The 144,179-nt window shown below is 40.9% G+C and overlaps 2 protein-coding genes and 1 non-coding gene across 3 annotated transcripts; 2 read left to right on the top strand and 1 right to left on the bottom strand.

Moving 5' to 3' along the window:
• Positions 1-67,846: 67,846 nt before the first annotated feature.
• SUB1 (SUB1 regulator of transcription) lies at positions 67,847-78,896 on the bottom strand. The gene is made up of 5 exons (XM_054397840.1): positions 78,876-78,896; positions 77,004-77,076; positions 75,698-75,817; positions 70,529-70,637; positions 67,847-68,211 (listed from the first exon to the last, which is right to left on the bottom strand). The coding sequence occupies exons 2-5, from the start codon at positions 77,073-77,075 to the stop codon at positions 68,132-68,134; spliced, it is 381 nt and encodes a 126-aa protein (XP_054253815.1). The 5' UTR covers position 77,076; positions 78,876-78,896; the 3' UTR covers positions 67,847-68,131.
• Positions 78,897-89,497: 10,601 nt separating this feature from the next.
• ZFR (zinc finger RNA binding protein) lies at positions 89,498-129,813 on the top strand. The gene is made up of 20 exons (XM_054398126.1): positions 89,498-89,534; positions 89,825-89,909; positions 102,733-103,015; positions 107,315-107,459; positions 108,205-108,423; positions 109,631-109,878; positions 110,819-111,010; positions 111,344-111,632; positions 112,536-112,729; positions 114,844-114,963; positions 115,867-116,012; positions 116,381-116,543; positions 117,977-118,182; positions 118,410-118,560; positions 119,882-120,023; positions 124,801-124,898; positions 125,718-125,813; positions 128,422-128,533; positions 128,641-128,738; positions 129,358-129,813. Exons 1-20 carry the CDS (start codon positions 89,498-89,500, stop codon positions 129,535-129,537), a joined length of 3,204 nt encoding a protein of 1,067 aa, XP_054254101.1. The 3' UTR covers positions 129,538-129,813.
• LOC128979882 (small nucleolar RNA SNORA66) lies at positions 100,105-100,239 on the top strand. The gene has a single exon (XR_008489457.1). It is a non-coding gene; the product is annotated as a small nucleolar RNA SNORA66 (small nucleolar RNA).
• Positions 129,814-144,179: the final 14,366 nt, after the last annotated feature.

Raw genomic sequence — 144,179 nt, 5'->3', positions numbered from 1 at the left:
ACTTTTTTTGTCAGCGTTTAGTTCTACCATGTGCAACATGATGCAACACTCATGGTAGAATCAACAGTTCAAATTATGATACCCTGCCAGGAAGTTTTAAAACAGCTCTTGGACTGCACTGAGGTATCTCTTCAGTATCAAATGTGAGAGTAAGTGCTTCCCTGTTGACTGCTATTTACTAACCTGGTTTTCTGGATGACACAGCATAAGATACAACTTGAAGAATGTAACGGTAGCCATAGAAATAAGAACAGGGGGGGAAATGGTGGTTGGTTGGTTGGTTGTTCAAATTATTTTATGATTAAAGCAACCAAGGACATATCTGTACACACAAAGAACAAATCATTGTGGAGAAGATACAGCTACAACACTGAGGCTCAGCCGGTATGGTAACATTAATTTCTGGTGCTCAGCATATACTGCACAGCTATGTCTAGAAGCAGAAAGTAATTCTGGCAGAAATGCTTTATAGGTTAGAGTTCTTCATTCAGAACTAAACAAAAATATTCTGAGAACTTTTATGCATGTGATGCTACGGCAGTGTTCATGAGTTGCCTTCTACATGTAGTACCCGGTTCCTTCATAAACAGAAAACTCTCTTCTTTGTATATAACCTCGAAACACAACAGGGCTGATGTATTAAATAATTCCCATCAGTTGTAAATCACTGTGCAAAATATGCCATAAATCTCACTGAGTCATAGGTACCACTCCTCCCTTTGAAGCAAATACAAGTTAGGCCTGAACTTCAGTTTAAAGACTTGATTTGAGATCTTTTTTTATTGTTCCCAGAGTGACTGTTTTCTAAACTAGGAATTTCAGAGAAATCAGTAAAGTATGTTGTGAAAGAAGATCAGAAACATGCAATCAAGTGTGAGAAATAGCATGGAATAATTTTAATTAAAATCACACTTTTCTATCATTTCTCAGAGGACAAACTGAAAGGACATAAAATTAATTCTCTTTGCCAGAATTAAGCAATGAAACTTCCTAGGGGATTCCTCAGTAGAAGAATATCCAAGCAAAAAATCAGAGTGTATTTGCAGTTCTCTAACCATACGGGAAGCTGTCACACAAAGCTTTATGAGCTTTTTTTGAGCCATTATAATAAGACTTTGCTAAGTGTATTGGGGATAATCTGAAATCTTGAAAGTGTTTTCTAAGTACCATGAACATCTGTGCCCTCCATCAGAGCAAGAGTTTTGTAGAAATACAGCAGATACTTTTTCCCAGATACTCTTTCCCAGAAGAGCTCTGTCTTCACATACAAAGGGAACTGTGTATACTTTTGTCAATATCTAATATGGGTAAACAGACACTTCATACAAAGACTGACTTCCATGTTGTGACGGAATAGTGTAGAACCTCTTGAAACTTATGAAGCTGGATACCTAGTGAATTTTCTCTACTCCTGTTGGAACAAATATGAATTTCTGCAGCTGTTATAGCTCAGCTGTCTTTGCTATCTCCTGTTAAACTCAGTCTTTGACAAGATGCAAAAGAGATTAACCCCTGCCACCCCATCAGTTTGTGGTCTCTCTGAAAGTTGGAAGTTCGTGAGCCCATTTTATTTCAGCATTAAAAAAAACACAAGACTGAAGAAAAAAGAAGACAAATCAAATCAAAACAAAACCCTCAGCAAACAAACAAACAAAGCTTCCTGGTGCTTCTTGGATCAAAAACAAACAAACGAACAAACAAAAAAAAAAACCAAAAAGAAGGCAGTACAGACATGTTCATTACTGAGATCAAAACCTCTCAGTCTGCTAAACCAGTGGCTATTTAGAGATCTTCTACACCTCGTTTCTATGTTCTTTCCTAGTTGACCTTCCCCAGGCCATGGCTAGATGGAGGGGGGTGGGGGGGAGAGGAGGGGGGAAATAAAAGCAAGAAAAAGACCCTGTAAGTAGTCACTGCCCTTGACAAATGAGGTCACCAAAGCTTACTCAGCATTTACCAGTAAAGTCCTTTTGACAAGGAGTCAAGCCATAACAAGATACCAGGCTTCCTCTTCCTTTCTTTGAGTTTCTAGCCCCAAAACATCTCTCCCACTAGGACAGCAACAGTGTTGTCCTAGAAAGGTAAACCCAAAGTTGCCCCCTAGCCTACAGGTTCCTGGGACAGTCACAGATTCACAGAAGCACAGAATCACCCAGGTTGGAGGAGACCACCAAGAACATCAAGTCCAACCTATCATACAACCCAAACTAATCAACAAAACTATGTGCTAAGTGCCTGATCCAGTCTCTTCTTAAATATCTCCAGGAATGCTGATCCCACCACCTTCACGGGCAGCCCATTCCAATGGGCAATCACTCTTTCTATGAAGAACATCTTTCTACTATCAAGCCTAAACTTTCTCCTGGACAGCTTGAGCCTGTGTCCTCTTGTTCTGCCACTGGTTGCCTGGGAAAAGAGACCAACCCCCACCTGGCTACAGTCTCCCTTCAGGTAGTTGTAGACAGCAATAAGGTCTCCCCTGAGCCTCCTCTTCTCCAGGCTAAACAACCCCAGCTCCCTCAGCCACTCCTCATAGGGCTTGTGCTCCAGAGCCCTTCTGTGGATGCATTCAAGCAACTCAACATCCTTCTTAAACTGAGGGGCCCAGAACTGGACACAGTACTCAAGGTGTGGCCTGACCAGTGCTGAATACAGGGGCGGAATGACTTCCCTGTTCCTGCAGGCTACACTATTCCTGATCCATTGCCTAGGATCTTGGCATTGAGTACAGGAAATATTACTAGACAAGGAGGAAAGTTCACACTGGCCATGTCTATACTAGGGAGTGATCTGGCAAAGTGAAGGAGTTGGGGCTGAGGAACCAAGATTTGCACTATACACATTCAGAATGCCTCTGATTGGGACTAGTTCTTTTCAGGTCCCAGGGCCCAAATGCCCACAGGTGCCTGCAGCTCACTAAAGCTGTTGCAGCTTAAAATGGCCTAAAAGGAGTCCAGCTCACTTGCCCTGGGAGTGCTCTCTGATGCAAACTGGAGAACAGTAAGCAGGGACAAACAAGACATTTTCTTCAAAAACGCTCTCCTGGTCCACATGTCGTGCCTGTGGTCAGGGTCAGCCTCTCCCAATAAGCACATCCACTGTCCTTCTGGAGCAACTGTTCCTGGGGGGCTTTCTCACCTTCTACTCGCTGTCCTAATGTGCACACCTGGAATAGCAAGGGGAGACTGACTTACCCCAAGGCATCTCAGAACAGAATTTTTTACTGTTCCTCATGAACTCTGCTATTCTCTTGCTACTGGAAAACTAAAACCTAAGGTCTGGTTGCACAGAAAAAAAAAAGCAATCCATTTTACTCTAAGTACAAAGAAGAGGCACTGTGTAGGAAGTTTATTTACTGCATGTTGTATCATTCCCTCCACTTTGTGTGAAGTATTTTCCATATGAAGGAGAGAAGAAAGCAGCACTTCTATTCTCTTGTGAACCAGCATCTTCCAGCAAGCAGCAGATGCTCTCAATGTTTCCCTTTTGGGATTCTCCATGTAACAATTAAATTCATGGAAATGACTTAGACAACTTTCACATTTCAATCTCTCATTTCAGTAATTTCATTTGGAATCAATGTTGCATACTCTTAATGACCACTATCTGTGGGCTCAGTGGGATAAGAACAAGACCCTGTAATGCCATGGCAGGTTCAGAGGGGAAGGAAAGGGAAGGAACTGCAGCATAACACAATTACACTTTTTATGCACCCACAGCACCCAAACCACATAATCCTTAAAAAGAGTGTGACTTTCTACAGGAAAGGTAAATACAGGTGTGGTCTTTAAAAGAAGGTAATTTACTTCACAAAACAGCAAAGCAGCAAAACAGCTAAAATACATTTCACTGAAAGTAAAGAAAGCCTAAGCATCCAAAATAAATTTTAAGAGCATAAAGTAAACATTTGCCAACAATCTGGTGTCTATTTCAATAACAGTCTTAGACTGCTGTTATTTTAAAGAGAAAGTTTTCACAATATGCAATAAGCTTTGCTTTATTTAGGAACTCTAAGTTTCTCCATTCTGAAAAGAAAAAAAAAAGGAACAAAAAAGGTCAGGTTATGCTGGAAGAGAGTACAGAAGCAGAGGAAGAGTTTCTGGCCTAGGGAATTTGCTCTTTTTTAGCATATAATGTGCAGATCATATGGATAACCCTCCTTTCCTTTCAAAATATCTTGGTGACTTGAATGGAAATGCTCTTCTTTCCACCAGGGACCATCCTACTTGCCATTTCTGTATGCATGACATTTGATGTTTCTGTGTGATTCCTAGAAACATTCCAGCTGCCAGCAGTATGCTTCGTCTCTATTAGTTACTCTTCTCCAGCAGAAACACAGAATCACCGAACGTTAGAGGTTGGAAAAGACCTCCAGATATCATCAAGTCCAACCACACTGCCAAAAGCAGGATCACCTAGGATAGACTACACAGGCCTGCACCCTGGCAGATTTTGAAAGTCTCCAGGGAAGGAGACTCAACAACCATGGTAGTTTCAAGCTGTGCGTAGAAAATTTTCCATAGATCTTGAACAGAAAGTAGTAGGATGTAAAGAAATTACTGTTGGATGTAGAAAGGAAAGTAACTATAAGGTCTAAATGATCCCCTTAGACAGATATCTGACATAAAGTTAGACCTGTAAACTGACTTTCTCTCTTGTCAACTCCTTCGCTCTAGCACATACTAGCTTCTGCCTTCTGCTGGCTTTGCTGACCTTGCCTGTGTTGCTTGTTGTGGCTAAGTATTAACCAACAGCTCTCTCTGTTTTTCTCCTTTTTTTCTCTTGTCCCATGTAGAGGGGGCAGGAGAGCAGGGAAGAGGAAGCTATTAGTAGCCGCCTGGTTTTGTCCAGGGGGAGTTCTTGTGTTGTTTGTAAATTGTAAATATATGTAAATATTGTCTATTTTGTACATATTCATCGCATTTCATATTTTAGGTTGTAGTTTTGCTTGTAAGCTTGGAAAGCTTCATTTACTTTCCAACTGAGCTGGTCTGGCAATTTTATGTTGGGGGTAATTTCAACCCACCACAACAACTTCTCTGGGCGGCCCACTCCAATGCTCCATTGCCGTCGCTGTAAAGAAGTATCTCCTAGCATTGAGGTGAAACCTTCTGTGTTCAAGTTTTTACCCATTGTTCCTTGTCTTATTACTGCACGCCACTGAAAAGAGCCTGGCCCCCTCCACTTGACACCCACCCCTCAGGTGTTTGTAGACATTGATCAGATCCCATCTCAGTCTTCTCTTCTCAAGACTAAACAGCCTGAGGTCTCTAAGTTTCTTTTCATAGGCAAGATGCTCACATTCCCTAATCATCATTGTGCCTCTCCGTTGGACTCTCTCCAGCTGATCCCTGTCTCTCTTGAACTGGGGATCCCAAAACTGGATACAGTATTCCAGGTGTAGTCTCAGCAGGGCAGAGTAGAGGGAGAGAAGAACTTCCCTAAACCTACTGGACACACTTTTGTTGATGCCCCCCAGACTACCATTTACCCTCTTGGCCACAAGGGCACATTGCTGTCCCACAGAGAACTTGCAGTCCACTAAGACTCCAAGGTCTTTCTCTATGGAGCTGCTTTCCAGCAGGGCAGCCCCTAACCTGTGCTGGTGCCTGCTGTTATTCCTCCTCACACACCTGCCCTAATCATTCAGATTGCAAACATTTAATCCCTTTCCTGCACACATGCCTCCTTTCTCTATTTTCCTCTTCTTGTAGCCACAGGTGCAGTACAAAAAGTCCAGAGCTGCACTGTTGTACCTGGATAGACTGACCCTCTGCAGATGGCAAGAAAGAGTTCCATGGTGAAAACAGAGGACAACTTCAATTATCTTTAAGATGGAAATGTGAAATTCACTGTGACTCATATTGTTTCTTTGATATCAAATCCAACGGTTACAAACAGCTCTGGAGCAAACAGCTGGAGTGTTGGCAAAAGCAGTCTCTTCATTCAGCAGACAATTCCTTACAGAGGTATAACCAATACCTCTTCATATCCCTACTCATTTCCTAACCTCAGCGAAGCCACTCTATCACTCTGCTTCCTCAGCTGGACCGAGGCAGAGGGGGAGAAAAATGTAAAAAAAAAAGGCTTGTGTGCTGAGATAAGTTTGCAGATGACACTAGACTGGGTGGGAGTGTTGATCTGCTTGAGGGTAGGAAGGCTCTGCAAAGAGATCTGGACAGGCTGGATCGATGGGCCGAGATCAGTTGTATGAGGTTTAACAAAGCCAAGCACCCAGTCTTGCACTGAGGCCACACCAGCCCCCATACAGCGCTACAGGCTTGGGAAAGAGTGGCTGGAAAGTTGCCTGGCAGAACAGGACCTGGAGGTGTTGGCTGACAGCTGTCTGAACATGAACCAGCAATGTGCTCAGGTGGCCAAGAAGGCCATCAGCATCCTGGCCTGTATCAGAAATAGCACAGCCAGCAGGACTAGGGAAGTGATCGTGTCTCTGTACTTGGCACTGGTGAGGCCACATCTCAAATGTCATGTTCAGTTTTGGGCCACTCACTACAAAAAAGATGTCGAGTTGCTGAAGTGTGTCCAGAGAAAGGTAAGAAAGCTGGTCAAGTGTCTGGAGAACAAGCCTTAAGAGGAACAGCCGAGGCAACTGAGATCGTTTATTCTGGAGAAGGGGAGGCTGAGGGAAGACTTCATTGCTCTCTACCACTACCTGAAAGGAGGTTGTAGTGAGGTAAGTGTTGGTCTCTTCTCTCTAGTATCAGGTAATAGGACAAGAGGAAATAGCCTGAAATTGTGCCAGGGGGGAGAGGGGTTGGATTGGATATTAGGAAAAGTTTATTTACAAAAAGAGTGGTGAGATGTGGGAGAAGGCTGCCCAGGGAGATGGTGGAATCACCATCCCTGTAGGTATTAAGAAGCATATGGACATAGCACTTTGGGAAGTGGTTTAATGGCCATGTGTGGCATAGGGCCACGGTGGTGTTACATCAGTGGTTGAACTCCATGATCTTAGAGGTCTTTTCCAACCAAAGGAATTCTATGATGCTATGTTATAAGAACTGGGAGATCACCCATCACTTACCATCATGGGTAAGACAGACTTGACTTGGGGAAAGCAGTTTAATTTATTAGCAGTCAAATCAAAGTATGGTAATGAGAAATAAGACCGAATCTGAAATCACTTCCATTCCTCCTTCCCTTCTTCCTGGACTAGGCACACAAGGGGAAGGCAAATGGCTGTTGTGACCTGTTCATCACACATTGTATCTGCTGCACATTCCTTCTCACGAGGACTCCTCATGCTTTCTCCACTCCAGAGTGAAGTCCCTCTCACAGGAAGCAGTCCACTATGAACTTCTTCAACATTAAATCCTTCCCAGGTGCTTCAAGTGGATATCTGCTCCACTGTTAACATTCATGGGCTGCAGGTGAAACAGCTTTCCTCACCATGGTCTCCACCACAATCACATGGGGACTCACTGCACTGGTGCCTGATGCACATCCTCCCCCACGTTTTTCACTGATCTTGGTGCATGCAGAATTTTTTCTGTCACATATTCTCAGTCATATCACACCTGCCACTGCTGCTGATAGGCTTGTTCTTGGCCAGTGGCAGATCCATCTCGAAGTTAGCTAGCAGTGGCTTTATTTGGGACAGGGGAAGCTTTTATCATCTTCTCACAGAAGCCACCCTTGTATTCCACCCACCCTTACAAAATCTTACCACACAAACCTGATATAGAATCATGGAACCACTAAGGCTGGAAAAGACCTTTAAGATCAAGTCCAACCACAACCCAACTACCATGACCACTAAACCATATCCTGCAGCACCACATCTACACACTTCTTGAACACCTTCAGGGATGGCAACTCCCCCACCTCCCTGGGCAGCCTGATCTAACACCTCACCACTCTCTCAGTAAAGAAGTTTTTCCTAATATCCAATCCTAGTCTCCCCTGGCACCATTCAAACTCATTTCCTCTCATCCTGTCGCTAATTACCTGGGAGAAGAGACCAACACCAGCCTCACTACAACCTTCTTTCAGGTGGTTGTAGAGAGCAGTAAGATCTCCCTTTATCCTTCCCTTCTCCAAACTAAACAACCACAGATCCCTCAACCGCTCCTCATATGGCATGGCCTCCAAACCCCTCACCAACCTCATTGCTCTTCTCTGGACACACTCCAGGACCTCAGTATCTTTTCTATACTGTGGCACCCAGAACAGTACTCAAGCTGTAGCCTCACCAGACCAAGTACATGGGCACAACGACTTCCCTGCTACTGCTGGACATACTGTTCTTGATACAGGATGCCGTTTGCCTTCTTGGCCATCTGGGCACAGTGCTGGCTCATGTTCAGCCAGCTGTCCACTAGCACTCCCAGGTCCTTGTCCAGTGAGCTGCTTTCCAGCCACTCTTCCCCAGGCATGTAGTATTGCTTGGAGTTGTGAACAAAGTGCAGGACACAGCACTTGGTATCGTTAAACTTCATTCTGTTGACCTCAGCCCATTGATTTAACCTGTCCAGGTCTCTCTGCAGTGTCTTCTTACCCTCAAGTAGATCAACACTCCTGCTCCATTTAGTGTCGTCTACAAACTTGCTGATGGTGCACTCAATCCCCTTATCCAAATCATTAATAAAGATATTAAAAAGAACTGGCCCAAATACTGAGCCCTGTGACCAGCTGCCAGCTGGATTTAACTCTTTTTATCACAACTCTTTGGGCCCAGACATCTAGCCAGTTTTTAAACCAGGAAAGAGTCCACCTGGGTATGCCACAGGCCACAAATTTCTCAAGGAGAATGCTGTGGGAGATGGTGTGAAAGGCGTTACTAAAGTCCAGGGGGACAATGTTCACAGCCTCTCCCTCATCCACTAGGCAGGTCACAAGGTCATAGAAGGAGGTGAGGTTGGTGATGTAGGACATGCCTTTCCTGAACCCATGCCAACCAGGTCTGCTTTCTCCATTACCCTGCACTTGCAGTCTAAGAGCACCCAAGACGAACCATTCCATAATCTCCCCTCGTACCAAGGTCAGGCTGACAGGCCTGCAGTTCCTTTTGGCCCTTTTTGTGGATGGATGTCACGTTGGCAAGCCTACAATCATAAGGCACCTCCCCTGTTAAGCAGGACTGCTGACAGATGACAGAGAGCATCTTGGCAAGCTCCTCTGCCAGCTCCCTCAGAACTCTTGGGTGAATCCCATCTGGCCCCAATCATTTGTGAGTGTCCAGGTAGCATAACAGGTCCTTAACCACTTCCTCCTGGATTATGGGGAGTTGATGCTGCTCTCCCTCCCTATCAGGAGGTTGAATACCCTGAGGACAATGGGTCTGACTATTCAAGACTGAGGCAAATAAGGTTTTTATTAAGTACCTCAGCCTTTTCCTCCTCATTGGTAGCAATGTTCCCCACTGCATCCAATAAAGGGTGGACATTTTCCTTGGCTTTCTTTTTGTTGTTAACATGTTTGTAAAAACCTTTTTTTTGTTATCCCTCACGGCAGCGGCCATGCTGAGTTCTAGCTGGGCTCTTGCCTTTCTGATATTCCCTCTGTAATATCCTTATTTGTTTGATATTGGACCAGATTACATCCAGATTCTTCCTCTGTTGGAGCTTAATTATATTTTATTTCACTTGTGTAACAATCCTGGCCCCATCTCCAAGGCGTGGGTTTTCATTTTGGGTAGTTGCCTAATAAGTGGTAGGATGAGACTGCTCAGCACTGCCCTTTGCAGTGCATGTTGATTGTAGCACAAGGCTTTTTCAAAGAAATGGAGTTGTGGAAGAGGAGAAACGTTACATTTTGCAAGATATTTAATACATTGTGACTCAAAGACCATTGAGTTCTCATCTAGGCTTCACTCATTCCATAATTAGTTTATTGCTACTTTCTTTATATGTCATAGGTAAGCTACCTCGTTTTGCACACAGAAGATGGCTCTGTGACATGATCAGAATCAGGCTATGGTTGGAATTTCTCAAGTTAGAATTGAACAAAATAAGTCCAATAGCAAAGCCAGCGGTTGAGGGTTTGTGGGTTCTTGGTGGTTTCCGGCTTTTGGTTGGTTGGTTGTGGTTTTAGTATTTTTTAACTGGGGATTTCTCCATGTGGGTCCTTTCTGCTGCTGTCCCACAGTCAAGAAAATTAACCATCTCCACAGTCCTTGCAGATGCTGCAAAAAGAGATTTGAAGAAAGTGTAAATGCACAGCAAACTGTGTTTTCCTGATGATTACAACACATAACAGAAATCTTCTCTTTGTTTCTCACTCTAGCAACTCATCTTATTGTTACAGAGATCGCTGGTTAAACTCTCATGTCACAGACAGGTTCATGATCTGGCCATAACCTGACCCTGAAAACACTCTGTTGCTGGTCCAAAATACTGAGAGATTATATTGGTGCAGAGATGGAAAGCAGTGTTAAAATGTTCACCAGGAACACGCTCCACGAATGTGGCAGTCTTTAGCAAATAAAACGTCTCAGCTAGTCAAGCTGAAAGACAGCTTTTGCATCAATGCTGCTGGAGGCAGATGAAGGCTGATAGGGCAGATGGTGATGCCTCCTGGCTGCTGGACTGCTTTTGAGTGATGTTTACAATGTTGGTGGGCCTGTCAGCCAGCATGGACCTTCCTAAGGCAGCTTTTGGTTATTTTTCTTTCCAATGGGAAACAGGTTTACCTGAGGCATGGTATTGAAGCTTGGTGTTCCTGCACAAGTTCTGTTTTATTTATAATTGCAGTACATTATTATTTTATTCATCTTGCTTCTCTCCTTTCTTCTGATTTTAATCAGATGCTGCTGCAATTGTCTTAAATTCTCTTTCCATTAGCACACCATCAGCCAGCTCTCTCCTCCCTTTGAACGTTGTGGTAATGAATGTAACTATTTGTTCCACATACACAATTGGGCTCCTTTGTGGTAATTTCCAGTGCCTTTAGAAAAATAAATGGCCAGGCCCGTTCTTCAGGCAAACTAGGTGGCTGTGGATTTCATTGACAGCAAAACTGTTCCTTCTCTGATATTCCAGTTAGGTGAAAATAAGGAAAGGATTATATATCCAAATCTTGGTGTTTCTCTGCCACTATTAAAAAATAACATGTGAAATAGCTTAAGCAATAAGAAAACCTTTCAATGCATGTTAGTCATGAAGTTTTCAGCAGTTCCAAAACAGATTTCACTTTGAAAACATTGACCTCCTAGCAGATTTCACAGCCACAGGACCTGCTGGGTGCTCACATTATCCAAGGATACACACCGTAGCCATCCAACACTTGTGTAAGCAGAGCTAGTACTACCCAGTGAGTGTGCCCTGCCATAACATCCACTGTGCTGGGCTTTGTGCAAGGGACACACATCTTTTCAAGGGGATGCAGTGCAGTAGTGTTCAGTGACAACGGTGTACCTACACGGTGAAAAACTAATATAGAGTGATATCAGGTCTCACAACAGTAGCACAGGATGCCCAAGTTTCTGTCATGGTTCATTTGTCCTGAGGTAGTCTGAGCTGCCAACTGTCTGACCATAAGCTCCCATACCATCCTGATTCATACATGGCAGATGTGAAGCAGGGAGTTGAAGCTCTTTTGTCACTCACAATCCCTCTGCCTTTTCCAGGAATTGGTCTATGTTTGCAGAATATGACCCATGCATCTGCCATGGTGTGTGAAACACAGCCCAAAGAGCCAGGGACTGTGTTTGACGTTCATGACAGGATTCACTGGGAGAGGACTGATGTGCTATCCCTGGAAAATCACATGCTATGCAGCACCATTAGCCAGCTGCTCTGAGTTTTCCTGAGGGTGTCCAGTGTCTATACATTAATTCCTCCTGAACATGACAATGGAGAGGTGGTGGTGGTGGTGTGGTAAAAGAAGAAAATGGATACCTGAGGTAATGGTAATGACAGACCAACTTGAGGTAGCTGGAAACCAGGATGATGCAGGATAAACTCTTGCTAATATGTTTGTTAGAAAACTGAAAGTCACATTCATTTGAGGAGGATGAATGCATGTATGTGGAGACAACCAAAACTCCAGAAGGAGCTGTGTCAATCATGTTGTTTGAAGCCCCTCTACACTAGGAAACTCCTCTTCATTGCAGAGTGTTCATATTAACCCTTTTCCTCAGTACTGATGCCAGCAACATCCTTCTGGCCAGAAGACAAACTCCCAAGAGGCATTCAGCCCTACCTAGGACGTGCACCACTACTTAGCTTGTGGTACAGGTAATGAAGCAAAGTGTTGTGCTGTGACTGGAGCTAGAACTGGTGGCTTAGCCTTCCACTTTGCAGTGAAAGCTTGATCTCTTTCATTGTAAGACCCTGTTTTCAAGCACTTGAAATGTTGCCAAACTATAACCATTTGGAATCAAATTTTCCATGCCAGGTATCTTTCTCAGGCTGAAGTCTTTGGAACATGTCCACAAACTCAGCTGCTTCCAATATGAGAGCAAGGAAAAATTTATTCTTTTGTCCAAGCTAAAAAGCAATTGTGACCTTTTCTTTGAAAAGCTCTGGCAACCCTCATCTTTGGAGCAGGAACTTGTTAGAGGGTTGCCTTTCATTAAAGATATCCCTTTTGCTCTCCTAAAAATCCACCCAAATTTGGCTATGTTATATGCCCTTGGAAAGCTGAATTTTCACATGCTGATGCCTTCATTTTAGCAAGTAAAACCCTGGATTTTTCATCCTTTTTGATCAGATTTCAAATTCAGGCCGAGTGGGTCTTCGTTTGCAATTTTTTATCTTCAGATTTCTACAACCGACAACAGGTCCATGCACCTGAAAAGGGAACCAGGAATCTGTCTGCTTTGTGCTCTGGGGAATATTCATTGAGATGACACAATGTCAAGGAGAAAAATTCTCAGATTCAAACACAGAAAGAACAAGAGCCAGAGTTACGTGTGGTAATGAGGGAGGGGAAGACTCAGGAATTCTCCCAACGTGACAAGCAGAAGGACAGGACAGGGCATGGCACATGCACGTGAAACAGCAGCTTGAGGTGGAGAGCAGGGCAAGGCAGTAGTGAGAGGCAAAGGGATGTGGCTGCTGTGGAGGATGGGTGAAAAAAAGCAGGAAAGGAGAGGACAAGGGCAGAGAAATTTTTTTCTCACCTGAGAACTTGGTTACCTGCAACAAGCTACAGAGCTCAGGGTCAGCATTTTTGCTTGCCGTATTTAATGTGTGAAAGGTATAGTCTCAGCCCAGGCAACAAACTGAATACATATCCTTCACATTAATCTTCACAGATACTCAGTAAAAAAAAGGACACATTTCTTTCACCTCTGAATGATGCTGTAAAAATGAATTGTACTTGAGAGCCTGGTTATAAACACAGAGTGCCATAGGGGGAAAGGGCATCAGACAGCTGATATCTCTGCTTTTGGGCAGAGCTTGAATAGTGGGATATTTTAAAAAGGTATTTTATAGCAGAGCTGAAATTTCACAGCTAACTGGATTACAGTATTTCCTTAGCTGTTTGCTCTTAAGGTGTCAAAGTCAGGTGTTTTGTTTGCAATGTTATTATTTTTATTGTCTAATTTCTTTGGCCCTGCTGTCATTGTCCGTAGGCACTGACTGCATGTGCCAGCTTGTGCAAATGCAGAACAGCAACAAGCTGGGATCCCCCATTGAGACTGGTTATTTAGAAATTAAAACTAAGGAGCAGTTGCTCAGAAAGGTAAACAAGACTAGAATACAACTCCTAGAAGGCTGATTCTACTGTAGAAAAGAGCCAATTATCCTGGAAGAGGACATGATCCTAGGAAAATATCTCCATAACATTTTCTTCAAACATTTCTTCAAGAGATACTTAGAAAAGTGCATGACAGAAGCATATCTATCATTGTTTGCACTTCCATTAGAAAGTTCCTAGGCTCTGCAAATTAATAAATTCTTTGAAATACCTGATAAATATCTTTGGAAAAGAATTGTGACCCAATGAAATATGTGTGTGCTGACATACAGAAACATGACAGACCTCAGCATGTATGACAGCGTGCCAGAAGTTCTACCATATCTGCTAAATGCTTATGGCTCTGCCTTGGGCCCCCACACTGTTTCTTAAGATAGGGATTGGGGATGCTAAAGACAACTCCACACATCAAACTCGTGGAGACTGAGCTAATGGCAAGAACTTATTTACATAAGAATGCTGATGGCAGAGTTGTTGATTGATTTCAAAGAAGTGGTTTTATAACAAAGGGAAAGCCTGGTATCTCGCTGTTGTAGCAGTTACATGAATGGGACTTTCTCATTGTTTGGCTACCCATGGGATGTTTGTGTGTCATGCCTCAGTGACTGAGCACAAAATCACTGTCTTCAGGAGTGACTTCCATCAAGCCTTGCTACCCCCTGCAGCCTCTCATACAATAATACTCTCAGCTGCTTGCAGATCTGTTGCAGTGGCTGCCTCCATCGCTGTCCTCATTGAAAATTCGGGTCCAGGGCCAATCTCTTCAAAAGCCATTGCTATCTGCCCCTACAGACTTTAAAGGAGAAGCACCTCTACAAAAACTGGGCACTTTTTGAGGAGTTTGGCTTGGTGTCTTGAATCTCTAATCTACAGGCTGACTCAGAAATTCCTATGCAGCCATTCTGCATGCTTTGGTCACTCAAGGTCCTTCTGAAAACCCCTAGGTATCATTAACGTACATGAATGACAGCTTAGCATATGATAACATTTCCCAGAAAGGAAATGTAGCTCTGCATTGAGTGGGTTCAACATAAGTGAATGAGATTTTGAGTGCTATGAAGCAGATTTACACACATTCCTTATCTGCCTTGACACCAGAGAGCCTATCAATATGTCAGCAACTGAGTAAGGCAGAGGGAGAACAGCAGTTTGTCAGAATGCTGATTCAGAGACGCACAGACATATGCAGTCCTGCCCTCAGCCATACCAGCACAAGGCCAGAGCCAGCCTAGAAGTCTGTTGTGTTCTTAATGGGCTGAGAAAACAACACCTTTTCTCTACATTTATTTTTGGGTTATTTTTGATTACTTGGGAGGTACTCAAGCACTGTGTGATGGGAACTACACAAGAAATGAAACTGGATAGGGGACAAATTTTTTCTTGTGGAAGACAGAAGAGTTCTGCAAGAGTGGCAGTAATTACTAAGCATTTTTTACCTTAAAGTGTCAGCACTAAAGCAGTCTTTGTAACTATTATTTCCCAAGAGATCTCTGGATCTGGAAGGCTTTCATGGTTGCTTATTTGCATGCCACTGGGGAGAGGACGTTAACCATGCTGAATTTATCCTGCCCATCAGCCGCTGGGCAACCATCTGTGCTTCTCTTTATCCAGCGGAGTAACTACAGAGGGGCAATAGTGTTTTATTTCTCACTGTCCTCATTCTTCCTGAGTTGGTAAAATTTTTCAAAGCATCAGAACCTCAAAAGTGCAGGAAACTGCTCACACCACAGTCTGGAGTGTGGGTTCAGCTTGAGTGAATATTCGCATGCTTCTCCAAAGCTTATCTTGCCTAGCCAAAACCTCCTGAATCTATAAAATTGGGTTGGGCATTTTATGAGAGTAGGATCCCTCACAAGATTTTCAGTATTTCCTCTGCTGACTAGAAAATACCATGGGATCAGCTTGGAAACCAGAATAATTTATTTTGATTAAAAATGGATCATAAAGTTTCCACATCCTAAAAAGATTCAAAGCAAATTGGCTTGTAGAAATTGAACGAAAGTGGAAGAGGGTGGCTCCTTTCATTTTGCCCTCCTTAAACCAGTTTGCCCTTCCCTAATGGCATCCAAAGTAACTCTATCCTTGGCAGCAGTGTTTCCCATTTCAAACCCAACCCTTCCCTTACTTCATCATTGCCCTGCTGTTGCAGCACCTTCTTTTGAAATAAATTACTAACAACTTGTAGATTCTAAGCCAGCAATTATTCTCCAAAAGGTCAGGCAGATCAAATGACTTCCACATCAGCTCAAAGCTCCTCCATCAAAAATGAGATGAAAGCACTGGTGTGCCTGCTCTTCATTCCAGCCCTGCATCCCAGATTTCAAAGCCCACCCTTTGGTTTTGAGGCTGTGGATAGGCAGTCAGATATCCTGAAGGGTTTTCCTACAGGCCTGGCTGTCTGCTCTTTTGAGCATATGTCAGATCTTTAGCATTTGGACTCATTACAGTGGCCTTTTTGCTGTGTTCACAACTGGGCTAGCTTTACCTCTGCAGCAAAAAACTGAAATGCCATTTCCCAGCAAAGCCTGGGGGAAACTTTACTGAGAGACAGGGGCAGATGCAGCAGATATGTTCCGTTACTCATTACATCTTCACCTGGTAGACATCACCCAGTGTCCTGGGGAACAATTCAACAGCAAAGGCTAACTGCAGTTCTAAGAAACTTTCTGCAGAAGAGGCTGTTATTCTATTGCTGTGTGTAAGAAGGTCCATAGCCAGCCTGGTGGCTGCAAATACTTGAAATGTATGTGCTAAGGGTGGTGAACAGTTTTGCTGTGGCCTTACTGGGGGCAGTAAGTTTGCAGTGACTGCTCATACCTGTCCAGTCTTCTTATTTCTAGTTTGCTTCCATTTGTTTCTTCCCTGGCAGGTGGTGGACTTTGATGGCTGAGCTGTCCCTTTAATGACCCAAGTCAGTACCTAATGGTCATCTGCTTTGTACATTGCCTGTCATAAGTGCCATTAAGAGTTTAACAAAGGTGATCAGAGTGGAACCACTTTTGCCCCTGTATTGCAAGTTTGGGGTTCTACAAGGGGGAAAATGGATCCATGTTTGCACAGCCCCTTCTAGGCAGCAGCAGCAGCAGCAGCAGCAGCAGCAGTGTTAGAGCTTTTTTCACACTCCGAGAAAAGCCAAAGTCCGTTTCAAAGAATAAAACACGATGGCTGTGACTACTTCAGAGAAACAGGAGATCAGGCCAGGCCTGGACTGCATCCACATGTCACAACTAGAGAAGCTGCAGCTTAGTGAGAAGAAGCAGTCACTGACTTTGCAGAATGTGTTAATTTGTAAAAACTATTTCAATATCCTGCTCTGAACTACACAGCTTTTTGGTTTGAAAATCCTGCTCAATTTCAAACGTGTAGAGATTAAAGAATTTGAAATGGGGAGTCTCCCAGCAGCAAACACAGGAGGAAGTTCACTGGCCGCTGTAATACACAGAGAGTAACAGTGTAACAGAACTGTAGGTGATCTGCAGTGCTTCTGTCAGTGATTTTAACTGTACTGCCTGGCATCCCAACAGCGATGTGCTGAAATCCAAATGGCAGAACATCATCAAACACTTCAGCAGAGGATAGCGTTTGGCATGGTGATTTAAGCTGAACTAGTTGCTGAGAGCTTATTTATGTGTATGCAAGTCTTCCTTTTCTGAACATCAGAGCTAGCTAGTGAGATACATATATATAGGTAGATATAGAGATAGATAGATAGATAGATAGATATAGATGATCTAGATATATAGATGATCTAGATATAGATACAGATATAGATACAGATGATATAGATGATCTAGATATGTAGATATATAGATATATAGATATATGGATATATAGATATATAGATATAGATGTAGATAAAGATATAGATACAGATATATGTATGCATGCATATACACGTACACATCTATATTTGTATGAAAATATAAATAAAACCAGGACTCCTCTGTCAAATGACTAAAAACAGCAAAGGAAGTTCTCTAACCAACAAGTGAATCACATTTGCCCATGCAAATCTAAGACTAAATGAGCCTAACTCAGTTATTAGATACATAAACTAGAGCAATGGCAACCTACTGACCTATGTGACAAGCTGAGATCAAGAATGAAATGTGTCACCTGCAACCCCAGAAAGGTGGGAAAATCTCTAGGAAACTAGTCTGGAGAATGATTCAGTGAAAATCATTCATGGTGAGCCATGAATGGGAACAGCACCATATGGAGCCACCATCACACCCAGGGGCGTATCACAGCAAGGAGATGCAGGTTTTAACACAAATATTTTAAATTTGGGGGGAAATATAGATGCATATACATATGTATATATATAAATATACTCATATATGTGTGTGTACTTGTGTGTGTATTAAAAACAACAAACACTTTAAAACAAGAGTACTAAGGAAGCTGGCAGAGGAGTTGCCAAGCCACTCTCAAATATTTATCAGCAGTTCTGGTTTACAATAGAGGTCCCAAGTGATTGGATAACCAGTGTGACACTCATATACAAGAAGGGCCAAAAGGAAGATTCAGGGAACTACAGGCCTGTAAGCTTTAGCTTGGTATTGGGAAAGATCATGGAGCAGTTAATCTTCAATGCTCTCACTCAGCATATGCAGGACAACCAGGGGATCAGGGCCAGCCAGTATGGGTTCATGAGAGGCAGGTCCTGCTTGACCAATCTGAGCTCATTTTATGACCTGCCTACTGGATGACATAAAGGCTGTGGATGTTTTCCACCTGAAGTTCAGTAAAGCCTTCACAATGTCTCCCAGAATTCTCCTGGAGAAGATGGTGGCTTATGGCTTAGACAGCCGCACTCTTCACTGGGTAAAAAATTGGCTCAAGAGCCCAGAGAATTCCAGTGAATGGAGTTAAATCTGGTTGGTTGCTGGCCACAAGTGATGTTCCTCAGGGCTCAATATCGGGGCCAGTCTTTTTTAATATCTTTATCAATGATCTGAATGAGGGAATCGGGTGCTCCCTAGGTAAGTGCACAGACAACACCAAATTTGGTGAGAGTGTTGACCTGCTTGAAGGTAGGAATGCCCCACAGAAGGACCTGGACAGGCTGGATTGATGAGCCAAGGCCAAAGGTTTGAGGTTCAACAAGGCCAAGTGACAGGTTGTGCACTTGGGTCACAACAATCCCAGGCAATGCTACAGGCTTGGGGAAGAGTGGCTGGAAAGTTGCCCAGCAGAGAAAGACCTGGACAGCTAGCTGACAGCTGAGTATGAGCTAGCAGTGTTCTCAGGTGGCCAAGAAGCCAAACAGCATCCTGGCCTGCATCAGAAATAGTGTGGCCAGCAGGAGTAGGGAAGTGATCATGCCACTGTACTCAGCACTGGTAAAGCTGCACCTCAAATACCGTGTTCAGTTTCGAGCCACTCACTACAAGAAAGACATTGAGGTGCTGGAGCATGTCAAGAGAAGGGCAAGAAAGCTGTCTGGAGAACAAGTTTTATGAGAAGAGCCTGAGAGAACTGGGATTGTTCAGCCTGAAGAAGGCTGAGGGGAGACCTCATTGCTCTCTACAAGTGCCTGAAAGGAGATTGTAGTAAGGTGGGTGTCAGCCTCTTCTCCCTAACTGGTGATAGGATAAGAAGAAATGGCCTCAAGTTGCACCAAGAGAGGTTCATATTGAAAATTAGGAAAAATTTCTTTACTGAAAGAATGCTCAAGCTGTGGAACAAGCTGCCCAGGTGGTGGAGTCATCATCCCTGGAGCTGTTCAAAATACACATAGATGTGGCACTTCAGGAAATGGTTTAATGGGCATGGTGGTATTAGATTGATGAGTGGACTTGATGATCTTAGAGGTCTTTTCCAACCTTAATGATTCTATGATGTTATGAAAAAAGAAAGTAAGATCTTTACTATAAAATTACCAAACCTGTAAAATAGATGTCTTAGGGAAACTTCACAGCAATCTATAGCTGCAAGTGTTAAGAAGCAAAATGAGATCCAGTTACTGAAAACAGATATTAAATCAGCTTCAACAGGAGATGGAAATTAAGTTTTAATGATGAACACAGCTATCCATGAAAACAGTTGTCTTTGGGAAGTGGATTCTGTGTTTTAAAAAATGCAAAGAAACACAATTAAATTGCAGACCTTCATAAAAAAGGTATTTTCTAGAGTGAGTGTCTCTTTCCATCAGTTCTAGAAGACTGTTTTCAACAAAACACAAAGTCCATTTATCAGATGAGACTTCACAGGGCACCCCAATGCTAAGTGGAGTTCACAAGACCCAGGAGAGCTGTCATAGTGAAGCTAGGATTTCTTCTTAACCAAACTATAGTAGAAGAAAAAATCTAAAATATCCAGAAAAATACTGACAAAACTCAGAGGGCATGAGCATTAAAAATTTACTAGTGGAAGGCTCAACGTGTGTCCTTCTCTCCTGAACACAGCATGATTCACTTCCTGCTCCTTCTGGTCAGAAAACCTTGGCAACAAATTTGTTGACCAGTTTAACGATCCAGGTGAAGTTTTGGGAAATGGCATTTTTTGTGCCCTCAGATGGTACACAAACATCACGGCTTTTATGGTAATGTTTAGCAGGGACATTCTCATTGTGAGCTGATTGTTAACATGGATTTCACACCACTAGAAGAATGTGCAAAGTCTACAAAGACATTGCTTTGTTTAACAAATGACATTATTTCCCTTCTGCCTAGCAACCCAAAACAGGGCCAGAGGATTTGTAACACAGAGCTAGAGCAAGCTAACAAGACAGAATTTCAAACTGGCAAGTAGATCTTATGCTTTCAGTTTGCAGCTTAGACAAGAACTTGCAAAAGGTTAAGAAAGAATGTCTCTCTTTATCAAATAACTGTGAAAGAATTCCATAAACTCAGATGCTCTACCAATTAGTCAGGACTGGAAGAAAATACAGCTTTCAACAACATTTCAAAATGAATTTTTCTGAAAGACTAATTGCCTTTTATGTATTTTCACAGAGTCACTAAGATCATCACCTTATCATACCTTTATTGTCCACAGTGAAAACTAATATAACAAGGTAATAATGTTACTGCAGACATTCACAGAGACAGAAATCTGAGCCGTTTCCTCACACTTCTTCATAGTCATCATAATTACAGTATCACAGTATCACAGTATATCAGAGGCTGGAAGGGACCTCCAGAGATCATCAAGTCCAACCACCCTGCCAGAGCAGGATCACTTAGGATAGTCTGCACGGGAATGTATCCAGTTGGGTTTTGAAAGTCTCCAGAGAAGGAGACTCTACAACCCCACTGGGGAGCCTGTTCCAGTGCTCTGTCACCCTCACTGTAGAGAAGTTTCTCCTCACGCTGAGGTGAAATCTTCTATGTTCTACTTTGAACCCATTGTTTCTTATCACTGTGAACTACTGAAAAGAGCCACAGGCCTCCAGGTTGACTCTGTGCCACTGATGACGACCCTCTGACCTCTGTTGTGAAACCAGTTTTCAATCCACCTCACTTAACAACCATCTAGGCCAAAAGCTTTACTGAAGTCAAAATATACGACATCCACTGCTCTTCCCTCATCTGCCCACTTGGTCATAACGTCATAGAAGGCTATCAGATTAGTCAGTCAGGATTTCCCCTTGGTAAATCCATGTTGGCTACTCCTGATAACCTTCTTGTCTTCCATGTGGTTAGAGATGACCTCCAGGATGAGCTGCTCCGTCATCTTTCCAGGGATGGAGGTGAGGCTGACTAGTCTGTAGTTGCCTGGGTCCTCTTTCTTGCCTTTTTTGAAGACTGGAGTGACATTTGCTTTCTTCCAGTCATCAGGCATCTCTCCTGTTCTCCAGGACTTTTCAAAGATGATGGAGAGAGGTTCAGCCACACTATCAGCCAGCTCTCTCAGCAGTCGTGGATGCATCCCACCAAAGCCCATGGATTTGTGTGTCTTCAGATGGTGTAAGAGATCTCTAACCCTGTCCTGACTGACCAGCAGAAAGTCCACATCTCTCCAGTTCTGCTCCCTTCCTTCTAGAGACTGAGGTTCCTGAGGGCTGGTTTTAGGAGTAAAGACTGAGGCAAAGAAGGCATTCAGCAACTCTGCCATCTCTGCATCATCAGTTACCATATCTCCCCTCTTATTCAGCAGTGGGCCACCTTTTGCCTGCTCTTCCTTTTATCATTCACATATTTGAAAAAACTCTTCTTGTTCTCCTTCACTCCTCTGGCAAGATTCAGTTCCAGGAGGGCCTTGGCTTTCCTTGTTGTGTCTCTACATTCTCTGGCTACATCTCTATAATCCTCCCAATTGAGCAGTCCTTTTTTCCACATATTGTAAATCTCCTTTTTGTTTTTGAGTTTTACTAAGAGTCCCTTGCTTATCCATGGAGGTATTCTGCTTGCCTTATTTGATTTTCTTTTCAAGAGAATACACTTCTCTTGAGCTTGGAGGAGGTAATGTTTGACCATCAACCAGCTCTCTTGGGCCCCCCTTCCTTCCAGAGCCCTAGTCCACTGGATATTTCCAAGTAGAGTCTTGGATTCACTTTATGTCTCTGATATGTTGGGACTAAAATATCTGCATTTTAAAACTTCCTTATGTTATGCCTTCAGTTATTAGGCTTGCTTACAGCCAAGCCAAATGAGTCAGGCTGTGTCATTCATGTAGAAGGTAAAACAGGATGAAAGCGAGAGACTGGTAAAGGATTAAAACCATCAGCTTGACCAGCAGCTGACTTGTACATGCAGTAGAGCTGAGGAAGGGAAAGAGTGACATACCTAGATTTGTTTGTCAATCCAGAATGACATGACAAGATGATAATACACTGGTGAGGCCAGAAAGCATGTCAGGGAACAGCAAGAGCTGAATGCTCTGCAGATCACAGTAAGCCAGAGCTAGGGATGATAACAAAGCCACTAGGAAGGTGACAACACCAACAGCCTCATCCCACAAGTCCGTGGACGGTAGCCAAGGGTCAGCCACAGCCTGTAGATTGCCGGACAGGTCCACACTGATGAGGCAGAGCTGACAGCCAGCTAAGAAGTCTAATCAGTGGGCTGGGATGAAGATGACCAAGGTGCAACTCTGGACACTGGCATTCTTGCAACATAGATCAAGAAGGCACCAAGGGTACTGGCCTGAGCTTGGCTGTGGCTGCTGGACAAAGTGAAGGAGATCTCAGATGGGCTTCTCACTGCTCTTTTGCACTGACTTTTTTTTTCTCAGTGGCTGGATCCCAGGTTGCCCATTTGCATCAAGTGAGAGCTGGCCATGAGCCCAGGCAGCTCAAGCTCCAGGAGATGGGAACGGAGGCTGCAAAGTCCCTTGCTGAACACAGGGCACAGAGAACACATATGACTCAACATCTTTCCAGATTTTTCCTGGGATAGAAGGGGAAAAGAGGAATGTACTAAATTCACATACATCTCTTAGTGTTGCTAGATTTAAGGACTTCAGAAGAATCTCCTCTTTATGAGGTTTAAAACACCCACATGGAGATGGCAGTTGGTGTCCCCACAGAAGTCATTGCCAGCAAAGGCTGTGACGTGCAAAATGTAGCTCTGCTCAGGGGGATACCAGGCAAGTACATAGAACAGCGATTTGTGCAGGGTTACTAAATATGCAGAAAACACAATCAGCCAGCTGAAGAAATTCCTAAACTGAAAACAGAGATTAGGAACTGCCCCAGGAAAGCATCCTATTTGCTTTTCCTGGCTTTGCTTTTCCCTGTCTAACACTTACAGCCACTGCTGGAGACAGGATACTGAGCTGGAGGAGACCTTGGTCTGATGTAAGACAGCTGCTTTGATGAACATCCTAGTCACACTAAAGGTTGTTTCATCCCTTTTAAATCAGGAGCAATTCAGGCTTCCTACATAGTTATAACAGAGGGATGAATCTCAGTGAAAGCCTCTGCTGAGATTTCATTCACCACACAATGACCATTCCCTCAGAGTCCCAGTGTTACATAGGAGGAATAAGGGTGCTAAAATAATTTCCAATCATGCTGCAAAAATAAGACAAAAATATTTTCAAAGTACTTGTCTCTTTGAGAAATACATATGAATTACCTTTTTTTTCCAAATAATTGCAAAAAAAGGACAACTGATTTGACACCAGATGTAAATTATAGACTACTGTAAAAAAATCATTAGAAAAGACAACTAATGGTAATTTTGATATAAACAAGTATTAAACATATAAAGAAGTCATTTTTCTTCACACAAATGTTCTGTTTTCTTGCCTAACTCATCCAGTCAGGTCAGAAATTTTTTGCAGAGTTATTTTTGTATGCCATAGACATATATTACATTATCTCTTGTACATTACAAGTATGTTCTAACAAGGCATGGCCTTATGAATCTTTTACTGGTATTCCGTCTTTCATTGCTCTTCCTGAAAAGACAGGACATTATGGACAAGCAAAATGAAGCCATGAACAGTTAAAAATCTCTCTACAAATGGCCAGCAACTCTCAGCTGGAGCTGTCAGCAGCTAGTCAGCAAGACATCAAAAGGTGACTGCAAAAGAGCTAGAAAGAGACAATAGCGAAAGCATGCTCTCACAATCACACACATGCAAGGCAACAAAATGAGAGGAAGTAAAAATATTAAATGAACATTCAAAGCTTGGTCCAACTTTCATTTAATTATAAGTGAATACTATTACTGCAATATAGCACGAGGATGGCCTTAAATTTTTTTTTCCTTTGAAACCTGGGATAGTTCTGTGGTCTTCTAAGCACTATGATAAAATTTAAAATAAACCAAAACATAATCACAGAGAACTTTTAAAGGTTGGGATTTAGAACTTAGATTAAAGTCTATGCAAGTAGTGCAACAGCAGGTATTTGATAATTATCAATATATTTAAATTTTGGTCATGGATAATGCATCTATATACAAGGATACAGGGGATGAACATGCATGCTAAAGCAATGGTGAACTTCATATCTGTCCTTCACTTTGCGTGGATTCTGTGATTATTTTAACAGCAGCACTTGTTTTTCCTCATTTCCATTGTTTAATTGGAACAAAAACAACCTTCAGCCTCACTCACAAAAATCATAAATCTCCCAGTTCAGTAGTCTGTTTGGTCAAATTGTGTTTGAGCTCTGGGCAGTATGAGAACTCAGGCAGTCCAGGAAGTGTTTATACAGATAAGAGGTTTGCAGAGAGACAGAGGAAAAAGAAAGTGAATGATTCTTAAGGGATTTCAGTCATTCTGGGGCTTGGAGGGACAATGAGCGCAGCAGAGATTGCAAAGAGGGCTGTGGGTATTGTAGCACCACACAACCTTGGTTCTCTTTTAGAGGCTTTCTGCTGCTTGAGATACCAGGCAGATGCACTGAGTAACAAGGCTGGGAAAGTTTGGTCTCATATGCATAGCCAGATTCACAACTGAGAGGCTTGCAGCAGAGCTGTTCACCTGCAGACAGATCAGCAGTGGTGCTGTAGCAAGCATCACATCAGGAATGATGGACAGGCAACTTGGGGAGACGTGTACTCCTTTGACATTGCCCGGATGTTGCGATGGAAGAGTTAAAGAAATGCATAGAACATTGTGTGGCTTACCAACAAAAGCCAAAGTAAACAAAAAGCAGTAACTTATCCCTCAGAAGTCATCGATTTCCCCTATTCTCACACCAAGTGCTGCAGCGTCAGGAATCTGTGCCTGCAGCCTGCACCAGGAAATCCTGACTCCTGGGATCTAAAGCTCAAAGGAATCATTAACTGCAGCAGAATAAAACATAGGCAGGAGCACGGCTGGGAATGAGACATGAAGGAACCTCATGTGGACAGAAGGAACCCTATAAAAAGGCCAACAAATGAAAGAGGGCACCTAAGTACTTTCTCTGGGGCTTTCACAGTGAGAAAGTGAGCCACAGCTTCAGAGGGCAGTGGGCAGAGAGGAATGTGAAATAATGCATCAAGGTGATGAACGCTGAGGCTTTGATTTTATGTGGTTATATGCAGCGGATAAGAGCAGCTTTTTCTAAGGCATTAAATATGAAAGGAAAACGTAACAGTAGAGGTTTTTTAACTAATTAAATTAATTAAAAGAAAAAAAAACCTCCAAAGTTTCTAAATGAATTTGTTCTGTGAGACTTTTTGAAGTTGCTGAATTCAATATAAGACTACAAGAGCACAGTGAAAAGGGCAGCACGCAGTGAGCAACTAATTTAATTACATGTAAGTAATACAGGAAGTTTCCTTAACCCAGCCAGGGGACACACTGTGAGCCTGAAAAGGAAGGTGCTGAAGAAGCACAAAAATTGCATAAATTCCTGATTTCATGGTCCCTGTAAGAGTTGTTAAGAGCTAGGTAAACAAACTTATTTTCCCAGTAGCATGAACGTAGAGGGAATTGAAAGGATTAGTTTGATTTTACTTGTGACAGAACAGTTATAAACCATATTAAGGGCTTAGGCCATGCAGATGCAGAATTTTTCAAAGCATGGCTCTTGTACCCATGTTGCTTTGGCTGTTTGAAAGTGAAAATTTTTAAGGACATCTCGGGCTATCTGGTTGAAATGCCTGCCTGGAGATCTGCAGCTGTCACACAAGTAAGGCTGAATGAAGGTTGAAGTCAACATTGGTCAAATTGTGTAGATCCACAGAGAGGATGTGAAGATGAAATATGAGCACCAAAGGACTGTAGGGAATTACCAAGTTCTGGCCTCCTGTTTTGTGTAACTAAATAGCACAAAAGTATAAAAAAGATCTCCAAGTTTGCCGTTTGGACTCAGCAAATTTCAGACACAAAAGGATGTAAAAGTCTGTTCAAGGGTTTGGAACAAGCAGTTTTCAAATATGGTCCAGAAGACATAGCTGGGAGAAAATAAAGCTGGAAGAAAAAAAAAAATCACAACAGGAAATACATGTTTAAGATGCAGGTGTTGTATCTGATTGACCAGGGACATAGGTTGAGTTGTTATAGATAAGGTCCTTAACTTAATGTACAGCTGCAGATAAGACCTGATTTTGAGCTGTTGCTAAACATATTACAGTTTCATATTTTAAAATACAGTTTTTAACTTAACTTAAAATATGATTTTAGGGGTGAGTCTCATGTAGCTGCTTTCCCAATTGCTTTTCCAAATTGGTTTTCCCATATCTGTCTCACTATAGCAGGTTCCTTTAATCACATGCTCAAATGAAATTTCTGGTCATCCCATGTTATTCTGGTCCTTGACACCCTCTTATGCATCCTATTGCCCCTTCAATACATCAGTAGAAAATCAGACACAACATTCAGTATATTTGCAAATAAGAAAAGCATGGTTTGGATACGTAGCCCAGTGTTACAGTACATAGTATATCTATATCTGACTGAAATTTGTCTCCTTGGTGCTTGAAGCCTTGCTGATATTGCCACCTATGTCTGTCTGTTCAGGCAGTTTCTCAGCAGTATCTCTCTAAGGTTCTTGTTCTTGACCACTTGATCTGAATACTTCAGTTTCCAGCTGGGAAGATACATCCTTGTCCTTTCCACTCCTGCAGGTCTTCAAGACTTGGCTTGAGGTCAAATGCCCAAGTCACTGGATTTAGTTTTGTCTCCTTTGAGTGGAAGTTGGATTAAATGGCCTTTGGAGAAGCCTACAAATGTAAATCATTCCATGATTGTGGTGCCTGAAACAAGTAAAAGTGGATGATTAAGGATGAGGTTAAATATGCAGCAGAGCACTGTAAAACATTCCTAAGACTATGAAGCCTGGGAAGGCAAAACTGAGAGCATTGACATCTGGGTGGCTGAACCATCAGAGAAATATTTACTAGGCCATTTTACTAGGCCATTTTGTGCCAAGAAGCATGAGGACAGTCTGTGATGGGTCTGATTGCCCTGGTGGAGCCCATCAGTAGCAGGCAGGAAGTGGAAAAAACAATGTCAACATTTGTACAAATCACCTCAGCATGAGTGCAAGCAGCACATGGGAAAAGGAATATGAGAATTTCCCTTTAGTGAGTGCACTCGACATCAGCAGGATGGGTTATAAATTTAACACTATGATTATTAGAATTTGGGACTTCTCTGCTCTTGTTGGATGGACACAAAACAGCTGAATTAACTCTTTTGTACTTTAGCACAGACTAAAGGTAGTTGCTCACTTTTCTTGCTAAGTACAATCTCACATCTGCCATTATCAACTCCACAAGAGAAAAAAAAAATACTTGCATTATATGGTCAGGTAAGGTTCATGGTAATTTTGGATGAAGACAGTGTGCAGAACCCACGAGTGACTTTATTAAGAAAATAAAGATTTACAAAATAATTTACCAACACATGGGCAATGATTGGAAGAGTGGAGGGTTATACTCCCATAGCCGGTTGGGCATGGCACATAGGGAGATTTTACATGAAGACTTTGTGTTTTGTTTCTAATAAGAAGGAATTCCATGAGTGGAAATCATGTTTATGACCCTTTTTCATGAGCCTTTAAAGCCGTTATATTATTGTTGGACACTAAATGGTATTTTGGCAAAGAAGTGAAAAAAACAAGCGTAACAATCAGTAAAAAAAATCATGAGAACAGAATAAAACATATATACCTTGTAACAATTGTTTTCCAGAAATAGGTTATTTCAAGCAACAATCCCAAGCAGCAACCATCTGCACTGACAGCTGTATTAATTCCTCTGTGCTTAGACAGAGACAGGGACATCAGGTCTTTAACTTCAATTCAGGCTACTTACCAAAACCAACATTCACCAAACTCTTGTTGAAATGGGGAGGAATGGAGCCAGGATTACATATTCATACCACTAGGTTCATCTCCTGTTGAAGTTAATGGAAGATCTGCCATTGGATTCATGGGAGTTTTCCATACACAGACCATATTATCTGGTGAGATTTGGGAATGATACTGGAAAACAAACAACTCTGAATCTGGTTGATTTATTGTACCATTAACTTTAATGGTTCATGCTTTTGAGATCTAGTTGTAATAGCTGAGATATCTGGTTTGTTTCCCCATTTCATATCCCCCTTTTAGATACCTATTTTTACAGGTTACTCTAGTGTAATCATATGTATAATTACTGTGAGAGTGTTATGTTTGAAATTCATTCCTGAACCTTGGCTTTCCCACAAAAGGCATACAATGGACTGGTTTCTTCAGTAATATTCTTATATTGAGCTGCATAAACTGGAGATGAGGCTCCAAAATCTGGTACCTCTTCCCTTTAGGATACATACTCACGTCATCAGCAAAGCCAGCCTTGTGGAAGTCTAGCTGGTACCCCTTCCTACAGGCCTCATGTGTTCCAGCATTTAGTTATCCAGACTCAATTATTAGTCTTCTGGGTTGTACCTTGACAGCCCTTGTACCTTGCCTGCTCACATCCCACCAGCTTTCCCAAGAATTGTTTCAGGGAACATAAAGCAAGAACATGTCTTGGTGCAAAGCATCCCAACCTTTCCAAGCATATCATGCTACATTTGGGGAACCAGGATGATGCATACTGTAGTAGCTTGTGTCCGAGTGAATTTTCCCATTGATCTCATAGGATGAAAAGTAATTGAAACTTCATTAAAAGCTCCTAACTGAGCTATCTATTTCTTTGTTCTTCTCATCAAGGGCTCACACATTTCAAGCCATTGTGGTCAGAAAGTCTGAGGGACTGGGGTGAGAAGGAGCATGGAAGCGAGGTAGTTTCCTCCTTCTCCAAAGACTACAGCTGCCTCAAAACAAGCCATATTCTTTACAACAGAAACTGCACTCATCATAACCCAAGAGAAATCCCTTTGCATGCTGCAATTTCCCCTCCTGGCAACAGTGTTGAAAGCTATTCCTCCAGCTGTGTCTCTGTTTTTCATGTTTCCCCTTTTCTGATCAACACCATGGGTCTATCTGCTATCATCTCTAGGGTAATCACCCTAGGTCCCTTGACTTCTCAAGCAGGGCAGATGCACAACGCGTGGTGAGAACAACCACAGTGCTGATCATGAACAGGTCTGCTGCTTTGCTTTGTGTAAGTTCCTTTCTCTCACTCCCAAATGAACAACCCACTCTGCTTTAATGTTTCTCTTTGTTCTAGTTTTGCTTATTTTATACCTTTGTTTTTAGTTTTGGCCTTGATCAACAGCTCTACTTTTACCATCTTTCAACATTATGTATCTAAATGAACTCTCAACCTCCTCTGGAGAAGAGAAGGCTCTGAGGTGACCTTATTGTGACCTCTCAGTATCTGAAGGAGGCCTACAAGAAAGTTGGGGAGGGACTTTTTAATGACAGGACTAGGGGGAATGGAACAAAGCTGGAAGTGGGAGAGTCAGATTGGACATGAGGAAGAAGTTGTTCACCATGAGAGTGGTGAGAGCCTGGAATGGGTTGTCCAGGGAGGTGGTTGAGGCCCCATCCCTGGAGGTGTTTAAGGCCAGGCTGGATGAGGCTCTGGCCAGCCTGATGTAGTGTGAGGTGTCCCTACCCATGGCAGGGGTGTTGGAACTGGCTGATCCTTGTGGTCCCTTCCAACCCTGACTGATTCTGTGATTCTATGATTCCTCTCACATCTTTTGTCTGCAAGTTTCAGCCACTCTCATTTTATCAGTTTAAATTCAGACTGGGTTGGTTATGTGCTCTTCCTCATAACCAGCAGTTTCTCCCATTGCTACCTTGATAGCAACCCTCCAGTGATTTTCCAACACAGAGATTTAAACAAATATATAGATATATGATCTGGTATTGGCAATAGTCCTGATGTAAGCAGGAAGCTGGATGAGATCTGTCCCTGTATCTGTCACTGCCACTGTTTCTCTGATTCTTGCATGACACAATATCTGTAAGGACAGTTTCTGTCTGCCATTCTACACTTGAGACCTCTGAAGTAAAATATCTTATATGGAACTATAAATTTGTATAGCCTTTCTGCTATCTTCTACTGGCTTATGCTCAGAACAAGACCTGCACAGGGACTAAAAAACTTCCAAGATTTCAATGAAAAAGAACTTCTATAAAGATTAGTAGCTCTACCAGCCTAATGCCAGTATGACATGCTTTTGAATTAAGCTGCTCCTTACAGTGACAACTTATCTACCAGTCAATAGACTTAACGATTTTCCTCAACTAGACCACGCACTTCAAAACTTCCAACAGTCTGTGCCCTTTCCTGCCACTACATAGTTGTTTTGCTATTGGTTCCAGGCTGGAGAGCTGCTGGAATGCACTCTTGAAAGGCCTAACCTTAAAACCATGGAGATTTGTACAAAGCATTGGATCAGTCCTGCATCCTAATTCCAGAACTGGGCAGATGGCAGAAAATGAAGCGTACTCTAGAAGAATATATTGGAATGTCATAAGAAGCAATAATGTGTAAAAGTTGTTTTCATAGTGAAACATTTAATATGCATGACATACACCACACAATTACTCACATTCTTAAAATGAAAAGGATAAGTGTTTCCAGCAGACATCATCTTCTAACAATTCTTTCAAGTTGATGCCAAAAGGGGGGGAAAAAAAAAAAAAGCTAGTAAGATTTCTGTAGAGAACATACCAATATTGTCTTCAAAGCTATCAGGCATGTTTTCATGAAAATTAAAGTCAGGTTAAAAGAGAGGCATCCAAAATATATTTTTTCTAAGGGTGGAGATAAGTAAGTGAATCACATAAGACCACTGTTTCACGTAAGATATTATATTTCCATTAGAGAAAGGCTGTGGATAGGTGTTACCAAACCATATTTATCTGTATTTACCATTTAGCTTAGCTTAGGTTCAGATTTGACCAAATGTCCTGTAAGATGTGACCCCAAATGTCTGAATGCTTGCAAAGGATTGTAAAAGCCCAAATGGTGTATTCTGAGAGTGTAGCTGGCAACACAAAAATCTGCCCCCATTCAGACAAGGTGCTTTTAACTCCAGGATTTACAGAACCAAATACAAAAAGCTGACCATCTACTTTCTGCTAGGATTTATATTACTGGCCTCATCTACCTTGCAAGCATAGTGCTTGAAGCAATCCCAAACATTCACTAGTCTGTAAGCCTCTGCATCTTCCCAGGTTCTTTTATCATTCTCTTCACCAACTACCTCTGCACTTTTATCCAAGTTTTAGAGAATTTTTTTAGTTTCAGAAAATTTTCGCAGATCTTTCTGCTTTAGGAGGCTTGTGATAACTTTACATTGAAGTCATCTGTTGTTATTGCCCCACTCCTGCAGCTGCCTGATTGTCCATCTAACTATGCATAAAATTGTATTTCTTGTCTGCCTGTGAAATGCTTAGGACATGGCAGATACTAACAAAAATTAATAATCATGCTCAGTTTGGGATCATATCATAGGCTTTACCATTGAAAGCATGACTCTTGCTATCACCCAGTATTACCAGATTTATTTCTGAGCAGCAGTGCTTTCAAATGGCACCTTGGCAATATCTTAAATGTCTGGACTAGGCACCTTCAAAATGTGGACATTCAATTTCCAAAGTGATAAGCGCAGCCAAGATTAAAACAGATCATCTGAATAACCACCTGCCTTGGATATGCACAAAACTATGGAAATCTAGGCAGTGATGTGCTGTTTGATGACCTGTAAAGGTCTTGGGAAGCTGGACACTTAGGGGCTTGTTGCAGATTAAACTTAAGAACACATATCCGAAGTGTTCAAAGGTTCATTGATCTGTTCAATTTTCATAGTTATTCTAAGACTTCTGGTTGAATCTGGCAGTGTTTTTGCTTACTTCAGGAGATGTTTTTTCTCCCCCAACTTCTATATTGCTTTGCAAATATTTCAAAGGGTGCTTTCCTCTCCTTTGCTATCTCTTCTATTTGCATAGTTGTATTTTGCTCAGTCTTGCCACCATCTGAGATACCAAATGTGGCCGATACATATTCATGGCAGCAGGGACAGATTGCTTGGCTACACTTCCAGTTGTGAAAGTCAGTATTACGGAATAAAACCATCTCTACTGCATCTACTGGCCTTTTCCATGTGGAAGAGTTGGGCACTGACATGGCTGGAGTTTAAATTGCTTTGTCCTACATTTCTTCCATTGAGAGAACACTGTTAGCCTAGTAACAGGTTTACAACACACCATGGAGATCGGGTGTAAGTGATTTGAACAGAGGTAGTGAGCTGTCCGGTTCTGCCACAGACAAACCATCCATATATCTCATACACAGGCCTCCTATCATGTTTCAAAACCTACCCATAAGCAATTAGTAGGTTGATACATTGCTGAGATGAATAGTTAAAAGGAGATATTGTCAATGATATTAAATCATGGTAAAAGAGCCGTTTCACATATTATGAACCATTAGGCCAGATAATCCATCAGCCTTGTTAGTACAATTCTCAATGTGACAAACGCTAAAATGTCAGAACAATGAAGTGTCTATAATTTTGCTTCAGCTTTTCTCACTGTAAAAATGTCAAACATTTTTGTTATGTGTTGTGTGGCTTCTGTTGCTGAGTATACACTAAAGCACCATGTAAGTAATAGTGAAATTGTCTGTGAAACTGTTTTTACTGCATGACATCCAACCACACTATCTGTGAAGGGTTACAGCCACAGCATCTTCTTGACCAACACTGTTCATGAAGACCAGTGGTCTGTACTGTTGCCGTTCGTTCCTGACTGACACAGAAAAAGCAGCAAAATGTGTAGAATCAAATAGTAATTGACAGTCTGTGTTGAAAACCAGATCACTACTTCATCATTAAAATATTCAGAGATAATTTTACAAAACTCATGCAAAAAAAGCTAATAATTTTATTCCTAAGCACTTAGGATAAACATGTTTTAGATCTTTGTGTCTTTTTCTGGATCTTTAGCTCTTCTTCCATTCATGTTTTCTCTTTTATGCAGTCCAAAATTCTTAAGACAAGGACTGTCTTTTGTTTCATGTCAGGAATGTGCCTACTGTGCCCTCACCCACCATCTAGCTTGAGGCCTCTACATGAAAAGAAATAAAAATATTATTTCTAAGAATAATAGACTAATGAGTTGTCCTTAGAAACCTCATTAATGCTGCATGCCCTACTGAGTGTCCTGGGTTTGTCCCCTTCTTCTGACTAATTTCTGGGCATATAAAAGAAGAATCTTGATTCAAGGTTACCCTGCAGAGAGAGTTTTGCTATTCTAACTAAGTTCTGAGAATAACAGTACATTTTTCAACTTGGAGAAACAGGATACAATAATAAAGAATATTAATCAAATATTGTATGGTGTCCTCATCTTTGGTGAGCCTGAAACTATTTTCCACACTAAAAGAAAATAAATCATTAATAAAGAAAGCCTTTCTGGTAAAGAAACGTAAGCTGGAAAACCTCCTATATAGTCACTTCTGTGATGCTTCTATGATGACCCATTAAATGCTTATAAATATTGTTTATTTTCAGTACCATGGACTACTGAACATGCAGTAGATGGCAATGCTCTATCTGGTTAATTTTTTTCACAAAACTTGGTCATATATTCATCCAAGCACATCACATGCCATTCTCCTCTGTCTGTCATGGTAACCACAGCCAAACGCCATCTTAGCTGAAGTGAAGTGTCCTACAAAGACTGGAATGTATCTCTTGACTCAGAAAAATAAGGGATTATAATGTCAGTGTCTTCACTGTTTCTGAAAGGGAAAATATTGTGTTTTAAAGCATTCAATACATGCAGGAAGCATACTTCAGGATGCCTCTCCTGGTGTTTTTTTTTTTCCTTTAATGCACTGCAGATAGCCCCATGTTGTTATTTCCTCTTTTTTTCATACCCTAAGTGTAGTTTCCCTGCTCTAGATACATTCCAGCACAGTGGGAAAAAAGTTTCATCCTATGCTATGCATAGCAATTTCCTCTGAAATGCCCACTCTTGATGGAGAAAAAGAGCCTGTGCCTGCCAGCCAGGATGAAGACACATTTTCCAGCCCAGCTGACAGAGTGCTTCTTGCTTCCGAGTCTGGTCATTCAGAAGGAAAATTGAGATTATTATTGGGAAGAAAGATGCTGGGATGTTATTGATAAGCATAGAGGAGCCCCCATTTACCATTCCTGCCAGAGGGAAGTCAGCAGGTCCTAACAGTATAATGCCCTGGTTATACAACCCAGTTTTCTCTCCTCAGCTAGGCCTAGGTCAACTACACCTCTCTGTGTGTGGCAATATAAAAATACACACCAAAATTAGAAACTATTTCTGGAATGACTGATTTCTAGTGAGACTGAGCCCCAACACTACCAAATAATCAGACATTTTAGCTTTTATTTTCAAAGACATTTAAAAGCCTAACTCTGGATCTAATGTGCTTCCTATTTTGATAGACTAGGAATCTTCTGCAGATTATGAAACAACCGTATATGGATCCAGATAGACTAGTTTATTTATTATTTAAGCTCCCAAGCAAAAAGAACAATTAACTTTAGTACTGAATACATTCTGTATGCCATTTACTGCCATCTTGCTATTTGTCAGGAACCCTTAAAATTTTAATTTATTTTTTTTTAATCCAGTAATACAGAGCAATATACTTCCTGCCAGGTCCTTCTTAACCCAGCATGTGTAGGTCTGTAGGTGGTGGGTCCTCTGTGGCCAGTGGGCAACTCACAGAGTTGGAGCAGACACCTGAAGGAGCCCCGGCCTGCACAGATTAAATCAGTCATCACTTGGAAATAACAAATATAGACAAATGGCTGGAGACACAGGTGCAGAGTGAGTGATGACAGGAGCTTCCACTGCAGCCTTACATCTGTGGGAGAAGCAAATGCCTCATCCCAACCCAAAAACTGGTTTTCTAATGTGACACAAGCCAGGCTGTGCTTCCTCTTTCAGCTGCCTATAGCAGGGTACATGGTGGGAACTGTCTGTTACACTGAAAGAAAGAGTAGGGGGAAGATTTGTGAAGCTACAGATTTCCAGGCAAGCTTCTCATGCTTCTAAATTCTCCTCTTAAATACCATTCCTTCATCTCCGCTTCATCTCCTCCTTGCTGGCAGGAGGCCCTAAAGGGGAACCAGCAGGACACGGTGGGAGAGTTGTGAGTAGCCTGACCTTTCCGACAGAAAGCTGCCGCACGAGAAAGATGTTTTGCCCTCTACTCTTTTGGGTTTTTTCTTCAGTGAACTTAGGACATGAAAGCGGACCCTTCTTGCCTCTCCTGGTTTTTCCTAGAAACACTGTAACCAGGAGGAGTAGGCACTGTTCTAGGCACTGGTGAGACCATACCTCAGATACTGCAGTGTGTCCAAAGCCAGGAAGTGAGTGGTCTAGAACACAAGTCCAAGGGGGTGCAGCTGAGGGAGCTGGAGTTGCTTAGCCTGGGAAAAGGTGGCTCAGGGGAGACCTTATAACTCTCTACAACTACATGAAAGAAGGTCAGAGTGATGTAGGTGTTGAGCTCCCAACTAACAAGAATTAGCACAAGAGGAAATGGCCTTAAAATGCACAGGGAGAGGTTTATGGTTGGCTATTAAGGAAAAATCTCTCCATTAAAAGGGTTGTTAATCACTGAAATATGTTGCCTGGGGAAGTGATTGAGTCAGCATCCCTGGAGTGACTTAAAAGACATGTAGATGTGGTGCTTAAGAACATGGTTTGGTGGTGACTTTGCAGCACTAGATTAACAGATGGACTTGATCCCAAAGGACTCTTCCAACCAAAATAATCCTGTAATTCCTCTCACCATCAAGGGAGAAATAAAAGGGGAAAATAGGAAAAGGAGAAAAGTAGAAGGAAAATTAGAGGGAGGAAGAGAATGAGAGGGAGAAGGGAAAGGTGGGGGAAAGGAAGCTGAAAACTGCATATACAATCTCAACTGTCCACCAGTCTCTGAATCTCTGCATGCTTTGACATCACAGCCACCACCAGGCAGTCTTCCCTGCTCAGGGCGCAATATCACTGCTGCATCCAGCACAGTTGGAACGCATTTCTGCCATTCCCCTTCTTACACTCACCTATGTATTTGTACAGGTCGTCTTCCTGCCAAGTTTCAAGCACAGACATGCCCAAGTTGATCTTTCAGGCAGAAACATTCCACACTTCCATCATGAACTAGTTCACTGATCTTGATGAGCCCACAGGATATTGCTGCCACCAAAGAAACAGCTGTGGTGGAACAGGTGTCTGATAGACACAACAAGTTAAAAGGGAATTGAAAAGTTACTGAGGACACCATAGTAGCATAATAAATTCTCCACCATGTGTCACTACACCTGCAAACATACAACAGTTATTGGCAAAGCTTTCACTATCTATCTGTCTGCAGCTGGGATGCTTGTGGGCTACCATTAGCCAGGATTATTATGCATGCATTAGTAATCTGATCTAACTCATCTGTACCCCTCCAGACAAGTGTGGTAGTCTATGCAAGAGTGAGTAGTGAAAGGGTACATGGAAGCATGTCTTCGTTTTTGGTTTTTTTGTTCATTGAGACTGAAGATCTTGCTGGGCTGTCTGGTTTTTTGCCACTATTTTGGGTGTCGCATTCATGTGAAGTTGAGGCATGACTGAGGCAAAATCTTGCCTGTTGGAGTTTGAGAGTCCATCTGTTTCCTGAGCAAAACATAATCGGATAGCCTTATTTCCCAAGAAGGAAAACCATGAAAGACACTTAGGCTTCGACTCAGAAATAAAAGGAAGAATCTTCAAAATTAAACCTGTTTCTTGCATGGGAATGCAATCGCAATGCATTTGCTCTAGTCCCATATTTGAGGCAATGCTATAGACTAAGTGGAGTCAAGCAAATACTCTCAGCAGCAGTGATATGAAGTTTAGTAACTACATTATTCTGACAACTCAGATTACTTAGTGTTCCAATTACAGTAGCTATGGTCTAATGGTAATTCTCCTCTCTTGACATTGTTAGTATGTACATGGAAACAATACGCATTTTGGTGCAGGTACCTTCTGGGCCTAACAGAGCAAGCATAGTGTCAAGAGATCAAAGGGCTATGATCTCTCAGAAATACATGTTTAAAAAGTAGAATAATGTTCTGAAGGCAGTTTGACAGAGTATGACACATATTCCAAAGGGAAAACAGATTCTGGGGCTTCTGCACCCTGTCAGTGAAGAGTTATACTGATATATTTTATTCCACTAGTATCTTCACATAGCTAGTTTTCTCCGTATCAAAAACAGGCACATTACAGCCATTATTTCAGCAAGCATAGAAATTTATCATATAAACAAGAACAAAAGAAATTTGTTTGCATATATTTAACTTCCAATTAGATCTCAGATTCAGAAATAAATATCCATCTTAAGTCTTACCAGTTGGGAGAAAAAAAAAAAAAACAAACTAATATAGTCCCGACACAGTTAAAAGTTCAGTGTAAACTTGGCTAAAGAAAGTTGAAAGTCACCTGAGCAGTGTTTAAGATAACCTTGTACTCTTGCAAACACTTTTTACTGTGCCCAAAGCAACTTTCAAGTCCAGAGAAAATAAAATAATAGCCCACAGGAGACATCATCAGTCACTGACTCCTGAAGATTCATGTTCTCCATAGAGATTATGTTAAAAACTGCTGCAACTGAGAAAACAAGGTTCTTGTTTCAAGGCCGCCTGACCAGAATAGCTGATAAGACACTGGCTTTGGCCTTTCCCCCTGGAACTGCATCAGATCTTTGGTTTCTTTGTTTATGTAAAACAATAGGCTGAAATAGGACCTATTTTAAAAGTATGTAACATAAAAATAGTTGCCAGAATATGAACAAACATCTCTGATCACTAAGGAGCTCTCTCAGCAATGCAGTGTTTGAATCATTTAGGTGGTGAGGAATAGAGTATAAGTGGTGGGATTTAAGTCAGAATTCAATGCAGCAGTCCTGTATGCTGAGTTTTCTGATTTATTTGAAGGAATAATATTAACATCGACAGGAAATCAAGTTATTGGACACTCTTTTTAAGTGATGGAGAAAGCAACTCTGATCTCATCAATTTTTAATTTGGAAAAAATAAGAAAAATAATTGTCTGTCTTTGCAGGGCAATAAGTAGGGTAAAATATTTCACTACAAACTCTAGATATTAATAAAAAACTACCAAAGACTATTTCTGATTCATGTTTGCAATGAAATCAGATTTGCAATGAAATCAGACCAAAACAAAACAAAACAAAACAAAAAAACCACAAACAAACAAACAAAAAAACCCATAAGTGAGTTACATTACCAACTGTTATAGCAAATGAGGGTTGTAATTTCCAAACCAGACAGTGAGTTGGATACTGGTATCCCAGAGAACAAAAGAAGTTCTCCTTAAAGGCCTGCAATAATGCAGTTGGAGATTAACATCTTTACCCTCTATGAAGTATCTCATTTACCTAATGTGGTGGATTGAAAATTTCCCCCAACATTAAATTTGCCATACCAGCTTAGTTGGAAGCAAATGAAAGCTGTATTTACAAGCAAAACTACAATCTACAAAGAAATGCAATTAATATGTACAAATATACAATATTTACAGGTACTTACAATTAATAAACAGCACAGGGACTCCCCTGGCCAAAGACCAGGGGAAGCTAAGAGTTTCTCCCTCCCTGCTCCCCCTTACTTCCCTGTACAAAAAAAGGGACAAGAGAAAGCAGCAGAGAAATGTTAGACTTAGCCAAAACAATGCAGCCAAGGTCACACAGAAGCCAGCAGAAGCACGAAGTTAGTATCTCCCAGCCCAAGGAAGCAGGAAGAAAGAGACATTGTTTTGGGAACCAAGTCTTATGGTAGATATCTCTCCAATGGGATTGTTTAGAATTCTCATTGTTTTCCTTTTTAAACCCAATAGTGATTTATTTACATTTTACCACTTTATGTTCAAGATCTGTGAAAAAAATTTAAAGCCATAGCAGAGTAGATGGTGTCATGTGGCTAGTATTACAGCAAAGTGACCTACATAAAAGAACAGGTGTTTTAATTTCTCATCCCCACTTGAGTCTGAAGTTGCTTTCCTACACATCTAAGGTGTGCTGGAGGCCAGTGGAAGAGAGAGTAAAACAAAGCACACTATTGTTTCCCTACCTTTTTGGATTGTACAGATATAAACACATGATAAAAGATTGTGAGATCACAGAATCACACAATGTTAGGGGTTGGAAGGGACCTCAAGAGATCATCCAGTCCAACCTCCATGCCTGAGCAGGATCACCTATACCAGATCACACAGGAACTTATCCAGGCAGGTCTTGAATATCTCCAGAGAGGAAGACTCCACAACTCCCCTGGGCAGCCTGTTCCAGTGTTCTGTCACTCTCACAGTGAAATAATTCTTCCTCCTGTTTCCATGGAACTTCCTATGCCTCGACTTCCACCCATTGCCCATTGTCCTGTCATTTGGCATGGCCGAGAAGAGCCTGACTCAATTGTCTTGGCACACACCCTTCACATATTTGTAAACATTAATGAGGTCATCCCTAAGTCTCCTCTTCTCCAAGCTAAAGAGCCCCAGCTCCCTCAGTCTGTCCTTGTAAGGAAGATATTCCACTCCCTTAATCATTTCGGTAGCCAATGCTCTGAGGGGTTGGCTAAAGGACTGGAAAAAGAACAGATGGCAGAGGAAAGCCTATTTGGGCTGCACATCTGTAGCAAGACATTGCTGCTCATATTGAGAGAATTCCAGTGAAAATGAGACACATTGATGCCCACATACCTAAGAGCAAAGCTACTGAGGAACAACAACACAACCATCAGGCAGATCTAGCTGCCAAAGTTTCTCAAGTAGACAAGGTCCCTCTCCTTCTTCAACTGAGGGACCCAGAACTGGACACAATATTCCAGATGTGGCCTCACCAGGGCAGAGTAGAGGGGGAGGAGAACCTCTCTTGACCTGCTGACCACAGCCCTTCTAATCCACCCCAGAATAGCATTTGCCTTCTTGGCCACAAGACCACATTGCTGGCTCATGGTCAACTTTCCATTCACTAGGACCCCCTAGGTCCTTTTCCCCTTCACTACTCTCCAACAGGTCAGTCCGCAGTCTATACAGATACATGGGGTCACTTTTTCCCAGATGCAAGACTCTACACTTGTCCTTGTTGTACTTCATTACATTTCTCCCTGCCCAACTCTCCAGCCTGCCCAGGTCCCACTGAACGGCAGCACAACCCTCTGCTGTGTCAGCCACTCCACTCAGTTTGGTGTCAGCAGCAAACTTGCTGACAGTGCATTCGATGCCCTCATCCAGGTCGTTGATGAGTAAATTGAATAGCACTGGTTCCAGTACTGACCCCTGAGGGTCTCCACTAGACTCTCTCCCATTGACTACAACTCTCCGACTTCTTTCCTTCAAGCAGTTCACATCCAGTTCACTACCTGATCATCCAGACCACACTGCCTCAGTTTAGCTGCAAGGAAGCTGTGGGAGACAGTGCCAAATGCCTTATTGAAATCAAAATAAATCCCATCCACTGCTCTACCAGCATCTATCCACCCGGTTATGTCCTCATAAAAGGCTATCAAGTTGGTCAAACATGGCTTGACATTGGTAAAGCTGTGTTGACTGCTCCTAATGACCCTCTTATCCTCGATATGCCGAAGGACAGTGCAAAGGATAAATTACTCCATCACCTTTCCAGGGATGAAGGTAATGCTGACCGGTCTACAATTACCTGGATCCTCCTTCTTGCCCTTCTTGAAGACTGGAGTGATATTTGCCCTCCTCCAGTCCTCAGGGATCTCTCCTGTCTGCCATGACTTACCAAAGATGATGGAGAGTGGTCTGGCAATAACCTCCACCAGCTCCTTCAGCACCCTTGGGTGCATCCCATCAGGACCTGTGGATTTATGGATGTCCAGATGATTTAACTGTTCTCTAACCCAGTCATCACCAACCAAGGAAAATTTCTCCTTTGTCCTGCATTTCTCTGGGGGCTCGGGATCCTGAGGATAGCCTCCAGCAGTATAGATGGAGACAAAGAAGCTACTTAGCAACTCTACCTTCTCTTTGTCCTCTGTCACCAAGGCACCCACTTCATTCAGCAGTGTGTCTACATTGCCTCTGGTGTCCAGATGCACTTTTTTTCAGAGGGCAACAGAACTTTAGTCAGATACATACACTAAAAAACCTTCATTTTCTAGGTTGCCATATTCCTTCTAAAGGCTTTTATTCCTTTAGCTATTCAAAATATACTATGACAGTCAGAGTTTACCCCCTCTTTCACATTTTTTCAAACTGGTTGAAATTCAGGATGTGGTTTCATGACCAGGTGAAATCAAACTATGCCTATACCTTTACCAGAAGGGGTGATCTCACTCTCCACCACATGTCCAGGTCCACATTCCTTCTCTTTTCTCTCCTGGCTTCATCCTCCATGGCTATATAGACAAGCAGATGCACAATGAATTGATCTGATTACAGTCATCCCACTGCCAAAATTAAAAATCAGTTTGTTTTCAGCTGTATAGATTTGGATCAGACGAAGCTGATCTCAACCTGTCATCTTTTTCTGGTCTTTGTATAGGAATTCTGGGTCAGTCCTGCAGCCTTGGAGCCTGCTATTGTTGCTGCAACTGCAGGCACAATTCTTTGGGACCAGCACACCCAAACAGGCAAAACCAAGGACAAAGAACACAGACGAGGCGAAGAAGATGAATGCCATATGTATCACACCAGATGGGAAGAATTAAGAAAAGGAAAGAATGAAAGATCAAGACCCAAATCAAAGACAGGGCAAGAAAGAGCAAGAATAGTTGATGGCAGAAACCAAATGATTCAGGGAAATCATTTGCCAGAGGGAAAGAAACAAAGAGTTATACATGGTATACACAGAAACGCAGTTTGCTGAATGCATAAGAAACAGAAATGAAGCAAAGCAGCCAGCAGATCTCCTTAGAACACAGGTAAGGAAAAGCCAGAGAAAGCTGTTCACAGCAGCTGTATTTTACTAGTCAAGAAAAGGCATAAGAATACATGCAACATTGTTCAGCTTGGCTAATGCACTTAATATCTATGAAGTTTATTTACAGACAATTATATTCTCTCTGTGCTCTCTCAAAAGTATTACAGTAACATATACTAAGCATAATTTTGTTGCTTAAATTTGTAGTTGTGTAATGAAATAAAGACACACTAATGCTGGGTGTCTTGTCAGCAAAGATTATGGCCTGACTAAGATGTTAAGAGTGAAGTCAACAGGATTTTTACCACTTAATACTCTTCAGTGCTTGACTTTTTACATTTGAAGACTGATGGTCAACACTGATTAGTTAAGACATGTAGAAATATATAAGAAATGGGACTGGGAGAAGAGGTTTTACCTTCAGTCTGATTGATTTCTGGGAGGAAGAGAAAATAAATTATTAAGAGATAATGAATAAACCAAAGTTTAGACTGAATTATTTCTTTTTTCCCCCTTAACTTCAAGTCTACCATTTGGGAAAAGTAACTTTATAACTGAAAAAAAAAAAAAGCAGTTCTTTTACCCAGTAAACTTAAGAGCAAAAGATTTTGGCAAACTCTACCTCCTATGGGAAGCAGAGGCAGCAGAACAATCGCTAGAAGGGATGAAAAGATCAACAAGAGATCCCAACTACATCTTGGAAAAAAAGATATTTTTTTTTTGGTAACATTATTTTCCCTATGGTCGACATTGTCTGTACTCTGTCATGATTATGCTATGTGATATGGTGATGAAAGGTCACAATGTTCCATAACACATAAATCTGGAAGAGGAGAATTGAACATGCAATTGTCACACTAATCATAATGGTTTATAGATAGAAATTTGTGCTTAAATCCCTGCTCTGTACTGTGACATTTGAGAACCCAGTTTTTTTAATTAAGTACCTTGTGTACCTGAAGAGAGGAAGTAATTACTCTATACTCAGTATTAAAAATGGACACAGAAAGTTGATATGGATCAGATTATTACACAGCTAATAAACTTCTTGAGAAAACACCTAAAAAATTCTACATAAATTAGCAGTGATGAAAATTCCACAGGATCTGTGGATATAGAATCATAGAATCAACCAGGTTGGAAGAGACTTCCAAGATCATCCAGTCCAACCGATCTCCCAGCCCTAAGCAATCAACTAGACCATGGCACTAAGTGCCTCATCCAGTCTCCTCTTGAACATCTCCAGTGATGGCAACTCCACCACCTCCCTGGGCAGCCCATTCCAATGGGCAATCACTTTTCCCGTGAAGAACTTCCTCCTAACATCCAGTCTATACCTCCCCTGGCACAACTTGAGACTGTGTCCTCTTGTTCTGCTGCTGGTTGCCTGGGAGAAGAGACCAACCCCCACCTGGCTACAACCTCCCTTCAGGTAGTTGTAGACTGCAATGAGGTCACCCCTGAGCTTCCTCTTCTCCAGGCTAAACACCCCCAGCTCCCTCAGCCTCTCCTCATAGGGTTTGTGTTCCAGGCCCCTCAAAAGCTTTGTTGCCCTTCTCTGGACACCTTCCAGTACCTCAACATCTCTCTTGAATTGAGGAGCCCAGAACTGGACACAGTACTCAAGCTGTGGCCTGACCAGTGCTGAGTACAGGGGAAGAATAACCTCCCTTGTCCTGCTGGCTACACTATGCCTGATACAGGCCAGGATGCCATTGGCTCTCCTGGCCACCTGGGCACACTGCTGGCTCATGTTCAGCCTACTATCAACCAGCACTCCCAGGTCCCTTTCTGCCTGGCTGCTCTCCAGCCACTCTGTCCCCAGCCTGTAGCACTGCATGGGGTTGTTGTGGCCAAAATGTAGAACCTTGCACTTAGCCTTGTTAAATCTCATCCCATTGGCCTCTGCCCACCCATCCAGCCTGTCCCGGTCTCTCTGCAGAGCCCTCCTACCCTCCAACAGATAACTCCTGCTCCTAACTTGGTGTCTTCTGCAAACTTACTAATGGTGGACTCGATTCCCTTGTCCAGATCATCAATAAAGATACTGAGCAGGATGGGGCCCAGCACTGATCCCTGGGGGACACCACTAGTGACAGGCTGCCAACTGGATGTGGCACCATTCACCACCACTCTCTGGGCTCAGCCTGCCAGCCAGTTCTTAACCCATTTCAGAGTGAATCTGTCCAAGCCAGGAGCTGCCAGCTTTGCCAGGAGCTTCTTGTGGCAGACAGTGTCAAAGGCCTTGCTGAAGTCCAGGTAGACTACATCCACAGCCTTCCCTCCATTCACCAGGCAGGTAACCTGGTCGTAAAAGCAGATCAGGTTGGTCAGGCAGGACCTGCTCCTCCTAAATCCATGTGGGCTGAGCCTGATCCCCTGACCATCCTGTAGGTTCTTTGTGATTGCACTCAAGATGACCTGTTCCATAACCTTGCCTGGCACTGGGGTCAGGCTGACAGGTCAGTAATTCCCTGGTTCCTCCTTCAGGCCCTTTTTGTAGATGGGCATCACCTTGGCCAGCTTCCAGTCATCTGGGACCTCACCAGTGAGCCAGGATTGCTGACAAATGATGGAGAGTGGCTTGGCCAGCTGATCTGCCAGCTCTCTCAGCACCCTAGGATGGATCCCGTCTGGTCCCATGGATTTGTGAGGATCCAAGTGGCTCAGCACATCCCTTACTGCTTCCTCCTGGATTCCAGGGGGACTATACTGGTCCCTGGCTCCATCTGCCAGTTCAGGAGGCCAGTTGTCCTGAAGACAACCTGTCCTACTATTGAAGACTGAGGCAAAGAAGGTGTTAAGTACCTCTGCCTTTTCTTCATCTTTTGTTACTATATTCCCCTCCGCATCCAATAAAGAGTGGAGGTTGTCCTTGCCTCTTCTTTTGCCATTAATATATTTATAGAAATATTTTTTATTCTCCTTTACAGCAGTGGCCAGTCTAAGTTCTAAATGGGCTTTTGCCTCTCTGATTTTTTTCCTACAAGACCTAGTAACATCCTTAAACTCTTCCTGGGATACCTCCCTTTTTTTCCAAAGGTGATACACCCTCTTTTTTCCCTTAATTCCTTTAGAAGCTCCTTGCCCATCCAGTCCAGCTGTCTCCCTCATCAGCTTCTCTTCCAGCACACGGGCACAGTCTGTTCCTGCCCCTTTAAGAGTTCTTTCATGAAGCAGGTCCAGCCTTCCTGGACCCCTTTCTTTTTAAGGGCAGTTTCCCAAGGAACTTTCTGAGTTAGTTCCTTAAATAAGCTGAAGTCTACCCTTTGGAAGTCCAGGGTGGAGGTTTTGGTGCTGCCTCTCCTGGTTTCACTGTATATTGAAAACTCAATTATTTCATGGTCACTGGACCCCAGGCAGCCTCTCACCACCACATCTCCCACCAGCCCTTCATTATTTGTAAACAGCAAGCAGAGCAGGGCTGCACCCCTGGCAGGATCATGTAACAGTTGGGATAAGAAGCTATTCTCCATACACTCCAGGAACTTTCTAGACTGCCTCTTCTCTGTAGTGTTCAATTCCCAGCAGATGTCTGGCAGGTTAAACTCACCCACAAGAACAAGGGGAAGCAATCTTGAAGCAGCCTCCAGCTGCTTGAAGAAAATTAAATCAACCTCTTCTTCCTGATTAGGTGGTCTCTAACAGACTCCAACCAGGATGTCAGACTTGTTGGCCTTCCCCCTAATTCTTACCCATAGGGACTCAGCCTGATCATCCTTAGTCTCTACTTCCATGACATCCAGAGCCTCCCTAATATACAAGGCCACTCCTCCACCCCTTCTCCCTCTCCTGTCTCTCCTGAAGAGTCTGTAGCCCTTGATTACAGCACTCCAGTTGTGAGAGTCATCCCACCATGTAACTATGATGGTGACAACATCATAGTTTTCCTCCTGTACCAAGGCTTCCAGCTGCTGTTGTTTGTTACCCATGCTGCGTGCACTAGTGTACATACACTTCAGCTGGGCTGCTGGTTTTTCCCCTGTCTGTGGCTTACCACTCTCAGCCTCCTTTGGTTCATCTCTAGTACTATTGTGCTCACTCCCCTCCCTGTTCAAGCCTAGTTTAAAGGCTTAAAGGCGTTGTACAAGCCCTGCCAGCTTGTGTGCCAAGATCTTTCTGCCCCTCTGTGACAGGTATACCCCATCTGTTTCTAGCAGACCTGGGGCCATATAGAGTTCCCCTTAGTTTGCTTCCTATGCTCTGCTCTGCACAGGAAGCAAACTAAGAGTCAAAGAGACCCTAGACAAATGAAAAGCGATTTAGCTTTCAACTAGATTTAAGCAAAGCCAGATGAAGGCAAATATATACCTAAATATTATTCCATCTATGTCTTTAGGATATATTTTTCTGCTTGTTTGATAATACTTAAGAATTAACTAATACATCACTCTGTAGCTACAGCCGGCTTATACACAGTCATACCTTCCTTATGTTCCAGATCTTCCAAAAATAAGGAAAATACTATTAAAAGCTCAAAGAAAATATTTTAGTATTATATTTCAATAAGCTAAGAAAAGATACCCAGAGCCAAATTAATCTTTGTTGCCATCATACTGACCACAACAGAATCACATTTGGAAAGTTTTGCAACAGCTTTGTCAGCCATACACCTTCATCTTACAAAACTAGAAACTGATGCAATGAGCCACATTTCTGGTGCAGGCTACTGTCCTATGAGACCTTTGCTTTCACAGGCACTCAAAAGGAAAATGTCATTGTATAGGTCTCACCTGCCAATTTTCAGAAGGGCAACACATGCAGTGAAAGGACTAGAGCACAAGTCTTATGAGGAGTGGCTGAGAGAACAGAAGTTGTTTAGCCTGGAGAAAAGGAGATTGTGGCAAGGTGTCAGTCTCTTCTCCCAAGTAACAAGCAACAGCACAAGAGGAAACTGCCTTAAGTTACACTAGGGGAGCCTTAGGTTGGGTATTAGGAAATCTCTTCACCAAGAAGCTTGTTGATCACTGGAACAGAATGGTCAGGAAAGTGATTGAGTCACCATCCCTGGAGGAACTTAAAAGGCATGTAGATGTGGCTCATAGGGACATAGTTTAGTAGACACCTGACAGTTTTAGATTTACGGTAGAGATCAATTTTAAGGGTCTTTCCCAACCTAAATGGTTCTATAATTCTTACATACATTTTATAACTGTTGTATAACTGAATGAAGTTATGAGCCAGGATCTGTGACAGCCCTGATCCTATTATAAAACTGCCTTCTTGAATCATACCAATGGTCCATTTAGTCCGGTACTGTAAGTATATATCAGTGTTAAAGGACTGTTCAGGGCATGGCCTCATAAATGCACTACTTTCTGCTGTCTGTTCACTCATCCTTCCCCAGCAGCTGGAACCAGGGATGTTAGTGAGTGCACACTTCTTTGGTTTTTTAGATTTCCTTTATGCACATGCCACCACCAGCCCCTGGCAGAAGGCTCCTAAAGTGCTTCCCTTTTCCTTCCTTAAAACTCTCCAGTCAGCTTCATCCAGTGCAACCTAGTTGCAGGACTTGCAAGAACAGCAGTCTTCCATTTATCCACCACATCCTAAATTTAATCATAAACCTCCTCAGACATCTACCTTCAAACTGGGGAAGTCCTGGTCTTTGCTGGGGCCTCACACAGATGTAACAAAATCATGGATCTAGCTAAATGTCCAAGAGTACCTGCCTTTGAATTAAACTAGTAAACACCTTTGTTTGTGACAAAATAAATAGGCAAGAATTGCCATTCATTACAGGAAACATATATTCAGGCTGAAATCCAGAGAGAGGGTAGATACGCATAAGGTGTGAAAGGTAAAGATCTCGTTGAGTCTTTGGAATTTTTTTTCCTAATAGCATACCAAAACAAAAATTAATCATTCTTAATTATGGACTTGAACTAAATATACCAATACTGAAAGAATTTCATGCTCTAATGCACAGACAAGATGTAATTTCACTAAGAGAGCAGCTTAAAGCATCTTCTATAAAAACTCTGGGAAAGCTGTGATCACAAAGAAGTGAGAATGGCTGTCCACTGCAGATCCTTCAGATCCTTTGGGATTAGATTGCCTACATGGATGCAAGTTATGCGGTCAAAAATGATGAGACTCAAATCCTTGCCTTGCCTTGGGAGCAATCAAATTGTAATAAAGATCTCTCAGTCATCACCTTGTCACATTAGGCCTTCACAACTGGGCTTAATGAGGCATCCAGAACAGCCAGGTCCCACTAGGTATTGCAATTGCAATAAAATGTGATGCATTATGGTCCTCTAATTGAAATTACTGCTTAGAATTTGCCAGTCAGATTCAAATACACAGTACAGAGATTGCAAAATAATAAAGTTCACAGCATTTCTAAAATAAGTCACAAATTCCTGACAGGATCTGTGGCAAGGAATAACCTGGTTTATCTTAATGACAAGCCTTAACAGCATTCTCCACATCACCCAGCTTTTCTAGCATAAAATATTATTTTGTTAAGCAAATGAGAAAACAGCTGATATTTTTTCTCTTCCAAATTCCTTGCAAAGCTGAGTGTCTAAACCAATTTCACTCACATTTCAGAAGGCATCATCTTCCCAGGCTGAACAATCATCTGCCAAATTTTATCTTGAAAGATATTTTGCAGCAGGGGAAATGATACCAAATGTAAATTCCACAGGGTGGTATAACACAAGCACTTGACAGCACAACATAAATGCAGCTCTGTCTTCATGTATGCTTCATAAGACCACCTCTCTTGCAATTTCTGGTTCAAAATCACGCATTGCTGAGATGTCCAGCTTCCAACTATTTCTTACTTACATTTGCTGTAAATTCCTCCCAAGGACTCAGGGCCCTATTCCTGCAAATTAATGCATGTAAACCTGCATCAACAGGGATTTGCATGGGTGTAAGGGTTTCCCTGCACAGATAAATTTGCAATATCAAAGCTCAAGAGACTGTACTTAAGTGCATTTTCATCTCTGTCTCCTCTCCTCTCTGCCGCTGGGCGTTAGTGTTCTCTCCCCTTAGGAAATCTCTCCTCTTCAACTCAGTCTCTACACTGAAGTCCAGATTTTCATGTTTCCCATCTTTTTACTCAGAAGGCAATATGCTTCATTCACCAGTTTTTTTTTCCCCTATTTAGCAGCCACCTCTTTTCCCTTCAGTTAAAAGTTAAGTCTCCCAGCAGGTCAGCTCAGGATCAACATCAGCTCATCACAACCTTCACTCATTAATGAAGTCAGGTCTGAATCATAATCAACATTTTCATAACTAGAACACAGCCTTGATGTATGATTCCCATGCAAGGATTTGACTCTTCAGAGACATAGGTTTATGGTCAAAATTTATTCCATGAAAAAAAACGTTATGGATTTGTTTTTAAACTTAGAAAAACTCTTGTTTGTACTGAGCTTTGTTAAATGTATTTCTAAATAAAAGCTATTTGTAATGTAACCAGAAAACCTGTCCTTTTAAGGGTGGTACAACAGTCTTCACTTTCGAAGTTTTATTTCAAGGCCAAACTTGCACAACTACTGACACCATGACATGGAGGATCCTTAACTCTCCAGATTTTCTGAGCCTCATTTTCACTATGTTTGTAGCTGTGATGGTAAGAATCAGGCTGTTTCATTGTCCTAATTTTTAAAAAATGTTGATTGAAACTATCTATTTTGTCGAAGTTCTTGTTTGCTGTGTCTTTTGTGAGGGGGTTCTCTGGCCCCAGCTCTGTGATCTGCTTCTCGATGAGTCAATATTTCACAGAGAGGATGCAGGACCTCTGGACATCATCTAGTCCAATTTCCCTCCTCAGAAGGGGCAAATAGAGCAAGCTGGCCAGGGTCATGTACATCTGGGGTTTGACTATCTTCAAGAATGAAGACTCTACAAACTCTTTGGTGAACCTATTCCAGTGCTGGATCACCCTCAGAGGGAAAACACTTTTATAGGTTTCATGAACATTTCCAATATTTCAAATTTGTGACCATTGTCTCTTGTCATTTTTCTAAATGGAATCTGGCTCTGTCTTCTTTCCTTTCTCTTTGAGACCATGAAAACTTGGGTGGCAGGTCCTGCTATACAGAGTTATTTGAGAGTGTATTTACTGAACCAGGGCATTCATGAGGTATTTATCAGTTAATTTATCAGAACCTTCTTCAGTCCAAAGAAACTACCTTGGCCTAATGAATTATCCAAGTATGCACAGCAAATCCAGAACTCCAAGGAGGACAAGGCAAGGTCATTCTCCAGCTCTATCCACTGGGAGCTTTTTTTTTTTTTTTATGGTGCATTTTTTCAGATTGGGGATTTTAGAATACATTCTTTTTTGCACTATCTTATGTTTAGAAAACTGAAAAGAAATAACCAGTATTCTCTGAGACTTCACACTAGAGGTTTCTCTAAATTCTGTACAAACTGGAAAATATAAACCACTGTACAGTCATTAGGTTTTAAATGTACTTAACTTACTTTCAAAGTAAAAAATAACTTTAGCAGTAAAGAAATATATCTTCCCACTTCTATCAAAGGAAATATTCACCTTACTTCCTTGTTATACTTTATAATCAACCTTGATTTAGCTCAACTGTTGTAGAGCTTTTTCAACAAATCCAAACAACAAAACAATCCTTTTGCTGTTTTTTTCCTGTCTTCAACCCTTTAAAACCCAACAATGACTGAAACTTCAGTAAACCACTTATCACTAAACTAACAAAACAGCTGTACTTTGAAGTCCTACAGGAAGTATCTCCTGGGTACAATTCATCCAGACAGTACACCTAGAACACCCAATACCCTTTTGTCAATCTGTTCCTGCCAGGCAGCCAGACCATATGCACCCATTACACAAAATGGACTTCCTTAATTATATTGTACCTTGGTTCTATATAATGTCTTCTTGCACCTCAAGGATAAGTACATGTATTATCACTTCTGAGACGCACAGTGGTGTAAACAAACTCAGTGTCTGAGACATTTTCAAATTGATGGGATTTAAAGTTCAGAGTAGAGGTGGTTACTGTCAACACATTCAATCCTCCTAGCTTGCAAAAAGTGCTTAAGGGATTCTATCTGTAGACCCACAAGGGCAGGAATTTGATGTGTCTTGTCAGACATATTCAGATCTATTTTGCTTCATCTTTCCACCTAACAAAACTATAAAAGTAAAAAAAAAAAAAACCCTGCCATTTACTACAGCTTAACAAGATGGGCATTCCCCCTCTCCTTCCTCTCCTCCACCCTCCATTTTACTGTAGGTCAGGGAATCACAGAATGGTAGGGGTCAGAACAGACCTCTGACCATCTAGTTCAGCTCCCACAGCCCAGGTCTCCAGCCTACCCAAGTCTCTCTGAATGGCAGCACAGCCTTCTAGTGTGTCAACCACTCGTCCCAGTTTTGTATCATCAACAAACTTGCTGACATTTTACTCCATCCCTTTATCCAGGTCATTGATGAGGATGAGTAACCAGACTGGACCCAGTACTGACCCCTGAGGAAAACTGGCCTCCAATCAAACTCTGTGCAGCTGATCACAACCCTCTGTGCTCTGTCATTCAGACAGTTCTGAATCCACCTCACTGTCCATTCATCTAACCCACACTTCCCAAGCTTCCCTATGAGGTTGTTACAGAAGACGGTGTCAAAAGCCTTGATGAAGTCAAAATAGGTAACATTCATTGCTCTCCCCTTACCTATGCAGCCAGTCAAGCTGTTATAGAAGGCTACCAGATTGGTCAAGCATGATTTTCCCTTCACAAACCTATGCTGACTACTCCTGATAATCTTCTCTGCATGCCTAGAGATGACCTCCAGAATGAGCTGTTTCATCACCTTTTCAGGGATGGAGAGGAGGCTGATTGGTCTGTAATTTCCAGGGTCCTTCTTCTTGCCCTTGTTCAAGATTGGAATGACATTAGCTTTCCTCCTACTATTCTCCATGACCTTTCACAAATGATGGACAGTAGCTTAGTAATAACCTTAGCCAGCTCTCTCAACACTTAGGGGTGAGTAACATCAAGGCCCATGGATTTGTGGGTGTCCAGCTTACCTAGAGGATCTCTAACCAAGTTCTCTTTGACCAAAGGAAGTGTCCTCCTTCTTCCAGAATTACACTCTTTCATTCAGGGACTGAAGTCTGGCATTAGCAGTAAAGACTGAAGCAAAGAAGGCATTCACTAACTCCACCTTCTCTATAACCTCTGCCACCAGGACACATCTCTTTCAGCAGGTTAGAGTAGAACAAATTAAAATGCACACCTAATTATTTTTCAGTACTAATGTTATTTCTCCTTTCTTTGTCTTGCAAAACAATTATATGGGAAAATCTGTATTTGGATTGTTGGGTGTTTGTTTGGGGCTTTTTTCCTTGTCATTACTTCTGGTCTGAGACCAAGTTTCTAAGTGGAAGCAAATTTTTAGATTCAAGTCAGAACCTCTGAAAAACAACTTATAATCAGAATGCTGACACAATTTTTAAGTGGAGTGACATAAAAGGTCCCCTTATAATATAGTCAAAACATGTGGGGAATAAAGTATTTTGTTCCAGAAGGATATGAAATTCCCAAATCAGAATAAAGTATGTGTCTGGTATTTACTGGATTCTACCAAATACAACAATTTTGCAAAACACACAAGGGCTTCAGGGAGTATAAGATTCAATCACGATTCAAAACCTCCTCTTCTTGGATATATTTGAGGCAAAGGGATTCATGAGCCACAGCAGCTAACTTTCCTTCCTCCAGAAACTCAAGTGGGATTTACTCCAAGTAAATAATGATAATAGATAAAATAGAAATTCAGAAAAAGCTTTACCTAGAAGAAACTTTCAAAAGTTCACATAACATCCAAAATGTTATAAACCACCTAAAACTATGAACTCTGTAGTAATTATGCAGCATGGGAACCACAATAATATGTTAAAACATAAGAGAATGGAAGTTTGTGCTTTGCAAGTCAGGAGAGGTAGTTTCAGTGGCGACATGAAGGAAAGCATGAGATGAGCTGTTAATTGTGTTACTCTTCTTTATTAGTTAAGCACTGATGTTGTGTTCAGTTCTTTGCCAGAGAGTCCTTGTCCTAATGGATTTACAGTTGCAGGCTCTCTGCCATTTGTTTCAGCCAACTCCTAAGTCTTCTTAAACTCCAAGCGTCAAGATGGACAAAGAGATCTGCCAACACAAACCAAATGACTGCACAAAACAAAAAAAAAGAAAAAAAAAGAAAAAAGAAAAGAAACCAACCACAAAAAAACACCACAAAGAAATGTTAAAAGGCTAGAAATACAGAAAGAGTTAATTGCACTTTTACATGCCACTTACTGTGGGAAATACAGAAAAAGGAAATGTTTAAGAGTGATGTGGATGGGAAGAGATGAATAGTAAAACAATGGTTTGGTCCTTTCGTGAGGACAAGAAAACTGGCACAGAGTAGAGAGTTGCAGAAGACACTCATAGAGCTCTACCCAGCACCTTTGTTAAGGCGAAACAGAAAGCAATAGCCATGAAAAGCAAAAGGAGCAAGAGGGGATAGAAACCAAGTCTTGTACAGGACAGGTAAATATTGTGCCACCTGGGCAAAGAGAGAAAACAGAAATTAGGAAAAAAACGAAAACCTAATGACTTGCACTTGGCAAAAAGCTTTGCCCTTCTGCCTTTCTTCCTCCCTGTCCCCAGCTGCATGGTCTCATCCTCGGTGCTGACACAGGCACTCATTTGATGAGAGAGAGATCATTTTCTCCCCCAAAGAAAATTACCTACGTACTCCTGATGGTTTATATTTCTACCAGATTATCCACTTAAAGACAAATGGAAAGAGGAATAGGGCTGTATCTTCTTTGCATTAGTAAGCTACTAAATTGGTTTACTCAACATTACTTCTGGAAGCCCTAACCTACACACAAAAGCTCTTCAACTTAGCTGAAAGGCTCCACAATGCAAAAGCATTTTTGCTGGCAGGTAGCTGCCTTCCTCAACTCTTTAATGGATCAAGTCATACAAGCACAACTGAACTGCATAAGTCTTTCTATTAAATCTTGCTTTGTTCTTACCTGTTTTAACAGGTAACGATGTCTTTTTCATGAGGAATAAAATGTGGGAAATTATTAGGAAAATTCACCCTGGTATGCTGCTAGCAACATGGGTTTCACCGAGCATTTCCCAAACAGAAGTCTGTAGTCTCTTGGTACGAGTCACCAAGTCTCATGCCATAAATTAACTTCACAGCAGCTCATTTTAAGCAGGAACGGCTAATCAGTAGCTCAGCTGTTAATATTTAAAATAATGCTGACATCTAGTGGCTAGCTGCTCTCATGTGCGTTTGTGCAGGTCTTGCAGTTATTTGTGTGTTTAACATTTCTCAACCTATAGAGGCAAAAGGCTCCATTTTGAAGTGACAAGTGCCTCACTGAAACAAAGAAAATGCATCCTAGTTCTGCAGAGGTTGCAGAAACACAGAATGGTTGGGGTTGGAAGGGACCTCTGGGGATCATCTAGTCCAAACCCCCTGAAAAAGCAGGATCACCTAAACCAGGTTGCACATGTGCACATCCAGGCACATTTTTTAAATCTCCAGAGGAGACTTCACAAACTCTCTGGGCAGCCTGTTTCACAGTGCTCCATCACCCTCAAAGGAAAGGCTGGCTTTGCCATCAAAGGATGAAAAGTCAAGGAACCTGCACAGGAGATTCTAGGATAAAATGCCAATACAGGTATTGTCAAATCCCAACAGATTCACAAGAGAGCAGCTGTGTCTCTGCTCAACAGCAAAAGGAAGCACAGGCTTTCTTGGGCACCATGGGTTTCTCAAGGATGCATATCCCAGACTGTAGCCTGATTACGAGCCATCTCTACCAAGCAACCCAGAAGAACAATTTTAAATGGGGACCTGTGCAGCAACACAGAGCAGAGCCTCTGAACAAATTAAAGAAGAGATTGTGGATACAGTAGCCCTTGGGCCAGTCAGGGCAGCAGAAGCTTGTTAAAAATCAGCTCCACACCACATGTGAGAAGAATGATGCTACTTCGAGCCTCTGGCGGAAAGCACTCAGGGATTTTGGAGTCAGGGATACAGAGAATCCAAGACCAACTACACTCCAACTGAAAAAAGATATTGGCAACACATGAAGGAATTCGATCTGCCTTGGAAATGGTTGGTGCTCTTCCTGGCAACCTGGCTGCCAGAGCTGGGCTGGATATTCAAATGGAGGGTTTCCTCTACACACTATACAACTGATGTCACATGAAATCACAGGATGACAGCATACAGCTGGTTGGAAGAGGCCTCAAACATCATCTAGTCCACCCCTCAACCCAGCACTGAAGGGGAAACGCTAAACCATGTCCCCAAGTGCCAGATCCACACACTGCTTAAACATCTTCAAGAACAGTGATTTCACCATTGCCCTGTGCAGACCATTCTAATGTTATTCTGAAATATTTCCTAACATTCAGCTTAAACCTCCCCTGGCACAGCCTGAAACCATTTTCTCTAGTCCTGTTGCCTGTCATCAAGGCCAAGAGACTGGCCTTCTCCTTGCTTCAGCCTCCCTTCAGTTAGCTGTAGAGAGCAATAATCTCCCCTCAGCCTCCTCATCTCCAGACAGAACAACCCCAGCTCCCTCAGATGCTCTTCACAGGCCATGTGCTCCAGGCCCTTCACCAGTTTTGTTGCCCTTCTCTAAATATGCTCCAACACCTCCATGTCTCTCATGTAGTGAGGGGCCCAGAACTGAACACAATACTCAAGGTGAGGCCTCACCAGTGCTGAGTACAGGGGGATGATCATCTCCCTGTTCCTGCTGGCAACAAGCCAGGATGCCATTGGCTTTCTTGGCCACCTAGGCACACTGCTGACTCATATTCAGTCAACTTTCAACCAATACCCCCAGGTTCCTTCTCCAAGTTGCAGCTTTCCAGCCACGCTTCCCCAGGTCTGTAGCTTACCATGGGGTTGTTGTGCCCCAGGTGGAGGACCTGGCACTTGGCCTTGTTGACTTCATATAGTCAGCCTTGGTCCGTCAATCTAACCTGTCCAGATTCCGTTGTAAAGCTTCCCTACCCTCTAGCAGATTGACACAGCCACTCAACTTGGAGTAAGTGGGTTGCACTGATAACACAACAGGCTTGAACAGGGAGCACTAGCTGTCCAGGAATGTTGGAAGCAAGCACAAAATGGCCAGGGGGCAAACGTTTCAGAGCCAGAGGAGGAGGGTAATGTGCCGAAGAGGCCCCACCGTGTAACGAACTGCCAGATAACGAAGGGCCCTGTCATATTGTGGTGAAAACACTGAAAGTGAAAGGCTGCTGAGTGGAGCCCTACAGGACAGGTTGCAGAAGCTGCTGAAGGAAAAGGTGAGTCAAGTCAGTTTGCAGAGACGAAAGCCGCCCATCTGGCTCTACATACTGCTGAGCAGTAAAGATGACCAGTGCTCTGACTTTACATCAGCTCATGGATATAGTAAATGCCCTGTGGGGATGATTACATCAATGGAATAAAAGCAACATTGTCCGTTGTTTGTACTATGACAGTAGTGCAGAAGTAAACCCATCTGGGCTGCTGAATCATTGCAAAGTACTTTCGCACAGGTAGCAAACCTCATGCTGAAAGAGCTGGGACACTGAAGAACATTGAAACAATCAGTGGATAGATCAGGCTGCTAAGGTTGGAGGGGCTCAGGTGGATTTGGACTGGCAACATAAGTGTGAGTTATTTACAGCTTGACAGGCCCATGGCACTTCAGGCCATCAATGAAGAGATGCAACACACAGATGGGCCTGAGACTAATGCGTGGACTTAACCATTGATGCTATTGTGCACGTTACCCATGAATGTGAAACATGCTGCTATCAGGCAAGCCAAGCAGTAAAAGCCTCTGTGGGATGGAGGACAATGATTTTTATATAAATAAGGAGAGATCTGAAAGGCTGACTACATTGTGTTCCCACAAACCCACCAAGGCAAGAGCCATGTGCTCACAAAGGTGGAATCAACCACTGGGCAGCTGGAAACCTACCCTGCGCATCATGCTACCACCCAAAACACCATGCTGGGCCATAAAAAGCAAGTCCTATGGTGACATGACCCCCCCACCATCAAGAGAACTAAGTCACAAAATGAGACACATTTTCAAAATAGTCTCATAGACAGCTGGGCCAAAGAGCATAGCACTGAGCGAATGTATCACAATCCCTGTCATGCTCCACCCACCAGAAAAATCAAACACTGCAACAGACTGCTAAATACTACACTGAAAACAATGGGGTGTGAGACCTTTAAAATCCAGGACAAGCATTTAGCTGAAGTCACACAGTTAGTTAACGCCAGAGGATCTGCCCATCAAGCTGGCCCTGCTCTATCAAAACGCCCACGTAGTGTACTAGGAGATTAAGTCCCAGTAGCGTACATGAAGAATGTATTACTGAAGAAGTTCTGGGTTAGTCCTGTTTCAGGCAAAGGCGAACCCATCTAATGGGTTGCTTTTGCCTAAGGAGCTGGGTGCACATGGTGGGTGATGCAGGAGGATAGAGAAGTTCAATGTGCGCACCAAGGTGATCTAAGTTTGGGTGAGAACAGCCAGTAAATTGAATTGTATGATATTAAATATTAATGGGCATGATGTAGATCGTATAGAATAAGGGATGGATCCTGGCCCGGATTTGGCCAGGATAGGATTTTCCTCATAAGAAGTTGGGAGAGGGAACACACAGGATAGCCAGCTGAAGCAGCCAGAGGGTGTTCCACACCATAAAACCTCATGCCAGATGTATATGAGTGGGGCCACTGCTGTGGGTGGCAGCAATGTTTCTCTGAGGGGCTTTTTAACAGGGTGTTGGTTAAGAGGATTGCTTGCATTTATATATTGCTTCTTTTTACAATTATTATTCCCATTGTTCCTTAGTTCTTTGTATCCTTCTATGAAACTCCCCTTCATCACAGCCCTTAGGGTTTTGCATCTTGCTACCAACTTCTTCCCATCCCACCATGGGGAGGGGATTGAAGGGCTGGGCAGTTGTGTGAGCAGCTGAAGCTGGCTTTAAAAATCAGGACACACATACTGCACTATCCTACACTGAATTATTACCTAAGTATTATTGCCAGCACAGAACTCACATGTAGTCGACACTTAAGTAGAGATTTGTCTGCATATTTGTCAGAGAAAAATATAACAACTATTGAAAAGTAATTATTGAGATTTATGCAAAAACAAACAAAAACCTCACCTCTGAAATATTACATATACTGTTGAAGATTGACCAACAAGTTGTCAAACTGTTTTATAGGAAGGGTTTTCAATTCAGATCTTACACACTTTTAACGTGAAAAGCAGTGATAGCAGTTATTTTATTCCACTTCCTTAGATCTTCCATACAAGTTGCATTCAGAAGATCTGTAATGAAAAAGGTATCTGCTTAGAAACAGAACAGCATTACCTTACCACTCTCATCCTAAATGCTGTACTGATCAATAATACCTATGGAATTAAATCAGCAATGACTCAAGCAGAAATGTCACAAGGTGCAAAACAGAACTGAAAATTATCTAAACTATGTATCAATTGCAGAATTATAAATTTCTTGAGTATGTATCTCAATCCTCCTGGAGACAACACCATACAAAATATCTAATAAGTTTAAATATCCATCCAAATTTGACTTCACTATAATACATCAAAACCTAAAAAAGCATGCCCTTCCTCTATAACAGTCGATATTGTTATAGAATTTATGAATTTATAATTAATAATATGGCAAATGTTAATATTAATAAAAATATTATTAATTTGTTATTAATATGAAACATTGCCCAAATCTTATCAAATAGGTTCAGAGTATGTCTGGAATATATATTTACAGTGGGAATGTACAATATTAAGGCAATAAAACAATTTTAACAGTTTTAAGCAAACCAGAAGGAATAACATAAAGAGAAGAGAATCCCTGGGAGCAATATGGCACTCAGCCACAGGGGGAAACTCAACAAGAGCCGTAAATACAGGAGGCAATAAACTACTCAGGGGGTTGCACCCAGCTAGGGGGGTGCTGCTGCTGTATATTAGCCGTTGAGGCTGTAATGGTGCCAGTGCGGTCTTGAGGCTGGTCTGGCTCCAGCAGGGCGGCAGGTACGACGTGTTTTTGTGAAGGGCTCTTGCGTCTTCCCGGGTAAACTGAGGCACAGCACAAATTCAGTTGCAAGGAAAGCATGGCTTGGATCCTAAGGCTCGTGCCTTCTCTAGTTTGCAGTGAGTAGGGCTCCTGGCTTCTATCCCAGGTCTTGGACCAGGCAACTCGAGGCAAGGCGGTCCAGGCAAGGCAATTCAGGCAAGGCAGGTCCAAGCAGGCAAGGCAAGGCAAATACAAAGCAGCCTGTATTTATCACTTGCTTGAGAGTCAACTGGACCAATAGGGCAACCAAATCCAGCAAACAGTTACGCAATGAAACAGGACTCTGCCAGGCTGTGGCCATAAAAGGCAGAAACACAGGCTTGGTGTGGGAGAACAGTGGCCAGTACATGTGCTCTTACCCCAGAAGGAGACCTGTTTACCCAGACATGTTGGGGCCTGTCCTTTTCTCCCTTTCCCCCATTATCCCAACTCCTGCAGGAGGAGGTAGGGAGAAGGGGACCATGTCTAGACACATCAGGACGTGCCTGGGTTTGTGCTGGGCCCATTTGGCCCTACCACAACAGATACAAAAGCAATATTGGACTAAAACAGATCAAGTTCATTGCTCAAAGCACACAGCAGGCTCTTTGTCCATGAATTTCCACAGAAGAAGTTAACAGGTCTCTTCCTTCAGCCAGGGGTGCAATTTCCATCTGTGGTAGGCTCCAAAGTTCTCACAAAGTTTCACAAAAATTTACCTATTCAGTTAAAATAAATGCTTCAAAGTACCAAATAAAAACACTTTAAAACTATATATGGTATAGATTCTGTTAACTTTCTTAATTCAGTTGTGCTAAACACAGTGCTTCATCTAGGCAGATTGGGTTTTTTTAATCATGGCTATAACTTTTTCCAAAAAATTTAAATAATGCAAGTCTGAAGAACTCATGTTTGTATACAAACAGTTCCTGGGTTTAGTTTTTCCATTCAAAATGAGACAAATAATGTTTCTGGAACATTCCTTTTAAAAGTTCAGAAAGTAACTAATTTATTTTACTGCTAATTTCCCTCTTCATACCTTTTCGCAAAGCATATTACAAGCTTGTAATTTTAAAGCCCAGACAGACACTTCCCTCTCTTTTGAACAGTTGCTCAGACTACTAAGCAGTCTCAGTCAGATAATCTAGGAAACTAACAATAATCGAGTAAGAAATGCAGGTCAGCATTAACTTTACAAGTTCATTGTCAAAAGCTACAAGTGGAGCTTATTTAAAAATAAGGAGTTGCAAAACTGTCTAACCATTAAGGGGAAAAAATAATTTTCCATTTCCTGCAAAACGGAGTCACAAATTTAAAACATCAAGACATGAACGAATTTATAGGAGCCAGGAAAACACCTAGATAACTCACTTACAAAACATTACCCTTAAGCCCCAAAATGTTTGTTCCTAAACATTTTACCAGACAAGTAACAAACATTTTCATTTCATTTCATTTCATTTCATTTCATTTCAAGAAGGTTGGAAGAGACCTCAAAGATCATCGAGTCCAACCTGTCACCCTAAACCTTATGACTATCTAAACCATGGCACCAAGTGCCACGTCCAATCCCCTCTTGAACACCTCCAGGGATGGTGACTCCACCACCTCCCTGGGCAGCACATTCCAATGGCCAACCACCCTCTCTGTGAAGAACTTTCTCCTCACCTCCAGCCTAAACCTCCCCTGGCGCAGCTTGAGACTGTGTCCTCTTGTTCTGGTGCTGGTTGCCTGGGAGAAGACACCAAACCCCTCCTGGCTACAGCCTCCCTTCAGGTAGTTGTAGACAGCAATGAGGTCTCCCCTGAGCCTCCTCTTCTCCAGGCTAAACAGTCCCAGCTCCCTCAGCCTCTCCTCATAGGGCTTGTGCTCAAGGCCTCTCACCAGCCTCGTTGCCCTTCTCTCCACAGGTTACTGCAAAGTGTTCTGATAGATGAAAGGCATATTATGGGATAGTAACATAATGCTGTGTGAAAATGAGGGAAAGATAGGCACCTTCCCTACAGAGTCTCAGAGGAATGACCCAAGAGTAAATCCAGGTGACTAGTTATACATGCTAGGGTATGTGTGGGGAGAATCATACTGCAAATTAGTATTGTTCAAAGGTTTCTTTAAATAGACAGGTGGGCAGTCTTTACATTATCATACATAAATACTACTCATGTCCTACAAGGCACTTCAGGAACTTTTCACATTATCCAAGCAATCGAGTTTTCTTTCCATTAACTAAATCACTGCAATTACAAATACCCATGTCAATGGCAAGCAGAGACAAGGGTGACAACTCAATTAATTTTTAACCCAGGAACTGTCTTTCTGTGGTATTTTTTCAAGTTTGTAACAATCACGGCAGGGGGGAAAAAGCATTTGTTCACTGCAGAGAATAATCCAAGCTAGTGACTAGGGTGCAAGCCAGGGGGAAGCTGTGATTAAAAGAACTGAATAAAAGACACTGAGCTATACCAGCTTGGGGGCGGCACATCATTTGCAGCCTGGAAGCAGCAGGACAGGAACACCTCTGTCCCCCCACCAGCACCACCAAAGGACCATCCTGTGCCCTCCGTAAGAGAGAACTCCACTGAAGACAACACACACTGGAAATGTCACAGGATGACACAAGCTGAAAAGGACTTAGACTTTGGGATGCCTCTCGCAACTGCCTCCCCTCCTCCAGCTGACGGCAGCACAAGCTGACAAGGAAACATGAACTCTGGGATTTCTCTCTTTCCCTCCTCTCCTCCAAGCCAAAGTAGCAGCACCCTTCCCCAGGACCTCCCCCAGCCAAAGAAAGTGTCTCGTGGGGTTGTGTGTGATAATTCCTTTCCTGCTCTCCTCCTCTATGTCTCCATTTGTTTCTCCCTCTCTTCCTCTTTCTTTCTCTCTTCATTTTCATTGACTTTATCCTTTAATAAATAGCCTCACTTTTGATAGCTGACCTCATTTGTGCCTTAATTTCATAACGCGGAAATGTTTTAAAAAGAACTAAGCCTCTCTCCCCTCCTCTGGACTGAGACAGCAATCAAAGCAACAAACAGACTGAAAAGCTTTATTGCTATATGGAACCTAATTTTCAAATAGTTCTTTTCAAGTTTGTTCTTAGTATGTAAGGTAATTTGTCTCTCTTTCAGATATATTGTGTGTGCTTTTAGAACAACTTAGGGATTTCTGTTTCTAAGACAAAACAGGCTTTACTTTCAACAACCTGAAAATCATTCTGACACATTAGCTTATTAGTGAAAACACACAAATATTTAAAATCTTGAGGTGTGAAACAGCTCTTTAAATAACAACATAAATATCAGGGTTATATAAAATGTTACCAGTTCTTTAATTCAGTGGGCTTTATCTCATTAACTTCTTCCCAAGGGAAATTATAACTAACAGGAGTCTACTAGGAATGCTGGCCAAAGAGGTATAAAATACTCTTCTTGGTTTTCTTTACCAAATATGCCTAGACATTTCCAGTAAGAGTCCATTGATTCCACCAAGTTTTTTAGCTTTATAGCAAACTCTATTCATGTTTTGAACAAGAAGCTCACCTTCCAGAGGATAACAATGCCTTTAAAAACTTGAATCCTTAACCCAACTCAATTCCTACCTCATTAGTCATTCCATCAATGATTATATGAATTCAAGTATAACAAAAAGTACAATGAAAATGAAATCAAGCAGATCTTACCAAAAAAATGTAATGGTTTTGTTAAATGAAGTGCAATAGAAAGGCCACCACCAAGTTCTTGGCCACTAAGGTGTCCCCAGGAATAACGGCATGTGTCTTTGTTCACAAGACAGCATGATTTAGGCTTCCCTGATTAACCACCACTCAGCCAAGGGACCATTAATTTCAGCTCTTCAGTAGGTGTCTTCACACTTTTAGGTAACAGCATTAAGTTGAAAGCAAGAACCACAGAGGCTTTATTCACAAAGGAAAAACATTGCCTATCAAATTGATCTTCCATATAGCATCACCAGAGCTATAGTCAAAGACCATAAAATAGTTTAGGTTGGAAAGGACCTTAAACATTATCTAGTTACAACCCACTGCCCCATCCAAGGGTTGGTGGCCCCAACCAGCCTGGCTTTGAACATTTCCAGGCCTGGAGCCTTCAAAACTTCTCTGGGCAACCTGTTCAAGTGACTCACCACCCTCATGATGAACCCAGTTAGCTAAATGATTGGCAATAAATGAGAAACAGGGCATGATGACACTCCATCAACCCCAAACTTCCTTTCTTCCCTTTGAATCAGTCATTCCTATTTCTGTGGCTATAAATCATCTTAAGAAAAACATTAGGTTTAGGTTCAAGGCTACAATCAGTTAATCCACTCTGTATACATCGATCACAGCAAGCACATGAAAAACAAATACCTTTTAAAGAAGCCTACAGTGACCTAACTGACCAATGATAATAAACAGGTGAGAAGTTTTTATCTATTGAATCTATGGTTACATTTACTGTCAGATCAAAAAGATCCACTGAAAAACATAATCAACCACTTTAACAGTAGCCTGTAGAGGGAGATTTACCCTTGCTCAAATTAGAGAAAGCTTTGTTTGGTCTGTCTTAGAAAAGAATGGAAACATCATGTAAATTAAGAGAACGACTAGGCAGAATTTGGCTGGATGTGTTAAAAAGCTTGTTTGCTAATTTTAACCTGTATGTATGCTTCACTTAAACACATGCCAGCAATTAATAGCCGATTAGGATATGCCAACTCTGCTTAAAGTATATAACTTGTCTCTGTAACATAATAAACGTCTTCGCTTAGAAACATCTTGGCTTCATGCAGCCTGTGGAGACCATGCTCGCTCTTCAGTAGTAGCCACTTACTGGGCATTTTTACTTCTCTTTCGTGTTTCAAAGTATGTTTGTATCTGCTGCTTCCACATTTACCTGACACTTGTGAAATCATAGTGAAAAACCTCTAGGATACACAATCAATACCCCACAAGCAAGCAAGGACTAAATGTAAGATGATTAAGTTTTCGAATTTCCAAATCACAAAGGTTGCAAGAACCAAAGAGAAGTTTCCATAAGAATTTTAAGAAAAAGTAAGCTTTAGTGCAGCTAAATTTCTATTAAAAATAACACTATGGCAACAGAAGTCCTCATTTATTTCCAAGTGTTCAAATTTTTATTACACATATGCCATTTAACTATTTTTTTATTTTAACATTAAGGTAATTACAGTTGGAAGGCTCATATTTCCAGTGGTCTCTCTGCAGTAGATACCACCAGAGCAAAACATGAAACATTCCACACAGTTAACAATATGACATTTGAGTTACCAGAATTACAATCATTGTTATCTTTTTTTGCTAACAGATCACATAAGAAGTACATAACTGGGGCATTTCCTTTAACAGAAATATCAAACTTAGTACTGCATTTGTTTAATTTCAATATGAACATCTCTACATAAGAGCAACATTGTACATGACAGTTTTGATTTATCACACATATGGCACTTTGGCAGCTCTGTGATTCCCCCTAAGCTCCATAGTAGGTTTGTTTATAAAACATATTGCTAATATGGCAGCTCTGTGATTCCCCCTAAGCTCCATAGTAGGTTTGTTTATAAAACATATTGCTAATATGCCCTGCACAAACATCAAGAATCAAATTCATCTTTCTTTCACCACTTCAATGGGAAAGGAAGCAGTGTTTTTATCTCACATTACACAGCCTATTCATACATGCAAAATTTTCCTCCATGGGCACTTCTACACATACCCTAACTAAAACACTGTCAACAAGAAAATAATCTTTATTCAAAAAAATCTGAATGTTCTCTTTCAAATTTTAAAGATTACAGCTGCAGACAATTACATGACAAATCAGTACCGACCATTTATTTCAAAACAGCATTGAACATGCCAAATTTTTACAAAAAAGTACATCAGTCATCTGAAGTACAATTAATTCCCTCACAGTCTTAACCCATTTTGAGTTCATTTGTGAAACTGACTGGTTTATTTAGTTACCATTATTGTAGGACATTCGTGCAGATGTGAAGAGTGGCTCAGGTAAAATATGTTAGTATTTTATCATTATTACAGGCAGAAATATAATTGGTGGATGAAAAACTATTGTAAACACACAAGCTAAGTAAAATCAAATTGGTATGAGTTTTATCAAGTAAAATGGAATGAACAGCTCCAGTAACTATCACCACAAATAGTGAAGAGTTCTTGTTTAACAATCACTAATTTCTTTGAACACTTCTACCATCAGTTTCCACAAGAGAACTAGCCACTATATTAAACCTTTTATACTTACTCCCTTCAAAGGAATTTAATTCTCCACCTTCCTGAACACAATCGTATTGTACCCTGATACACAAATGACAGTCAATGGCCTACTACCATAGTAATCTAAGGGAGGAAATGTTCTGCCAATATATCCATACACTTTGAAATAAGCCACATAGAGGCTTTGAGATTAAATGGGTGAAACTTTGTTGCAAAAATCTCAGATTGAAAGCAAAAAAAAAAAAAGTAGTATTACAAATAAAAATTTGTAAAACTAGAGACTGAAGCAACTTAATTCACTCATCTGTGAAATTTTAGCATAGTTGGTATTTATTCCATTTGGTCCAAATATTCCTACATGCCTGTAAGAGTAACTCCAAAAAGTATATTGTGCCCAAAACCGCATGTGCTCGCAGAAAATATCTCTAGTCTTCTTTTAATCCTCAAGCAGTTCTGAAAAAATTTTGAATTCCTGAGCTATACAGAAAAACAGATCTTAATTTCACTTGTGGTATGTCAACAATGGGTAAGTTAAAAACCAGGCAGTGGTATGTGAAGTAATATTTAAATAAAATCTATTTAATTTGCTGAAGTCACTCTTCCTTACTCTTCAATATCCATTTGTTTTAAATTACAAACTCTGCAGCACAGGAATTGTCTGTGTATGGCATTTCCATACATGTCTGCAACATAAAAAAGTATACCCAGATACTCCAAAATGAAAAAAATAGGAAGACCTGTATATCTACACAAAATTTAACATCAAATGGGAACATTAAAGCCAACTTAATGAAGTGTTCATTTACATAGTCCTGAAATGCAAATTTTGATGAAGGTGTTTCATGTTCCTCCAATTATCAAATCAGAAAATAAACCCTTCTCCAACTCTGCTAATGTACATGTGGGTGAGCTAACTTTGTTCTTTCACTGTTAGCTTCCATACTAGTATGTCCCTTATCTCTTGAAGTTCTACTACAACATCATATGCTCCCTTCTTCAGTGTTTGTGACACCTAACAAGAAGCCCCTCACTGTGGGCAGCATCTATCCTAATAGAGCTTCCCCTGGGCAGAAGCTTTTCTTAACAGAATAGTACAATGGTTAATGAGCAAAGTCCACTAGAGTCAGCTGCCCAAGGAGGTGGTAGAGTCACTATCCCTGGAAGCATTTAAAATAAGACTGGATGAGGCACTTAGTGCCATGGTATAGTTGATTAGATGGTGTTGGGTGATAGGTTGGACTAGATGATCTTGAAGGTCTTTTCCAACCTGGTTAATTCTGTGATTCTATGACCCACCAAGAACCAGTGCTCCACTGTAAGCACTATGTATCTTCTGTAAAAAAGATTAAACAGCTGTGCATGTGTAAGCCACACAAAGCAAGCCAAGTCAGCTGGTTTGGGCAGGCAGTGTGGGCAGAGTAGAAGTGTGATAGCCAGACCTTTTGACTGAAGCAATTTTAACCCTGTTTGACTTTAACTGGTGATACAGCCTACTTTAAACGTTGTTTGCACAAAACTCTCAAACAAACATTCAACAAAGAGGTTAACTGGTCTTTTCTATAGAATAACTAGTTTTCACATGTTCAAGAATCAATTTAATGCAAAGCTTGAAAAGGGTACCTAACCAATAACCACATTTGAGGCTTTTAAATACTATCTTACTCTGAGGTATATATCTATTACTGGAGAAGGTTATGCATTGCATTCTAAAATCTAGGGTCCAAGAAAAATGGCTAATTCTATTTTCTAAGTCTAATAAGCTATGGGAAATGGGAAGAAACAGCGTGTGGCTTGTGTTCAAGTGTTATTGTTTAGTGTAACACTTCATGCAGGTAATGCAAAAAGTCTATGTACTCAGAACTGTTTACATCTGAATAAATAGGGTAAATTAGCAAATACAGTACATAAAATTACCTACAAAAATGTATTTTACCAAGTATTCACTGTTTGTATTAAGTCTTAGAGCAGAAAGCCATCAGGGCAGTAACAAAGAGTATGAAATAAAAGGAAAACTTAAATGGAGACACTAAGAAGTGTCTTCAGAAAACAAATTCCTAGACTGCTAATTAAATCAAAACAAAGATTAAAGCTGTTAGGTGGCCTTATCAGCAAATATTTTAAAACAAAACGCCATAAACAAGTATGCATTACATATTACTCAATTTCTTTATTTTACATGAGGTGAAAGCAACATGTTTCCTTTCAGTAAAGTATACACAAATAGCCTCACTCAGAATACACTTTTAATGCACATAAAAAAAAGTATTCATCTTACAAATCAGTTTGCAATCCAAATATACAATACCTTGGAAAACAATATTTTAGAAAACAAAAGCCAATGAAAAAGACTGCTTGAACAACCAAAATCATAAGTTTCTGTATGGCTTTTTCTTCACAGTTTTCTTACTGCATCATCAATATCAGAAATCTGTTCCTTCAGTTGGTTCCACTGTTCCGGATTCAAAGAAATACCTGAAATGCATTAGAAATAAATACTTAAGACAAAAAGAAAATTGCTGTTTAGGATCTTATGTCAAGTTGGTTTCATACACAAAGTCTGTCATAACTCTTAATGCTTGAACTAATTCAGTAACCATCTCAAAGAAACTACGCATTTGGAACACTTCAGTTCACTTCAACTTCAGTTTATCGCTGGTGAAGCTTAAATTACAAAGAAAATTAGTACAGTGTAACAAATTTATTACCAGTATTAGATTAAACACAGGAAGTGAAATACAGGTTTGGCCTTGATATAAGGCAGCACAAAAGGTCTGGGTAAGAATTAGGATATAATTTGTATCCCTTTTAGCTCCTAAAAGCTCTAACTCTGTGACTGAAATTTCTACGCACTTGTATCATAGTTCTTGATGTTTAACCTGTTTCGTAAAGCACTGTAAATAACACATATTATAAGTAGTATTTTGGAAAGACTATTCCACTCCCTCCACAAACTCAAAAACCAACACAAAGTTATTTTTTCATTTTAGTTTCTTCTAACGACATTCAATCAATAACCATTCAGTCTCCCACAACTCATGTCCTCAGCTCTACATCTGTACTTCTTAAAACTTTGGTCCAACCACAAGCTTCCTTTGTGCTTTAGTCTCCTCATACTTGCCCTACAATTGCTGTCAAATCTATGCAGGTACAGCCCCAAAGGCCTATCTTAATCTCTCCATCCAGGCTCTTCTCCTACTTACCCTCACTCTCCCCACTTCAGTGATCAGGCTTCCTTCATCATTTTTGCCCTGTATATGGAGCAGGCCTGGAAACAGGCAAAACTGAATTCCATTTTTGGGTCTCCGACTTTTTTTTTTTTAGCCCCTTCCTTCTACCACCACTATCTTATCAGACCACCACCATAACCTTTAGCAGCATGGAACTACCCTAAACCAGCTAAAAACAGTTGCATCAGGTGTGATAACCACCATTAGGTGTCCCTAAAGCACACACTAGAAGAACTACGTGCAGTTCAGACCTACCATCTGAAAGAACCTGACAGAGTAAATTAACATGTTGGATTTTTTTCCTGCTTTTTATTACACTACCTGAACTGCTCGTAGTGTTTTTAGGATACCTAGGTAAGTGGCCCACAGCACATAAACAGAATAAGAGATTCACATACTGTACCAGATTAATATCCATAATAGCCTCATAAAATGCAGACCCGTTTGCCACATTGATAAACATTTCCATCTACATTATGTAATTTCTGTCACTTGGCCTATCCATCAAATCTTATTGCAGTCAGCCATTCAAACTGCACTAATTTTGGCTTCTGCATCAAAACACAACAGTAACTTACAAGTCAGACCAATACTTTTTGTGAAGTAGCAACAACAAATTCAAACCAAGATATTTTCCTACACAGCACCAGTACACTTGTTCATACAAACCCATCTTCAGTTATTATTTAAGAGATGTTGAAAAATGCTTCTGAAGCTTTCCAAATGTCTATTCACTGAGTGGCATCTGGACAAATCAGAAGAATCTAACAACCCTTATGCTAATTGTATAGTAAGTGTCCTCAGTCTTCAGGGTGGACTATTTATACTTACTTCTTTCCTTGGTGCAATATGTAAACCAACTAAAAACTGTCTTTTCTAACAAAAGCAACATTAAGCAAAGCAGTACTACTGCAGATATCCTTGCATCCTCATCTTCTAGGAGGAAAATTTCTGAAAATGATTGAATGAAGGCATGCCACAGAGCACGTATGGGAGTGGTAAATAAAGGCACAAGAGATTATGCTGTGTTGTAGATTAGATGCACAGTACTGCAACTTGAACACTTGATGTATATTCACATCAACTAAAATCTTGCCTTTTTCCCCCCTCCCCTGAACTAGTCACATTAAATGAATAAATTATTTTGATCCAAACTTTGAAAGGAATTGAAGGACATAATTGTTTTAAAAGAAATTAATCTTACCAGCAACTTTTGAAATATAAAGTCCCATTTTAATAAGAGAGGGACTGCACTAATTAAACAAACCAATGGTAGAGCCAAGGGTCAGGAAGTATGCTTCTGTTTACAACTCCTATGAGCAAATTTGCTTGTGTTTGATAACTTACGTAAAACATAAGTCATGGAAGATTAATCCAACAAACCCACTCTGCTTTTGTTCACAATCTACAGATAAAACTAATCATCTGTCAAAAAATAAATTATAAAAAACAGTATAAATAGGACACTAAAAGTACCATGCAGCAACCAAATACAAAAGTCTGATGCACATAGTTCTCCAGCAAAGTGTTTCAATAGAAAACAACATGAAATAGAGCAGTACCTTTTCTGCCAGGCTTCATTTCACCTTCTTGATCCATCCAATATTCTCTAATATCGATTAGGACTTTCCCTTTAAAGTCACGAACACTGACATACCTCATTTTGCCAATCTGTAAAAACATGTAAGGGATCCTTTCGGTATTTTACATATTACAGCATTCACTTTTCCCACCAGTAACAGACTCAGACATGTGATGCTGCACAGTGCAGCTTATTTTAGATACCACAGAAACAACTAGATCAAAAGCTTAATCCAGGGTAGTCAGTAGACTAATAAGTAATGACAATATAAATGGATGAACGACTTAAAACAAGTTGAGCATTCAATGCTCAACAGAAAATCAGCTCTCCTAGAATAGAAATACCTATATTAACACGCTTTCTTCTTTAAAAAGCCATTCATTTATTGTTTTCTGAAATAAATTTTTCCCTCTGTTAAACCCATCTTTGTCTGCAGCAGTAGGAAACAAAGAGGGACAGAAGGAACTCCCACGCTCAAATCTAAATTTTACAGAAAGTCTCCATAGCACTTCACTGGAACTGTGACTGAGAGTATCTCACTGTACCAGGTCCACTAAAAAACACATGCAAATCCTTTAAGTCTACCATGATGTAGCACAGTATGAAATTACTATGGAATTCCATCATTTCTGCACCACAGTGTCTTAAGTGAATTGTAACAGTACCTTTATTCCTTTTCTTTTCAGGACATGCAGGGGGTGGAGAGTGGAAAGGGTAGGGGAAGTAGAACAAGCAGGCACACTGCCAACTATGCACTATATTACATACATTTAGGGTCATTAAGACTTTTCCAGATTTGATAAAAACCTATTTGGTCACATAAATTCAAAGTATAATGTCACCTTGAGAATCAGAAATTTGATAATAAAAACACAATCAAATAGAAATCACGTAAAAAATACTGCATGCACCCTCTGGATATACTTTTTGAAGAAAGGACATATTCTAAATTAAACAATTTAAAAACAGAATATCTCTTCCTGTCAAAGCATTAACTTTTGTTTTCAGCTTCCTTAATTTATGCATCTTGCATTTTGATGCAATTTAATGAGAATTCAAATACATCTTCCTAGAAAGTCTGACCAGAAAGGTTGAACAACTCTCCAACCAACAAATATCACCTATGTATAAGTCATAAGCTGTTACTTTACAAAATAAACACAATGCTTAATTTTTCTTCTCACACAAATCATGCCAAGTTAAGTCTAAAACTGATTTTAAAACAACTAAGACATTTTCAGATACTGTAAGCCCAAAGCCGTTTTCTTACTTCAAAGCATCCTTTAAAATTAACAAGACATTACAGTTTATGATATAATATTTTTTAATTTACTAAATACTTTCACAGTACTACCAATTTAACATTCAAAAATAAAGTATGATGTTGTGGTAGTTTAGTTTTCAGACTAAGCCTGGTACCATGTTGAAGTCCATCATCACTAATGTCAAAGAATATCCCAGTCTACACAACTTTTCTTGAGCTCACTCTTTAACATTTCAGTGATCTAAGAACAGCTTCAAGTAGAAGGGTTGTATTGATATATAGCAGTGTAGTTACTCCTGCTCAACCTTCACAGGTAAGTTCAGGTGCTTTTTATTAAATAGTACAGCTCCCTAGGTTATACTATTTTATTGAATTGCATAAATTAGAAAGATATGAAACGCTTTATTTCCAGGTTTCAGTTTCTTAGAATAAAATGCACTGAACTGAGTCTTGGTTCCTTTCACAACTATGCAACTGACTTTCTGTATGAGTTTCAGCAATCACCCTCATTTTCCTTTCTATTTCCAGTTAGTCTTTATTAAACTATACACACTGCGGAAGCAGAAACAGAGAAAAGTATCCTTCTTTCTTAGCTGGTAACTATATGCATAGCATTCGGAACACAGAGTCCTGCAACAGTGAGGTTTGCAACATCAATACAGCAAATCGATTGCTAACGCATTGAAGTTTCAGAACTGATGTGCTAAACCCATTGCCTTTCCTGAGCATCATCAACTTACATATATATCTAATTGCAGGAGCCTATGATACATAAAGGTGTTACTCTGGGGAACTGAAGAGCTAACTTCTCACAAGCCAAAAAGCCAGCATGATCTAAAGTTAAAAAATAAAATAATGTGGGGGCTGTGGGGAGTGGGCTGAGGGACAACACACAGTCAGATGACTTTTTATTAACAATTTCAGTGGAATGCCTGATCATGCAATGTGGTTCTACTCTGGATAGTCACTGCATCTGGATAGCTTTAACAAACCTTCCCCACATCAGGCATAGGTAGATGACAGGATTTGTCAAACCAAAGCACATGATGCAGAACTCAAGTTGGCTTAAAGACATGAATAGGAATCTAACGTATCAACACTAAACCCTTCCACAGTAACATTAACGCTTGTCCTCAGGGCCTCTAGTAATACATCACAGATGGGACTAAGATAAATTCTGCACCTCAGTTGCACTCAGATCCTTTGACAAATTCCAAGTTACACTAGGCTACCTGTAAAACCTACAAAGACCAAGACAGACAAATAAATAAAATACATTTGGTCTCTTATATTGCATTGCTTACTGAATTATTTACACTGAATTCTAGTTACATTTATACTATTTTTCATAATTAATTTCAAGAATGTCATTGCACCAATGTCTCAAAGATAATAAAATGTAATCTTATGAAAATGAATGTTCCACACATAGCTGTGACAATGAGCTCTGTGCTAAAGGATGCTGTATACATTAAGAACACACTCTGAGGGTGTACAACAACAAGCCTCCAAGTTTCACAGCGTTTGCAGCCACTTCCACACACACTACAGGCACTACAGAACATCTGACTCTCACATGAATGCTTTACAACCTGACATCCATCAAATGAAGCCATGCCTGTTAGCTATGCTGCAAGTCACTTGCACATCAGAGATCATTTTACTGCAATGGGAAAGCAGAAAAGGGTTTCTATTACTAACAGTTCTAGAACACACAAAACAATTCCTAAAAATTTAACAAGTAACTAGATCTTCTAGGAAGCTCTCCTGAGTAGGGAGGATAGAGGGAAAGTATCTCAGACCTCCAGTGCTATTTCTACACTGAAACTGTTCCATCTTTGTGCCCACAAACTGATATAGCATGAAAAAACCTCAATGCTTCAAATAAAATATGCAATTATTTTTTTTTATTAACCAAAAGGCAGGCAGAGACTAAATACCACTGATGTTTCAGGTCAAGGTGATACTCAAATGTTTTCTGTATTATACTCAACATTGGAAGAATCCCATTCTTACCAGACTAATAGAGTCCTCTGCTGTCTGCTTTTAGTAACTTTTTTATTATCTCAGGTCAAAAAGGTTGAAAGAAACCAGAGCATGCAAATACTTCTGCTTTTATGTGAAAGAGTTTGTGATTTTTACCATGAAAGGAGCATTAAAAAAAATTAACAGCTTTCTCCAAGTCTGGAATTTCTGACCTTATCACAAACCTTGTTACAACCCTTAGTTGTAACTGTAGTTCACCTGGAAGTGTACAAGATGTTATCTTCATGCTTTGAAACATTTTTCATACGTGACTCAAAGCATGCCCCAGCAGACTCAAAATATTATATTCTTCCTTCAGTGGGCAAGTCTAGGCACTGCCTTCAACTGAAGCTTTCCCTCCCAACTGTATGTGAAGAGGAAAATGGGAATTGATACATTAAAAGTAACTGCCTTGTATTACAGTTATCAGTTAAGCAGGTCTTCTCTCCAAAAAAGCTGGGGGGTTTTCCCATATTACTTTGCACAGCTACAACCCAAAACAATTTATTTTCCTCTAGTCAGTGTTCGGTCCATTTTATCAGGCACGTCCCGCATATCCTTTTACAAACTCAAGAAACAAAGTTTCTGAAAATTTAAGTTCATTTCCAGACAGCTAGTCAGAGACAAGTAATAAGCCCTGATCCACACCACTAAAATTCCTATGTAGCTTTCAGCACACAATCTTCTGCCTTGGCTAACCTCAGGAACCACAATAGCCTGAATTCACAAATGCATCTTGCTACTGAAAAATGTACATTCATCCCATCTTAAAAACTAAATGACAACACCAAAAATTACCATCTTTCCGGGTGTTCAGTGAGAAAAAACTGCATCATAAACCAAATTAACCTGAATCATAAAACCTATTCCAAGACACTGCCATGTGAATACAGGAGCCAAGCTGCCCTTGACCTCCTTAAATGGGAATGTGTGATGGTTTGAAACTGTCTTTTTAATTTTTCCTTGCAAAGTTCAGAACAGAGAAAGTGAAAGACTGTAAATAAGTCACTATTGGGTGTAAGAAAGCAAAATACTGATTGTTCTAAACACTTCCATTGGATCGATAGAAATGTTTAAGAACTACTACCCAAAACAAAGTGGGGCACTCTGCACATTCTGCTTTCTGCAGTGGGGGCACTTGCTGGGCTGTCTGGCTGCTCTTTTATTCTTCTTCCCTTCTGACTGAAGATAACACACACTGACCTTGGCAGCTAAGTTAACAACTTTCTTCTCTAACTAACTCTGCTTTCTGTCCAAGCAGGGTCTGGGGGGAAGCTCCTGGGAGAGGGAGGCCCCTTTGGGAGGGTCCCCTTGGGGGGAAGCAAAGGGAGATCGGTTGTGCTTTTCTATTGATTGTATATATTTGTAAATGTTGTGAATTTTGTATATTTGTACATATTCATTGCATTTCATCTGCTTGTAAATACAGCTTTTCATTTGCTTCCAGACTGGGCTAGCCTGGTTATTGTCAGTGGCGGGGGGAATTTCAGCTCACACCGACACAGAATGAGGAGTCCATACTTTGGTTTCCATTTAAAGACAGTGCTTATCAAATATTTACAGGACAATCATAGTAAATTCTGTATTTATCAACAAAATGATTACACAGACTCACATACACAGAGTTACGGTGGCCAAACACATGAGGGTTAGATCAACTACTACAACTGAAACTCTTTCACTCAGCTAAAACCTGACAACACTTTGTTATCATTTCATCTGCATGCTTGCATCATAATCTTCTTTGGCCAAGGCTTCAGAAGACCAAGCACTATGCTCCCAAGATACTCAGATCAACTAATAAAAATTAAACTGAATATGACATAACCTTAACCAGGCTTTAAGAGTCACCACTGTTACCTGAAACATGTTCTCATCTCTGTTACTGCTTTGCTTAGAAGAAGATGCACCTTTTGAACTTTCACCTGTCTTTTGTTTCTTTACAGGCTTCTCCGGAGCTGCTTGTTTTTTCCTCTTTGCCTTGACGCAAGAACAAAAAGAGCAAAGCATGAACCACAATTCATTCTGTAAGTTACAAAAGTTTATGTTACAGGTCATGAATCACTACTATGCTACAAAGGCAGAAATCCAATACTGTACATTTAGACTGGAATTTTAAACCCCCAAATATTCAAATGACCCTAATTCTGTTTCCAGTGAAGTCTACTTTGGCTTAAAAGATAACTGAATTACATCGAAATTCATTTCAAAAGGCCTACTCTTTCTGCATAGTAATACCAGAATTTCGATAGTTTTATTAAAAAATTTAAGTCTGATGGAAGTTTCACCTTCCTTTCCATTAAATGTAACAAAAAAAGCAAGAAGACTTACAACACTTGCAAAAAAGAAAAAAAGCACCTACACAAAACAATGAAGAGAGGATCTGGAAATCACCTCCAGCAGAGTAATTTAGTTTTTTTTTGTATCAGTCCAATCTCTGCCCATAACATGATAAATTAAACATGTTTCTGAAAATAGACAGTATCACCTGTAAATCAGATTACTCACAGTCACTACAATGATATGATTTCTAACAGTTATTACTTCCATCTGCTAGAATCGTATTAGGGATATAACCTCATTTAAACACAAACAGTTCCAACCAATATGGGAGGTTGTATCAGAGTACCTTACTGCCCACTAATGCACTGCTAAGACCATGTCTTTTCAGCATTACAGTCCCCTATGAAAAAAAAAAAAAAAAAAAATCACCTGGCATTTTCTCTTACATGAAAATCAGACAAAATTACTAAATTGGACAAGTAATCCAGATATCAAAATGGGGGAGCAGACTGTCTGTCCTCAAAATTAATCCAAATTTTCACAACCAGGGACAGCTTATACAGAGGCTTTCTATCACTTGCCACAAAGCAGCAAAAAATTCCAGGAAGCTTGTGGTTAGATACATCATAAGGAAAGAAAGCAAAATGCAACTTATGAAAAAAAATTTGTCTGCTGAAAGGCAAAAAGCCTTTCCACCCAAACCATAACCCTGGGAAGTGTTTTTTCATTTGCTGTTGTAGCTGGCATGGGGTGTTGTGAGTTAAGTGTCTGATAAATCATATGGAATGACATTGTGTTGTGATATAGTGCTCACCTAATTCCTTAGCTCCAACCTGAAATAAGAAAGTTAATATAGTAGAAATAAACTGCATATATTATTCACCTTTTTGTCAACTTCACTATCTGAATCACTGGCAGATGAGCTTGAAGACACAAGTTCCTTTGACTTGGGCATTCTAGGAAGAGAAAAACAATACAAGAACACTATACAAGGAATACCTCCATTTATGACTGGAAAGCCCTCTTCAAAGCTGTTTGTACAGGCTCATCTTATTCAAACCTCTTCTAAAGACTTCCCTGCCTTTTCATATAAGCTTTAGCACACGTTGTAGACTCAATCTTAAATGCTCTTTTTACGTCTCTCTCACTTTTTGCTGCAACTGCATTAAATGTACTACTTACAAACAGACAATTTTTCAACAGGAATCAAAATGTCAAAAACACAGTACTATCCTCCAGCTGAAATCTTTACATTACATTCACAAATGCAAACTATTTAGGCTCTAGTATAATCTGTACTCTTACATGGGCATTATGACTGGTTGGATTTGCAAGCTATGCCCTGCATAATAACCACACATGAAGCTGAAGTCTGAAAAACACCACAGTCATAGTGAAATACAGTCCTGCTACTAGTATTTCCACTGCAGCTTCAACACATCAGTCACGAGAGTCTATTCACTCCCCAGACAAGTAGACATTCAACTTTCCTTGAATGTGTACACTGCCAGGTGTGTTTCTACATCTCTCTAGTATGCAAACATGTGGTTAGATACAGAAATTGTACATCTTGTCTGTTTCTAGACACTCTTTGTAACAAATAAGTAACTCACCTGTTTTCAGAATAAAAATAAGCATGCCAGCTAGGAAAGGCTGAGAAAGGCCTAAAGAGGCGTATCTCGGAAACAGAAATAATATTTTTAAAGTGGCAACGAAAAACAAGCAAATTAAAAAACTAGTCCGAATAATGCTACTGTATGAGTAAGGTTCTAAAGTAGGGTAAGTTCTGTGGTAATGCTGCAGCCTGAAAAAAGGAACGGTGTATGGGAAAGCACACATCTGCTACGCCGCAGGACGGAGGCAGAGGCGCACCGGTACGGGACAATGTTAAAAATAAGAACAGTGGTGACACGAAACCATGGAGCCGGACTGCTACCTTGGGGGTGTGGGATCCAGCAGGAGAGACCCTCACTAGGATGAAGTAGCCACAATATGGAGAAAGGTGGTATGGGAAACTTGGGAAAAAAAAAATGTGGGGTAGTAGGTGCCCCTTGGGAAAGGCTGACTGGCAGAGCATGAGAAGATACTGATGCATGGGTGAGAACGACAGAGGAATGAGATGGGCCAAGCAAAGAAGGGGGAAAGACAGAAAAGACCCACAAGCCAGGACGAGCTAGAAACACCAGGTAGGCGGATCCCAGACGCCATTTTCCTTCCCTATTCCTCTTTTCCACCGCTCCTGTTGCCCCCCAGGGGAAAGGAGAGAGGGCCCGAATAGGGGGGCGCGGGCACCGACGCCCAGGCCCTCCCGAGGCACGATAGCAGCAAATGGTTTGCAGATCCTTGATGGCACAGAACGAAATTAAAAAAAAAAAAAAAAAAACTGCACGAAAGGAAAGGGGTCAGGGGTCGTCAGCGGGCAGGGTCAGATCTCAGGGTAGGGGGAACGGCGCCGGGCGGTTCCCCGCCGCCATTTTCTCCCTCGTTCAAATCCTCTTTGCCCCCAAAACATGGCAGCTTCTCCTCGACAGCAGCTCCTCCTCCCGCCCCAGGCCCACGCCACAGCGGAGCACCCCTGCCTTAGGGCACAGCGGGCACTCGAGGAAAAGGCGAAGCCTCGCCACACGCCTGAGCGGCACCCCTGCCCTACACCGGCTACAAGCTACCGAGACACCAACAGTCGGCAACGGGGGCAGAGAGCAGAGACTGTAGCAACGGACCCAAACGGGGCGTAAAGAGGGACCCCAATACTCACGTCCTCCTCTGCGCGGCTCCTGCACACCACAAGAGAAAAGGAAGTGACGCACCACGACATCCCCACTCCACCCTGAACCACGTGGGAAGGGGCATGGGGGAGGCCTTTAAAGGGCAATTGTCCTCTGTTGATTGGTTCCTTCCTCTACCAACCCGGATGGGGGCTGGTGACAGCAAATTCTTTGCACGGGCCTAGCACCGCGGGGGCATGAAACGCGCCTACCCGAAGAGAAACCTGTGAGGCTGACAACAGGCACCTGCAAGCCCCGCGCCCAGCCGGGGCACCTTCGGGCTGCGGCGTTTTTTGAGGAGAGCTGCTGCCGGGGCCGGACCTTCACCAACCGCCTGCTTTCCGCCGAAGGGCTGCGAGAGGGGCTCGGGAAGAAGGTCCTTAATATTTATAAAGCAACCTTTAAGTGTCGCTTTGTTTTGTATGCTGCGGCAGTTCCTCGATCTCGTTGGCATCCGCCCGTCCGGCAGCCGTGGAAGCGTCGTGAGGCGGAGTTGTTGCAGTGGCTTTGCATACCCAAAACCGCAGTGCCTGGTAGCACCTGAGGCGCTGTTCAGGAAAGCACCGGTTCCCCTTTCTTTCACCGAATGACGGGTTTCTTCCTGCAGGGCTTTGCGGCGATTGACGGTTGAGCGTTAGGGCTCCTCTCTTGGCAGTCACCCTGGCTCAAGCACGTCTGAACCCCTGAAGCCTGAAGGCTAAAACAATGTAGACACCCATTTTAAAAACCGTCTGATTAAAAACAAACGAGCAGAAAAACAACACACAAATGAAACATGAAAAACCACACCAAAACGCCAAACAACAGCAAAAACAAAAATACCCAACAAAGAAACAAAAAAGTAAATAAAATCCTTGAAAATATAATTTGGTGGGTTTGCCCATTTCTGCAGCCTGTTTACACCCTGAGTGTCCTGCTAATGCCAGCTGCTGTGTGAGGACTTGAGGAGGGGCAACACCACCTGAGATAAACCGAAATGATACTTTCTTTGGAGGGGAGGCAGGGAAGGTGCCCTTTGCTACTGAACTTGTGAAAGGAGAAGACTTTTAACAGCGGTTGCAAACTGCAGTAGGCCAAGTGTGCTATCAGAACATAAGTGGTTTCATGTTATATTACCTATCTGGACCTGTACTTTATCACAGAATTAAACAGGTTAAAAAAGAACTTTGAGATCATCAAGTCCAACCTATCACCCAACACCATCTAATCAACTAAACCAAGGCACTGAGTGCCTCATCCAGTCTTAAACACTTCCAGGGACAGTGACTCCACCACCTCCCTGGGCAGCCCATTCCAACAGCAAATTACTCTTTCTGTGAAGAATTTCTTCCTAATATCCAACCTAAACCTTCCCTGGCGCAGCTTGAAACTGTGTCCCCTAGTTCTCTCACTGGTTGTCTGGGAGAAGAGACCAACCCCCTCCTGGCTACAACCTCCTGTGGCAGTTTAGGCTGGGTGCCCCCTGCAACTGCCGCATGAGATACACCTCTGGTGTCCTGGGTGCCCACCCACAGGGGTGGACACAGGAAACGACGTATTTCTACCCATAAATCCTGCGCCCTATAAGGCCATCTGCAAAGTCATTCTCTTCCTCTTTCTTCCCTCTCTGCTCCCATGGGAGATGTCCTCTCTTATCAGGTAATGCCGGGGGAGTATCCTCAAGGCCTCTTAGGCCTGTCTAGGCCTAATGCCAGGAGGAGGATGGAGGAGGGGGGCAGTCTCAGACCTGGCCAGCCTGAGACTTGCCTAGCAGCGGGATGGGGGAAGAAAGAGCCCTGGGGGGTTTGGGTTTACCCTTAGGTGGGAAGAAGGGAAGGATTGGGAAGCTTTGGGAATTATGTAACGGGCTCTGTACGCTTTGGGATACTCTTTGTCACTATGCTTTGTAGTTTGTAGTTCTCTGTAGCTTCACCAATTGCTTTTCCATTTAAACTTTCCATCACTCTCCAATCCGTTTGTGTGAGTCTCATTCTTTTGTCCCTTTCAGGGCAAGAGAGGGTCTGTGTCTGGCCCCAAACCAGCACAGACTTTTGGTAGCAGAGGATGGTTCCTGTGCTGAACTCTGCAAATTGGATTGGAGAAGAGCAGGGGTGGAAAAGTTAAAATGGTATCTGGGCGTTGTTGATTTTTGGTGGCTGGGCTCAAGGTTTTGTGCTGGGGCGACCGTGTGGGCGTTTTATGAGTTTCGAGGGGACACCCTGGTGCGTAGCCGTGGCGTAGAATCCCTCCTGCTGTTCCGAAGCGGCAGCGGCGATTCTATAGCTGCAGGCACTGGGGGAAAGCTTAAGAATGCGGTGCCTGCCCCTTTCCCTTTTGTTCCCCGCGGCGCAGAGCCGAGGAAGGGGGAGGGACAGTCGGAAGCAGACCAGGGTCGGCTTGTCCTGCGGCGGTGGGGGCTAGCCGCAGCGGGGCGGTGAGCGGTGGCTCCCGCAACTCAAGAAGGCGGGCGGTGGCTCCAGTTCAAAAGCTGCTTCCGAGGACCCAGGGAGCGAGTATAGCTTTGGCTGGAAAAGCCGCTCTTGTGGCCCGAGGGGTGGCGGCGGTTTTGATCTGTACCGCGGCTGCAGAGGTGACGGCGGCTCTCGCTGTTATCTCTCCCCTGATTTTCGGACGCGCTCCGAAAATGGCGCCTAGCACCTGGCTCCGCCTCTCTTCTCGGCGGGTTGTGATACAGCCATTCCCTCTCCGGGGGAGGGCTGTGTAGCCGGATGCCTCCATGCCTTGGCATGCGTACGTTCAGGGGGAGCGGTGTGCCTCTGCGCGGTGTGCATCCGTATTAGCCTCGGGCCGCGGCTGGAAGCGGTCAGCACTGGGCTTGGGAAAGGTCCGTGCAGCTTTGGAAAGTCTCAGCGTGCTGTTGCCTGCAAGGGGTGGAAGGAGTCGAGTCGGTGAGCCTGATTGCTCAGACTCGATTGCCCCGAGGGGTGGAAACATGCCGCTTGAGTGGATGGAGAAATGCTTGATTGAGAAGTTAGGAGGTTGTTTCCAGGTGGCCAGGATGCTCCATCGGATCCATGAAGAGTTCTCCGTGCAGAAGAATGAACTCTGCGTCGCTGGGAGGTTCCATAGGATGAGGGAGAAGACCTGGACTGAACTGTTACCTGAGCCCCAGGGAGAGGCTCTTTGGAAGGACGCCCAGATGGAGACTTGGACTTTGCCAGACATGTCATCTGCAAGTTGTTTCTGATTTGATGATATGTTTTGGGTGCAGGAATTATGGGTATGAAATAAGGGGTGGGATGTGGCAGTTTAGGCTGGGTGCCCCCTGCCACTGCCGCATGAGATACACCTCTGGTGTCCTGGGTGCCCACCCAATAGGGGTGGACACAGGAAACGGCGTATTTCTACCCATAAATCCTGTGCCCTATAAGGCCATCTGCAGAGTCATTCTCTTCCTCTTTCTTCCCTCTCTGCTCCCATGGGAGATGTCCTCTCTTATCGGGTAATGCCGGGGGAGTATCCTCAAGGCCTCTTAGGCCTGTCTAGGCCTAATGCCAGGAGGAGGATGGAGGGGGGGGCAGTCTCAGACCTGGCCAGCCTGAGACTTGCCTAGCAGCGGGAGGGGGAAGAAAGAGCCCTGGGGGGTTTGTGTTTACCCTCAGGTGGGAAGAAGTGAAGGATTGGGAAGCTTTGGGAATTATGTAACGGGCTCTGTACGCTTTGGGATACTCTTTGTCACTATGCTTTGTAGTTTGTAGTTCTCTGTAGCGTCACCAATTGCTTTTCCATTTAAACTTTCCATCACTCTCCAATCCGTTTGTGTGAGTCTCATTCTTTTGTCCCTTTTGGGGCAAGAGACGATCTGTCTGGCCCCAAACCAGCACACCTCCTTTCAGGTAGTTGTAGACAGCAGTAAGATCTCCCCTGAGCCTCCTCTTCTCCAGGCTAAACAACCCGAGCTCCCTCAGCCTCTCCTCATAGGGCTTGTGCTCCAGACCCCTCCCCAGCTTTGTTGCCCTTCTCTGGACAAGTTCAAGCAACTCAATATCATTCTTAAACTGAGGGACCCAGAACTGGACACAGGACTCAAGGTGTGGCCTAACCAGTGTTGAGTCCAGGGGCAGAATGACTTCCCTGCTCTTGCTGGCCACACTATTCCTGATCCATTGTCCAGGATGTCATTGGCCTCCTTGGCCACGTGGGCACACTGCTGGCTCATGTTCGGCCTACTGTCAACCAGTACCCCCAGGTCCCTTTCTGCCTGGCTGCTTTCCAGCCACTCTGTCCCCAGCCTGGAGCACTGCATGGGGGTTTTGTGGCCAATTTGTAGAATCTGGCACTTAGATGTGTTAAATCTCATGCCATTGGACTATGCCCATCTGTTCAGCCTGTCAAGGTCCCTCTGCAGAGCCCTCCTACCCTCTAACAGATCAACACCTGCCCCTAGCTTGGTGTCATCTGCAAACTTATGGTGGACTCAATCCCCTTGTCCAGATCATCAATAAAGATATTCAATAGGATCAGGCCCAACACTGATCCCTGGGGGACACCACTAGTGACTGGCATGATGAGATTCGTTAGCATTAAAATATTACTGCAAATCACTACAACTTCACACAAAGTTTCACACACACTGTTTGCTTAACACTGTTTGCAACAATAGTTGATGTGATTGTTCTTTGTTAAGTATGTCAGAATGCCAGTGCTTCAGGTACCCATTATCAGTTTAGTTTAGTTCTTTTCTCATTGTTTTTACTTCTAGACATGTGTGACAATGCAAGCTTTTCATCAAAAAGTGCAAGCTTTTCATCAAAAAGTGCAAGCAAACTATCAGATATAGGAAGGGGACTCTAGTCCCAGTTCTAGCTTCCAGATAAAGGCTATTGTTGGCACAGTGGAGTGGGGTGGTGACTGATCAACCTCTGTAGTTTTTAGAACAATTATTAATAAAGGATTTAAAATCAAAAGTTGTAGGTTTTTCTAAATACCAATGGTCCCTGTTCATTAACGTGGGCCAGAAGGTTAAACATCATGTTTCAAGAGGGGATTATCTCTGAAAGTGAACATGAGCAGCTGTAGTGTTTCTAAAAAAAAAAAACAATTACAGGAGGTGGGAAAAGAGGGTTTTAGAAGAGATCCATGAGGATTTCACAGCCCTCCCAGTGAAATGGGGTAAACTGGCCCTCAGTATGGGACAGTTTTTCATCTTTTCACTTTATTATTAGTCAGAAAACAGGAAGTTAATACCAAAACCTTAAAGTGCACCTTTAAAACTAATTCTTAAAAACTGACTGTTTCATAATGTTATATATACCTTGCCAAAAGAAAAGTAAAAAATACAGTTCCTATCAATGCTTGACCTTTGGCAAATAAAACGATGGTTGTTCATACTGAATCAAAGTATGCATGCAAATATAGTAATTCTCATTACTGCACAAATATCAGGCTTCTCAAGCCATATAATTGTGGAAGATTAACAGACAATCTTTTAATATTTAAAGCTTAACTCAAAACCACCACCACCACTAACAACAAAAACGCTATTCCACAAAAGACAAATCTCCACACTTTAAAAAAAAAACACAGCCCTTTTTTTTCAACACTTCTACAAACTTTTCATATTAGAACAGTAACAGCAGTTCAGGTCTTTGTAATATCTACCTGCTTTGCTTTCTTACAGGTCAACAGTCAAGACACAAAGAATGCTAAGATTTAAGAGCATCACTTTCAAATCAAAAATTCCCTATGCATTTTTAATCAAGTCCTCCAGCTTTCAAATTAATCGAATAGACTACAAGAAAGGTGCTTTTAAAAAAATTCATCTTAACTGAGGTAATCTCTTCTACCTGCACCAGTTCCACCAAAGCAAGCAAAGTTTTTTTTACAGCTGAATTCCTAAACAACAGGTCAGTGAGAGGAAGGAAGTGTTCACTGCAACTGGATATTTATGTTCCGGTTTTCAGTAATGATAGGTTCCATTGAGAATTATTCTCATCATTGAGTAGTAGCTGTTTGAGCTTTTTTGGTTTATTACTCTTGCTATATTTTATTCTATTTTAAAAGAAAGAAGATACTAAGAAAAAATTCTGACTGTAGAAAAGTGGGAAAGGAACCTTAATTTTCCCAAGGTACATTTCTTCTGCTATATTCTGACTGAGTCATCTGTCTCCCAAAGGGGTATAGTTCACTTTCTAACCTCTTAAAATAGATTTTTTGTAATGGGTTTGTTCCCTCATCAGGCACTTGGCTTCTGCAGCTGCCTGAAAAAGGCTTAAATTCTTCTAGTTACCGCACAATTGCTTCATTTCATTGTACTTAACGGATGAATGAAGAAATGTCTGAGGAAGGGAAAGTTAGCCTATACATGGACACTAATTTTATTAAAGTGTCAGGAAAGAGGATAAAGGGATACTGCGAGACAGTATTTTTGCTTGTGTACACTGCAACTGGTTTGTTTGTTTTGTCCATTTGATATGTAATTTGAATTTGCATTAACACTTGCATAATTTTGTCTTATGCTTGGTTTTGAGTCATGGTGGTGTTTATGTTGCAATTTGCTATTCTAAACACTGATAACTTCTATTTGTGGTTTAATAAATTATTTTATAAACACTTCTGTTGTTATGGTTACTGACAGTATGGCTACTGTCAAAGGTCTGTTAAATAGAATCACGGAATTGCTTCAGTTGGAAAAGACCTTCAGGATCATCAAGACCAACCATTGTCTAGCTCTATGAGGTCTGGTGCAAAAACATGCCCCCTAGCACCACATCTATGCATCTTTCAAACGCTTCCAAGGATAAGGATTCAACCAGCTCCCTGGGGAACGTTTCTGATGTGTCTGATAACCCTTCCAGTGAAGAAGTTTCTTCTAATATCCAATCTAAACCTTTCCTGGTACAACTTGAGGCCCATTTCCTCTTGCCCTCTCACATATTCCTAGGAGGAAGACACTAACACCCACCTCACTACAATGTTTGTTCAGGGATGTGTAGAGAGGAATAAGGTCTCCTCTCAGCTTCCTTTTCTCCAGACTAAACAACCCCAGTTGCCTCAACCACTCCTCCAAAGACTTGTTCTCCAGACCCTTCATTGGCTTCACTGGCTCTTTTTTAACCTGAGTTACAACCAAATGTCTCTATTCAACCAGGCCAGCCTTGTTTCCCACTGCTTTGTCTTTCAGCACATGGGAACAGCCTATTCCCACACTTATGAGACTTCCTTCTTGAGCAGTGTCCAGCCTTCCTGGACTCCTTGGCCCTCCAGGTCTGTGTCCAAAGTTGACCAGCCTCTGAAACAGGTGAAAGTCTGCCCACTGGAAGTCTGAGGTGTCAGATCTGCTGATTTCCCTCTTCTCTGAGAACTTGACTGCTGTAACCAAGACAGCCTCCAACCATCACATCACCCAGAAGTCCTTCTCTGTTCACAAACAGCAGGTCTAGCAAGACGCCTTCCCTAGCTGGCTCCCTTACCAGCTGTGCCAGGAAGCTATTCTCCACACACTCTAAGAACCTTCAGGCTGCTCCCTCTGGTGTGTTTAATTTCCAGCAGATATCAAGGAAGTTAAGTCCCCCATGAGAACAAGAGCTAGTGATCATAAGACTTCTTCCAGATGCCTAAAGAATATTTTTTTGTCGCTTCATCCTTCTTGGGTGTTCTATAGCAAACTCCCACCAGAACTCCTGCATTGTTGGCTTTCCCCCTGATTCTTACCCATAAACACTCAATCATATTGTGACCATCATTACGGTCAAGACAACCAGGGCCACACTTGTAAAAGTAGAACTCTTTTGCTTTAATCATTTAAAACTTTGTTGAAAATACCAAGTGTTTGTCTTCAATACTTAAAAAATTAATTTCACTTTAAAACAAGAAGGTTGATAAGCTGGTTAATATCTTGTCTTTGTAGCTATCTGATATAATTTCCAGGTGAGAAGACAGTATTGGGCTCCTTATACTGTATTCAGGCATCCTAGGGCTTCCACAGAGAAAGCACTAGGTGTTAAACTACCTTTATGGGAAATAAAAGTGCAGGTTTTGTTAGCACGGTCTGTACCCTACTGCCAAGGAAACCTTTACTCTTCTGCTACGTCTGCTCTGCCCTCTGGTGGTCACACAAAAGCTAGCTGAGTTTTAAATTGGAAGACTCTTTCTGAGAAATCTTACCAACATGTGTTACCATTAAAAATACAGATAAAATTTTATTTACTCACTTTTAGTAGTTAGCAGAGAAGGTACAAAAGATTTAGAGTTTTCCCCGTTTTGTTACATCTACAGTTTTGCAGTCCTGTGATAGCAGCAGACACATGCATCTTAGACATTAAAATAAAACAACAGGATTGATGACACTGCATGTCATATGGTGCTTTCTTCTTCTCAAAGTATTTTGGAGATCTCTATTCATGTAGCTGAAATGAAGGTCAAAGATTTATTTTTCTGGATGCCAGCTTGCCCTTTTTGTCTGTGGTATTTTTAGATGCACTGAACTTTGCACAAATAAGAGTATCTGTACTATTTAATTCTGTACCAAAATTTTGTCTTCTAGGGTATATCTTCAATCTGGAAATTCTTGGCTGTTCTTCTGTAATCTTAATATAAATATCTCCTTTTCCTATGAAAGGGAAAAAAATCTTTTGAATGTTTCACTAAAGCTTTTCTTCCTTTCTCCCTTGCCATATGATTTGCACTTTATCACTCCATTTATATTCATTCCAGACAAGGGCACAGAAATCAGTAAAGTTCAAAATGCCCTAAAGGACCAAATTTGAATTTAAAACTGTTTCTTTTGAAGCACATCTGATACGTATCTTACAAAGGTATGATCTTGTTTTATAATCCACTGAGGTTTTTTTTTAAGTATGGACTATGAATCTGATCCTGTGAGCTAGCAGTAACATAAATAGATGTTACATAATGGTTCACAAAGTCGCTGGGAAGCATCAGGTTCTTGTTGGGAAATCGCTGAGGAAAAAACTTATATAATACCACTCAGAGTTTTTTTTCCAGGAAAATGTGAAACCCTCTTGTTTTGGTTTGGTTTGGTTTTTTGGCCACACTTGGTAAGTGTGATTTCTCACGAAGTATGTTGTAATCTTTTTTAAGTGATATAGATGCTGAAGATTCAATATGCAAAAATCGTTCAGAAAAGTAATCTGAAACTTCCATCAGAAGTTGAAACTGCAGCTGAATCAGGCTGTCAAAATGAAGCTTATTCATGTAGGGCTGAAATGACAAGACATACGGTGGAATATTCGAACTACTAGAAATCACACAGATGAAAGACATTACAAAACCTAAGACAGAAATCTGTATTGTTAATAAGAAATGTTTTTTTTCCCCTCAGCTTGTGGAGTCAGTGTTTGAAAAGAGGGTAAATACTTCATTTACTTCATCAGAGAAGAAATAAGCAATTTCATGCCTATCCACCACTTGCAAAATATGTGAATGACTGTGTATGTGCAAAGGGGCTTACATTTTTTTTAACGAAATTTGTATTGAATACTGTATATTTATCACCATATTGGAAGGTTTATAACTGGAAAGACTTGAAATTTGAGAGTGGAACAAGGAAAACTTTCCTTCTTGTCCAATGATTCAGTGGTGAAATTATGACCAATTTTTAATAAAAACAAGAAGGGGAGAATATAGATACCTCTCACTTCTGTATCCTGAGTCCACAGAGGTTCTCATGGCAAAGGTCATGCCCTGTACTTTCTTCTACATGTTTGTGTAGAGCCATCTGTTGAAGAACTCTTGCCTAGAACTCTGTGGGTGAGGCTTTACATGTGCAAGAAGCACATGGGAACTATTGCAGAATTTACTTGTGACGGTGTACTGTGGCTTTAGTTGGATGACAGCAACATTGTTCTTCACGTGTAGTTGCAGTGATGCAACTAATGAGCTGGGTCAATCTAAAATTAGTTTCAAGTTTAGACAATTCTGAGATCTCATTTTGTGAACTCTGAAGACGTGCAGAAGCTGAAGCTGCTGCCTTCGAGCTCTGGGGCCCTGCAAGAGTGCTAACTAGGTGTATACCAGGCTTCACTTGAGTGAGAAAGCTGATAAATACTGACACGTGCAGCACATGCGTGGGGACAAACACCAGCATGCGACAGGAGTGGCTGGGGTGACCCGGACTTTTGGCATTGGAGCTACCTACTGCAATGCACCGTGCCTTTACAGGCAAGAATGAGAAATGGATCCTATCTTTGCCGTAGAAGTCCGCCGGTATTGATGAGGTGTGGCTGCATGCGGAACACGGAATAACGCAGGAAGGACAGGGCCCGGCGGGTACCACGTGCAACAATCTCCCGAGGGCGGTCCTTCACCGCGCATGGGCCTCAGGAGAGCGACTACAGCAACCAGACGCCTTTACAGATCCCGCGCATGCGCACAGGGGAGGAGCGACTCAGGGACGGCAACGGCTGCCGCGGCGCTCAGCGCCTTCTTCTGCCGGCAGGGGCAAACGGGTGCGGCTGCCGCGCGGACCACAGCTCCCAGCGGCCCTTTCGAGGTTCCCGCGCGTGCGCACGGCACCGGTCCGGCCGACCTCCGCCGTTGTCGCCGTAGGTGGGTGGGTAGGGGGAAGGGAGCGAGCGCGGTGGTGCGGAGGAGGAGGGAGGGGGGCAAGAGTTGAGAGTTCAGCCGCTGCTGTCGCTGCTAGCTCGGACTCATGATTCCCATATGCCCGGTAGTTTCGTTCACCTATGGTAAGTAACGGCGCCCGGGGCGTATGTGTGTCTGTGCGCGCGGAGGGCGAGGGGATGCGGCCCGCGCGCGGGGCGGGGGACTGGGGCGGTGGGGTGTGGGCCGGGGGGGCCTGAGATGCCTCCTCTGACCTGGCGCTCGCGCGCTCTTTCTGTCCCTTGTCTGTCTGTCCCCTTCTCCTCTCCCCCCCACCCTTCTCCGCCTCCTTTTCTCCCCTCCTGCTGGGCCTCCTGTCATGGCCCCGAACGCCAACGCCGCCGCTGCCGCCGCCTCTTCGTTGTCATTGCCACAGTGCCCAGCCGGCTGGGAGAAGATGCCAAAATGGCCACCGGCAACTACTTTGGATTCACCCATAGCGGGGCTGCTGCCCAGTATAGGTAATGACCGCGACCCCTCCCTGCCCTGCCCCGCCCCTTTCTCTGTCCGGGCCCGCAGGGCCGTCTACCCGTTTCGTCTCCCGTCTCGTGTCCCTGACGGGGATCTCCCCGCCCCCACGGGATGCGGGCGCGGGACTGCCCTCATTCCGCGCCCCTTCCCCCCGGCATGGTCGTGCCTGGTACTCTTATTCGCCCCGCCCGCGGCTGTGTTTTCTTCTTCTAGTGATGGCCTCCCTGTATCTCAAGTAGTGTGAGGGTAGGTAAGTGGAGCAGAGTACCGTGGAGGAGGAGAAGAGGAATCGGCGGCACGATCGGGTCCCAAGGCCTCTAAATTAAAATGGCCACTTGCAGTCAACACCACCAGCGAATTGCCGTCAGCCGCCCCCACTTCTTCTCCTTCAGCTTCAGGGAAATGGAGTTTGCTCCCTAAAGTCTTTCCCTCCACTTAATGTCAAATACGGGAGGACAGAATCCTTTTTAATATAGCTTAGAACCCAACCTGTGGGAAATTGGATGGATAAGGGAAGATCTGAAGCACCAGCAAATACAGGGGATTTCATTCCATTGAAGAAATGTTATAATTAACATCTTTAAGTAGAGAAGGTACTTTCAGGGCCCGTCACCTTTTCAAAAGATTTTTACTTTGATATCTAAAACCAGGAGCAAGTCTTTAGCGGGGCTTGGGGAGTTGTAACTGTGCATGTTGTAGAGGCATAATGCCATAAATCTTTGTGTCTTTGTAGGTTTTGTGCTTCCAAATTATGTATCAGAGTGTTAAAGTGATTGGTAGCGTCTATCATCTCACATTTTCTGAAATCAGATTATGTAATTTGGCAGGAAAAAAAAACTAGATAAATTTCATAAGATCTTCCTATTTTTGGTTTGTTGGAGTAGTACCTTAAAGTCGACATTGGAATCTATGCTATTTTCATAAATCTGAAATAAAGACCTTCTTTAACACCTTAGTCCTGGGTAATGGGAAGAATAGAAAAAGAAAGCAAATATATGGGACATTATTAGCAAACTAATTCAAAAGTATGCCACTGTTAGCTAGCTAATAAAAATCGCATGCCTGGTAGTTTCAGGAATATGGAGTTTTTATGGAGGTGTTGGGGTAACTCCCAGTCATTTAAATATTGTCATTGTTCTCACAGTGGATAAATTAAAATTTGTCTAAGAAGTATGAACTAAATGTTAAATGCTGATGTTTGAAACGGTTACAGAGGCCAGATTGGTAGCTGCACAGATGTTACATCTTGGTTTGGGGAAATTCATGAGTATTGTGTGCAGGATTTGATAATGTATTTACTGTAAGCATTGTAGTTCCCTGAATTGACCAGATGAGAAAGGGAATCAATGTCTATTAGTTTGTAAATACTACTTTTCATAAAAGGAATTAAAATCTTAACTCATTTCATATTTAATCAAAAGCAGTGAAAGAGCTAAGTGCTCTTTAGACCTGTAAATAATGGATTAGAAGCATTTTTTTATTCCTTTCAGTGTTGTTACCGCATAAAAGTTCCTGTGGCCCATATCATTCAAAATTCGTTATGTGCACTACTCCATAATTACGTTATTACTTAGTGAAAGAAGCATTAAATTATGTGAATACTGGTATAGAAAATTTCTCTGGATATTGCAATACTTTTACAATTTGTGCTTTCTGTGGTGTGAGGGTTATAAATCTGCATGCAATTCAAACTGGATCTGTTACTTTAAATGTATTAACCTATCTATTTAGAAGCCTGAAATATATATGGAATTTGGTGTAGTAGTCCTCTTTTCTTTGTGTGTATGTACTCTATAGGTCACCTCAACCATTGTGTCTCCAGTTTGAAAGAAAAAACCTTCTCTTTCATGTTTAAAAAATAAGCATTCTTGATTCAGCACTGGAGAAAGGCATAGTTACGCATTTACTCCAAGTGTGGAGATGCTGTAGGAGAGATGAGGGCATTGTGAAATGCTGAAACAGAGAAATGTGCCAATAACCTTGTGTTAAGATTCAGGTTTCTATTAAGATGAACTTTGAAGTGTCTGAGTTTCATCTTAGTGAGATTCTTGAGTAGTTCGCAGTGATTTGTTAGCTTTGTATTGCCTTCAAGTTGCATGAAGATTACTAAGTCGTAAGGCTTCACAGATAGAGGCAATTTTTGCAGTTCGAGTCGAGAGCTTGTGAGTTTAGGCTAAGATGCAGTCTTCTGGGTAGCTGTACAAAGTGAACTCTTCCGTTTTAACTAGTCTGGAATTCAAGTGCAGTGCACAATGTTACAGGATATTTGAGGCTGGTGCAGAACAGAAAAGGAAGGTGAAATTCTCTGGATTGGTTGAGTTAGCTCTTGAGAATTGTTTTAGGTCGGAGTGATTTTTTTGCATATGCTAGTACTTGCCATTATCTTTACTTTTGTTTTTGGTGTTTGCCCTGGTTGCCTCCTCTTCAGCTTCAAAACTATTCTGCCTTTCAGACACATAAGAACTGTAATTCAAACCAGCCCGCATCCTGGTTTTGGCTGCGACAGTTGTCTTCCTTGTAGCTAGTACAGTGCCGTGTTCTGGATTTAGAGTGAAAATAATGCTGATGACACAGTGATGTTTTAGTTGTTGCTAAGTAGCGCTTCAGGGGAATAGCCAGCACAACTGAACTTGCCCAGAGGGGCTGGGAGGGGTGGGGTGCCTGTTGCTGCATAGGGATCAGTGTATATATCATAGAATAAAAAAAAAAATGAAAATGCTTTATTTCTACGAACTTTTGGCCCATGCTATCTTGAGTTGCATCATAGAATCATAGAGTAGTAGGGGTTGGAAGGGACCTCCAGAGACTGAGTCCAGCTCCATTGCCAAAACAGAATTACCTAGGACAGGTCATCTTAAAGCATATGCATTTTTAGCAGAAAAGACTTCACTGAATGGAGGTAGAGCTGTGTGGTGCTGATTGTCTTTTGTTCAACCAATGCTAGTCTTAAGTGGTATCCTAAACATGCTGTTGTAGCTCATTTAACACAGAGAAGAAGCCTCCTGCTATTGCTACTTATAAAAAGATTTTGATAGACTTATTTTCAAGTCAGTGAGGTCCCACTCTCGAAGGAGGTACGGCAATGTCAGAACAGAAAGGAGCTTTGGTTTTGTTAAAGTGGGCTGTGTGCGAGTATTGCAATTGACTAAAGATCAGGAGACAGAGGAAGTGGTGGTCATTGGGGAGCGTAGTCAATCTGCCAGGCTTCACCATACTTGTACTTGGACCATCGGTCACCGTACCACAAGGACTTGATCCGCTTTGCCTGCTTAATAGCAGCACAAATGTCACAGTCATGGATGACTTGTGTGATAACATCCATGGAAATGTCAATGGATCTGTCACGAGCCCATCGGTAGGTTACATCTCTGCCTTGATGTCCTGACGAGTCATGGGCCCACCGAGCTAAGAACAGCTCACCTCGGTGTTTCCAGTCAAGATCAGGATCAGGATCAGAGTTTGTGTCCACCTGGGAAACTGTTGCAGCTAGATCTGCCTGATGGTTGTGTTGTTGTTCTTCAGTAGCTTTGCTCTTAGGAATGTGAGCATCAACGTGTCTCACTTTCACTGGGATTCTCTCAATACGAGCAGCAACGTCTTGCCACAGATCTGCAGCACCATGTTGGGCGCCAAAAATAAAAAGTGTGTCGGTGTGAGCTGAAATTCCCCCCCCCACCGACAATAACCAGGCTAGCCCAGTCTGGAAGCAAATGAAGGCTGTATTTACAAGCAGAGTCTAAAATCTACGATGAAATGCAATGAATATGTACAAATATACAAAGTTCACAACATTTACAAATATATACTATCAACAGAAAAGCACAACCGATCTCCCTTTGCTTCCCCTCAAGGGGACCCTTCCAAAGGGGCCTCTCTCTCTCCCAGGAGCTTCCCCCCAGACCCCCCTGGACAGAGAAGCAGAGTTAGTTAAGCAGAAAGTTGTTAACTTAGCTGCCAGGGTCAGTACGTGTTATCTTCAGCCAGAAGAGAAGAAGAAACAGCAGCCAGACAGCCCAGCAACTGCCCCCACTGCAGAACGCAGAATGTGCAGAGTGCCCCACTTTGTTTTGGGTAATAGTCCTTAAACATTTCTATCTATCCAATGGAAGTGTTTAGAACAATCAGTATTTTGCTTTCTTACACCCAATAGTGACTTACTTATACTCTTTCACTTTCTCTGTTCTGAACTTTGCAAGGAAAAATTAAAAAGTCAGTTTCAAACCATCACAGGGAGTAAAGGTGCCTCACTAATCAGAAGCATCTTTGTCTTTTTTTTTTTTTTTTTTTTTAGGAGAGAAGTCTGCCAACTAGTTGAAATTTGCATCAGGCTCATGTTTTTAAGAGCTGAGTGCTTGGGGAAGTTTTCCTGTTAACAAAATAGACGTGTCCTTTGTAGTTGTAACCTCAAAATGGATTGAAATTAGGCTTAACTCTGGGGTGTTAAATTATAACATTTTGTCTGCTACTAAAATGCAATAATGCTAGTTTAAGGTGTAATTGCATTATTGATACTAGACAAGCAAAGTGGTAGCTCAAGGCAGGAAATAAAGAATCTTTTAAGAATTGGAATATGGTCTTCTATACTAGTGAAGCTTCTTTCCTTTATGGAGAACTGGCCTTTTTTTTGTGTTTAACATCTTCATTAATTATCTGGATGATGTAGTGGGGTGTATCCAGTTTGCTGATGACACAAAACTGGGAAGAGGGGCTGATACACCAGAAGGTTGCCCTTATATCCAGAGGGATCTCAATGGACTGGAGAAATGGACTGATGGGAACCCATGAAGTTCAACAAGGAAAAGTGCAAAGTCTTGTACCCAGGAAGGAATCACCTCATGCACCAATGTATAGTGTATGTTCAAGCTCCAGCTGGAAAGCAGCTTGGCAGGAAAAGAGCTGGGGGTCCTGGAGGACACTCAAGTTGAACATGAGCCAGCAATGTGCCCTTGCAGCAAAGAAGGCCTTTGGTGTCCTGAGCTGCATTAGACAAAGTACTGCCAGCAGGTTCAGAGAGGTGATCCTTCCCTTCTATCTCACTACTGCTAAGGCCACAACTGTGTTCTTCTGTCCTTTTCTGGGCTCCCAGTACAAGAGACACATAGCCATACTGAAGAGAGTTCAGCAAAGGACCCACAAAGATAATGAAGGGAATGCACCATCTCTCTTATGAAAAGGCAGAGAGAACTGGGCCCGTTGAGCCTACAGAAGAGAAGGCCCAGGGAGGATCATGTTGAGGTGTATAAATACCTGAAGGGAAGGTGCAAAGAGAACAGAGCCAGGCTTTTATTTGTGGTGCCCAGTGACAGCTCCAGAGGCAGTGGGCACAAATTGAAATAGAGGAAGCTCCCTCTGAACATCAGGAAACACTTCTTTACTGGGAGGGTGATTAAGCCCTGTAACAGGTTCCCCAGTGAAGTTGTGAAGTCTCTGTCCTTAGAGGTACTCAAAAGCCATTTGGATATGGTCCTCAGTGACTAGCTTAAAGTGCCTCTGCCTCAGTGGAATGACCTCCAAAGGTCACTTCCAATCTCAACCATTCTTTGATTCTGTGATTTTGACAGGGAAAATGTTAGTACTTGGTACTTTTTCAGGCAGATGTAGCATCTCAAACTCAGTTCTTTTCTGTTCCTGTGTTTTCATTTGGAACAAATCTCTTGAGTAGACATGAATCAAAACAATGTTTTGATAATGAAGAAAGCAGTATAGGTGATGAACTGTCCATTGTGTACAACAGAGTAAAGGGAGGTAGGTACAGACCATATATTGCATCACTTACAGATGCTTACAGTTATGTTGTGATGTACTGTGAGGAAAACATTGCAGAATTTGATTTGATCTAAATCAGGTCATGAGACTAAATCTGAAGATTAACAAAATGGTAGGGCTGTAGTGAGAACATGAGGATATTCTTTGTGGCGAACTACCAGCAGTGTATTGTTTAGCTATTTAGTAGCAATTGGGTTTTTTTGTTTGTAATGAAATGACACAAGGATATATTTAGATACATGGAAGAGGAAGGGAAACTCAAAATTGCTATGAAGAACTCTCCTTTTTAGGTTTTATGTAGTTAAACTGTAGAATATATTACTAAGAGCTGATGAAATTTAATAATTCAGGAGAGAATTGTACATTTTCATGCCTTCAGGCCTCTCTTTGGATTCTTAGTCAATTGTGTTAAAATGTTTTGTTCAGAATTGTTATAATAGGAAATAATAGCTTTCATTAAAAATCTAGAAAGATATATTCAATCTGGATATGCAATCTTCATAAGAATTTTGTGCCCATAGTGAGTGACAGGCTCTAGGAAAACAAAGTTACTTCTAACTACAGCCTACTGTAGTGTGGTACTTCAGTTCACCATGTTAGACTGTTTATTGTCAGCTGTGCTTAGGAAACATGAAAATTACTGACACATAAAATTCTTTCTAGGTTAGAATCTGAAGATGCACCAGCAGCTTTTTTCGGTTTTTATAGAGTTAGGTCATACTTGCTTGAATCTTCATATCCTTGAAAACATCTTTTTACTATTCTGCCCCTAACAGAATAGTCTTTGAGAAATCTAGGAGTTGCATCTCAACAAATACAATTTCCTTAAGATGTTCAAATGTTCCTAAAAGTTAGAATTCAAGAAATAAATCTGAATTAATGGAGGTTATTTAGTTTAAGATAGTTTCATTTAAAAAAATATTTCAGGATTGCTAAGCTAGCCTGAAAATCACTCTTTAAATGGAGAAAGAAAAAAAAAAAAACCTGCAAGAAATATTTTAGAAGTTGTAATTTCTGAGGAAGCTCATAGTTCAGATGGAGACAAAAACTATTTTAGCCCTGATCTAAACTGTATACCAAAATAGCATTCTTCAGAAAAATAAAACTAAAACAAGTGGAATGCACTTTGCCTCTAGGAATAGTTTTCAGTGTGCAGCACCCTAAACAGAGATGGAATAACAGCCGCATTGGGGGAGGGGAGTGTGTGTGTGTTGGAGATGCACTGGAGCAGTTTCCATGTGGCTTATGTGCACTTGAAGGTTCTTCCTTCTGCTATATTAGATCTAATATTTGACACAAGTTATCATCTAAGCTTTTTGTTGTGGAAGAACATTGCTTACATTGTGATATAGCTGTTTAAGACAAACTTGTGTGGTTTTGGAACTGGACAGCCATGTCTTCAAAGTGGACACCAATATTTCAGTAATTGCTATTGATCAGCAGTTTCTGCCTCCTAGCCAGCTTCTGACAGTTTAAAGTGCCACCAGGGTTTTTTCACTTTGGAAGTCTGTATTTTTTTTTTCTGTATCAAAAACACCGATAGAATTTTGTTGTTGAAGATCTTTGGCAGTTTCAGAAAGGTTTGTAATTGCTGCTGAATATTGTGTTTTTGACAAGGGGAATAAAAGTTAACAGAATTATGAAATTTATTTCAATAATGGAGTAGTGATGGCTAATATCACCCGTTTTGAGAGCTTGTTCTCAGGCTGTGGACTTTTTGTTGCTGGTGTTTTAATGGAGCTTGGTCAAATGTAAGTGTTTGGAATTTTCCTGGCTAAGCATCAACCTAGAATTACATTTTACTTAAAGCTATACTACAGCTTAATTGATTTTTTTTTTTTTTTTTTTTTGTGGTGTGAATTGGGCAGGGAGGTCATTGTAGCTCATTGTTGCTTCAGTATTTTGGAATAGAGATTTTGCAAATGAGAAAAAGTTTTTCGTGTCATGCTGTTATAGAATCACAGTTCTGAGTGTACACAGCAGTATCAGATGTTAACACCATTAAGGCAGCTGCAGAGTTGGCCATATGTCCAGCTTGCAAAGTGTTGGGACAAATGTGCACCTGCCTTGAGAAGGCATTCTTTCACACTTAGTGAAAGGAGATTCATACAACAGATAGCAATATGGGCAAGGCCATTTTTTTTCTGTGACCTTTGCTCTGGGATGAATTCTGCAAGATTGTGAGCCAACATGGATCTCACCCCACAGAAAATCGGACTGACATGGAGTTGGAGATGAATGCAGTCATAGATCACTGCGGTCAGTCTTATCTAGGAGGTTTAATATCATAGTGGTATTTCATAATAATGTATGATGACCTCTTCTGATAGTAATGCATCATAAAGATTAGTATTTTCTGGCAGTAGTGTCAGTAGAAATTACAGCATGTGTGGTATGTGGTTTACTAAAAAAACCACTTTTCTCATTCACAGTAATACAATAATTGTGACAAAAGAATTTATTCCTTTGATCTTGAGGTTACTTAACTAAGATATAAAAGATAAGGTCAAGCTAGGTATACACTGGGATGTAAAGCTTGTGAATAGAAGCAAGCTTATTTGGGAGGAGGAAGCAGCAAGAGCATGGGAAAGTGGCAGTTTAAAGCAAGGAGGAAAGCACAAGACACATTTGATAAGCTTCTGGAAATTACTTTCTGTAGTTGACTGAAGCTTTCATCTGTAGCACCTAGAGCAGAATAATTGATTGTAACTTGCATGTGAACTCGCTCTGGCTCAGATTGTGAAAACACAGTGAAATGGAAATCTAAGGTGGAAGATGAGCATTGAAGAGTGTATGTTGTTCCTAGAAAGTAGAATTAAAGTCACCTTGGTGCAGTACACTTCTATTATTATGATCAGCTAAAAAAAATGTGTAGTATGAATTAAATGCATTCTATTTGAGAATCTCTGATGGAAAAGGTAATAGCAGTACAGTAGAGTATGATCTGAAGATGACAAGTGCTTCACCTATAACTTCTTAAATCAAAAGAATGATCTTTACTTTGATAGTAAATTAAACCACTGCAAGAGTGTAGTATGAAGCTACATTGAATTGAATGGTCACAACATGGGTTTGCCTTACTTAAATGCTGATGTATAGCTCATTTGCTTTTGAAACTGAAGCTTTTATAAACCAGTGAAAACACTCATGACAATGAGGGTGGTCAAGCACTGTAACAGGCTGTCCAGAGAAGTGTTGCAATCTCCATTCTTGGATCAGAACCTGACAAAATGAAGTCCTGATAAATCTAATGTAACTTCTAAATTAGGCATCCTTTGAGCACTGAGTTGGAACAGATAACCTGCAGATCTTTTTTTCAACCTAAATTATTCTGTGATTTTTAAGCTCCACCTAGTTTATAAAGCCAGTTGGACTGAGTATCTTTTTATATGACAAGAGCTGAAATTCCTGTAACTCAGAGATCCTAGTAAGGGTATTAGATTTTATTCTGAGGAAGAGAACTGATATACAAAGAAAACTGGCTAAGGTACCAGATCAGTGAGTTATCTTTTCTGCTGTGCTGCAGCACCTGTTTATGTCCTTAGCCTGTAGAATGCATGGAGTGATTTGATAAGAATTTTTTTTTCTTGTGTCACGAGATTAAGCCAGACGAAATTAATTTCTGTGTTGTGGTGAAGAACATGCATGTGGTCTGTTACCATTGCTCAGCTGACATACTGTATTTCATTGTTACTCTTACTTAATCATGTGCCTAGATCATTTGGAGTCTTATTTATTAGGACTAAGTTGAAATACTCGTTGTGGTTCAGTGTGGAAAATTATTACTTACGGCAGAGATTAATAAAAGAATTGTTGAGAAGGAGCTGGTGTAGGTGGTTAGTAGAATTAGAAGAGCAGTTATTAAATAGGAATAATTGTAGTGGAATTCCCTAGGGACTGGTTCCGAGTCTTGCTTAGCATTTATGTTATTATGACTTCTCGTGATATTTAACGAAAGGAGAATATTGTCAATACACAAAAAAACTTTACAAGAAGCCACTCTGAAAAAGTCCAACTGGAAAGAAAGCCCTGTTTGGAGCACAGCTGAAACTTCATCTATAATTATTCAGGTAATTTGTGCCATCTATAGTGAAGAAAGAAGAATAGATGCTACTAACACAGGCTCACAGATGAACTGCAAGAAAGATCAGTTCATCTCAGCAAATGTGCTGAGGTAGCAATCACCAAATAAGGATTAAAAACCCATGTATAAGTTAAATGAAGTTGGCACAAAAATTTTTGTGTGTAAATTAATTATATGAAAATGCCCAGTCATTGTAATGTTAAAAGATTTTTATTAAGACCATGGGGGAAAAAAAGTGTCATAAATCTAGAAAAGATGTCACCCTGAATTTCTGTAATGTAATGTATCATAATTTTTAAAAAGGAGGAAGCAGTCCTATGATTTTTCAAGCAGTCTTGCAAACTCGATCACTAGCTCTGCATGATGTTGCAGAAGCAAGGGGAACAGGTTTGCTACAGTAAACATGGCCATAGAACTATTAGTCTCAGAAATAAAATTATTTGGACTGTCAGTTCTATACCATTACAAGGAATTTTGAAGCAAGAATAGCACAAAGAAATGAAACTGCTTGTATCAAAATCCTGTTAATAGTCTGCTGATAGTGATGGTGATCTCTTCACAATATAAAAGACTGAAAACTGTCAGGTAGCTTTATTCACATATATTCTAAGAACAAAAGTATTTTCTTTGAACTGACTCATGTTGTTACTGCATAGTGTGTTATGAGCACTGCACTGTATTGTGTTTTGTAATAGTAATTACAGTTTCATAAAACTTTCAAGTTTTATGAAGCTGGAAGTTGCTTCCTGGACAGATCTTTTTGCTACCCCCGACTTTTTTCCCCCCTCTTTCCCTGTATATACCTTATGTGAGTTCCAGCAATCAACAGATTTGTTTGTTACACTCCCCTGCTTCTGATATTTCTACCATGTGAGAAAAAGAATCCAATAAAAAAAAAACAAACTCATAGATCTCTGCTGGAGTAATGAGTTAAAGCAGTGTACTGAATAGCTCAACATGTAGCATAACATTGGGAATAGAATAGCATGGCATAGTCAGGGTTGGTGTGTTGGAGTAGGGAAGAGTAAGAGTGGGGATAGGCTGGAGTAAGTCTTTCTTTGTTGGAAGTATTGGACTGTTGATGTCTTTTAAGTGCACTATCAGTTCCACAGTCTGCTGTCTGTTTTCTGAGTTTGTTGTGGGTTCAGTAGATATGATAATAGTTATTACCTCAGAATTTGTTAATATGTTACTTCTGTACTGCTCGTTGTGTAGATAATGCAGCGTAATTTTATGGATTGTGACTCCTACTACCAAAGTAGTTTTCCTGAATTTCCTGATGGAGTCTGGTTTCTGACCTTAAACTGACAAGACAGAGAATCTCCCTGTCTACATAAATTGGGAGGAATTGTTTTAAGCAGTGTTTTAAAATCTTGCACTTCTACTCTTACACTAATAATTTGAAAATAAAATGGAATGTAATTGTGAGTTCAACTCACAAATGAATTGAATTTGGATGGAATTCAAGTGGTCTTTTAAGCCATCAAGGACCTACAGTAGGAAAAACATGTAGTCCAGGCATGGAAGACCAATAGTAATAAAACTTTCTTTGTTTCTGCTGTGCGAATGGGATTTTTGGAATATACTGAAGTTAATCAGTTCTGCTGTAACTACAGGGACAAAATCAGTTTTCCTAAAAATAAATTAATAAAAATTATTAAATGCAACGGACATGTGGAAATGACTCTTGCAAAAATAATGGGATGTGTAGGCAAAAGGTGAGTTGTTTCTGGTAGCTACATCAGAGAGAATACTTAAGACTTTGGGAAAAAAAATCCTGTAACCTGTTCCTTTTGGTTTTGAGCACAACAGTACTGCCGTTGTGCCACCAAGTATGTTTGCTACAAGTAAATTTTTTTCTATTTTATTTTGTAAAGTAAGAGGATACTACCATTTTGATAGGCATGGGATTAGTTTTTAATAATGCTATGGAGGTGTGAAACCCTACAGAGATAAATATTATTGAACAACGGTGCAGGAGTGTGCTAAAAAATTCAGAATAATCACTAAGTCCCTACTTCCTATCATAGTTCCCAGGTAGTGATTTTTTTGTTTGTTCGTTTAAAAATAGTCATTCTAAACTTAAAATGCACAGTTACATATCAATCTAGGACAAAATAATATACAATTGTACATCTGTACAGGACAATAATATTAGTTTCTGTTCAAATTATTAAACGTTTGAAGCCATACTTTTTAATTTCCACTGTGCGTATTCAGTCATTCTTGATAAGTAGCCATGTGCTAATGTCTTACCTGCAAATTTTAAAGGAGGCAGATTAGTGTCGGCATGTCCTTGGAAGATTGCCAGAGCTCTGGTAGCAGTCTTCTTGCTTGATTTGACTAGTCTTCTGATGGTTCATGGTGTGAAGCAGTGGACTATTGTGTAAGTGTGGCCAGTTTTTTATAATTGTAAACTTTTATGGGAAAAGCCCTGTATCAGAGATGCGTATTTGAATCTCTCTCCATTAAATCTAAGAGTTCTAAGTAAATTTTCATAGAAGGGTTTAAAATCTCATTAATATGGTTTATTGAAAAACTTCATACAAGTGCAGGTTGGTAGTGAGCTTTCACAGGAAAGTAGTGTTTTTCCTTGATAGGTCTGTTATATTGAACTGCTAAAGCGTTTAAAAACTCACTGGTCATTAAAAGACAACAGTTTAAGGCTTCTGTATTGTTTTGTGTTAAAGACTGGTGTTCCAGTGCTTGAAAACAACAGTAAATAAACCCCAACACAAGTGCCCCCCTTTCTTAGGAGGTCATCACTTGTGTGTTATGCATGTAGCCACAAAAACTTCGGAATCATACAGACTTTTTAATGGGAGTGGAAGAGAGGTAGTAAAATCCATTGAAGTCTATGCATACATACATAGCTGCTCCAGCTTCTAAAGCAAGGATTTTGAAATGTTGTAGGTGTTAGTTTAGTGTGTTGGATAATTATTTACTGTCTTTTTCCCTTATAGCCAGCAGCCAGCTTCGGGTGTAGCTTATTCCCATCCAACTACAGTTGCTAGCTACACTGTCCATCAAGCACCAGTTGCTGCGCACACAGTTACTGCAGCCTATGCTCCAGCAGCAGCTACAGTCGCAGTAGCCAGGCCTGCTCCAGTAGCTGTTGCAGCTGCTGCAACAGCTGCTGCTTATGGAGGTTATCCTACAGCACACACAGCTACGGATTATGGTTATACACAGAGGCAGCAAGAAGCTCCACCACCACCACCTCCTGTCACTACACAGAATTACCAGGTGAGTTCTAAAAATTTACTTCAGTTGCATGATGGCCTCGTGGAAGGTGTTTCTGCTTGATGGTAGGGGTATTGAAAATAGACAATCTTTAAGGTTCCTTCCAGCCCAAACTATTCTATGGTTTCATTACAAGCAATGAACTTGATATTTACTACAGTAATTCTGTGAAACTCCTGCTGTAAAGAGTAGTACTGTTTTGGGTCAGCTAGCTTCACATTCAAGTGGCATGCAGTAAATTGCATCAGGGGTCTGATAAAAAAACATTCCAGTAAAATATTTCAGTGTATGTAGAAATAGTTCCCTTGTAAGGATCCTGGGTGCTACAGCAGTTCCAGTACCAACATAAGAGGATAGAAATTTGCCTGGGAGAGGAACAACCCTTTGGGTAGTCAGGGGTACTCTTTGTGAGATGACACCTAATCTCATCTGGTTACAGCCTTCTACAAAAGGGAACTTTCTGTCTATTTTCATCTTGGATGTTGAAATAGTATGTCTCTTACAATAATTTTTTACTTTTTCATCCTAAACTTACCAAGACTTTATCTAGATTCTGATTAGTATTTTGGTTTGTTTAGAAGGACTACACTATTGCTGCATGTTTGCAGTTCTCTTGTAAGGCATTTATAATTTGTAACATGGAAAAAAATCACAAAATAGGAGGCTTTCCAATAGCACCTGGATGAATAATTGTGAGGTCAGTTATTAGAGGCATTTGGACAGAAAAGAGTCCCCTAAACTGAACAAAAATAATTTCAGTTTGCACAAATTGCATGGAAAAAGAAATATTACTGTTATATTTCTTGGAAATAAATTAAAAAAAAAAAAACAAACCATCACATTAGTACATTCCAGCTATAGTAGTTTATGTCTTGCCTGGCCCTCAATTGATCAGCTATTTATGTTTCACCATAAATATGGTGAGAATGAGAGAATATATGTAAATACATAGAGTGGCTTCCTGGCCCTCCTAAGCTTACTAGCCATCTCTTGAATTGGTGAGGTGTTGAATGAGCTATTTGCTACTTCCTACTACCATGTGGTTTCCTAATGGTGTAGTCAATACAGCAGAAAGTAAAGAAGGCTTTAAGTATATTACTTTTAAAACCTTAACTAAAAAGTATTGTTAATGATGAGGTTTTTAAAGCCAATATACCATCATGCAGTGAGTGTTCGAGCCTGGCACTTGGTGTGGAGGGTGAAGGAGACACCTGTGTCAGGTGTGACCAGGTGAGTTGTCTCTTAAATTTAGTAGCTGAGCTGAATGATGAAGTGGCTGAGCTGAAAGCAGAAGTAGCAAGGCTCAGGACCATATGAGAATGTGAAAGTTGGATATGTGGGAACAGGCTTTGAAACCCCCTCCAGTTGAGGGGAGCAGTGGAGGATGGATACAGGTCCCTGTGAGGGGAAGCAAAGGGAATGCACCCCGACCCTCTTCCCCTCCCCCGCTGCCCTTGAGCAATAACTATGAGACTCTGCAGGCTGAGGGCAATGTGGATAAGAGTATTGTAGAGGAACCAATCAAGGAGATGCCAAAGACGAAGCAGCCCCCCCAAACTTTAAGGACCAGTGCTACAAAGAAAAAGAGAAAGGCTATAGTTATTGGAGACTCTCTCTTGAGGGGAACAGAGGGACCCATATGCCGTCCTGACCCATCCCATAGGGAGGTGTGCTGCCTACCTGGGGCCCGGGTGAGGGACATCACCCAAAGGTTACCTAAACTAACCCAGCCCTCTGACTATTACCCATTGCTGGTAATCCAGCCTGGAAGTGAAGAAACTGAAAAGAGCATCACCAGGAAGATTAAAAAGGAATTTAAGGCCCTTGGGAAATCGATTGACGGGGCAGGAGCTCAAGTGGTGTTCTGCTCAGTTCCCTCAGCAGCAGTGGTGTACACTGAGAGGAACAGGAAAACCCACACCATCAACAGCTGGCTTAGGAGATGGTGCCAGCAGTGGAATTTTGGCTTCTTTGATCACGGGGCAATTCTTACTGCACCTGACCTGCTGGACCAAGTTGGGTTGAATTTATCTAGAAAGGGTAAGAGGGTGCTGGCACTGGCCTTGGCAGGACTCATTGGGAGGGCTTTAAACTAGGTCTGAAAGGGGTGGGTGTGGAAACCAGTCTCCTTGGAGAGGAGGGAGGGCCACATAAACTGGTGAAATCAGCAGCCCAGCTGAAGTGCATGTACACCAATGCACTCAGTATGGGCAACAAACAAGATGAACTGGAACTCTTGGATCACCAGGAGAACTATGATGTAGTTGCCATCACAGAAACGTGGTGGGACGATTCTCACAATTGGAGTACTGCACTGGGGGGTTGTAAACTCTTTAGGAGAGACAGGCAAGGGAGAAGAGGAGGAGGGGTGGCCCTGTATATTAGGGAATCCTTTGATGCCTCGGAACTTATCATAGAATCAAGAAGGCTGGAAGAGACCTCAAAGATGACATCGAGTCCAACCTGTCACCCTAAACCTCATGACTATCTAAACCATGGCACCAAGTGCCACATCCAATCCCCTCTTGAACACCTCCAGGGATGGTGACTCCACCACCTCCCTGGGCAGCACATTCCAATGGCCAACCACTCTCTCTGTGAAGAACTTTCTCCTCGCCTCCAGCCTAAACCTCCCCTGGTGCAGCTTGAGACTGTGTCCTGTTGTTCTGGTGCTGGTTGCCTGGGAGAAGAGACCAACCCCCTCCTGGCTACAACCTCCCTTCAGGTAGTTGTAGACAGCAATGAGGTCACCCCTGAGCCTCCTCTTCTCCAGGCTAAACAGTCCCAGCTCCCTCAGCCTCTCCTCATAGGGCTTGTGCTCAAGGCCTCTCACCAGCCTCGTTGCCCTTCTCTGGACATGCTGCAGCAATTCAACATCTTCCCTAAACTGAGGAGACCAGAACTGGACACAGGACTCAAGGTGTGGCCTAACCAGTGCTGTGTACAGGGGTACAATGACCTCCCTTGTCCTGCTGGCCACACTATGCCTGATGCAGGCCAGGATGCCATTGGCTCTCTTGGCCACCTGGGCACACTGCTGGTTCATGTTCAGGCGCCTGTCAACCAGTACCCCCATGTCCCTTTCTGCCTGGCTGCTCTCCAGCCACTCTGACCCCAGCCTGTAGCTCTGCATGGGGTTGTTGTGGCCAAAGTGGAGCACCTGGCACTTGGATTTGTTGAATGCCATCCTGTTGGACTCTGCCCATCTGTCCAGCCTGTCAAGGTCCCTCTGCAGAGCCCTTCTACCTTCTAACAGATCAACACCTGCTCCCAGCTTGGTGTCATCTGCAAATTTACTGATGATGGACTCAGTCGCCTCAACTCGAGGTTGCAGAAGAAAGGATTGAATGCTTGTGGGTTAAAATCAGAGGGAGGCTGCACAAAACTGACATCCTGGTTGCAGTCTGTTATAGACCACCCAACCAGTTCGAGGAGGCCGATGAGATATTCTATAAGCAGCTGGAAGCTGTCTCAAGATCATCAGACCTTGTCCTTGTGGGGGACTTTAACCTACCAGACATCTGCTGGGAACTTAATTCAGCAGAGAGGAGACAGTCCAGAGGAGGTTGTAGCCAGGAGGGGGTTGGTCTCTTCTCCCAGGCAACCAGCACCAGAACAAGAGGACACAGTCTCAAGCTGCACCAGGGGAGGTTTAGGCTGGAGGTGAGGAGAAAGTTCTTCACAGGGAGAGTGGATGACCTTTGGAATGTGCTGCCCAGGGAGGTGGTGGAGTCACCATCCCTGGAGGTGTTCAAGAGGGGATTGGACGTGGCACTTGGTGCCATGGTTTAGATAGTCATGAGGTGTAGGGTGACAGGTTGGACTCGATGATCTTTGAGGTCTCTTCCAGCCTTCTTGATTCTATGATTCTGTGTTTGTAAACTAGTGAAGTTGTTGTGGTTTGTAGAAATTGACATTTCTTTGGAGATCTGTGGTGATTTTTTTAGTTCATATTTTACAGAAATATGGTCTAATAAAGTCTTCATGAAAAATTAGTGAGTTGCGGATTTCTGTTAAAAAAAAGTGATGGGGAAAGCGATTTAATAACGTGAGGGCAATTCCAACATTAAGTCTGAAAAAGACCATCAGTGCATTTTTCATGCCTGAGGGATCTGTAAATATAAATTTCATTTCTTTAATGCATTTATATATACTTCATCTGTTAGTGGGTTTTGTTCTACTTTTTGAATCTTAACCTTCAGTAGACCAGCAGAAGGCATTACTTCATTGACCCTGCTAATGACTTTTACTTCAGATACATACTCAAAGGAGAAATTTCTTTGTTTTTTCTCTCATTTTTAGGATTCCTATTCTTATGTTCGATCTACTGCCCCAGCTGTAGCTTATGACAGCAAACAATACTATCAACAACCAACAGCAACTGCAGCAGCTGTGGCTGCTGCTGCCCAGCCTCAGCCTTCAGTAGCTGAATCATACTACCAGACAGGTGGGTGGCATAAGTCAAACTACTGTAATTATGCATAGTCTGTGCACTAAAACTTAAGAATGGTTTTTTTCAATTATTTTGCCTTATCAGGATCTTTAATTTTTTTCAGTTTTGTCACTTAATCTCTGCCTATATGTATGAGTTTGCTCTACCTAGAACTTGGTCATTATTCTGAAGATGCCATGAGTAACTATCTCTAGGGTTTGGATTGTTATTAAACACAATCAAAACATACTTTTGGGTGACCTTGTTGAAGTAGCTTCAAATAGGCAACAGTGGATTCAGGTTATACCTTGATTAAAAAGACTTTTAAAATTCTTTAGTTACTTTATGTAGTTCTTAGTGATACTGTTATTGCTACAAAGCACAAATCCTATTTGCCTTTTTGTTTTTTTACTTTAATTGAAAATAATGGGAAAATTTAGGCCTGCTTTAGTTTAGCGTAGTTCAGAAAGCCACTGAATTAGAAGGTTGTCTAAAGAACATGGTAGCACAGTAAAAAATAAATTGGAGGCTTAGTAGTGTGAGCTGTGAAATGTTTAAACAGTTGTGTGATGCAGAGTACCAAATGCATAACCATGATTGGAGGAAATCAAACTAAACAAACAAGAAAAAAACCCAAACAAACACCACTTGTTATGCATTTTTGCCCTAGCATTTTGTTAAGTATCACTTAATGTGATTTGCATTTTATTCAGCTAAACCATGTCAATGTTTGTATGCTTTTATTTTCTATCCTAATTAGCTCCAAAAGCAGGATATAGCCAAGGTGCAACTCAGTATACCCAAGCCCAGCAAACACGACAAGTGACAGCAATAAAACCTGCAACCCCTAGTCCAGCGACAACAACGTTTTCTATATATCCAGTATCGTCTACTGTGCAGCCAGTAGCAGCTGCAGCTACTGTTGTTCCATCCTATACTCAAAGTGCAACTTATAGCACAACAGCAGTTACTTACTCTGGTAAGAAATTTGCCTATTATGTTATGGGACTTTGCAGTAGTGACAGGAGCATCGTTAAATATTCAGAATTTTAGGAGTTCATGGTGAATTTCATCAGTCTACTGAGAAACATCAGATAATTCAGTCATAATGGCAAAATATTTTGTTGTGTCTTTAAAAGAGGTTTGATGTTTCTATGTACCTCTTCTGTTACTTGTGAGAAAACATGGCATTGCTGAGAGGTGAGGGGAGAATATATAGTAAGCACATTCACACAAATATTTCCCAGGGAAATCAGAAGGGAGTATGGTACCAGCAAACAGCACTTACGATGACATAGAGGAGAAGACCAATATAATTCTTGTTAAGTTTGGACTGTCTGGACCCAAAATGAGAGGGGCGTGGATACTGAAAAAAAAGGCATTTTTTCAGACATCAGAAATCAACGAAGTAGCTAAAGATGAAAGATATTAACTTTATAGTCACATGGAAATCAACTGGCATGTTTTTGTTTTATTTTCTGTTTAGAAAGGGATTGTGAGACTTTCTTGAGGCAGAGGATGGATCAGTGGATTAAAGTACTGAAACTAATAGATGTAGAAAATTTGTGGGGAAAACTGGCTCAAAGATACAAAAGCCCAGTTTCCTTGATTTATTCAGTTATGATACTAGAAATCAAGGACTGCATAGTCAGGTTGTAGTAGGCAAACACCTCTCTGCAATAAAACTATTTAAATCAGTGAAACAGAATGTAATAGGGCTAGATACTCTATCTTAGCATGTTTGTTTGTTTTTCCCTTCTCTGCCTAATGTCTGTTCTCCTTGCCATTTGGAAACTTGAACAGCAAATTTGCTTCTGGAAGACTGCATTCTTCAAGTGGTCCTTGTCAAGTCTTTTATTAAAATTCCTGTTACATCATACTCAGTCTTACCAGATGCACTTAAATTCACTTTCGGTTTGCTCTGATTTATCTAACTTAATGGAATGCCTGCAAAGATGTGTCTAAAGTCAAGTATATTACTGGTACAATTTGTAACCATGTGTTTGTGTGCGGTGAAACATGAAGAAAAATTCAGACTGCCTAATTAGACCTCAATAAATCATTTATATCCTGCCCTGCCCCTCCCTTGCCTAAACTTTATTATGCAACATATTCTGAATTAGTGTATTATGTAATTGATACATGATGTACAGTGATGTAACATTTATTTCATTTTGATCTTTAAGGTACCTCTTACTCTGGCTATGAAGCCGCAGTGTATTCAGCTGCATCGTCCTATTACCAGCAGCAGCAGCAGCAACAGAAACAGGCAGCGGCAGCAGCTGCTGCTGCTGCTGCAACAGCTGCTTGGACAGGGACCACCTTTACTAAAAAGGCACCATTCCAAAATAAGCAACTGAAACCAAAACAACCTCCCAAACCACCCCAGATCCACTACTGTGACGTTTGTAAGATCAGCTGTGCTGGACCACAGGTACCTGTATTATGTAATATTCTGCTATAGACTTTAGTTGTGATTTCTTCAGCTAAAAAAAACCTGACCACATTAAGAATATTTGTAAACTTTTAAAGACCTGATTCTATACTTCTAAAGGAATGATCGAAATATGTGCTATCACAGAAAGTTACTAAAAGAAGACAAAAAGTTAAATCCCCTAAGCTTGTACAGAGGAGCTTCAGCTGTGCTTTGGGCTTCAGAAATACTCTAAACTTCTAATCTGATTTGCTTTTTTAGCATAGCCAACTTACTAGAAAATATTTTTTTCAAATTGATGAAATTACATAAATTTTGTGAATGGTAAGCCTAAAAGTTTATTCTTTATTGCATTCCAGCATCCCAGCTTAGTTTCACAGTGAATATGTGTAGAAAATAGATAGCAATTTGTGCAGGATGTTGATATGTCTGTCTGGCTAAATAGCTCTTACTCTTTAGGCAAACTTGTCATTATTTCCCAGCCTACCTGTTCTCTAGATTGCTAGTGTTTATATAGGAACACACATCAACTTCTGCATTTTGCTTTCAGCATGGCTTTATGCATTACCTTCTTTTGAACTGATTTTTTTAGAACCCCGGATACACTTAATCACTGTGGTCTTGTGGTCTGAAAAGTGAGAATAAAAATTCTGCAGTGCAGAAAATAATGGTTTTCTGATAATACCAAGTTTTCAATGGTAGTATCTGTTAACAACTACTTGATTGAGGAACTGAGGAATTAGAGAAGGAAAGCGAATATTGCATACCTAAAAGTGGAAATTCCTTGGCGTCAGGAGTGACTTGCTAACACCTTAGACTATGTCATACTGGAGAAATGTTCAGTGTAGGAAGTATTTATGTTCTATATTACATGTATTCACATGAATGTTGAATGAACAGTGCAAAGACAGCTTATTGTGTGTGTTATGTATTTAAACAGACTTATAAAGAACACTTAGAAGGCCAGAAACACAAAAAGAAAGAAGCAGCATTAAAAGCTTCTCAGAACACCAGTAACAGCAGCACTTCAGCTCGTGGAACTCAGAATCAGTTACGCTGTGAGCTTTGTGATGTGTCTTGTACAGGGGCAGATGCTTATGCTGCCCATATCCGTGGTGCCAAGCATCAGAAAGTAAGAGGTTTCTTTTGTTCTTATTATTCAAGTGTCCTGGTTTCAGCTGAGAAAATTTTCTTCCTAATACCTGGTACAGTGCTGTGGTTTTGATGTAGTATGAGAATAATGCTGATAAAGCACAGGGTTTTAGTTGTCACTAAGTAGCATTTAGCAGGTGGTGTGCAATTGCTTCATAGAATATACATGTCCACCTTTTAGGGCTTTTTTTGCCAAGATCACTTCGTGAAGAAGCAGCTAGCTAACTTTTTAGTTATGTTGGAGTTTGTGTTACATTGTTTTATATAGTTATCTCACAGAGAAAGTGTTATGACTTTATCTTTATTTTTACAGGTAGTAAAGTTGCACACAAAACTTGGCAAACCCATTCCTTCAACTGAACCAAATGTGGTTACCCAGGCAACTTCCTCAACATCCACATCTGCTTCCAAACCAACTGCCTCTGCTTCAAACATAGGAACAAGCAGCAGTACTGTGAACTCCTCTGTTGCCTCCTCTGCAGTGAAAATTCTTACTCCCACAGTAAACACACCACTTAACACTGCGTCCAACAACAAAACATCTTCATCTGCTGCTAATATAGCTGTTAAGAAAATATCTACACCGAAAATAAACTTTGTTGGCAAGTACAGAAGTCAGTCTTTATTTTGAAACCTAAACTATTATATAATTTTTTTAAGACTTAGAGAAGCAAATAAAAATGTTTAGTTAATTTAAGCTTGAGTAACTCTAGTGTTGAAGAGAACTGTAGGTGAAAATAAGAATGTATTAAAATTTTACTTCAAAACATATGATGTTTCTGGCCCATTTGTCTTCATCTGATATTTCTTAGAGGCTTCTCCCACCTTCACAAGAAGCCTTCCACCTTCACTTAGTAGCTGCTAGAGTGTTGCAGTTTTAGTCTAATTGATCCTAATTTCAGTTTACAGCCTGTGCTGTTAAGGCAACATGTGATACTTTGGTAGGTGATAACTGGGATATCGAAACATTCTTGTTACTGTGGAAGGTGTTTTTTGAAATGAGCATGGCAGATGTTTAGATATTGGAAGAAGCTGTTCTAGAGTAAGATATCCTGCTCAAGAAGGAAAGACATAGGCAGTTGCAACACAGAGTGTACTGCCTTTGTTAGTACAGACGTCAATAAGTTTTGAAGTATTTTTTGGATTAATTTCCAAAAACAAAATCTAAAAAAAGAATATTAAAACATATTTGGTCAGTTGTTCCCATTCAGTCCTATCTCTTTGGAAGAGGCATGAAAACTAATAATGAAAACAGCAGTTATATAAATGAAATTTTTTTCTTGCTGAAATAAACTAGTAGTAAGAAAAGCTTACATGTTCTTAAACTTTTTTAAAAATAGCTTTATTTCTATTTAAACTACATTTTAAGTTTTAACTAATTTTAAAAGACTGATAGTAATTTGGTCAGAATATTGATATTTTCAAATGGAGTCTTCAGTTTGCACATCATGTGCAATCACATTCTAATTTTATGAAAATTAATGATTTAACTTTTTGAATTGTAGGTGGCAATAAGCTTCAGACAACAGGAAGTAAACTGGAAGAAATGAAATCATCTGAAAGTGTTAAAACAACTCCTGCTGCTACAGTACCAACACAGGAAGTAAAATCAGACACAGCAGCTGAACCTGTGACTCCCACAACTCTTGCTGCCTTGCAAAGTGATGTCCAGCCAGTTGGCCATGACTATGTGGAGGAGGTATTGATGTATTATTCATTGACTATTTTCGTGAAAAATTGTTCAATGTGAAACAGAAACACAAAGTGTTGGCAGCGACCTCTGGTAATATGGTTCAATCTCCTTGCTCAAGTAGAGCCACCTTGAGCCATTGCCCAGAACTGCACCCAGAGAGCTTTTGAGTATCTCCAATGACAGAGACTCTACAACTTCACTGGGCAACCTGTGACAGGGCTTAGTCACCCTCCCAGGAAAAAAAAAGTCTTTCCTGATGTTTGGAGGGAGCTTCCTGTATTTCAGTTTGTGCCTGCTGCCTTTAAACCTGTCACTGGGCACCATTGAAAAGAGTCTGTCTCTGTTTTCTTTGCACCCTCCCTTCAGGTATTTACACACATCAAGAAGATCCCCTCAGCCTTCTCTTCTGTAGATTCAGTTTTTTCAGTCTTTTCTGATAGATGAGATGCTGCATTCCCTTCATTATCTGTTGGTCCTTTGCTCAACTCTCTTCAGTATGGCCACATCTCTTGTACTGGGAGCCCAGAAAACATCAGGGGAATGCAATTTGTGGCCTCACCAGTGGTGACTTAGAGGGGAAAGACACCTCTCTCGACCAGCCAATGGCCTGCTTTGCTGCAAGGGCACATTGCTGGCTCATGTTCAACTTGAGTGTCTACTAGGACCCTCAGGACTTTTTCTGCCATGATACTTTCCAGCTGGGGGTCCCCCAGCACATACTGGTTCATGAGGTGGGTACAGGACTTTGCCCATTTCACCAGCCTGCTGAGAACCCTCTGGAGGTCAGGGTAACCCTCCAGCATATCAGCCCATCTTCCCAGTTTTGTGTCTTCAGCAGACTTGTAGTGGGTACACACAGCCCCATGCAGATCATTGATGAAGATGTTGAACAGGACTGGACCCGATGTTGACCTTCGGCATATGCTGCTAGTTAACCAGTCTACAACTAGGTTTCATTCTGCTGATCACCGCCCTCTGGTCCTTGCCATTCAGTCAGTTTTCAATCCACCTGTCTGTATGCTTATCCAATAGATGGATCAACAGCTCTTTTGTGAGGATATTATGGTTAGCCAGTGTCAGAGGCCTTACTGAAGTTGAGGTAGACAATACAACAGAATCCCGGAATGGTAGGGTTTGGAATGGACTTCTGGTGTTATTTAGTCCAACCTTGCTGCTAAAATAGGTTCACCTCTAGCAGGTTGTGCAGTATCATGTCCAGCAGGTTTTGAGTATCTCCTGAGAAGGAAGCTCCACAACCTCTCTGGGCAGCCTGTAACAGTGCTTTGTCAGCCTCAAAGTCCCTTACATTCAGATGTAAATTCCTGTGTTTGAGTTTGTGTCCATCACCCCTTCTGTCACTGAACACCACTTGCAGAGTCTGGCCTCATGCCCGTGACATCTGCCCTTTAGATATTTATAAACATCGACTGCTTATTTATAAGCATATCAACTCTTTACACTGATTTATCAGACTTGTCATTTCATTGCAGCAGTTTATCAAGTTGATCAAGCATGACTTTCCCTTGGTGAAGCCATGCTGACTAGTTCTGATGCTTTTCTTGCCCTTAAGGTTCTTGGAAATGTTTTCCAGGACTAGCTTCACCATCACCTTCCTGAGGGTCAGTGTGAGAGTGACTGACCTGTAATTCCTTGGGTCCTCCTTGAAGAATGACAAGCCATTGATCCTGTTAAGGCTTGTACACATGTTTATATTTTTGTATTGTGCACGTTTCTTTTATCCTCAATTGGGAATTCTTGATGTGGTTGTCATGACATAAGTGAGTGAAGTCTGATACAAACATTTGTTTCCAGGTTTGTAATTATTCAACTCAATATATTCAAGCTTGAGTTTAAATCTCTGTACTTTTTGGCCTGGGAGAACTTTGTTCTTTCTTCGTTAGAGAGCACAGCAGTGTCTTGTCAGAACCGGAGGGTTCAACTTTGCCTTCTTTTAGTTATTGTGTGAATTTTTTACCATGTATTGAGGGAGCCTATATATTATCCAGTGTCATTGAAACAGATTCATTTTCACATGGCCTTTGCTTTGTTTTTTGTGTTGCTGGGGGTTTTGGTTGCTTTTTTTTTTTTTAAGCCAAATGTGTTAAAATTTTATTTTTCAGGTAAGAAATGACGAAGGAAAGGTGATCCGCTTTCACTGTAAACTCTGTGAATGCAGTTTTAATGATCCTAACGCCAAGGAGATGCATTTGAAAGGGAGGCGGCACAGGCTTCAGTACAAGGTTAGTGGAAATGCTAATCCTTCCGTCTGAAAATTCACCAGATGTCGGCTGACTGATTACACATTCCTGTGTTGAAAGCCTAGACAAAAGTCGGTAGTCTGAATAAACGACATGTATAGAAATGCAGAGAAATATATTTTGTTGAGAATATAGTCTCTAACGGAGTAATGCAGACTGTGAAAATGTATTTTGTTGTTTGGGTTTTTTATAAACTTTTTGAACTTGTTGTTTTCAGGCAACATTAAAGCAAGGTACAGCATATGCAAGCAACAGTAGCTTATTTGTTTACCATGAGTTTTGAATAGTGTAAAATAGTGGTGCTCATTGGTTTTGACAGGTTAAATCACATAAGCCATTTGTGGAGACATCTGAAAAAGAAGCATTACAGGTGTTTTTTTTTTTTTTAGTCATGAACAGAGAGACACCTGTATTGACATCTAGAGTGCATTTCAGTCGTTTTAAGATTATATTGGAAGAATCTACTGTGGTCACAGGAGATAGAGTGTACCTGCATAATTATGAAAAGAATGAAAGAAAAGAAGACATTTACCAAAAAACGTTGTTCAGTAACTCATGATTATGCTCCTGTAGGAAGAACTCTTAAGGAACAGGGCATCAGGATGCACACTATAGTTAAAAGGAAATGTTTTTCAGAAAATAGTCATCCTGCGATAGAACAAATTACTTAGTATTTCATGTAACTTTTTAATCTTAAGAGGCTTTGTTGTCACACAAGTGAGGAGGAAATTCATGCTGTTCGTGATATGTTGCTACTTCTTTCTTCTAAAATACTGTACACAGGTTTTTCTTCAGCTGCTCACTCAGTGCAGTTCTAGTAATGCATTTTAGTCCCCTTGTAACCTTAAGAGGAAACACATTTCTTTCATTATTTTTCTGAACTAGAAAAAAGTAAACCCAGACTTACAAGTAGAGGTAAAGCCCAGTATTCGGGCAAGAAAAATTCAAGAAGAAAAGATGAGGAAACAGATGCAGAAAGAAGAATACTGGAGAAGACGAGAAGAGGAAGAACGCTGGAGAATGGAAATGAGGTAATGCACTCTGTTTTATTAATGAAAGAGGGTATGCTGCAGTTAGATTACCTATAACTAATTCTGGTTTTGTAGTTAGTTATTTTGAATAGTTGTTTTGGGAACTCTGCGCTGTCTTGCTTCAAATTAACCCTCTGAGGTTTTTGATAGTGTTCAGGCCCTTTGAGGTGTGCAGACTTACTAGAATTATTTTGCTATAAATACAGACCCACTTTCAAAATAACCATTCATTTTAAGTTACTCTCTGAAGTTTACTGGTGTTTGCTTAAGGCTATGAGAAATGAGTTAGTAAGGACACTCAAGAATTTACTTCAAAGAGTTATAGGTATTAACAGCTATATAATGAGAATGCTTTGATTGCATGTAAGGCGATATGAAGAGGACATGTACTGGAGGAGGATGGAGGAAGAGCAACATCACTGGGATGACCGTCGCAGAATGCCAGATGGAGGATATCCTCATGGTCCTCCAGGACCTTTAGGCTTGCTGGGAGTTAGACCAGGAATGCCTCCTCAGCCCCAAGGACCAGCTGTGAGTTGCTTAACTTGAGGGGAAAAAAAAAAAACTTTCTGGGAGGCACAGTTAAAAACTATAAATTATTCCATGTTAATTCAGTTGTTTACACTGTTCCTTTATTAAAGATTTGGAAAAGTGGAGAGGAAATTATGTGTAAATGAAGCTGTTGAGGTGAACCTGTCTTCTAAAAGAAGTCCACTGAAATGACAAAAGAATGTCTTAAAGACAAATATTGTTTCTTCTGAAGTACAAGTCACTCTGGATTTTTGTACTACCTTTTTTAATTTATTTCATTGTACACATTATTTATTGAATTGTGTTCCAAAGTATAGACAAGAATTCGGATTGTCAATCTCAGGATAATGGTTAGTAGTGGGTCATACCTTGGGAGTCAGTAACAAGTGCAGTGCCACATCTTATCCTGGGATTTGTCTCTTTAGCACCTTATTGACAATCTGAAAGGTGATGGAGTAAGTGCACTCTGAAGGTTTGCAGCTGGCACAAAAATCAGTTTTGGGGTGAGAGAGTAGTATGGTACCTTGAGGGCAGGGCTGCCATATAGAGGGGTCTGGGCAGACTGGAGGAATGGACCAGCAGGAACTTTATGAAATTCTGGAATTCTTGGCAAGATAGTAAGCTGAAGGTGAGTCAACAGTGTGCCCTAGCAGCAGTGAAGGCCAGTAGCATCTTGGGTTGTATTACAGGCATATAGTTAGTAGATAAACATAAGTGAACAGCAACACTGCATTCAGTTACGAGCTTTTCAGTTCATGAAAGATACTATAAACCATAGCGGATTCAGTGTGGGACTATCAGGATGATCAGGAACACATGCTCTGAGAGGAGAGACTGAGAAATGTGAGCTTATTCAGCTTCAAGAGAGTGCTTCAGTGGGGTGTAATAGCCTTCTAATACTTGTGCATTATAAAGACAATGGAGGCAGGCTCTTTACAGCGTTGAGAGAGTGAGATATAACCAGGTTAAGCTGAGATAAAAGCAGTTCAGACTGAATAATGGAAATAATTATTTTCACATGTATTGGCAGTTTTCAAAAACCATCTGGATAAAACCATGAGCAACATGATACGGTCTCACACCTGACCATAGTTTGCATAGGAGGCTGGACTAGAGGACCTGCTGAGGTCCATACCGTTTTGAATTCTGTTATTCTGTGAAAGTAATCATGGATACTGTATTTTGAAGCAATATGAATGTATTTCCCATCTTTTGATCCTGGGATTTCATAATTTTGATGCATTTTGTTTTGTGTCATGCATGATTGATAGTGACTGGTATAAGCTAAGCTAATTTCCGTTCGTGCTTTGTTATATTTCAGCAGCGTGAAGTTGGAATATTCTGTTTAGTCACATGTTTATTTATTTTGGTCACTTACTTATGAGCTCAGAAGCATGCTAAAATTTTAGAAATACGCTTTTTCAACTGTTTAGCCTCTACGCCGCCCTGACTCTTCTGATGACCGCTATGTCATGACCAAACATGCTGCTATATACCCAACGGAGGAGGAACTTCAAGCAGTCCAAAAAATTGTTTCTATTACGGAGCGTGCTTTGAAACTTGTTTCTGACAACATGACTGATCATGAAAAAAGCAAGAACAAAGAGGGAGATGACAAAAAGGATGGCAGTAAAGACAGGTATTTTTTTTTCTTTACTCTTCAAGAATTCTGTCATTTGTTTCTGAAGTTTCTCCTTATTGTTACCAGTGCTTCCAGCAATTCTCTTTGGGTTGTGATACTGCGTATGTTACTATGCCCTCAAAAGTATGTGGAACACTCCTAATTTAATTCACTTTTTTGTCTTTAGGATCAGTTTTAAGGTTTTCTGTATTAATTTAAATACAACTTGTAACTGTAATTCACAGAGCACTGAAAGGAGTTTTGCGGGTAGGCGTTTTGGCTAAAGGTTTGCTGCTTCGTGGTGACCGAAACGTCAATCTTGTTTTGTTATGTGCTGAGAAGCCTTCAAAAACGTTACTCAGTCGTATTGCTGAAAGTCTTCCCAAACAACTTGCAGTAAGTAGAATTTAGGGTTTTGATTTGAATTTTTGTAAAAACACTGTAAAAATCCATCCTCAAGTCAAACGTATGCAGGGCTTACTGTGCCATTGTTCACAGCACAGTTTCAGTTTCTTTCCATTTTCTGAGTAGCTCTGTCTGAATTCAGGGATCTGTGCCACATGTTTTGCTTCCTGTATATTCTGCCCATACAAGTATATAGGTGTTTCTTCTAGCAGTGCGGTATCAATCATCATTTAATAGATTTCATTTAACTGGGAAATAGAAAAGAACCGAAGAAAGACTATTATCCAGTAAACAGGAGCAGTATGGGTAACTTGTGCAGTGTTTACAGGCATCTTGCTGCCTGAAGGTCAAAGCTCTCCATTAACGTCAGTTGGTTTGTGCTTACATCTTGTTTCCAGGTGTGTGTCAGTGCTTTGTAGTTCTGCAATTAGTTAAGTCTCATTGCGTTGTATTTCCACAGAAAGGAAAGTACAGAGTGAAGTCTTTGCTCTCTGAACAAAGCCTGTCTACCATCATGCTTGTCACAACATTAGTATCCTAGTACTGTTTGCTGAAATGTTCAGCAGAATCAGTGGCATGTAGAATGCTTTAGCAGGATCAGCTTAATTAGAAATAATCTTGAGTTTGCTTTTGCTTGATGTATTGGAACAGAAAATTTAAAAGCTGCCCATCTTGGTCTAGCTTTGTGGAGAAGTAATTAATCTGTTTGGTTTATGAAAGGTGATAGATGTCTAGCACTTCCTTCTGATGAGGATCTTTAGAATTATTAAATCTATTTGCAAAAGGCAATTCAGAGTAACAACCTTATTAGTTACTCTTCCATTTTTTTTCTCTGCCCCTTGTTCTTAGCATATTGTGACAGCCATGTAGAGAATGTGCTTAAGCAGTATCCATCCTCTTAATTGTGAGCTTGAAAAACACTGCTGCACCTTTTTGCTTTTGAAGGGCTCCTATGTTCCAGCGAGAAACACATCCAGCTGACGTGTTAAGTGGCACTGAGACTTTTCTTTATCTCAAACACTCTGAAGGTTCTTGTTACGTAATTTAACTCATATATGAATTTCCTTTCTGAGTAGGTTTTTTTTCTGGCTTGGTGACTATTGTATGTTTCCATGAATGATTTGGAACTGGTATGCAAGTCTACATGTGTCTTCATTGTGCATACTGTGGTCTGTTTGAATACAAAGGTATCTGCTTTATAGAATTATATTGTGTTTCTGTTTGTTCTCATAAAGATTATGTTGAAATCTGTTTTCTTCCCTAACTTGCACTGGCCACATGCTAATAGAAATTTCTGTTTCTTGATATTTAGGTAATAAGTCCTGAGAAATACGATATCAAGTGTGCAGTCCCAGAAGCAGCAATAATTTTAAATTCATGTGTGGAACCCAAAATGCAAGTTACTATCACACTGACATCTCCAGTCATTCGAGAGGAGAATATGAGGGATGGAGGTTGGGAAGTCATTAAAGATGTTACTATTTTCACCCATTTTTTGGTTTTATGTTAATCTATTCTGCTTAAGATGCAATTAAGGTCCTGGAAGGCAACATGCTGGCACATATATTTGATTGAAACCTTGTTTTTCAACAACCAGTCTCAGTAGAGAACAGTTAATTAAAATAAATGCTTGTATAATACATCTCTTCAATTTTTAAAATGTCTAACTTTACATCCAACCTCAGCTTTCTGGAAAAGGTACAAACTTGACTATTTTTTCCTGTTGGCTTTAAAATTATGTGGAAAATTAAGTATTTTATAGCAAGTGGCTATAAACTCACTTTCTAGAGCAGTCTTGCCCTAAGAGAAAGATTTCATGATTTTAGAAAATCAGATGACAGGCTTGGGGGTTTAAACTGGATCAGTATTACCATCACTTACACATTCAAAATAGAAGCACACTTAAAATGCACATTTATAATACTTTTGGTGGTAACAGCCTTCTAACTTTAAAAGACAATGCGATTTTTTCCAGCTCTCTGAGGTTGCTTTTCGGTCTGGAGTGCTTTTTGAGTATATCCAGGCTCCTGATACTATGATCAGTCTTCTATCCAACTGGCAAACCCAGACTAGTACTATAAGAAATGGCTTTGTCGTTGACCTGAAGCAGAAGGTGGAGCTTGTAAATCAATTTACATTTGTGAAGTCCACAGTTTATCCGGTGCCAGCACTGTTGCTTTAGGGTCTGTTCTGTAACACTTTCAAAGCTCCAAAAGCTTTTAAGCCAATAAGCATGATTAATGTCTGCGGTACATTGGTTCTTTTTGTTTGTGGGTCAGAGAAAATTAACTTTTGTTTCCTTTTAATCCTGTGTTTTCATAGTTAAGAGATCATGGTAAACAGGGTTCTGGTGCTTGACAGAGAACCTACAAATAGGAGATCTGCGACTATTTAGGGTGAAAAAAATTGTGTGTACATATACATGTGCTAGTGTATATACTTAAATAAGACACAGAGGGTTTTTTTAATATTATTATATGTCCTCTAAAATACTTGAGGCTTTTGCATTACATTCCTAAATGTCCTGTAGCTGTGATTAAGCATTGTAACCAGACTGTGTTAACAAAGTCATCCTATATAATCAGAAAAAATACAAGATACATTCTCTAATTTGGATGACTTCTTAAGATTGCTTTGTACATGATCTGCACATACTACTCCTAGCTCTAAAAGTTTTGTAAATATACTGTCACACCCAACCAATTTTACTTGGTTTTTTTGACAGACTGAAGTGTAAAATGACTCCTAATTTGTCTGTTCTAAATCCAACTTCACATATTTAAGTTTACTTAGAAGTAAACTTTAAGGAAGTTTATTTATTTAAAAATATTTAAGTTAAACAGTTTTATTGCAGAATCATTAAATGAAGTTAACTTTTTAAATGTGCTTATTTCTTAATGTACTGTGCAAAAGTGCAATATTGATTCCTGCCACAATTTTTGAATTTTAATTAAGTGGTGATGTGGACTAAAAATAATTTTCTAATTACTACCATCAGTCCCTTAATTTATGCCACCTACGGGAAACAAATCTGTATTTTTGTCTGACCCACACTTGAATTAAAATGATCATTGAGATTTTACATACTGCTGAATGCAGTACTGCCTTTAGGCAACCAAATCAAGTCAGATTTCAAGACACTGAGCAGTACAAAATGGACGTGCAGAAAAGTTCACTTTTGAAACTAGAGCAAATAGAAGACTGAATTGCAAATTATTGCAGCAAAGAAGGCCTTATTATGAAGACTGCCGCTTACTTGCTGCAGAGTAACAGTATGTGTTTGTGTTTTTCCTACTGCAGATTCTTGTGCTCTGTGTCTTACAATGGATTAAAGTTTTTCTTTTTTTTTTAGCCTGGCTGGGAAGCTAGTTCAGGTGATAAGGAAGGCTTTACTGGAAGAACCAGTTTGAGTAAAGATGAGACAGACTTGCACGTGAATTAGAGTCATGTTTGATGTGTAATAATTGCATTATGTGATGAAAGGCTAAAAAAAAAAAACCCACAATGAAATAAACTTGTTAACCGCATAGCTACCATTTCTTACAGTAGCGTGCGTTTGACAGATGGCTGAATCTGATGTATTCCAAGTGCTCTAACCCCTGCTGTGGAACCTTTCCTTCAGCAGACAAAGTGTATATAACTTGTGAACACCAATGTGTGCACCTGTGTCTTTTTTTTATCCTTAGCTAATGGTCCAAAGCCTTCTAGCAGAGAGACTTGATTCCTGTTAGGGGTTGCTGCCAAGACATTGGAAGGATTTTTGACCAAGGTTTTCTAAAGCTCAGTGTCACACCTGCCATGCTTTACAAAGGAGGGGGTTTGGATGCATAGTTCTAGCATCTGCTGGTACTTTGTGGTTTTGGTTAGTTTGGTTTTTTTTTTTTCTTTTCGTCTTTGTCTTCCTCTATCCTAGAATTAAGCAGTGTTCACACTAGTCTTGAAATAGTTGACTGGGTAAAAATGTTTTTTGCATAGTAAAAATTAACAAATTTGATACCCCTGTTAATTTTTAACAAAGAGGTAGTGTGGACACAGCATGTCTAATTGAAGATTAACCCCTTATATTTAGGCTACTGTTAAGTTATACAGGATAATAATTCATGCTTGTGTTTTGTAAAATCAGCTTTCATTTTAGCTTAAGGTGGTAGGTTAGGCATCTGAATTTAGTAAATAGTCTAAGGGGTTAATCCTGAAATGTGAAACAGATGCAAAAATCCACAGATGAAATGTTATAAGACTCTCCTTTGTACATTTTATCAGTCTGTGTACTCTACAATTTCTGACTTCTCAGAATCTTAAGTTTCAAGAATATTTATCCAACAACTCTTAGTATCATGCTTTATATTGATGTTTCCAGTACTGACCAAGATTCTCCTCTGTGTGCTTAAATTGTAATTTGCTTTAGAAAAATTACCTTCCAAATTGAATATTTTTAGAGCTAGAAGTAATTGAAGTTTCAAATTATGCAGTGCATTATTGTGATGAAAGTTTTCAGTGTCAGCTATTTGCATATTAGTTTTAGAAGAACGCAAATTGCTGACCAATTAGGCCGCTAGGCTCAACAGCCTATATTGTTGCTTCTCAACCTTACTTTGCCATGTTTTTTCCTGCTGCGGGTTTTCTCTAAATGTATTTTTCTTGTCTTTTATATCCAGGTTGTACTCATCAGTTACCTGGCACTTCTCTTTACGTATAGGTTAGGGTTTAGGTGGGGTTCGTGTTTGGGTTTGTTGGGGTTTTTTTTTTCCTTTTAAAGGAAGTACTGCTTTAAAAGTCTTAGTTTGCTCTGTGAATGCCTCAGTGCAGATTTTCATTCTTCCACTTTAACATATAGCCCACAAGTTTGAATATTAGTGTGAGAAGGATACCTCAGCTTTGTTCTTCCTTTGAAATTCTCCTCTTGCTGCACAATGCAATAGGACTGTCCTATAAAAATCACTCCTGAATGTTCTACTTCAGATTAATTTTAAAGCAAAGCTATACCATTGTGCTCATTCATGGCTTTTTAGCTCTCTGAATAATAAAATATCCCACTGTTTATTTTACATTTGTGTAAAAGATGTGGTTTCGGAGCCCTTTCTGCAGCAACCCTAAAAGCTGCTTGCTGCAGGCATGTTTCAGTAGTCTCTTTTTTTTTTTTATTATTTTATTCTCTGGCATGCCTAACTTTATCTTGCTGGTATATCCAGTTATGCTGCCAGTATACTTTGTAACTAGTCACAACTGCAATTTTCATAATTAGTAACTAAACAAGGAGCTTTTAAAGCTGATCACTGCTGTTACCTGTGCACTAAGTAACCAGAGGTTACTATTTCACATTGTTCATTGGTTCCAGTTTAATTGATTAAATGACTTCTAGAAGGCCTGTGGTCTCTCCGTGGTAACAAAGGAGTCAGCTTGGCAGTTAAATGCATTTCTGAACACTTAACTGTACAAAGCCTACCGTATTTTCCTAATCTTTCTGACATTCAGCTTTTAGGGTTTTTTTAAAACAATTTTTTGCTTTTCTTGCTGAATCTTTCTTGCTGAATCTCAGGCAGAGCAGTCCCTTTGCACATACTTTGTTGCATCCTAAATGATACCGAAGTACATGTATTACAGGCTGAGGAATTTTAGTCAGATGAGTCAGAGAATATATAGAAAGTAATGGAATACTCTAATAATGAAAAACATTTTACATTCCTTTACTCAGATTTTTTTAAAGCAAAATTTTAAGGTTAAGGAATAAGAACAGTGTTATTACTAAACACCTAGTGCTTTTAAGATTTGTTGTTTAGTTTTCTTTAAGTCCCAAGTAATAAGTGACAGGTAAAATTTACAAGAAGCTTGAGTTTGAATGTTTCTACTTGGTTAAAGTGGATTTTTGTGTTCCTTCTGTCTTGTGTTCTCTGTGCTGGTGCACTGTGTCCAACCATCCTTCCTTCAGTATTTAATTTCAGGGAAAGTGTGTTTTTTCCAGTGTTAGCTTAAATAAAGAAGTGCTACGCATTGCGTAATCAGCAATGCACTTGAAAATAACCTCAGAGCTAAAGTATAAAACACTCTTGATCTTCATACTGGGTTGATGCCCTAATCCTGATTGAATGGCTCTTGTTGAACATTTACATTTGTTGTTCAAGGGTTTAAAATTCAAATGGCATGTGTGACATTGAAGCTACTTTAAGGAAGTGTCTTGCTCACCTGGTCAAACACCCATTCCTCACTGCACTTTGCCAATTCAATCCATTTTAGATGTAACCTCGGGTATGGTGAAAGACCCACCGGACGTCTTGGACAGGCAAAAATGCCTTGACGCTCTGGCTGCTCTACGCCACGCTAAGTGGTTCCAGGTTCGGAACATCATTTTACTTTTTTCTTGTAGCCTTATGAGAGATTAGTTGAGTTGCAATATAAATGTATAATTGTGTGGAAACACTCGGCGTTGTTCATGCTAATAATACTTAATATTTTTCTGGTCCCTAAATTTAAATGTAGACGGTTGAATGTGGAGGAACTGCTTTATGCAGTTATGGCTCATTTGACATGATTTTTCTTTTCTGGTTATTGAGAAGGCGATGTTGAAAGCTTGACTCGCTTGGGGTGATCATATGTTGTATATTCGTTATATATTCCATAAGGCTGCAGAGTAACTTTGCTTTAAATAATAGAATGTGTTTAAAGCTTGGTGTTTAGACTTAAGACTTTTTTTCCTATTTCTTTAAGTGCATTAAGTGTAGGGAATGAAAGGTGAGAAGCAACTGTTTGGTTTAGTGACTTTGCATTCTAGCAAAGGCACGATAAAGAAACCAAACAGATTTCCTTGACCTTTCAGTCTCTATACCTATTTCTTAGATCTTCACTTTATCCTTTTTATTTCTAATACAGAAAGACACTGTATTTATTGTTACAAGTGAACATAGGTCAAAGTGTAGAGGGGATCAAGAAATGGTATTCTTGTATAACCTGTGCACTTAGACTTCCATCACCTTAAATTACTAACCCTGTATAAAATACTGCTGTAAATGGCAGCTCATGAAATAAAGTTGTAGAATGATTTGTTTCTATCTTGTATCTGAGCTTCCATTGAACAGTGGTGTTTTAGTCTTTCAGCAAGTCCTACTTGCTGTAGGTGCTGGGATTAATTAATTTGATTTTGTATTGCTCTCAAGGCTAGAGCTAATGGTCTGCAGTCCTGTGTGATTATTATACGTATTCTTCGAGACCTCTGTCAGCGAGTTCCAACTTGGTCTGATTTTCCAAGCTGGGTGAGTAATGTTCTGTTGAATGAGGCTTTTTAACACACATGAAAAAAGTACAGGGAAGTGTTACTACAGTTTTGAATATAGACTTTCTCAAAAAGTGATGTAGAGGTTTGTTTTGGTTTTTTTTTTAATTTGTTTCCCAATCAATAATTTAGATTCGCTCTAAAAATTTAGTTTTCTGCGGTTTTGTCATTTGGAGCTGGATTGTGTTGTTTGTTTTTCCCAAAAAATGTTTTTTTGTGGTTTTTTTTCCCCCAAAAAGGAATTTTCTTCTTCTTTTGTATTCATTGTGGGTAGCATTCTTGTAGCTTTTACCACTTTTTTTTCTCCGATTTCATAGAGAATTATCTGGGTTTTTTTTCTACTCACCTAATTTGAATGGCTTGGAGCTTACTTCAAGTCATTTAAAATGTCATCTGTGCCTAGATAGTTCTCTGATAACAGAAATGCTTCCTGAAAGAATAAATCACAGGAACTCCTGTGATCATTAATATGTCCCGTCTGCAAGAAGAAATACCACAGTACTTCAGTAGAGTCTGTGGATGTGTCACCATTAGCATTTTAATCAGTGTCACTTACATCTCTAGATTATACCAGCTTGCCTCTTGATTCTTGAGGTCGAGTGTTCTTGTAGCATTCCTTTTGCGTTGACTGTGTTAAATGATGCTCTCCAAGAATGCCCTCTTACCACTATGACACTGAGTTGCCAAAGAATAATCCTGTCACGCTTCTAGAAAAGCGTCTTTAGAACTATGCCAACACACAGAAGGCACATAAATAAACAAGAAATGTTGTTTCCTACATTGTGTTTTAAGACAGGTCCAGAAGGGAAGAGAGGTATGAAACAGTGTGTCGTACCTAGCTGCATCTCAGTTCTCTCCAAAAGTGATTCCTGATTTGCTCTTGGTACCTGATGCATTGTCAGTGACATGCCATCAGCATTGAAGTCTTTATAATCTACTGTTCTTTTGTCCCATTGGCAAAATCTTACCGATAAAACCAATGGTGATTTTAAATAAATATAATGTATGCTAGATGAAATTTCATGGATTGAATAGATGTATTTTTGTGGATACAGAACTTCTAGCCTATATGCTAGAAGCCCAGCAAACCAGAGAAGCCAGAGCTTTTCAAAAGGTGTAAGAAGTTGTAAAAATAGAAAGTATTAAGTCTAAATATGGACATTAGTAGAACCTTCTTTATATACCTAAAAATAGACATTAGAAGAATTTTGTGAGGTTCCTACAAGTTAGAAGGAATTACATTCAAAGTAGATTTTATTTCCTTTATTTTGCCATAGTTGAAATCCAGCCATTTGTGTATGTAAACACCAGGGTGTCATAATTCACATCTCCTAAGGATTAAGTTGTACACCTCAGTGTACTCTATGAGGATCCAAGTGTACTAGGGTTGAATAAATGCAAAAATGTGATCTGCTTTTTTTTTTTTGTATTTTACCTCGTACTTGAAAACAACTAAATTACTGTTGTGAAATCCTGAGTGATGCAGTGTGAGCATGGAAATACCACACTCGAGAATTTAAATTTGTTAGTAAAATGGAGCTAAAAAAAGGAATGGTGCACCCTTAGTGAAGGATTGCAATCAACCGTGCCTGTAAATTGTGTGCATCAGAATAGGCATTTGCTCCGGGAAAGTTTATAAAAATAAAAGGCAACATTTGAAGAACTGTTTGGTGGGGAGGACAAAAAAAAAAAAAAACAAATAAACAAACAAAAAAAAAAAAAACTGCCAAACAAATCAGAAAAGAGTTGCTGGAGAATTAATCTTGATGAAGAGGTAGTATGGAAATATATCTATTTAATATTGGGGGAAAAAAAAAACCACAGGGAAAGCTATTTACTTTGGGAAATACCTTGTGTAGGCTTTTATGGAAGAGAATAGTGACTAATAAAAGTAAACAATGGACAAAAAGAAACCAACACTATTTAAAATACAGCTAGTATTGAAACCATTTTAACTAATATCAAATTATGTGTAGGTTTTAGAAAAACTTGTTTAATGCAGAGGGTTTTTTTATGCTTGTATAATATCCAAGTTAGCACTCAACAATATCCAAGAGAAAACTTACTGTGAACTTCAGCGTTGATGAACTAAAGAACTAGTAACCATTACATGTTAAAAGATCATTGAATGTCTATGCTCTAAGTTTCTATAATCTTGTAGGAAAAAAATCTATAGTGTTTTATTAATTTCTTTGGCTATACTGTGTACTGTTTATTAATGTGGCTGACAGATTCAGGTGACCTACTCTTTCAAAAGTACTCCCTCAAAAAGTTTCATACTCTCTCATAAAGTGGCTAGTCAAGTTGTCTGCCTGAATATGTAGACTACCACTGTATAAATGTCTACAAAATGTTTTAGCAACTTGTGATGAGAAGCATATCAGTACTCAATATTAACCTTCCAGCACCATTCTTTTCATTCATCTTTATGAAGTACCTGAGTTTTTTCCATTTTAACTGAAAATGTTTTTTGTGTAATGTTCTTCAAAATTCTACATTCAAAAGTTCTGCTTTGAACAAGAATAGTAGGTTTTTTCCAGTTTTAATCTGTATTCTAAATTGATTGAGTTTTCTTGTTATTGGTCTAGGCTATGGAGTTGCTTGTGGAAAAAGCAATTAGCAGTGCTACTGGACCACAGAGTCCTGGGGATGCGCTGAGAAGAGTTTTTGAGTGTATATCTTCAGGAATCATCCTCAAAGGCAAGTTGCATTTGAGTGTCTGTATACTTATACTTACCTAACGTAAAATCTGTAATCTTGGTTGAAGTAAGGCAGAGATGTGATACTAATTAGCCTAACCATTGTAGGTGGTCCTGGCCTTCTGGACCCTTGTGAAAAAGATCCTTTTGATACACTTGCTGTAATGACAGATCAGCAACGAGAGGATATTACATCAAGTGCACAGGTAAGGAAATGTATGTGTGAAGTAACAACATTTGTTGGCTGGGTTGTGGAGTGAATGAATATGTGACAACAGTGTAGTACATTGTTCATTTTTGCAATAAAATTAACGTTTTCCTGAAAAGTTTCAAGCACTCCCATCTGTGTAATGTATCTGTAAAGATGGTGTTCACTCTGTTGCAGTATGTTATTAGATGTAAAATTACATTGACGTTTAGTCTTTTAAAAATTCATGTAAGTTTAACATTAATCATGTCCACTGAACAGTATTGATGATTCGCACTTGCAGTTTAAGAGACTACTGCCCCCAGCTTCTTTGTTTGAGCCTTTTGCTAGAGATTACTAATGTGTAATTGGACACATGACAAGCCTTGGCTGTTTCAGTGCAAGTCCAGCAGCTAAAACATGCACGTAATTTTTATGCTAAGGTGATGTATTTTGTACAGAGTAGCGAAAGTGACACAGACATTTTATTGCGTTGACTTTGAGTGAGAAAAACAGGGATAATGAGAGCTAAGGATAACATCATCCACCACTAATATTCTTCATTACTTGTTTGACAAAGTACTCAATGTTGATACTTGTTTCTAACAGAAATACCTTCTTTCTTCCCATTTTTCCAGTTTGCACTGAGACTCCTTGCATTCCGTCAAATACACAAAGTTTTGGGAATGGATCCATTACCACAGATGAATCAACGCTTCAACATCCATAATAACCGTAAAAGGAGAAGGGACAGTGATGGGGTTGATGGATTTGAAGCAGAGGGGAAAAAAGACAAAAAAGATTATGATAACTTTTAAAAACGTTTGTCATCAGCGCTAAGATCAAGCGTGATAAGAAGTCCATTTGTTGCCTTGCTTTTGCTTCATTCATAATAATGTCTGTTTAAAACATCCAAAACCATCTCAGGAGTTAATTTGGAAGAGAACAAATTAGCTCTTCTGTGAGATTCTGAATATTTTAACGGATGTATCGTACCAGACAAATTATGGATGGAAAGACTGCAAATGGAAACTCTGTTGTCATAGGAAAAAAAAAATTCCCTCATTTCGTTTTCTTTAAATGTGTTGCTAATTCTAACTTTTCTCCTTTTTTTGGTCTTTTTATTAACAAGTGCGTTGTCTTCTTATCTTAGTTGTATTTAATGCAGCATTTGTGCTTCTCTTGCTATGTGTATTTTGACTTTTGGTTTAGTTCTTTTGTTTGCTGTTGACACTAGTTGTATGAGTTACTTTGTGTTAGATAGTATAAACTGTTCTCTTCCCAATTAATATTTTAAACTCTTTTTGTAAAGTGAGACTGCAGGATTGGTTTTTTTTTTTCTAAATGTGAAGGGGTTACCACACAATTATCCTGCAATCGAAGCGCTCAGAACTAAATGTTTTAGCCAACCTTGTGGCATTTGTCTCTTTAGTGTGATATAACGGTGTAATTAAGACAAATTGTGTTAATCTAATCAAGTTTGCTGTTAGTTGTGCATTAGCAATATAAAAGCTAATATATACAATATGGTCTTGCAACAGTTATAAAGCAGCTGAAAATTGATCAAAGTTTTGCATGATGTTTCTGTTATTAATAGAAGGGCTTATAAAACTACCACTTTAGGTTATTAAATGCATAGGTCTTTGTTTGATTGATTTTGTGACATAGCAAGGCCAAAAAATAACTTTCTGAATTTCTTTTCTCAGCATACAAAGAAAAGTGGGCATTTCCCTTTTAGATGAAGTTAGTCATTCTTCTTAGTCAACTTTGTCGATAGGGTATTAATGCCTCTCAGCCCTTAAAATAAATGTTTGTCATATCAGTGCCTGTGAGGTTATTCTTTATAACTATTCCTATATAAATTTTCTGTGATTCTTGTTTTTCAATAATTCAAATTTTAAAAGTGAAGTATTACTGAAAAAAGTGGAGGTTATCAAGGAAAAAAACCCAGAAAATTATTTGATGTGGCCATAGTGTATGCTTATGTCTTTTTCAAAAAGCTAAATATAGCAGTGGTGTAAGTAAAGTTACATCATACTTTTGATGTATGCTCTGGTACACAGATGTTGATTTGTTGTCACAGCACTGCAGTGGAATACACAAATAAAACCTAAAATTTATTCAATGACTAAAAATCATTATACACCAGAAACGGAAGTTTCACTCATTGTGTTCACTGTATATTATGCTTTGTTGCAAACCCATAAAACACAGATTAGGATAGACTAACATTCCAGTAAGTATTTTATCAGTGACTGTAGAAGGGTTCACACATTACAAAGATAATTTGTTATTTCTATCTATTAAAAAAAATCTTGTTTCTTTTTGAGGTCAAATTTATCTTTGACCTTCTTAGTAAGTAGCTCTTGGAGTAAGGGGATATTTCTGTTTGCAATGCCTACTGCTAACAGCGTGGGCCTACAGAATAAAAAATACAATTATTTTAGTAAAATAGAGGGGATCTGGAGACCTAATGAAAAAATTGTGTTCTTTAAGCATCAGAGCACAATTTTTAAGGTACTCATTATTAGTGATTAACAAATGAAAGGTATCTTTCTCATTATAGGAAATATTTCATAGGAATTTCAGCATCAAAAATACAGGAATCATAAATGCTTTGAAGTTGCTTAAAAAAAAATTACGCTAGGTTCTGTTGTCCAGCGTTCATGCACAGCTCCAAGTATATGCTTGCTCTTGCTGTTTTTTAGAGAGGATATCTTGCTGCCATGGTGTCTAGATAGCCATTGCTATTTATTCTGAAAGCCACATGTGGTTAGTTAACTCCATACCAAAGTTTCTTTCCTCATAAAGCAAACTTGTCTGTTAAGGCACGTGAGCCTAGAATTTAGGATTAAAAAGGTCAAAGATGTATTTTGGATTTCCTGTGGTTTTGTTGTTCTGGCTCTTAACTCTTCAGTAGTTTCTGGATCTTTTGACATACTGTATGAAGTGATTCCACATTAAATATGAAGCTGTGACCATGATTTTTGCTCTGTGTGGTGGAAAGTGAATTTGTAGTTTCTCATTTCCCTGCCTGTTTCAATGGGGTATTGGAGGTAACTTCTGACTTCTTAATATAAGAGGACTGGGAAAATAAGGTTTTAAAAAGTATAGAACTAGATGTGACACTGATCATGTATGAAGGCAAAACCAAGACGCAGGTAAGCAATTTATGACCAAGCAGTCATTGTCACAGCCTGTGTTTTGGTAATGCTAGCAGTTTAGTAATAAGCAGTGGTTTGCATTTTTTTTTAATTCAGCAGTGCTCTGTTAAATTTCAAAAACCCAGACACCATAGTTGTTGTACACAAAAGAGTGATGTACACAGTAAGAATTTTCCCCTCAGTGCTTACCTTAGAGGAACAGTTGATGAAAACATGAGCTGTTCTGTTTTCAAGCTTTTGCAAAGTTTGACTTGGCCTGGCTTGTGAGTGTGTCCTGTCTGCAAATAGTGCAGCTCCACAAGCATTGCTGCACAGAGGCTTTGCTAGAAATGAAAATCTTTTGGACACAGTCCATCAGCTTCTTGCCCTTTTATGAAATTCTAGATGAACTATTAATCTTCTAGAGCTATCGAATGTGACTGGTTCATTTGCTGCTGCTATTTTTAGTCCCATTTCACTACTCAGAAGTGGTTTAATAGTACTTAAAACCCAGCAAATTTTTGAGAGTTGGAATAAACTTTAAATATTCTTACAGTTATTACAAACAATAACATCATTGTTGCAGGTTGAATATCTGCTGATCATTATTCTGGAGTATCCATATGCCAAATTAATTTCTTTATTAGCAACTAAGACTTGTTTAGACTACCCAAATGGATTTTAATAGCCTAAGATTAAATACAGAGGGAGGGGAATGTAGTAGGCACAATTTGTAATCTGTCCATTCTCCCTTTTGTGTTGTATGTCTATGAAGTACAGTGATAGATTTTTTTTCCCCCCTTCAAATTCCATTTTCCTTCTGTTCTTGGGGTTGTTTTTTTTTTCTCACAACTATGTAAGCCTAAGAGTTTACTGTCCAGAAAGGCTAGCAAATTACATTTTTCCTGAGAGATTCTTTTATAAGTCTTCTCAAGTTTTTTTTCCTTCAGCATGGTATTTCTCAGCCTTTTTAAAATTAAACAGATACCTGTTCTTTTGGGGAGAAAAATACCAAACCAAACAAACATGGATTGTAATCTACAGAGTTATCACAGTGGTTTGGATTTACATCTAAATAATTTAAGGCTTCATTCTGTAAATATTTATTAACTTGTTTTCTCCCTTTTTGTTATATTTTCCTCATTCAGATTATGAAAATGTGCCTATATACTGCAAACAGAAGTTTGCTGTTGGTTGTTGTTCACCTTTCTCATGTTTTACAGTTTTCATTTTGAGAAATGTTTCCTAATAATACTTGGCAAGTGTAATGTTCATAACAGGATACAGGTCATCGTCTTTCATGGGGACATGATTGGCAGCCATTGCTGGAGGTTTTTGTCTTGCATAGTGCACACTCTCCCACTTAAAGTAGCCATAATATATCTGCATTAGCAAAGGTCATCATTATGAGCTGTCCTCTTTAATGTGCGTGTTTTCTTAAACTCTTTGGCCATTAACATTTATTCCAGTGACTCATTTGTTTCAAGGTGTTTTAAAGCCTACCAGCTTTTAGAAGTTCAGCCTATCTTAAGTACTTTCACATACATTCTATATCAGTCCTATTCAGGCTGATATCATAAATCCAAAGAAACATAGAACAGAAACAAGAGATCTCTGGGTTTTTGAAGTTTCCTGTATTTAAAAATTTAAGACTGCTCAATGTAAATCGGTAGCAAAAGAAAGCTAGGGAAAATGTGGAACTGCTGCTGAATGAGATGGGTACCCTGGGGACAGAGAATAGAGAGAAGGTAGAGTTGCCAAATGCCTTCTTTTCTTGAATTTTTACTGCTGAGAGCAGCCATCAGGAATCCCAGTTCCTGGAGGTAAGGAAGTCTGTGGGAAATGAAAAACTTCCTTGGTCAAGGAGGATTGGGTTAGAGATCATCTAGGTAAGGTGGACATCCACAAATCCATGGGCCTCAATGGGTTACACCCACAAGATCTGAGGGAGCTGGCTAATGTTCTTGCTGAGCTACTCTCCATCAGCTTAGAAAGGTCATGGAGAACAGGGGAGGTACCTGAGGACTGGACAAATGGCACTGTCCCTGCAGTCTTGAAAATGGGCAGGAGGAGAACCCAGGAAGTAACAGGCCAGGCAGCCTCACCTCTCCTCAGGGAAAGCATGGAACTCATTCTGGAGGGAATGCATGCATGCATGAGAAAGAAGTGCAGATACTTGAAAGAGCTGGAGCAGTGTGATCAAGAGTGTTGCCAATATTGTGTAAAACTACAGAAGGGTGGAATAATCACGAAGGAATTGTGATACTGGCAACAGAGTGTGCTTGTTACAGTAAAATATCTGTGATAATTAAATGACATCCCAATCTCTCCTGATAACTTCAGTAACTTTTTAGTGTGTTTTTTCAGTGCAGAGGGAATAGAATAGCATAGGACTGTTTCAGTTGGAGAGGACATGGAATGACCTGCAGCTCATCCAATTGCCTGACAAATTCAGGGCTAACCAAAAGTTAAAGCATGTAATTAAGGGCATTGTCCAAATGCATCTCAAAACACTTGACAGACTTGGGGCATCAGCCACCTCTGAGAAGTCTGTTCCAGAGTTTTACCACCTTCTCATTAAATAATTTTTTCCTAATGTCCAGCATAAACCTCCCCTGGTCCAACTTCAAACAATTCCCCCCCCCCGCCTCTTGTCACTGGATCTAAGGGAGAAAAAATGAGCCCATCGCTTCGTGTCCTCTCCTCAGGAAGCAACCCACCACCTGTAGAGAACAAGGAGGTTGCCCTTCAGACTTCTCTCTCAGCTAGACAAACGAAGAGTCTATTCCTTAGCTGTTCCTTGTAAGACAAAGCCCAGTCACCAGCTTTGTTTCCCTCTTCTGCACACGTTCAAAGACCTTCATGTCCTTAGATTGTGGGGCCCCAAAATGCACACAGTGGTCAAGGTGAGGCTGCACCTGCATAATACAGTGGGATAATCCCATGTTTTGGGCAGTTGTTTGTGCTGTGTTGATACACCCCAGGAAGCACTTTTTCCTTTTGGCTGCCCTAGCATACTGGCTGTTTTACCAGCAGAATTTTTTTCTGCAGTGCTGCTCTCCAGCCACTCCTCTCCCAGTTTATACTTGTGCCAGCATTACCCCATCCCAGGTGCAGAATCCAGCATTTGTTCTTAATTTTCATCTCATCAATCACTGCCCATGCTCCAATCTATCTAGATCCTTCTGCAAGGCCTCCTCCTCAGAGTAAACAGCACTTGGTAGATTAGATCATCATCAAACTTGCTAATGGTACATTCATCTGCTGCATCAAGACAGTTAACTATATTAAACAGAAAAATGTGTGTCTGATTTTCCCCTCATTTCTCTTATGAAGCAACCAGCTTTTTGTGGCCATAAGTATCAAGAATGTCACCCCAAAACATTTTAATTCCCAGATGTGTTGCCTCTTTTTTCAAGTTCATTGCAATTTTGGTGGCCTTTTACAGAACCAAGGGCACATGTATTTTTGCAGGAAAATCATAGAATGCATCAGGTTGGAAGGCACCCTCAAAGGTTATCTTGTCCAACTGCCCTGCAGTGAGCAGGGACATCTCCAACTAGATAGGTTCCTTAGAGCCCCTTGAGGTTTGACCTTGAATGTCTGCAGGGTGGGGCCTCTACTACATCTCTGGGCATCCTGTTCCAGTATTTCACTATCTTCAGTGTGAAGAACTTCACAGAATCACAGAATGTTAGGGTTTGGAAGGGACCTCAAGAGACCATCCAGTCCAACCTGGATCACCTATACCAGATCACACAGGAATGCACCCAGGTGGGTCTTGAACATCTCCAGAGACTTAGGCTCCACACCCCCACTGGGCAGCCAGTTCCAGAGTTCCATCACCCTTCATCCTTATATCCAATCTAAATCTACCCTAGTCCAGTTTAAAACCATTGTCCTTCATCCTGTCACTCTAAGCCCTTCTAAACAGTCCTTCCCCAGCTTTCCTGTAAATACAGAACTATAGCTCTAATGTCTCCCTGGTGCCTTCTCATCTCCAGGCTGAACAGGCCAAATTTGTTCAGCCTGTCCTCACAGAAGTGCTTCAGCCCTCTCATCATCTTGGTGGCCCTCCTCTGGACCTTTCCAGCAGGTTCATGTCTGTAATGTGGTGGGTTGAAAATTCACCCCCAACATTAACTTTGCCAGACCAGCTCAGCTGGAATCAAATGAAAGCTGTATTCACAAGCCAAACTACAATCTACAATGAAATGCAATGAATATGTACAAATACACAGTATTTACAATATTTACAGGTATTTAAAATTATCAAGCAATGATCAAAAATCAATCAAAAAAGCACAAGGACCCCTCTGGCCAAAAGACTGTGGAAGAAGCTGTAATGGCTTCTCCCTTCTGCCTCCCCCTTGTGCAAAGGAAAGAGACAAAGAAGCAGAGGTACATTAAATTCAGCTAAAGTAAAAGTGATGCAGCCAAGGTCAAGCATAAACAAGTTAGTATCTCCCAGGCCCAAGTGAGAAGAGAGAGCAAAATATTGTTTTGGGAACCAAATCTTACGGAAAATATCCCTCCAATGGAATTGTTTAGAATAATCTTTATTTTCCTTTTTACACCCAAGAGTGAGTCATTTACATTTTTACTACTTTCTGCTCAAGATCTGTGAAAAATTTTAAAGGCATAGTCTAAAACTACCACAATGCCTCTCATGTTGAGGGCCCAAGAGCTGGACGTAGCTGTCCAGGTGAGGTCTCTCCAAGGCAGAATGACAGAATCTCCTCTCTTGATCTGCTGGCCACACTTTTTTTGATGCAGCCCAGGAAGCAACTGGCTACCTGTGTTACAGGTGTGCATCTCTGGCTCATGTCCAGCTTCTTGTCCACCAATACCCCCAAGTCCTTTTCCTCAGGGCTGCTCTCAGTCCCATCATCCCTCAGCATATGTTGATAATGAGGATTTCCATGACCCAGGTAAAGGACCTTGCATGCAGTGTTGTTGAACGTCATGAGGTTGTCCTGAACTGCTCTCTATAGCCTGTCTAGGTCTCTTTGGATGGCATCCCATCCTTCAGTCTTGTCAATGGCATCACTCAGCTTGACATCATCTACAAATTTACTGAGTATGCACTCAGTCTCACTGTTGGTAATCCTTGGTGGAGATACTGAATAGCACTGGTCCCAGTATGGACCTCTGAGGGACAGCACTTGTCACCAGGCTCCATCTGGACATCAAGCCATTGAGCACTACCCTCTGGATGTGACCATCCAACCCATACCCACTGAACGGTCCACCCATCAAATCCATAACTCTTCCCTTTAGAGAGAAGGATGTTGTGTGGGACTGTGTCAAAATCTTTACAGAAGTCCAGATAAATTACATGTGTTGGTCCTCCCTTGTCCAGTAATGTAGTAACTCCACTGTAGAAAGCCACTAAGTTTGTGACACAGGACTTGCCCTTGGTGAAGCCAAGCTGGCTGTCCTCCATGTGCTTTAGCAGAGCTTCAAGAAGGATCTATTCCATGATCTCCCTGTGCACAGAGGCAAGGCTGACAGGTCAGTAATTTCCAGGGTCCTTTTTTCAACCCTTCTTAAAAATGGGCACAGTAATTCCCTTTTTCCAGTTACCAGTGACTTCACCTGGCTGCCAGGACTTTTCAGTTTCTTGGAGAGTGGCTTTGCACTGTCTGCTTTTCCTAGCCTTTTACTCTCTGATGGTTAATCACCTTAATAACTCCTTTTTTTTCCAATGAAAAGTAGTCATGAGTGAATTAAGGTGAGGGAAAGCACCTTGCGAGACCTACTGTTTGTGAACAGAGAAGGACTTGTGGGTGATGTGATGGTTGGAGACTGTCTTGGGCACAGCAATCACAAAATGATAGAATTCGCAGTTGTTGGAGAAGAGGAGAGTCAGCAGAACTGCCATCTTGGACTTCCAGTGAGCAGACTTCGGCCTGTTTCAGCAACTGGTTGACAGAGTCCCTTGGGAGGCAGTCCTGAAGGGCCAGGGAGTCCAGGAAGGCTGGACAGTGTTCAAAAAGGCAGTCTCAAAAGTGCAGGAGCAGACCATCCCTATGTGCAAAAAGAAAGGTTGGTGGGGAAGAAGGTCAGCCTGGATGAATAGAGAGATTCAGTTGCAGCTCAGGGAAGAAGGAGAATTTATGGTCTTTGGAAAAAGGGGCAAGCCACTCAGGAAGACTACAAAGTTGTTGCAAAGTTCTGAGAGAACTGGTTGATGTTGTTGCTGTACCACTCCTCACAATTTTTGAAGTATCGTGGAGAACAGGAGAGATGCCTGAGGACTGGAGGAAAGCCAATGTCACTCCAGTCTTCAAAAATGGCAAGAAGAAAGACCCAGAAAATTATAGACCAGTCAGCCTCACCTCCATGCCTGGAAAAGTGATGGAGCACCTCATTCTGGAAGCTGTCTCTAAGCATATTGAAGAAAAAATTTTATCAAGAGCAGCCAGCATGGATTTACCAAAGCAGAACCTAGTTTGACTAATCTGATAACATGTGATGCCCTGTCTGAATGAACTGATGGAGAGCAGTGGATGTACTCCAGGGATCAATACTGGGTCCAGTCCTGGTCAGCATCTTCACCAACAACTAAGAGTGGTAGTAAATGGAGTTAAATGCAGTTGGCAGCTGATCACAAGTGGTGATCCTCTGGCCTTAGCACTGGGGCCAGGTCTTTTTAAAATCTTTATCAATTATCTGGATGAGGGGATTGAGTTCCCCCTCAGTAAGTTTGCAGATGACATTAAGTTGGAAGGGAGTGTTGATCTGCTCAAAGGTAGGAAGGTTCCACAGAGGGAACTGGACAGGCTCAATTGAGGGACCATGGCCAGTGGTATGATGTCCAGCAAGGCCAAGTGCCTGGTCCTACACTTGGGTCACCACAACCCCATGCAGCATTACAGGCTTGGGGAAGAATGGCTGGAAAGCTGCCCAGCAGAGAAAGACCCTGGAGGTGTTGATCAACAGCCAGCTGAATATGAACCAGCAGTGTGCCCAGGTGGCCAAGAAGACCAGCAGCATCCTGGCTTGTATCAGGAGCAGTGTGAGCAGCAGGAGCAGGGAAGTGATTGTCCCCCTGTACTCAGCACTGGTGAGGCCACAGCTTAAGTGCTGTGTTTGGTTTTGGGGCCCTCACTGCAAAAAAGACACTGAGGTTCTGAAGCAGGTCTATAGAAGGGCAACGAAGCCAATGAAGGGTCTGGAGAACAAGTCTTCTGAGAAGCTGAGAAGGGAACTGGGGTTGTTTAGCCTGGAAGAGGCTGAGGGGGGACCATATTTCTTTCCACAGCTACCTTACAGGAGTTTGCAGCAAGGTGGGTGTCAGCCTCTTCCTTCCAGGAACATGTGATACGAAAAGAAAAGAGAAGAGAGCAAAAGAAAAATCGACAGGCTCAGCTGGGCTCATAGTTGCAAGGTCTTTATGTGCTCGCAACAGCAGAGAGCGCTGTGTCATTAGCAGGAGTTTCCATTTAGAAAAGCAAAGGCACAGTTCATTTCCACCTGCTGTGATAAGCACGAAGTCAAAACTGATGCTTCAGCTGCTCCAGCACTCCTCTCTATTGCCAAAGAATGCATTTAAAAACAAATTTTAAAAAGATGCAGCAAAGTTGCCATGCAGCAAAATCCAACATAAAACCTGTTTGTGTGAAAGAGAAGAGCAGTGATTAGAAGCACAATCAGCACTATCTCATGAATAAATTGCAAGTAGATACTTTTGGGGGCTGCAAAGAAGAAATGGTCTGTGGAAGTTCTTCCTGTTAAGGATTGCTGCTGAGAAAGGTGACTTGAGCACGAGGTTAATAAAAATGGACTTGAGAAAATGAGGGTCAGAAGAGTATCCCTAGCAAATCCTTACGAATAGGAGGAGAGGCATTCCAGACACAGTTCTGGTGCTGGGAGAGAGTGTACATTTTTGTTTTCTTGCATCTCTTTCTTAAGATACTTCTTGCAGCTGCTGTCAGGGTTGATTTCAGGGCAATAGATTCAGAAAAAGCATTCCTCATATGGCAGTGGTAAATCATAAACCAGGATTCTGGATTCTTTAGCCAATGTCCCCAGCATAAGGCATGCCAATTTACAAGCTGTGACCAGTTCAGAGCTCCTCTTACAGGACAATCAGGGTCAAAGTGTTTCCAAGGAGCAGTGAAGCAGAGCAAGATGAAATAGACCTGAAAGTCAAAGCTTTAGAACAGTCCACACAAGAAACTTTCACTGGCCATCTTCAGTTTTATGTATTTTCCCTGAGGAACAATCCCTCTACAAAAGTCACTCACACATCAGAAAAGAATAGAAGATTTAAAATAACTTATTTCCTTGGGAAAAAAAATAAATCTGAGATTCTGGAAGTACTGCTGAGCTCTGGAGTCAAATGTTTCCAAATACCCACCTGAGATTCAGATGTGCCAAATTTCCATCTGACATTGGCATGAATATGTTTCAACTCCACAAAGTCTGGTCAAGAAACTTTTCAAATACCAGGAGATGAAAACTGCATCAGTTCTGGAGAAAAAATATAGAATAGAATCATAGGATGCACTGTGTTGGAAGGGCCCTCTAGAAATCATCTAGCCCCCTCCTCAGTAAGCAGGGACATCCTCAACTAGATCAGGTTTCTCAGAGCCCCAACAAGCCTGACCTTGAATGACTCCAGGAATGGGGTCTCCACCACCTCCCTGGGCAACTTGTTTCAGTGTTGCACCATGAAAATGTCCCAGAAAATCAAAGACAGTTGCTAACAGATAAGATTTCTTTTACAAAATTTGCTGTTTCTGCAAGTGTGCTGCTTCAAATATTAGTTTGCTTTAGCCAAATTACAGTTTACCTCGCTTAGACAAAGGCATTCTAGAGTCAGGACAAAACCAGAAAGGTAAAGCCAGCCTCTAGACTCAATGTTGTGTTTTATCATTAATTTCTGCTAAAAGGCATGTCGCTTTCCTGAAAGGGTGGGTTTGTGCCTTTTTCTTAGATTACCTGGCCTGGAATTTTTAGTTACAGCAACTGCATGGGAGCTGGGGATGACAGCATGATCATTTAGCTGGATGGCTTCTGTCAATACCCAACATCCATGATTAGTGACTCACACGTTCATTTTTCATTAGGAAATCAAAGCCAAGAGTGTGTCAAGAGCCTGGTAGGCCAAGTAAAGCAAGCCCAAATTTCGCTGGAGTTGTGTGCTAGAAAACAACTGTTGCTGTCCACAACTACCTGAGGGGAGGTTGTAGGCAGGAGGGGGTTGGTCTCTTCTCCCAGGCAACCAGCAGCAGAACAAGAGGACACAGTCTCAAGTTGTGCCAGGGGAGGTATAGGCTGGATATTAGGAGGAAGTTCTTCACAGAGAGAGTGATTGCCCATTGGAATGAGCTGCCCAGGGAGGTGGTGGAGTCACCGTCCCTAGAGATGTTCAAGAGGAGACTGGATGAGGCACTTAGTGCCATGGTCTAGTTGATTGCTTAGGGCTGGGAGATCGGTTGGACTAGATGATCTTGGAGGTCTCTTCCAACCTGGTTGATTCTATGATAACAATTTTCATTGCTAAAGGAAAGAACAAGAGACAGAACACCTCAAGGAAACATTTCAAGTCTCTATGTTTTTCACAAGGAGAAGAAGCTACTGTCTAGGCCTAGCACTGAGTATCTCTCTTTATGGATGCACTGGAACCTTCCTGTTCTGTACCCAGTGACTCAGAGGCTGGACTGTTCTCACTAGCTTCTCTTCTCCCAGTGTAGGAATCATCACCCAGTAGGAATAGTTTTGCAAAGAACTTAACTGGATGGACCATATTCCAAGTAAGTGCTGGATAGCTGGAAATATTCCCTAAGAATTTTCCATCTGCATTGTTTTTTGTGTGTTTTCCATCTGCATTGTTTTTAGACAGAAAGAATCAGGATCATCTCCAACAAGCACCCCTTAGCAGCTTTTTCTACCCCCCAGCTCTGAGACTGGCATCCAAATGGGGAGCTGAATGTTGCTCTTTCTTTCCTGAGGTTTACTCCAAGGTAGAAGATCAATTTAAGCTCTTTGATAACAGCATACAGCTATTTATCATTCTTGTTTTTTAAGAGCTCATAATCCTTTGCATCTCCCTTTGGACTGCACTTTGGATGGGCTTTGGCTCACTCTATGGGTACTGTTTACAAGAACTGAAATAATTTGGAGAAAGAAGGAAGGGGTACTACCTACAGAACAAAGAAGTCTGTGTGTGCCCGTGAAGGAATAACTGTGTTTGCTTTCAAGAGAGCTAAAAAAAAGGTAGGGAACTTCCCTAGCTCCTGTGTTCTTGTTTCTGTCACCCATGCGTCCTTGGGTCCAAGTCATTACTTAGTCACTTCTTATTCTCCCATTTGTAGCTAGAAAATGAGGTGGGTTTACTAATATATGTGTGGTGCTTTGTTCTGTCAATTTTCACAACTCTCATAGTGATATTTTGGTTTCCATCCTCAAGTTTAAAACATGTAATTCCCAGCTGCATTCCTGTGACTAAGGTAAACACATTAGTCCAGTGACTGTTCTCAGTAGTTAATGGCTCTGACCTACTTTTCATTGTGTACTTGTTAATTTATTCTTGCACTCTCCTGCATTTATGTAATGGCACAATATCCCCCAAAATGCAGATGAACCTTCCTGATAAGTGGTGGGATGTTTCTGTGGCCCCTCTACAACCTTCTACTATCTAGATTATAATTTGTCCAAGACTTAAAAGTTCCTTAGCTCTGGGAGGCTCTTGTAGAAAAAAAAGCATTCAGTAATTAGGGGATAAAAACAAAATTGCAATGATCCATGTTGCTACAGCTGAAGGAACTACTGTTTGCCATCTGAGTAATGAACTGTCCATGAGGGACCTCTCAGATGGCTTTACTTAAGAAATAAAATGCATCTTTTCAACCAGCTTCAGGAAGGATCTGGGCACATCATGTTCTAGGACAGAGACACACCTTGGTACAGGAGTCACAGCCAGAGATTTCCACTGAGAAAAGGTGGTGTAGAGCTGCTTTCCCTTTGCTGGAGGAGATTCACGCAGCACCTCCCCAGAGAAATTAGGTTTTCACAGCAATGAAAACTCAAAAAAGAAATTAAACACTCAATACAGTCCATAAAGAAATAGCAAAGATAAAAGAGAAAGAATTCACATAGGACGGTATTACCTAGTCTCTGATCATACAGTTAGAAAATGGCAATCAAAACAAATGGTTATACTCCACAGCTCTAAATATTACCTTGATGTTCACTGGGAAGGTGCCAGACTGTAAAGGTTTGAAAACTAATTCCCATAGGACACCTGAAAGTACTAGCAGATGAAAATGTCAATGTGAATCCGGTGCAAAAAGATTCATCTTAGAGCAGGGGCTTGCTTTTATATTCTTCTATTCATATATATGTATATGTATGTATAATTTCCTTAATTTGCTTAAAGCTAACATGCATTCCTTTTAGTAGGAAATTATCTTAATATGTGTAAAGCAGAGATAACTTCTAGCTGTTTTAAAGTCAGACTGATTTGCTGACCTTTCCGCAATGGACACACAATACATTCCTCATTTCCAGTTTTTACTTTGATACATTCCAGTAATCTGACTTCCAGCTTTGCTTAAATCTTCTACATTTCTTTCACAGTGATTTCATCTACTTTAACGTGGTCTCATAGTGTTAATATAGAAAGCTCTAAAGTGAGTTATTTAATTGAATAGAAATAGGGAGTATCAGCATGCATGACCAATCCCTCTATCATCAGGGGAAACCCAAGCTCTGCATGTATCTGTGCCTTTGCAGGTCTATAACAGGGCAAAGACTCCCTTTATATGCTTAAAGAAAAAAAAAAAGGAGTGTAGAAATCCAGAATTTTTTTTCTCAAGACTCAGGGATGACCCAACCTACCTTAAATCACCCACAAGGCACAGTGACCTGCAACTTCTGCCCATTCCAGCACCCTTGGGACTCTCCAAGGCTCCAAGGGTACCAAGACTTACAAAGCTGCAAGCTCAGAAAAAATGAAATGTGGTATAAAGATATGTTCAACGATCTTTGCCAACTGCACTCCAGATACTGTGTGGAATGATGCCTTATCCAGGTTATTCACTTCCCAGAGCCAAGGTGACCCTGATGAGGAGGACTGTCATAAGCAAAAATATGATTTACATTTTGTAGCTAAGAGGCCCCCTGAAAGAAAACTGATAGGAAAGCTGCAAACAGCTCTTTTGTGGCTCTCCTTCTTCAGATGTTCACACTGAGCCTGGGCACAGCTGGGTATTCAACCCAAAGTATTACTCAAATTAATGGCATGCAATTTTTTAAACAAAGCAGTCTCTGTTCATGGGAAGAGCAAAGCTGGCCTGTGAGTTTCC

The sequence above is a fragment of the Indicator indicator genome, chromosome Z (assembly GCF_027791375.1).
Source record: "Indicator indicator isolate 239-I01 chromosome Z, UM_Iind_1.1, whole genome shotgun sequence".
NCBI lineage: Eukaryota > Metazoa > Chordata > Aves > Piciformes > Indicatoridae > Indicator > Indicator indicator.
Note: the sequence above shows the minus strand (reverse complement) of the source record. Positions and strands in the feature narration are given on the sequence as shown.

Excerpts from the sequence above, each read along its gene's own strand:
- ZFR (XM_054398126.1), top strand. The coding sequence starts at position 89,498 with ATGATTCCCATATGCCCGGTAGTTTCGTTCACCTATG. Across the intron at positions 103,016-107,314 it reads TCACTACACAGAATTACCAG|GATTCCTATTCTTATGTTCG; the intron begins GTGAGTTCTAAA and ends TCTCATTTTTAG. Across the intron at positions 116,013-116,380 it reads CGCTGGAGAATGGAAATGAG|GCGATATGAAGAGGACATGT; the intron begins GTAATGCACTCT and ends ATTGCATGTAAG.
- SUB1 (XM_054397840.1), bottom strand. The coding sequence starts at position 77,075 with ATGCCCAAGTCAAAGGAACTTGTGTCTTCAAGCTCATCTGCCAGTGAT. Across the intron at positions 75,818-77,003 it reads ATAGTGAAGTTGACAAAAAG|GCAAAGAGGAAAAAACAAGC; the intron begins GTGAATAATATA and ends TCTTGCGTCAAG. Across the intron at positions 68,212-70,528 it reads AATGAAGCCTGGCAGAAAAG|GTATTTCTTTGAATCCGGAA; the intron begins GTACTGCTCTAT and ends AATGCATTTCAG.